A 144179-nucleotide genomic window follows, 5' to 3' on the forward strand; every position below is an offset into this window, starting at 1 on the left:
TATCAAGAGGGATCATTCCCTGGAGGACATCATGCTTGGTAAAGTAGAGGGTCAGTGAAAAAGAGGAAGACCCTCAACGAGATGGATTGACACAGTGGCTGCAACAAAGGGCTCCAGCATAACAACGATTGTGGGAATGACGCAGGATTGGGCAGTGTTTCATTCTGTTGTACATAGGGTCCCTGTGAGTTGGAACTGACTCGACTGTACCTAACAACAGCAACAACAACAACAATCATTGTGGGAGCAGATTGTCAGGTCCTTTTTCCCAGGGAGCGGCTGGTGGGTTCAAACCATTGACCTCTCAGTTGGCAGCTGAGGTCTTCACCATTGTTCCACCAGGGCTCCTTAATAGAGGGGAAAAAAAGATATGGTGTTTTTAAAATTGTGTACTCTGCATCACTAAGTATTTCCCTGTGTCTTAGTAATATGTTTTTGTTGTTGTAAGGTGCTGTCAAGTCGGTTCCAACTCATAACAACCCTATGCACAACAGAACGAAACACTGCCTGGTCCCGCACCACCCTTACAATTGTTATGCTTGAGCTCATTGTTGCAGCCACTGTGTCAATCCACCTTACTGAGGGTTTTCCTCTTTTCTGCTGATCCTGTACTTTGCCAAGCATGATGTCCTGTACTTTGCCAAGCACTGATCCCTCCTAACAACATGCCCAAAGTATGTAAGACGTGGTCTCACCATCCTTGTTTCTAAGGAGCTTTCTGTTTGTACTTCGTCCAAGACAGATTTGTTCATTCCTTTGGCAGTCCATGGTATATTCAATATCCTTCACCAACACCACAATTCAAAGGGGTCAATTCTTCTTTGGTCTTCCTTATTCATTGTCCAGCTTTCACATGCATATGATGTGATTGAAAATACCATGACTTGGGTCAGGCACACCTTAATCTTCAAGGTGGTATCACTGCTTTTCAAGACTTTAAAGAGGTCCTTTGCAGCAGATTTACCCAATGCAGTGGGTTGTTTGATTTCTTGACTGCTGCTTCCATGGCTGTTGATTGTGGATCCAACTAAAATGAAATCCTTGACAACTTCAGTCTTTTCTCTGCTTATCGTGATGTCACTCATTGGTCCATTTGTGAGGATGTTTTCTTTATGTTGAGGTGCAATCCGTACTGAAGGCTGGGGTCTTTGATTTTCATTAGAAAGTACTTCAAGTCCTCTTCACTTTCAGCAAGCAAGGTTGTGTCATCTGCATAATGCAGGTTGTTAATGTCTTCCTCCAATCTTGATGCCCCGTTCTTCTTCATATAGTACAGCTTCTCAGATTATTTGCTCAACATACAGATTGAATAGTTATGGTAAAAGAATACAACCCTGACACACACTTTCCTGACTTTAAACCAATCAGTATCCCCATGTTCTGTCTGAACAATTGCCTCTTGATCTATGTAAAGTTTCCTCATGAGCACAATTAAGTGTTCTGGAATTCCCATTCTTCGCAATGTGATCCATAATTTGTTACGATCCACACAGTCGAATGCCTTTGCATAGTCAATAAAACACAGGTAAACATCCTTCTGGTATTCTCTGCTTTCAGCCAGGATCCATCTCACATCAGCAATGATATCCCTGGTACCACATACTCTTCTGAAATAAGCCTGAATTTCTGACAGTTCCCTGCCAATATACTGTTGCAGCCATTTTTGAATGATCTTCAGGAAAATTTTGCTTGCGTGTGATATTAATGATATTGTTCTATAATTTCCACATTTGGTTGGATCACCTTTCTTGGGAATAGGCATAAATATGGATCTTTTCCAGTCAGTTGGCCAGGAAGCTGTTTTCCATATTTCTTGGCATAGACAAGTGAGCACCTCCAGCACTGCATGTATTTGTTGAAACATCTCGATTGATATTCTGTCAATTCCTGGAGCCTTGTTTTTCACCAATGCCTTCAGAGCGGCTTGTACCTTCTTCCTTCAGTACCATTGGTTCCTAATCCTATGCTACCGCTTGAAATATTTGAACATTGACTAATTATTTTTGGTATAATGACTCTGTGTATTCCTTCCATCTTCTTTTGATGCTTCCTGCATCATTTAACATTTTCCCCATAGAATCCTTCAATATTGCAACTCGAGGCCTGAATTTTTTCTTCAGTTCTTTCAGCTTGAGAGACGCCAAGTGTGTTCTTCCCTTCTGGTTTTCTTTCGCCAGCTCTTTGCACATGCCATTATAATACTTGGTCTTCTCGAGCCACCCTTTGAAATCTTCTGTTCGGCTCTTTTACTTCATCATTTTTTCCTTTTACTTTAGCTCCTTGACATTCATGAGCAAGTTTCAGAGTCTCCTCTGACATCCTTCTTGGTCTTTTCTTTCTTTCCTGTGTTCTCAGTGACCTCTTGTTTTCTTCATGTATGATGTCCTTAATGTCATTCCACAACTTGTCTGGTCTTCGGTCACTAGTGTTCAATGTATCAAATCCATTCTTGAGATGGTCTCTAAATTCAGGTGGCATATACTCAAGGCCATATTTTGGCTCTCGTGGGCTTGTTCTGATTTTCTTTAGTTTCAGCTTGAACTTGCATATGAGCAATTGATGGTCTGATCCACAGTCGGCCCCTGGCCTTGTTCTGACTGATAATATTTAGTTTTTCCATCGTCTCTTTCACTCACAGATGCAGTCAATTTGATTTCTGTGTGTTCCATCTGGTGAGGTCCATGTGTATAGTTGCCATTTATGTTGGTGAAAGAAGGAATTTGCAATGAAGAAGTCGTTGGTCTTGCAAAATTCTATCATTTGATCTCCAGCATTGTTTCTGTTACCAAGGCCATATTTTCCAAATACTGATCCTTCTTCTTTGTTTCAAACTTTCCCATTCCAATCACCAGGAAGCATTAATGCATCCTCATCACATGTTTGATCAATTTCAGACTGCAGCAGCTGATAAAAATCTTCTATTTCTTCATCTTTGGCCTTAGTGGTTAGTGCATAAATGTGAATAATTGTCATAACGACTGTTCTTCCTTGTAGGTGTATGGATATTATCCTATCACTGACAGCATTGTACTTCAGGATAGATCTTGAAATGTTCTCCTAATGGTGAATGCAACACCGTTCCTCTGCAAGATGTCATTCTCGGCATAGTAGACTATAAAATTGTGTGATTCAAAATGCCCAATACCAGTCCATTTCAGCTCACTAATGCCTAGGATATCAATGTTTATGCATTCCATTTCATTTTTGATGATTTCCAATTTTCCTAGATTCATACTTTGTACATTCTAGGTTCCAATTATCAATGGATGTTTGTAGCTGTTTCTTCTCATTTTGAGTCATGCCACATCAGCAAATGAAGGTCCCAAAAGCTTTACTCCATCCACATCATTAAGGTTGACTCTACTTTGAGGAGGCAGCTCTTCCCCAGTTGTCTTTTGAGTGCTTTCCAACCTGGGGGCTCATCTTCCAGCACTATATCAGACAATGTTTCACTGCTATTCATAAGGTTTTCAATGGCTAATTTTTTTCTGAAGTAGACTGCTGGGTCCTTCTTCCTAGTCTGTCTTAGTCTGGAAGCTCAGCTGAAACCTGTCCTCCACTGGTGATCCTGCTGGTATCTGAGTACTGGTGGCATAGCTGCCAGCATCACAGGAACACGCAAGCTCCCACAGTATGACAAACTGACAGACATCTAGTTATCTAGTACTGCTGTAACAGAAATACCACAAGTGGATGGCATTAACAAAGAGAAATGTGTTCTCTCACAGTCTAGTAGTTACAAGTCCAAATTCAGGGTGTCAGCTCCAGGGAATTGCTTTCTCTCTCTGTCAGCTCTGGAGGAAAGCCCTTGCCCTCAATCTTACCCTGGTCGAGGAGCTTCTCAGGCACAGGGACCCCAGGGCCAAAAGACACACTCTGCTTCTGGTGCTGCTTTCTTGGTGGTATGAGGTCCCCAACTCTCTGCTTGTTTCCCTTTCCTTTTACCTCTTGAGAGACAAAAGGTGGTAATAACTGATAAAAACAAGGTTAGAGAATAGGATAGCATGAAAATTTTGTACATACAAAAAATAAAAAGTCTAGCGGTTAGCAAGAAACAGTTACTTGTGTTTATCTCTCGTGTAGAGCTAAGCTTCAGCTTGGAAGGAGACTTAACTTCACTTTATACCCTGCTATCATGTAATATTACAATGTACAATGACCTTTGAGACAACTAAAATGTGGATACTGATTACCTACTTGATATTAAGAAATTAATGTTAATTTTTTCATAGGTATTTTAAAGGTATTTTGTTTGTTTTAAAAAGTTATCTTTTAGAAATTCCTTTCAAAGTATTTCCAGATGAAATATATTTAGGCATTTGCCTAAAAATAATATGAAATGGGGAGTGGATTAAGGGGCACACATGGGGGGGTTAGATAAAACAAGATTATTCAGGAGTTGAGTATGATTGGAAGCCGAGTGATGGTGGCATGGGTGTTCATTATTCTGTGTACATTTGTACATATTTGAAATTCCCTGTAATAAAAAGTTTTTTTTTAACTTATTTTTTACTCAGATCAAATTTTGTTTCAATTTAATTTCACAAATTATTTGCACTAAGTTTGGAGAATGCAGTGATATACAAATGTCCATGGTGCTAGCCCTCATATTGCTTATGGTTTAAAGGGAAAGGCAATTAGAATCCAAAAAAAAAAAAAAAAATGATGAGTGCTAAAACAAATCAAGTACACAGCATTATGGGAGCATAGAGTAAGATCTAACCAAGTTAGAAAGAGAACAAAGATGAGTAGAATGATGGTAGGTAAAGAGGAGGATCTGGCAGGCGTGAAGGCCAGGAGTAGAGAGGAAGCTAGGTGTGATTTCCAGAATCCTGGTGGCATAGTAGTTAAGAACTTGGCTGCTATCTGCAAGGTTGGGAGTTCGAATCCACCAGTTGCTCCTTGGAAATCCTAGGAGGCAGTTTCTACTCTGTCCTCTAGGGTTGAGAGAGAAAGCTGGCTGTGTTTTAATGGTTCCAGCTTAAAGAAGATGAACTCTTAGGAGACTGAGTTGGGGGTAGCCAGTTGGAGGAGAGCTTTGTAAGTCAAGTTCAGGAGGAGCTTGGGTTTTATTCTAAAAATAATGACAAGTCATTTAAGGGTTTTAACCAGCAGAAAATATCATCATGTTTCTCCATATTACTCACTACAAAGTGATGAACTGATTGAAAAGGGGCTGAAGTGGAGGACTGAGATCAGTTAGGAGGCTATTATAGTTTTCTAGGCTTATATTTGATGACTAATTTGTGCCTAACCCAAGGCATGGTTTTTTCAGTCCCCTCATATGCATACGAAAGCTGAACAATGAGAAAAGGAAGACAGAAGAGTAATTAACGCATTTGAATTGTGGTGTTGGTCACTATGAGTCAGAATTGACTCGACGGCAGTGGGTTTGGTTTTTTGGTTTGTTTGGTGAAAAATACTGGGTATGCTATGGACTGCCAGAAGAACGAACAAATCAGCCTTAGAGTAAATACAACCAGAATACCCCTTAGAAGCAAGAATGGCAAAACTTCAGCAGGATTACTTTGGGCACATCATCAGGAAAAAGCAACCACTAGAAAAGGACATCATGGTTGGTAAAGTGGAGGGTTGGAGAAGGCAAGAGATACCTTAGTGAGACAGGCTGACACAGTGGCCAGAACACTGGGCTCAAACATGCTCATGTTAATAAAGTGCCACAGAACTTGCAACATTTTGTTGTTAAACATAAGGTCACCATGAGTTGGAGCTGACTCAATGGCAACTAACAACAGTAGCAAAAAAGCTTATGTTGATGGAAGTTTGCAATTTAAAGTTTAAAGTGTGGTCAGAGGAGGGAGAATCAGCAAAGAATTCTGAAATGACCAAACAGGTGGGAGAACGAGTGTTGCGTCATATACCTGGGGGACGTGGTCTTGACAGTTAAGTATTAACCAAGGATTTTCAAGGCGATTATTTATTGCCTGAATCACAGAAGCCATAATTGGGTCTGATCTTGCTATTCCTCTTCTCAGAAAAAAAAAATGGTTTCTCATGGCCCCTAAGAATAACGTCTGCACTCCCTGTTGTGGCATTCAGGGGTCTGGTCTCATCTCTCTGTATATCTCTTTGTGTAGTATATGCTCAGGACATACTAGTTTGATTTGATGGAATAAACTGGAAAACTTAGAACTCCTTGCTTGGAAAATACTGCTTGGACTGGGCATAATTCTCATTCTCTATCAAAATCAGTCTCTTCCTTACAAGTCTTAGCCCAAATACCTCCCCTAGTCTATAAACATTTTCCTTCCTCCATGTCCTAACCACATTAGCTGAGCCTTGGTTTTGCATTTAGGCAGTTACTTCACTGTAACTTTATACATACTACAGTGGATTTTCTCTCTCTCCCCAATTAAGTTAGAAACCTCTTGAGGGTAAGCAATGTGTTAATTCAACTTTATCTTCCTTGATTACCTTACCTGTTCTAGTAACTGTTATGCAAAATCTGGATAATGAAAAAGGAAGATCAAAGAACTGACGTGGTTGAATTATGGTGTTGGCAAAGAATAGTGAGTATACTATGGACTGCCAGAAGAATGAACGAATCTATGTTGGAAGAAGTATAGCCAGAATGCTCATTAGTGGCAAGGATGGAGAGACTTCGTCTCACATACTTTGAACATGTTATCAGAAGGGACCAGTCCCTGGAGAAGAACACCAGCCTGGTAACATAGAGTGTCAGCAAAAAAGAGGAAGACTTTCAATGAGATTGATTTGACATGGTGGCTGCAACAATGGGCTCAAATATATCTATGACGATGGTGCAGGACCGGGCAACATTTCATTGTTATACATAGGGTTGCTATGAGTCAGAGCCGACTCAATAGCATCTAACAACAACAATTGGTCAAATTGTATCCCCCTAAAAATTTTTTTTTTTTTTTAAATACATTAAAGTCTTAACCCCCGGTACCTGCAAATGTGACCTTGTTTGGAAATAGGGTCTTTGAAGATGTTGTTAGCTAACATGAGATCCTACTGGAGTAGGGTGGGTCCTAATCCAATATGACTGGAATCCTTATAAAAAGAGGAAAAGTGACACAGAGACTTTATACATAGAAAAGAACACTATGTGATGATGGAGACAGAGATTGGAGTGACGTGTCTATAAGCCAAGGAACACCAAGGGTTGGTATGAACCTCTAGAAGCTAGGAAGAGGCAAGAAAGGATTCTCCCCTAGAGCCTGCAGAAAGAGCACGGCCCTGCCAACACCTTGATTTTGGATTTGAAGCCTGTCAGAATTGAGACAATAAATTTCTGTTGCTTTAAGCCACCCAATTTGTGGTTCTTTGTTACAGCAACCCTAGGAAACTAATACCAAACCAAAAGCCAAATCCTTAGCTGTTGAGTAGACTGCAACTCATAGTGACCCTATAGGACAGGGTGAAACTGCCCCATAGGGTTTCCAAGGAGTGGCTGGTGGATTCGAACTGCTGACCTCTTGATTGGCAACTGTAGCTCTCAACCACTGTACCACCAGGGCTCCAGAAACTAATACAGTGACCAATAAATATTGAGTTAAAAGGATTTCTTATCCTGTTGTGTCCATACTTCTATGAAATCTAGATTAACAGCAAGATTCCATAGGAAAATTTGATTTTAGCTAAATAAATATTCAACCATGTTGTGAACATATGTGATGAGCTTATATCAAACAACAGGGCAAACTTAGGAGAGTGCATAAAATTCTTTATTTAGAACAATAAAGTATATGTATATATAATGTAATTTCAAATTCAAACCTGTATAAAAAAGGATCAGGACATATAACTATTTTAAAAAGTACACATACAGTATATACACATACACAACACATTTTACAACTTTTTTATTTAATTAAACTTCAATCATAATAAAACTATTTAGAATAGTGTTGACATACATTTACATTACAATATGCAAACTCCAACCTATGACTGAACTAGCAATATATCTGTGCATCCATCTAAATGACTGAATACTTTTCAAGTCCATTGATTTTAAAAAACAGTGGCAAGTGGACACTATAATCACACATCAACCCTTTGAATATAGGAGAATAAGATATTTTGATTGGAAAATTGTATTTAGTGAGTCTTGTAGTGCAGAAATCAAACAACTGAAAATACCATGGTTTTCAGTTTAAACAATTATTATCTTAAATTTATTTTTAAAAACATCGGAAGAATGTGGATGGAGATGGCAGTTATAAATTTACAATGCTTAGCAAACATTTTAGGATCATGAATATCCATTTTAATATGGATTATATTTCTAAAACACCTTGTTATGAAATGCAAGTACCATTTTTTTAATCTTTGCATTTATCTAAGGCATTTTAAGATTAGTTAATGGAAAGCAGCAATGGCATGTATTGTGTGACCAAACACAAGTGAACTAGTTAGAATTTCAATCTGAATGTTTATATCTTAAAGCCAAATTTCAAAATAATATTGTTTCAAAGACAAGTTGCCATTACTTTACAATTCTTATCCCATTTTCCAAATTTAAAATATAATTTATGGATTACCCCTTTCCAAATGGATTCTAAAATATCTTTAACATTCCACAATTTTAAAGAAGCCTCTCACATTTTTCTGCTCTTAGCTTTTAATAAAATGAGGGCATTTAAATGCTTACCTTGGTGCATTTCCAAATATTACACACATCTTACAGTATTTCTTCCAGACTAAAATGTACTACTGGTTTTCATTCTTCAGAGGTGACCCAAAACGTTTATTTAAGCAAAGGAAAAAGCCATCTCTTGTGTAAATGGTTATCCAATTCACACTACTTGAGACTGAATTTCACTCTTACTAATGGATCCTATTTACATTAGAAACACGAACAGCAATGACTTTTTATGGTCAAGATGCTTATTCACAGAGAGGAGAGCTAAATATTTTGTACAGGATAGTCTCAGGTCACTTTGAACTTCTTTGTTAGTCATAGAGGAATAGGCTCCTGATTTAGGAGGGAACTCAGAGTTCACCATACCGATTTTTTTTTTTAAAGTGAGATCTAAGGAGGAGAGATGATTTACCAACATCAGTTAACGACACAGTGGAGGCTCCTGATAATTTTTCCCAACATCCATCCCATTATGCCAAACTGTCTTTCTGAAAGATGTATTTCTTAGTTAAAGAAGAATTGATATGGATTAGCTGAAAGCTACATATTGGAATTTAATTTAGAAGCCAAAACTTAGCTGCAGAAGAACATTAAGAAAAAGCCACGATTTCTGAATGAATTTTTCTATTAATTTAAAACTTCAGTTGAATTAGAATACTAAAATGTGACACAAAGGCTCTCCAAAGTACTTTAATGCTCAAGAAATGTGTTTTATTCTTACTAAATGCAAATACTTCATTATAGACATACACTTTTTCATTTTAAGAGGATAGGTTACTTGTTCTATGACAGTATTGAAAAAATTAGTCTCTGACTCATTAAAAAAATGGCAGTGTGGTAAGCACATTAGATTATTATACAATATCCAGAAACACTTCCATATTGCTGGGCAGCCACCCTTTATCATGGAACAGGTTTCTTTATAGACTTGGGTTCTGCCAAAGAGGTGTAAAGTGTTCAGTCTAATTTAGAATCTGCAGGGCTTCTGGGATCATTTTAAAAGGCAATTTTGAAACATTACAAGAAAAGACTATCAGATATGTGGCACCACTTTGAAAGGTGACTTCATGGTTTATGATGTCAGTTATGAGTTTCCATGAGTCAAGAAGGGAGGATATTCAGAACATACATGGGATAAAATAAGCAAAGATATATACTTTTTTTTCTTTTTTAATTTCAAAGCAGGTATGACACAGTTAATGCCCAAGCAGCTAACATCCAAAATAACGTACAGGATTTTTCTATTCTTAATGCATTTTATTGAATTTTAGAGTTTCAAAAATTGGTAATCCATGTAACTCTCAACGAACCAATACATTTAATTAAGCACAACACGGCCCTTCCCCTATCGTGTCAGATTTCATATTTGCAGAATCTATTTATTTAACTCTTTTTTTTATTAATTAGGACCGTGTCCTTAAGTTTGAAAATCCAGCTACTAGCTTTGAGAACACAGGTACATTTTTGTACTCTCAAGCTTATCAAACAGCATTTCCATATGCCCGAGAAAACAGAACCCGTTGGTTAAATAAATAAAACCATTTGATTGAAAAGTATGAACTTAGGTGGCCATGACCTACACATATAGCTCATGCTAACCTGTGTCTATTTTCCTCAAAATAATCAATGTCACACATTCGAACAGGTCCTTTTAGCAATTAAACTGATGTTCGGCTTTATTATTCATCGATCATGCCAAGGGATATCCAAGGGCTTGAACAAATTAATGCAGCTTCCCAAAGGATCTAGGTTGTATCTTAGGGAAATGATTACTGTCTGAGGAAGCCCAACACTCTAAAGGAAAAGACTGTAGAAACCATCTGGGCTCTTAGGTGCAAAAAAGGGCAAAGGCCACTTACCAGAGATATATTTGGATTAGCTTTGAACATAAGCTAAAATCCAACAATACCAGAAATGCTTGGACTCTTGACATCAAAACAAATCTAGCATATGCCCTTTTCTATTACTGCACTGAAAATGGTCAGATTGTGATCATAGTACATGGCAATAATGTTATCACATGATCAAATTGGACTGGAAAGCTTTGAATTCCTTTACATATACCTTCATGGTATGCCAAAAGAACTTTCATCAAAATAAACCATAAGAAAACATTCTTTGACTTTAGTTGGATGTTTCTTTGACTATAAAAAAAATTGGCAAAAGGAATTCACATAATCATTCATAAGTTCAAGTTTAAAAATGCAGTGTCTGTCTTGGGAATCCCTGCCAAATTCACTCTAACTATGCGAAACACATTTTAAATATCATACTGACATGCAGAACTACATAAAGCTCTGTTTTTATTTGTTTTTTAATTCATAAACTTTAATGAATATAGGGTGCCTGATTTTAAATAAATGGATCCTTTAAACAGAAAATGGTGAATATACTATAAATAACTAAAGTTTTCAGATTCCTTGCATTCTTTAAAAGCCAGGTAACCTAGTTTTCAATACCCATATAAAGCACCCATATCTAAGATTAAAAAAAAAAAATTGTAATTTATTTTTACTCTCTGCCACGGTGGAAATTTAAAATGGGACTTCCATACATTCAGCATTTTCTCCTAAGTCCCTTTACACGACTCTGTAACAGTTTTAGAATATAAACATTTTGTAATACAGTTTGCAAACACGACCTATTCACTCTGTAGCGGTCAAGGGAAAAGGCAGACTTAACCAGGGTTGCCAAGTGTCCTCCTTGGCAAACTTCTGCTGTTCAGTGTTCATAGCTTCTTCATGGGTTAACTCTTCCGGAGAGTCTTCGCTCTGCAAAGGCATCACTGCTCTAGTTCATTGTTGGCTCCCCGACATGGACAGAACCAGCCATGTCCATTGTCTAGTGAGATATGGTTCAGCACGGTCTATGTCAGGAAGAGATCATAACCAGACCTACATTATGAATCAGCAGCTACAAGGCTGACCAGCTGCCTACTCCTGTCATAACTTAGCTCTCACTGCCTTCTAGACTGTACAGTGGCTGATGCGATTGAGTTTTTGTTTTAAGCATTTTTTTTTCGATCCCTTTGAGAAAAAATGGTTACCCCCCACTATCCAGGCTGAAATCTACTTGCAGAGATCAGGTTAACTATGGCTACAGGTTGTAACTGAAAAATAAAGCTATGTGGTTTTTCAGCAATTAGACATTTCTGGAGGCATGCAAATGGTGCGTGCAGTCTGCGACGCGTGCCTGCTTTCCCAATATCAGTTGCAAGTTCTAAATGAGACCACAAGTCCCCCAGGTCCTTAAAATAGAGTCCTGCTCCATGCAAGTTCTTCTTTACAGATGATTAATTCAGGGCCAGTTTCACAGTAAAACACTTTGTTCCAATTTCTGAATCATCCTTACAGAGTTATGGGTAGCAAGAACAGATAAAGATGCGGTCTGTCACTCCAGACAGAATATGAATTTGTTTTAAGCTGCTTCATTTATGAAGCAAACATGAACTGTTACCCGCCTAGAGAGAAAGGGAAAAAAAGAGAGATTATGGCACGTCTGCTTTCTCCCTTTACATTCTCAATCGCGGAATTAATTACTTAATTAATTAATTCCACAGTGAATAACAGATTTGCAATATGTGCTTCACTTACACGGTCTAAAAGAATTTGTTAAATTTTTTTCTAGATGCAGTGATCTATTTACTACTCATATATTCTTATTTTTTGCTTTTAAAACACTCAACATCAACTGAAATTACTGCATTTATTGTCTATTGTCTGTCTCCTTCCACTATAATTACATTGGAATGTAGCTCCCTGAGGGCAGGGAGCTTTGTCTATCTTGTCTCCTACTGCACTCCAACACTTGTACCAGGCCCTGGCACATAATAAGTATCCAATAAATACTCATTGAAAAAAAGAACGGATAAAAAAACCTGTGGTTTTCAAACAGCTGTATCAGAAAGGCATATTAGAAAGATTGACATCGTGGCACCACATATTATCTCAATTCGTGATGGATGAAAAGGGGGTTAACAACCTGTTGAATTTCTCTAGCAAGTCTACAAAAACGTAGTCGATAAACGGTGAGAAAAAAGGGACAGGGGAACAAAGGCAGTGAATGGCTAGAGGGTGGAGAAATAGAGATGGATGGATGATGGAACAGCAGGAAAGAGGTATCGGGACAGGTGGAGAAGCTGGTTAGAGGCCACCAACATAATAGCCTCATGAGTCACTGAGCAGTTCCAGGCTCTTGACTCTCTAGCAGGGTGTGAGAAATCACTTTCCCCAACTAAGGAAACAGCAGTAGCAAGATCTTATCCAATACTGTCAGCCAGAAAAAGAAAGACTGACATCCTGGCACCACACGAAACCTCTAACCAAAAAAAAAAAACCAAACCCAGTGCCGTCGAGTCGATTCCGACTCATAGTGACCCTATAGGACAGAGTAGAACTACCCCATAGAGTTTCCAAGGAGTGCCTGGCGGATTTGAACTGCTGACCCTTGGGTTAGCAGCTGTAGCACCTAACCACTACGCCACCAGGGCTTCCACGAAACCTCTAGGGAGGTTCCTTTGGCCTCATCACAGCTTACTGTACTTGTTGAACCATGAAAGCCATACTGGTTTAGTTCTTCAGGCATGGTGTTAAGCCACTGAGACCTGGACTCGGCTTTCAGATTTTCAACTTTCAAATAAAGGATAGGTACTTCTGCATCAACTTTTTATTAAAGATAGATTCTTCACTCCATCTTCAATCACAGCACCCAAATATACATATATTCTGCACTTCTTTTCTTCCCTACTTCCTTACTCTTTCCATACCTTTGTCCTTGTTTATCAATCCCAGAATCATAGACCTCTGGTTTTTAAATATTCCAGATCATTGTACAGGTTATGTAGAGAATTCCATAGTATGAACAATAAGAAGGGCAGTGTTTTTTTTTTTCCTTCCAGACTCTCTAAACGTTACATCCTAAAAATTATTTAAAAAAAAAAAAAAAAACTATACTACACGACTATTTACCAGAGAACTCTAGGAATTAGAGAGCCTATATCTAGAAAAGCAGAATTAAACCTAGAAAGAAAAATAGAGAGACATTAGGAGAAAACTTCTGAAATTCAAAATATAAAGCAGATATTTTCAAAAATAAAGCTTGGTAAGAAAAACAAGAGGTAATGATAAAAAACATAAGGATTTTTTTTTTTCGAAGCTATAGAATAATTTGAACTTCTAACCTTAATCCGAGGTAGGGAAGTTATCATTGGAAATCTATTTCTGACTTTGTCCCTGGGTCACTTAGCAAAGAAAATAAACTTGAAGGCTGACAACTCTTTTCCCGTAAAATAAAACTACAATTTTTAAAATGATACCCTGAATTCTTAGAACAAACTCATGGAATAAGCAGTACAAGTGTTAAGATCCCTTCACTATATATGAAAATCAGGGGGTAAAATACACAAACAAACGGATCCAAGAACCTACAGCTAACTAAATCGCAGAGCCTAGACTTGAACCCATCTTCAAATCCCTTCTAATCCTCTTCATCACAATGGGTCCTACAGAAAGAAAGGTCAAAAAAACAAAACCCCCAAAGCTCCAGAAATTCTTATGAAATGCCTGGTAAAGAGGCACACATCTTTCCATTTGGTAAAGAAACACTCCCAAGTTCTATGCACTAAATGCCCAAGCTTGATTTGAGCACGTCCTTATTCTAATTTTAGGATTTTAGGATATATTTTCTTCTGCCATAGCTCAGATCTATAGGAAGCTTCCAGTTTGTGTTTCTTTTATGAATCTCTCCACATGCCTCATTATACAAACAATAATTTTTTGTACTTACCGTTCAATAAACAGCGCTGGGTGTCTACAAACCCATGCTATTACTGTCAACCAGAACGGGCTTAATCTGTGCCTAAACAATTTAGATTCTTTGTAGATGACTCCCAAATCTAGTATTTCCAGCCCAGACTGCTCTCTGAAGTTCCAGTCTAACATATTTGACCACTTGACGGTTCCACCAATATTTACCAACAGCCCCTTCTCCTGACTTTCCTTTTTCTTATAATGGCACCCTGTTTATTTCCATAGGCTCCAAGTCATCCTTGAATGTTCCCTGTGATGCTGCACCTCACATCCCATCAGAAACTAAGGGTAATTCTTTGTCTGCAATGTCTCCACAATGGTCCATGTTTTTCCATTTCCGTGGCCTTGATTTACTTCAGGCAATTTTTTTTTTTTTTTTTTTTATCATTCTCTTGCATCTGCCTGGAAGACTGTCCTCCTGGGTGGACTCCCTGCCTCCAGCTCAGCACTCCAATCCATCTAGCCACACCATTAACAGATGGCTTTTCTGAAACCTCTGCTTTGATTGTACTACTCATACCTTTTCTAAAACACCCAAAGGCTCCCTATAATTTACCAAATGGAGTATAATCCCTGTATCTGGCATTCAAATCCTTTTTCAGACTGATCTCCACTCTCTCTTCTCAGCATTTTAACCCTTTATGTGTGAACTGCATGGTGTCCACCTGTACAAACTGACCCTTGAACACTGTACTTTCAGGCCTCTATAACCTAGTTCATGCCACTTGCAGTTGTCTAGATTATCCCTTGCCTATTGGTAATAAAATCAGATCAACCACCACAGATTCAGTTTAGTTCAAGTGCCATCTCCACAACAAAGACTTTCTCTTTGTGCGAGTGATTTCTCTTTCCCTTCAATCAAGGTCAGTGTATAGGGCTGTGCACGGCATAATTCCAAGGGGTGTCATCACAGCAATACTCTAGATCGTGTTGAGTCCACATTCTGCATAACCATACGCAGTGGCCCTATCTTTGATCTCTTATTTCATTTACTTTGTAAGTTCCTTTTGTTGCAGTTTAAGCTTTGTAAACTTCCAGTTTGCTTTTTTAATTTGGCAATGTGTGTACATACCTTTACCTCCTTTTCAGGACTATAAGCAATTTGAGAACACAACTAGGTTATATTAAGCTTTGCATCTACCACTGTGCATGTACTCGAGTTTGTTGAAATCACATTTGAGGGGAGAAAGAAGAGCAAAATGTCCCTATCATACACTAAAATAAATGAAGCTTTTAATGTAATTTATCTCTATTTGATTTCGTTCTCTTAAACAGCATGATACACAGCCAAATAAATGGAAAGTATAGCAAGTCACCTGAGAAGTTCTTGTGGGCTGCCACAAATGGATACTTGGCATCAGCTAGGTGACTAAGGAGATTTTTAACTTTTCAGATAAATGTTTTCATGTTTCGTGTCAAATAAACACAGCTTTTGTATATTTTCTCTTAAAACTTTTCCTCTTATTTCCAGTTCATTGTTTGCATCTCTTCCACATTTTTTCCTTCTATTTAAAATAGCAAACCCTATTTAACATCTGTTTTCCAATTATAGGTTATTTCCTTCAGAGAACTAACTGTCCCATATGTTTTCTATTCCAGTGTTTCAATAATTGTCCTGATTTAATTTGTTTTAGTTGGTGAAACTTCCATTTCAGGGGGAAATCCTTGCCATAAACCTGAGTCATTCTCTTTACTGTCCCCTTCTTATTAACCAAGAAAGTGATTATCCTCCAAATTACATCTAGTTTTTTTCAATATTTAACTACGACTCTGCATTTCATTTCTACCTTGGTACGTTTTACTACCATTATTGTTATTTCTTGGAAGATTTCCTGTCTTACTCGGTTAGAATCTGCTCTCCCAAACCTTCCCTTTGCCACACCCCTCTGCCCAAACTTAAAGTAACTTGGTAAGTTTTAAACCTCTGTTTTTACAGGACTAAGTATAAAGCCTTACACCATATAACGGGTACTCAATAAATGATCACAAATAATAAACATGCATTTTTCACTTCAGGGTTTATAGATTCATGTTGATGAGATAGCTATTTTCTTGGCTTTTTTCTGATCTTGCCCTCAGTATGTGAATTCTTATTTCTTTACACATAAACAAATTTTTGCTATTATTTACATAAATGAAAACAATTTTGAGACACTTACTCATGTCTTCATTCATTTATCCAACAAAAAGTTGTTAATCACTGTGCGCAAAAGATACGCTACATAATTTGGTGGAATTCTAAAATTAAATTAGACATAAATCTTGCCTTCTAAGAGCTTATGTTTAGGAGGGAACAGCAAATGTCTAGGTAAGTAACTGTAAAATCCTACCAAGAGTCAGATGAGGTGTAATTAGAGGGCCATAAATAGAGATTACTTTCATTTGGAGTCAGCTTTTTGGAGGGGGTGGTATCAGAGCTGAGCTTTGAGGAGACTATGCAGAGTGATGAGTAAAGCACTCTAAAAAGGGGTATTATTCGATCTTCATTCAGTCTGACATCCATCCCACACTGACTACTCAGTATATATGTGAGTGATAAGTTCATTTCTGAACAGTTTCAGACTTCTTTAACCTGACTGTTCAATTTGATTCTTTTTCTACATAAGGAAGGTTTTGTGTGTTAAGAAAAATAAATTAAAGGCAGCCTTCCCATGTGACTCTCTCCTTCTTTGCTTTCTTTGTACACCTTGCCGTCTTACTGATCAAAGTCAGCAAATTAAACACACACATACCACATACACACATAAGATAAAAACAAACCCTGTTTTAGAAAAGCCATTTTCCTTACCATGTGGTTTCAGGCCTGGCTCCCTCTGCCTCCTCTCTCTGGACAGTGCTCTATAACCCGTCCATCACATCCACAGTCTCCCAACGGGCAGGTCTCGTCATTAAGAGTTCATTCATTCATTTAGTCATTCACTCAGTATAAACATTTATTGAGAGCCTGCAATGCTCAGGCATCAAGTTAGGTGCTGGGAACATAGCAAGAATCAGACAGACCCAGTTTCAGTCCTCAGATGTTATCTGACTAGTAGACATAGGCATAAGTTGCCTGTCCATGGTTGCTAGAAGATGTTGCATTTTTTCCTCCTAAACAAGTGGCCTGGATTTTCCCCATCATAATCCCTTCTCCAAATGCCACAGCATGAATGCCAAATTGAAAACCACAGGATTAAAGGCCCATGCCCGAAACAGGATCTCAGCAATGCAGGCCCAGAACAAACAACAGAGGACACTACTGGAGCCTTTAGGACTCAATTCACCATTTAATGTGTGATTTGTGGACGTCTGGCTGAAGGGAACCAAAACGGCAGTTATGGAAGAAACAAGGCGGCTTATACAGGGGCTGAAGAACAATTACATGGGTTTCTAGGAAAAATAATGATTTCAGCTTGGGGAATACTGACTCAGAAAATAGAAAGGGTAGAGCAAAGGGTCTATTTATTCACATTAATTGACAGGAAAATGAGCCTTGAGAAAAGCTAGGATGGGGAACAGAAAGAAGAGAGGGTGTTATTCATACATTCGACATGCTGATCAAGAGCATGCTTGATGACAAAAATGATGAAGTCTAGAATAACAGGAGTGAAGTATTAGAAAACTAAGTTCCGTAATTATGTCATATTATTCTGGGTTGTTGAGAAATGATGTTCTACAACCATAAAAGTGAGTTCCTGGAGAAGCAAAGAGCTAAGACACAGCTTCCCTGGGGGAAAGCTCAGATCTAGAGTTAAATCTCTGAATTTGAGGTAGAAGGAAACCTGACAGGACAGTGACCTGAAAGGAAAAGGCAGAGCTGACCATAGACCGACCGCATCTGTGATTATCTACGAGAATTGATGAAGGAGGGCAGGGAAGACTTGTCGATTTAGCAAGAGGAGAGAACATTTGGATGCTGCTGTGGATAAGTGTGCTGGGGATTCCATGAGTAGTAACAAAATTAACAGCCAGTTTGCAGAACTGAAAGTGAGGACAGTGTGAATCAATAATTGGATTAGGTTAGTGCCACACTGTGTGTTCCTCCAACAGTATCTGCAGCTTGGATGAAGAGAATGTAGACAGGAGAGGAGACGGAACATCAGTCCCTTCTGGCCACATCTTACTCTCCTTTCTCCAACAACCTCTCCCTCCACTGGTCCAACATAATCACCACAGGCATCTGTCATTGGTTCATATTCAGTGCACCCTAGACTCTGGACTGTTCCGAGATATAATTGTTACATCAGTCAAGTGGCGGGTGGCACTTCACCTAGACAGTTTCACCCTTCTGACCATAAGATATTTTGACTTTTTCTCCTTTCCCTTAACATGGCAGAAAAAACATTTTTGGTTTTTCTTTTGTTTCAACATCTAAAAATGAGACACCGTTTCTATTACCTTATGGTGTTAGCACCCAAATGAAATTAGTTTTATTCATTTTTCCTCTACTATTTTATTTTAGTCCTAACTTGCTCTATTCTCTTGTCTAATTCGTTTTCTGGTCTCAAAACGGGTTTAAATAAACACCAAACTGTTTTATTTTGTTTTTGTGTATCTTCCATGCAGGATGAATCCATTAATCAGGACAAACACTGCTGACCGTTCAAAGCTTGAGATAGAGACTATGAATTTGATATGCACAATTATGTAACAGCTTTGGTGAAAACAGTGACAGCTGCTTGATATAAGACTTACTAATACATTTTGTTTCTAAATCCTGGCATCCAGGATGTTATATAGGTCTTGTTAAACATTTCAGCCTGAATTCTATAAACTTACCAGTGTACGAATGTAACAGTGTTGATAGAAGCCACAATTACACTTCTTGAAACTCTCTCTCTCTTTCTTGCAACATACTAAAAAACAAGAAAAATGTTTATTTGCTTTTGGATAGAGATTTCGAAGTACACCATGATCTGGACATTGTAAAAGGCAGGGTTTTCTGCAAATCCAGTAGCAAAAGATTGCAAAACTGAGTGGGAAGCTTAACTTCATAAATCATACACTGGGGAAGGCTGTACTTAACTCAACATAGTCTACAAGAGTTTAAAAAATTCTCTGTGTATGCACATGCCCATACTAAAAATGCTTGCATGCACCGAACATGTGTGCATAATACACACAGGCATGATATGAGAGAAAGTAACGCATCAAATAAAGACTATAACTGAATGTAAACGAAAATATTGGTGCCAGGGCAATATGGAATAAGGTAAAAGAGTGATCGGGGTCCGCCACCATAAATGGAAAGGCATCCTAAAAATTTTCTTGTTTTTAACAAAATACTGAATATATTAAGAAAAATTAATGGCTCTGAAAACCAGAATGAAGTTAAGATATATTAAAAAAGCAAAAGAAAAATCAGTGAAGGTATCTTGAATAGGAAGTGTTATTATAAACCATGGTTTAAGGAAGAATGTGACAAAGGTTGGCTGAAGATAACGGCCACTGCCAAAGAAACAGCTAAGCTTGGGAAAAGAGTCTGAAAAAAAAAAAAAAAAAAAATCAGTATGTCTCTGGCAATGGTGTGGAAAAGGAGAATAATTAAACCTGCCTTCAGAGATCCATGGCCAGGAGCCTGAGCAAGGCAGCTGCTTATTGAAATAAAGCAAGCAGAGATGACCACTTCTGATACCCTAAGAAGGGTCATGAAGACAAATATGAGAAGGTATCCCACAGGTAAATGCAGATATAGGACTGAGGGAGTGAAAGGTTAGAAACATGAACGAGAGTTGGGAGACACTGGTTGAGAGCTGCCATCAGGACAGTGAGCAACTTCTTAAAGACGCTATGTGCATGTGCACAGTGTGTGAAATAGCTATGCCAAGCTTACCAATGCACACATTTAACACAACAAAATACCTTATCTCATTATCCTCTTCATTGATCTGTGTATTTTCAACTGCCCTTGTAAGATTTGGTTGTTTCTTCTGGGAAAAGAACAATGACATAATTTTTTTCAGCATGCAAGATATATTTCAAAAAATTATGACAAAATGGACAGTACTTTTGACTCAACATTTTTAGGATGTTGGAGGTAGAAAAGTAATAAAGAAACTACCAGGACTTGAATAGTAATCAGATTCAAAAGATACTTCGAAAAGCTGAGTAACGATGATTTAGCACATTATAAAATTTTCGACAGGCTTAAACATCCAAAATAACAGATAATACATGGCATTTGTATTTGGTTTTAAGCACATGATATCATTTTCTTCCATTCAGTTGAGGCTATTAAAACCGGGTTCCCATTTCTTAAGTGTGCATTCTCAGCTAGCGAGGCTGGCTCCAAAAGCATGATGAGGAATGGGGAAAAATCCATCTGAGATGTAAATTTTGTTGAGGTGACAAATTAAGGTAGGGCTCACTGTTTCTTGGTAGGATCCTTTCTCAGAAAAGGGTTCTTTGTTTGTTCATCATTTATGTAAACATTGTTTGAACCAATAAATGTATATAGTTCAGAAAGTTTTTGATCAGGGCAAAAAGAAAGAAAGAATAGCAACACTTACCTTCCAGTAGAAGGCTCCAAAAGCAAACCCAATTACAAGAGAAAAGAACGCTAGCAATGCCATGGCTGCCCATTGTAGGCTGGAGTCACCAATGGAATTTTCAGCCTTCCCTATAATTTAAAGAGCACAGTCGTGAATACAGCAGATCCAGGCTAGAGGTTTTGCTCTCATGCTGTGGTTGCTTCCAACTGTTTCTGTAAAATATTCTTGACCTATCTCCGTTTAAAGTATTTGAAAGGTCGGTTTTTCTGCCGAATATTGCTTTGGGAAATATTGCTTTGAGAAAGCAATACAAGTCCCTGTGCTCTCCAAAAGGTGTGTAAGTGCTAAAAAGAAAGAAATCCCATAAACAGGAAGAGATTAGACTTGGCTAATACTGACCCATACGGAACACAGACTTCGTATATTCACGGGGGGCAATAATTTATACTATCAAGGAAATCCATCTCTGATGGCTTTATCTTCTAGGGCCTTTTCACTTCCCACTCTTGAGACCTTGTCCAAAACTTTTTAAAGACGATGTTGCAACCTGGATCAAGGTCTGTATGTATTAAGCCATGTTTGGTCTGCCTCAGATTTTAAGATGTTATATGTCGACTGTGTTATAATATTTTTAGGTATCTCATATTTAGAATTATGGCTGTTTCTTCATTTGTATCTTCAATATTCATTTTTTGGATGCCACATCATGTCAGGCACTATGCTAGATACTAATAGTTTGATTTTTCAGACTTTTTAGGTTGAAAACCTTGAGACTATTTGGCATTTAATAATGGTTAAATGGAGTCTGGTGGCACAATGATTAAGAAGCTCAGCTGCTAACCAAAAGGTCACCAGTTCGAATCTACCAGGTGCGTCCTGAAAACCCTGTGGGACAATTCTTCTCTGTCCTATAGGGTCACTATGATTTGGAATCAACTCGACAGCAATGGGCTTGGCCAGGTTTGGAATGGCGAAAGCACCAGTGTCTCTCCACAGTTTCTCTCGGTAAGTAACTAAGTAAGACAGAAGACATATGACGTTGGCTTGGGACAACCTCCTTGATCCTCCCTCATGCCTCCAAGAGAAGCAGAATGATTAAAGAAGTAAACAAAAAGATATCTCCCACAAAGGTCTCTCCTCTCAACATAAAACTTAATTTTTTCAAAGACTCTTCTTTCTCCTTACAGGCAACAACTTAATTATTTGGGAATACTCACAGATGCAAAAGAGTTAAATTTTCAATTTTCTTTCAAAAATGTATTTAAAAATTATAAGCTTTCAATAATTACATGACTCGAACATAAACTAATTCAAGGTAAAGTGATTGCTTTAGGCTAATTTGGCAATGTAGCTTTCAGACTCTTAAAAAAATTATAAAATGATGTGTGGGTTACCAGGTCGTTCTATGATCGCCTAATTAATTTATAACGTATCTACAGAACATAGAAGAAATAGATGGCTGTATGTGAATAAATGTTGACGGGGGGAAATAACCTCATGATTTTCATTTGAGGCAGGAAACAGATCTTATCTATTGTAGTGAGAACAGAAATTGCCCATTCCCCTACCATTTGTGAACTGTAAGCAGGAAACTTCCTAATTCTAAGCATCTCAAAGAATTTCTGTGACCTAGGTCTGAAGCTCTAATAAAAGGATGTTTGCGTGTATATTCACATGCATATTTTGGGAGGGTAGCAGTGAGGAATGGGGTTTCTAAGGTGCAGGGGGATGAGCAGGGAAGGGGGTCTCTGTACAGGTACCACTAATCATAACCACCAATTGCGTCCTTAAGACTTATATTTCTTCTAACTTGCCCCACGTTTTACACCCCCACGGGAGATATGTTCCAGACATCACAACTTAGAGCTCAACATGAATTTTCTCACTAAAATAAACTTGTGCTATAAAAAGGGATTTGACATAATTGAAATATACCCTCTCCTCGCTAATCGACATGGTTAGGTTCCAAAAACCAGATTATTATGCGAAATCAGTGTTATGTGAAAATGTAGGATGACTGCATCAGGTCACAAAATGGAGGATGACTACCTCATCACATAGTTGCCAAATGATATAACTGTCAAATTACATCATCACGTAACTGCCAAACCACTGAGAATCACACCCAGCCAATCCGACACACAACCTTAACCTTCAAATCCCACGTTACTCTTGCTTTGCGCTTTGGCATTGGTTACTGTTTGTTTCCGCCAGACATATGTCGTTAATGCATAAAATAGTTGGATAGTAGACTTTTAAATACTGTAAATGTGAAATGTGAGATAATGAGATAATTGATGAGTGAGGAGAAGGTGCAGTACTATTATTATAAAAAATATATCTAGTTCAAGGGTTGATTACATATATGCCCTAGTCTGGTGTCTAAACCATTCAAAAAAGTGTTTTCTATGAGAAAAGGGTTTCACAATTACGAACAATTCCTACCATTTTAGGAATTTTAATATCACAATCTGTAAATGTTTTGGGTGTGTGTGTTTGCATTCTGCTATCATGTTTGTATTCTCCTTGGTGGCAGACATACTGTGGCCCACACCATCTACTGGAAATGCTGATGTATAAAAATGATAGATTTGACCAGGTGAACTCCTTGAGAGGCCTTAAGCAACGTACAGAGAGGACAAAGGAAACTATTGATATTTTTCCCTCAAACCCAATGGGAAATTCCAGTGAGCTAAGATGGTGTTATCTTACTTCTATATTTGATCAGCTAAAATTCTCTGGGCTCAAGGTTGCCAAACAGCCTGTTCTGCCTGTTTCACTTGAAGGCCAAACCCAAGCCTTGATTTTACAACTCGAATCACAGGAAATATCACGCCCAGTAGCAGAAGCAGAAGGAGCTTACTAGAGAGAGAGAGGTTCTGTGATTCCCTACCTAAACCCTTTCTCAGGCACAAGAACTTCTCTTAAGTGAGGCCCTCCAAACAAAGGCATGCAGAAGAAGAGATGGTAACTAAGGAAAATTCACACAGCTCTCCCAGAGTGCTATGGTTTTCAACCCCTCTTAAAGTTCCACCCCAGGACCACGGCCTGATACAAAGTCCAGGAATCTGACTAATATGCAGCAGGAACCACCCTGCGGGAGAGGTGGCAGGGAGAGGTATATAGTCAAGACTGGAAGGGGAAAGGGCCCACAGATATGGAGTTTCACTTCCTATAAAACCAGTTGTTGTTGAGTCTATTCTGACTCATGGCAACCTCATGTGTGTCACGGTAGAACTGTGCTGCACAGATTTTCAGTGGCTGATATTTCAGTAGACTGCCAGGCCTTTCTTCTGAGGTTCCTCTGGGTGAACTCAAACGTCCAACCCTCCATTTAACAGCTGAGTACATTAACAGTCTGCAGTAAGCCTATAAAAACCAAAAACCAAACCCGTTGCCGTCGAGTCAATTCCCACTCATAGCAACCCTATAGGACAGAGCAGAACTGCCCCATAGCGTTTCCAAGGAGCACCTGGTGGATTCAAACGGCCAGCCTTTTGGTTAGCAGCTGTAGCACTTAACCACTATGCCACCAGGGTTTCCATATAAAGGCCAACATTATCTGACTTTTGTTATTTCTCTTGTTAAATCAAAGACCATAAAAGGTAGGCATTTGGTGTCTCCCCTACCCCTACCCCAGTCCCAGCTCCCCCCTCCCCACAGGAATAGTGCAGTCCCTCTTGGAAAGAGAAAAACAAAGCTATCAAAGCTGTCAGAAAAGGCTTGCCTACACCTCCAGGGGATGATTTCCAATACTTCTGCTATTCCACTGGAGATAAACAGGATTTGAATTGCAGGCCTCAAGGCCCAGATGAAAGAAGTTTGGGGCCAAAGCCCAAGCCAGTAACAAAGCTTTGCTTTTGTGCAAAGATGGCCCACAGGGACCCAGGGACCTTGGAGTTGGGGGCGGGGGGAAGGTGGAGACTCATCTAGGACAGGATTTGAGAAATACCAAATCCCTAGGTTATTACTGTATTAATTGTATCTCACTATTACTAAAACAGTCCACTGGTGAAAATTCATGAGAACTGACTTGCTTGGTTTGACTAATAATATCTGATATCTGTACAAATACAGAACACACAAAGCTGTCTATAATTTTACTGACCTCTTTTTTTTAAAGTGCGTGTGCTTATGGGCACCATGCCTATGAACATGGATTTCTCAGTGCTTAGGAAGCTGGCAGCTTAGTACTCCTTCTTGGATCCCCCACTTCACTGGGGGGTCCAGAGAGATTAAATAACTTGTGCAAGGTCACACAGCTAGTTCAAGCAGTCTGATTCAAGGTTGTGTTTCCAGAATATGTGTAAGCGATGGCAAAGAAGGGACAAAAGATATTACTATTACTTAGAAAACATAATGCCCTCTGGATAACTTGTAGGTGTTTATGTTATCCCATGACTCCCTCTTGTACAGCATGAAGAGAACACTCACACCTCTGGAACATTCCTTTATATGTACTGGTCATCTGGCTGGCATGGCCAAGTTTTTTGGGTCTTATACCTTTCTTCGGAAACCCTGGTGGTGTAGTGGTTAAGTGCTATGGCTACTAGCCAAAAGGCGGGCAGTTCAAATCCGCCAGGCGCTCCTTTGAAACTCTATGGGGCAGTTCTACTCTGTCTTATAGGGTCGCTATGAGTCGGAAACGACTTGACGGCAGTGGGTTTTTATACCTTTCTTCATATTTACCTGACTGTCCTTCCAAAAAATAGTATCTACCTCCTCTGTGCTACAACTAAAAATGTTTACATACTTCTATTATTATAATACTTGCTATGCATTGTACTATGTGTATCTTATTTACGTCTGTTTCTCTTATCAAGGAGCCCTGGTGGCACACCAGTTAAGCGCTTGGCTGCTAACTAAAAAGTCAGCAGTTCAAATCCACCAACTGCTTCTTGGAAACCCTATGCGGCAGTTCTACTCTGTCCTACAGGGTCGCTATCAGCCAGAATCAACTGGACGGCAACAGGTTTGGTTCACTTATCAGAATGTGAGTTCCACGGAAATTAGTCTTCCATGAAAATTAGTCTCAGGCATGGGTATTCGAGTGCCATTTTCATCTGAGTGACATCATCTGGTCAAAAGATGCTGACAATGCAAGGTCCATATCTTTTATTTTTAAAGAAAACAAATGAATAAGGAGAAAAACAAAAACAAAATAAGTTGACCATTCATCTTGCAATGTAAAATATAACCTCAGACTCAGAGGCAGATATAGAATTGAACAGGTTTTTTTACCTTTGGTTTCTTTTAAAGTCAGTAGAAGACTTTCACTTCTAAGCAAAATGGAATAACTAGTAGGAGACAAGCCTTCCCAAAGTAACAGACAAGCCTTCCGAAACTAAATCATAATAATATTGGACAAATTATATGATGCACCTATTTTCAGACATTAGCCAACAGGCAGCTCAGGACTATATTCTTGACAGTCAGGGCACACACAAGATGAACCCCGTGACTACCCTGGCTTTTTGTCTGAGAGGCAACTTCAGATCAAGGTGTGGAAGAGCGAGCCTCCGCAGGGCTCAGTGGTCTCACTGAGATAAGGAGGCAGAGCCTGAAGTTCAGGGTTTCTGACATGGCTGGAGTTTGTGGGAAGGGTCATGAAGTGTTAGTGGGGAGAGGGGAGACGTGCAGAGAAGGGGCACCAGAAAGTCACTGGCCAAATAATAAGCTGTACGTGCACAGGGAGAGAGGTCACAAAACCTGGAAACCCTAGGAGTCATAAAGGAATGGAAGACAAAGAGTTCTGATAAGCCAGAGTAGTGAGGTGCTCTGGGTCCTTAAGAGATACCTCAGAAATTCTGTGCTTTTGGAATAAGGCTACTTTGCCCTCCTCCCCCAAGAAAACTTAAAAAACAAGCCTCAGCAGTCTGAAAAGGACACATACTGTACGATTCTAACTACATAACATTCTGGAAAAGGCTAAACTATAGAGACAGTGAACAGATCCGTGGTTGTCACATACACTTTTTCTTCTCTTTTCTTTAAAAGACATATGTTGATGTAAAGCAAAAATGTTAAGATTGTATTGGATTGTTTATAATCTATGTAGATATATGTCAAAAACAGCACAGAAGATGGGTGTGGGTGAGTGGAACTATCCTGTTTCCAGGTTCTTATATATTCTTATATGCTTTCTTAAGTGCTGCAATACTAACTCTAATTAGAACGCTGTAAGTTGAGATGGGACCTTAAGCAATCACAAAATACTGCAAAGAAGTGTCACTGAAATGCCAAGAAACTAATTCCAATGGGACCCCCCAAGTTATTCCATTAATACAAAAGATGACTAGAAAGGAGGAACAGAGGATCATAAAGTAAATAGGACAAATAGAAAACAAATAACAAAATGGGAGACCTAAATCCATATCAATAGTTGTATTAGAAATAAACAGATGAACACTCTAATTAAAAGTCAAAAGACAGACTGGATAAAATAGCAAACCCCAACTATATACTGTCTACAAGACATGTGTTTTAGAAATAAAGGAACAGATAGATTGAAAATAAAAGGAAGGAGAAAGACAACCTATGAAAATATTAAGCAAAACAAACTATAAATATCAGACAAAATATACTTCAAGACAAATAGTATTACTATTGAGGGCTATTTCAGTAACATAAAATGGTCAATTAATCAGGGAAGATATAAAAATCGTAAGTGTTTAAGCACCTAATAACAGAGCCTCAAAATACTCAAACCAAAAAATTGACAGGACCAAAAGGAGAATGAGACTAACAAAAAATTTTAAGGAAAGATTGTTAATACTTCTTTCTTGGTAACTGATTAAAAAAAATTAGACAAAAATTTTAATGAGGATATACAAAATCTGAATAACACTATCAGCCATTTTGACCAAAACTGAAAATGCTATACCCAAAACTGAGGAATACACATAAAGTAAGTCTCAATAAATTTCAAAATATTAAAATAATTAGAGTAAATTCTCTGAAAACACAATTAATTTAGAAACAACACTACGAAATCTAGGCAAGTCCCAAATATTTACACATCAAACAACTCATCCGTGAATCAAAGAAGAAATCACAAGAGGAATTAAAAAAATATTTTTAAAAAATGATAATGAAAACACAATGTATCAAAATGTGTGGAAGGAAGCTAAAGCAGCCCATAAAAAGAAATTTAGACCTTTACGTGCCACTATTAGAAAAAAAGGATGGTTTAAAGTCAATGATCTCATTTTCTATCTTAAAAAGCTAGAACAGGTTGAGCAAACTAAACCCAAAGTAGAAGTAAAGCAATAATAAAGATAAGATTAGAAATAAATGAAATACAAATAAATTACAGAGAATCTAAGAAGGAAAAAGTTTGTTTTTTGAGAAAACACTAGAGCTCCTTAATAAAATCCAGAGTTAGTAGGAAAGATTTTAACTAACTAAAATACATACAGGGCCCCAATCTCATTTCGAAACTCTGAAGATCTGAGGTGTAATGTGATTCAGAATTTTAGATTTTAGAAGATGCTATGCTACAAATATTATATGTTATATAAATACCCCACAGTGAGGTCCGCGTAGCATTTTGTAATCAAACACATTCATACATCTACCGTGAAATGTATAAATATTCACTTTTGGAAGAACAATTTATTTTCGTTATCGTTGAGAATATACACAGAACATACACCAATTCGACAATTTCTACACGTACAATTCAGTGATACTGATTATATTCTCTGAGATGTACAACTATTCTCACCCACTTTATTAACATAAACTCACTGCCCCCTAAATTTCCTATCTAATCTTTCAAGCTGCTGTTTTCATTGGTCCCATATAGATAGATCTTTAAAAAAAAAAGAAGTATAAGTGGCTTCATCTCAAGTCACATTTTGGTTGGGGGAAAAAAATTACAAAACAAATTGGGCTTTCAAGTCTTTTTTTTTTTTTTAATTTCAGAATTGTAGACAAGTGTTGTGTTAAATAAGGAGCCCTGATGGGTAAAGCACTTGTCTGCTAACTGAGAAGTCAGTTATCTGAACCCATCAGCTGCTCCGTGGGAGAAATATGTGGCAGTCCGTTTTAGTAAAGATTTACAGCCTTGGAAAGTCTACGGGGCAGTTCTGCACTGTCCTACAGGGTCACTACGAATCGGAATGGACTCGATAGCAGTTTTTTTTTTTTTTTAATTTTGTTTTATTGCATTAAATTGTATGAAATTACTTACTCCTTTTTACAGATATGTCTTCTATGTCTCTGAACAAATGACAGTGCTCCATTATTAATTCTTAAGGGATGACTTTCTTAGCTAAGAGCACAGGACGTATTTTTTTTTCTCCTGAAGCTTCCAAGAAGCTCGAGGGTCAGAAATATTTAGTAAATCCAATGACCTTTATAGTGACCTTTGTCTGGATTTGAAAGAAAGACACAGTCTTCCACGAAACTGGGTTCTTGGATAAACAGGACAGAATTCTCAGGGAAAAAAGCATATTCTCTTAAACATGTAATTTTACAATTAAAAAAAAAAGAATTCATCAAAGTTTCCAAACACACAGTAGTAAACACTCATCTACACAAAACTGAAAATGTTCTTATAAGAATTATACACAACCAGCATTTGTATTTTTGATTTCAAAATTTCATGCAAAATATATCTGAAATCTAAAGAAGTCTAGCTAAATCTTATTTCTAAAAGGAATTTCGTGTCTGATTTAAAATAGTAGAAAATTTACTGACCAAATTTTCTAAACATTATCTCAAGCTCTAGGGAAACCCAATCCTACAGACCTAATATTTAATTTTCAGGAGGGCCATGACATGAAGAACAGTAACAGAACAGTATTAATATTAATAATTGTAGAATGTCCTTTAAAACCCATGCAATACTCCTATAGGTGCTAATTGGAGCCATGCATGCATTAAATCAGGTATTTGTACTTACTATTACTGCTACTGCTGTCATTCCTAAGGGAGCTGGCTGCAACAGGGGGTAACATAAATGGTTTTGTGACACTGACTCTGGAATCTAAATAGAAAGCAATAATGTGTCAGTGCTGCACAGCGAATTACATAAATTGAAGAATCCCCAAAAGGTGAAGTATAATATCAGAGTACTTGCCAGGTCTGCTTCCCAAATCCAGATTATTCAGACCCTATTTATTTCAAACTGGGTCCTGCTATCTTATTTTATTAAGAAATTCACCACAGTTACCTTACAGAACAAAGATGTATTGCATTCCTATGCTAAGAAGTGTGCAAAATGACAAATCATTAGTAATTTGTCATTAAAAACACCGAAAAGACAAGGAAATTGACTTTGGTTTATAGTGACCCAGTGGGAAAAAAGGAGTCTTAATACAGTGTAACTGGTGAGAATCTGAATTCATGACCCAGAGTGAGACCCTCAAGGAAGAGATTTGAGAAGGGAACATTAAGGAAAATGAGGGTGAGGAATAATATAATTATAATTTTTTTTTGAAAGTAATTTTTTTTTTTTTATCAAATAAGAAAAAATAAATGATTATCTTACAAACTTTTTACTTACATACAATGCTTTAATTTGAAAATGACAAATGTTGCTTTCGCTTGAAAACTAACAAATCCACAACCATTAGCTTTTCTTGCATGCCTTTTATATTAGACACATGTATGTGTCTTTTTATCACTACACAAATATTTGATTCAGAGGTAGATTCTCACCTACACATATAAGTCGGCAGTTCTAATCCTCCAGGCGCTCCTTGGAAACTCAATGGGGCAGTTCTACTCTGTCCTATAGAGCTGCTATGAGTCAGAATCGACTTGACGGCCCTGGGTTTAATTACATTGAAAACGGACATGCTTATATGTCTTACCTTTCTCAGGACTTAATGTTGAAGAAAGCACACAATCACTTGTTTCTGATGTCACCCTAAAGTCCTTAATGGCATCTATGGATCTATTGAAAATGCTAAAGAATTCTTCAGGAGTAAATAGCCTGGGTTCTGGGTTCTTAGATCCTCTTATTACATGCTAAAAAGAAAAACAAACAAACAAAAAAAGCATTATATTTTTCAAATAGTCTATAGACTTAACTGAGGTCAAGGTAGTAGACTATATTATGTCCTTCATAAGAGGCAGAGGTTGCAAAAAGTTGGGCGTTTCAGATAAGGTATCATGAAGGAAATAACATTTGTGTTGGGGCTTGAAATATGATTAGGTGTTCATTAAATGGCAATGCTGGGAAGAGTATTCCAAATACTTAAGAATGTGGGTTTACTAATAATGGCATTTTGGCTGGAACCTAGGAGATTATAGATAGTATTTCTGACTTTTGTTTTATTTTTTTAATTACATATGTAAACCACTTAGAGTAATACGTAGTAAGCTTTACACAAGTATTAGCTATTATTCCAGAATCCCTGAGTGGTGCAAGCAGTTAATGCACTTGGCTGCTAACTGAAAGGTTGGTGGTTCAAGTTCACCTAGAGGCACCTCAGAAGAAAAGCCTGGTAATCAGCACACTATTTGTACTAATGTGATACAAAAAGAGATGTTAACTCTAAGGTGTTATTGATTATAAAATACATTCTGATTTCAGAAATTAGAAAGTGACAAAATAGATACAATAAAATAGTGATTGGGTTACTAGTAGATAGCAGGTTGGAGATTGGAGAGCAAAAATGGGATATATGTTAGGTCTTAGAGTAGCTGGAAATAGATGTGAGAAGGGAGGGAGCATTCTGGTGCTATGGTACAAACTCATGTTTAAAACTTTGGCTTTAAACTTCTAGAGTCCTGTAGGCTTAACCTTGGCCTTCTGAACTCTATACCTAAAGCAGGTCTCCCAAACCCTATTCTGTTAAAGACACACTTCTATAAAGCATTATCATAACAATGCATAACAGCATTTATTTTGCCAGGCATGATGCTAAAGCGCTCATCATACATCAGCTAATGTCGACCTATTGGATGGAACCTGTCATTGCTCTCATTTTAGACATAAAGAAAGTAAGGCACAGAGGGATTAAGTTCACAAAGCTAATAACTGATTTGTCAGGATTAGAACTCCGACACTAACTCTTAATCTCTGGGGTTACACTGCTTTCATATACTTAGAACACAAAGTGCTGCCATGTCTGTGTCCCAAATTTGGTGACAACGAATTATCAAATGACTTGGAGGTGCCAAAAATGCATTACTTTGTTGTGACCTATAGAGTAGTTAAAGAGCTCTGGTGGTGCAATAGTTAAGAGCTTGGCTGTTAACTGAAAGGTTGGAGGTTCATGTCCATCCTCCACTCTGTGGGAGAAAAGACCTGGCGATCTGGTTCCTTACAGATTACAGTCTAGGAAACCCTATGCGGCAGTTCTACTCTGTCATGTAGGGTTGCTATGAGTCAAAATCAACTCGATGGCACACAACAACAATGGAGCAATTACACTATGACTAAGAGGGCAAGTGTAAGTGTTCATCACAGACAATTTCCCATTTAAACACAGATGAACATTTGCAACCTAACAGCAAAATTATGAGGACTTCTTTCATTTATGAAATAAAGGTGGGGTTGTTTTTACATTTTAGTGTGAAGAAATTCCATCTTTACATTAAGTGAAAACATTGAAGTCTTAATGCTCATTTCAGCATTGAAGTGTAACTACAAACACTTATTTCCTGTGCTCGTCTTAAAAAGATTTTTGAATTTATAAATTCCAAATTACTCAAATAAAAATGGCCCATGCCCCCTCCTCAACAAGTAGCATAGTTTTGGGAGAAGAGACGTAGAAAACAATCCCAATGAATACGAGGTTACCGTAGATGAGTGGTCCTCCACGCACTCCACCAGATCATCCACTATCTTCACAAGTTTGTCTATGATGGAATAATTACTCAAGCCTTCAGAAATACTTGAAAACTTGCTCAGAAGCTCAGTCAAGCTGAACGTCAACTGTTTCACCATTTCACTTATCCAACAATGACTGGGCTGCAAAAAAAATTGGAAGACAGGAAGATTAAACATATGTCTTTTAAGTACAGTAAGCTCAGAGTGTCCTTCAAAGCCAACAATGTTGCACTCATTGCCTTTCAGACAAAGATTTCCTTGTATCAGATCGATTCTGGTATTTTAATTCAAGACTAACACCCTGTTTTAAAATGTACAAATGCATGAAGATTAGAGGAAACCTTCCATGGTAAATATTCTGTTCTTCATGGAAGCGAAAATTAAGACAAGACAGAATCAATGCTTACCCAATGCTTGCAAGGAACAGATTCTATTTAGGAATACACCTACTCCTCATTTATTGACTACCTCTTTATCCGACACTTTGCATTTACAATAGTAAAAAATCTACTTAAATCACTTTTAAAGCCAGGTAAGGACCCATGTGTTTTGAGTGAGAGAGTGCCCCATTCCTGAGCCCCATTTTCCTTGATCCCTCCTATCACACCCCTCTTCCCAGTCTTGGATGTAAATAAAGTTAAAAGAGTACTCCAGGCCTCTCAGGATCTCTGCTGGGCCTGAAAGCTGGTGGCAGAGCTGAGGTTTTGGGCTTGAGTCTGCAAGAGGCAGCAAGGGGCACAGACAGGACTTGTGGTGGTCACTTCACTGCAGACCCTGAGAATAGCTGTTTTTGTGCTTTAGGGCACTGGGGTCAGTGGTCTCGGGTGGGTGGGCATTTCTGTGGAGAGCAAGAACTCCCGTGGGTACCCTCCTGGCTGCAAATGCTGACCCAATTAGCTCTGCCTGTGATTTGCAATGGCACAAGCCAACCAGCCTGTCCCACTGGAAGCACCAAAGTCCTGGCTTGAGCTGCTGACAGTGGCTGCAGGGGAGGGAGCAGCCCCACAGACCAACTCTGAAATGACTCTTGGAGCCTGAAGAGCATTTGGTTACTAAAGTTTCACATAACGCCAATTTTTCACATAACGGCCTGGTCTTTGTAACTTAACCACGTGGATCAGTGTGGAGTGGGTGTATTTATTACTTACTGTGTTTTCAAAAGAGCTTCAGGCACTGAGGGAATTTCCAGAAAAATAACCATGGGAAAGAGTCTTACCCCTCAAGTAACTTCCAGTCATTTGGAGGACAGAATGTAATATGAAACAATTGATTAATAGCAGCTTATTTTATTTTCTAAGACAGTTTACAATGAAAGGTCTAGCGATATAATTCAGAAAATCAACCAGTGAAAACCCTATGGATCACAATGGTCTTATCCACAACCCATCATGGGGATGTTACAGGACCTGGCAGTGTTTCATTCAGTAGTGCACGGGGTCTCCATGGATCAGGGGCAACTCAAAGGCATCTAACAACATGTTTCTAAAGTATTTAACAGATTTCAAGACTTTTTCATCAATAAATTCATGTGGTATTTAAAACAAACAGACACACACCAACCCTGGTAGAAATGCGGTCTGAGAGAGAAGCAGCTTTGTTTAGTGGCAGGATCAGCTGCATAAAGGCCCAGTACAAAACGAAAATGTGCAGACCCTTGTTCAAAACTATTAAGAATTTCCAGACAACAACAGCAGAGCATTAAATCAAGCATGGGTCCCTTCTAGTGCAGGGCAAGCCCTGTCAGACTGGAGAAGTCTCATACCTATGAAGCCAGCATTGCCCAGTGGCTTGAAACTCAAACTGCGGAGTCGAGTATAACTGGGCTCAATTCTGACCAAGAGACCACAGGCAAGCTACAATTTATTCTGAAACTCACTCTGTCTACAGAATGGGAGTAATGGAGTCTTCATATAGGGTAGCTATAGTGAGATAATGTAGATAATTTAAATATAAGTTGTACGGGGGGAGCATTGTCCAATTCAAAATGGCCAATACCAGTCCATTTCAGTTCACTAATGTCTAGGATATCGATGTTTATGCGTTCCATTTCATTTTTGATGATTTCCAATTTTCCTAGCCAGGCTCAGATTATTAATGGATGTTTGCAGCTGTTTCTTCTCATTTTGAGTCGTGCCACATCAGCAAATGAAGGTCCCGAAAGCTTTATTCCATCCACATCATTAAGGTCGACTCCACTTTGAGTAGGCAGCTCTTCCCCAGTCATCTTTTGAGTGCCTTCCAACCTGGGGGGCTCATCTTCCAGCACTACATCAGACAATGTTCCACTGCTATTCATAAGGTTTTCATTGGCTAATGCTTTTCAGAAGTAGACTGCCGGGTCCTTCTTCCTGGTCTGTCTTAGTCTGGAAGCTCAGCTGAAATCTGTCCTCCATGGGTGGCCCTGCTGGTATCTGAATACTGATGGCATAGCTTCCAGTATCACAGCAACATGCAAGCCCTCACAGTACGACAAACTGACACGTGACCAGACAGTCATATAGTCTACTATGCTGGGAATGACAACTTCAAGAGGAATGGTGTTGCATTTATCATCAAAAAGGACATTTCAAGATCTATCCTGAAGTACAAAGCTGTCAGTGATAGGATAATATCCATATGCCTACAAGGAAGACCAGTTAATACGATTATTATTCAAATTTACGTACCAACCACTAGGGCTAAAGATGAATAGAAGATTTTTATGAGCTGCTGCAGTCTAAAATTGATCAAACATGCAACTAAGATGCATTGATAATTATTGGCGATTGGAATGCAAAAGTTGGAAACAAGAAGGATCAGTAGTTGGAAAATATGGCCTTGGTGATAAAAACAACGCCAGAGATTGAACGACAGAATTTTGCAAGACCAACAACTTCTTCATTGCAAATATCTTCTTTCAGCAACATAAACGATGATTATACAAATGGACCTCACCAGATGGAACACACAGAAATCAAACTGACTACATCTGTGGAAAGAGACGATGGAAAAGTTCAATATCATCAGTCAGAACAAGGCCAGGGGCTGACTGTGGAACAGACCATCAATTGCTTATATGCAAGTTCAGGCAAAAACTGAAGTAAATCAGAGCAAGTCCATGAGAGCCAAAATATGACCTTGAGTATATCCCACCTGAATTTAGAGACCATCTCAAGAATAGATTTGATGCATTGAGCACTAGTGACCGGAGACCAGATGAGTTGTGGAATGACATGAAGGGCATCATCCGTGAAGAAAGCAAGAGGTCATTGAGAAGACAGGAAAGAAAGAAAAGATCAATATGGATGTCAGAGGAGACTCTGAAGCTTGCTTTCGAAAGTAAAGCAAAAGGAAGAATTGATGAAGTAAAAGAACTGAACAGAAGAATTCAAAGGGCAGCTCGAGAAAACAAAGTAAAGTATTAGAATGACATATGCAAAGAGCTGGAGATGGAAAACCAAAAGGGAAGAACACGCTCGGGGTTTCTCAAGCTGAAAGAACTGAAGAAAAAATTTAAGCCTCGAGTTGCAATAGTGAAGGATTCTATGGGGAAAATAGTAACTGATGCAGGAAGCATCAAAAGAGGATGGAAGGAATACACAGGGTCATTATACCAAAAAGAATTAGTCAAAGTTCAACCATTTCAAGAGGTGGCATATGATCAGGAACAGACGATATTGAAGGAAGAAGCCCAAGCTGCTCTGAAGGCATTGGTGAAAGACAAGGCTCCAGGAATTGATGAAATATCAATTGAGATGTTTCAACAAACAGATGCAGTGCTGGAGGTGCTCACTCGTCTATACCGAGAAATATGGAAGACAGCTTCCTGGCCAACTGACTGGAAGAGATCCATATTTATGCCTATTCCCAAGAAAGGTGATCCAACCGAATGCAGAAATTATAGAACAATATCATGAATATCACACGTAAGCAAAATTTTCCTGAAGATCGTTCAAAAACGGCTGCAGCAGTATATCGACAGGAACTGCCAGAAATTCAGGCTGGTTTCAGAAGAGGACTTAGGACCAGGGATATCACTGGTGATGTCAGATGGATCCTGGCTGAAAGCAGAGAATACCAGAAGGATGTTTACCTGTGTTTTATTGACTATGCAAAGGCATTCGACTGTGTAGATCATAACAAATAATGGATAATATTGCGAAGAATGGGAATTCCAGAACACTTAATTGTGCTCAGGGGGGGACTTTACATAGATCAAGAGGCAGTTGTTCAGATAGAATAAGGGGATACTGATTGGTTTAAAGTCAGGAAAGGTGTGTGTCAGGGTTGTATTCTTTCACCATACCTATTCAATCTGTATGCTGAGCAAATAATATGAGAAGCTGGACTTTACGAAGAAGAATGGAGCATCAGGATTGGAGGAAGACTCATTAACAACCTGCGTTATGCAGATGACACAACCTCGCTTGCTGAAAGTGAAGAGGGCTTGAAGCACTTAACTGATGAAGATCAAAGACCACAGCCTTCAGTACGGATTGCACCTCAACATAAAGAAAACAGAACTCCTCACAACTGGACCAATGAGCATCATCATGATAGACGGAGAAAAGACTGAAGTTGTCAAGGATTTCATTTTACTTGGATCCACAATCAACAGCCATGGAAGCAGAAGTCAAGAAATCAAAAGATGCATTGCATTGGGTAAATCTTCTGTAAAGGACCTCTTTAAAGTGTTGAAGAGCAAAGATGTCACCTTGAAGAGTAAGGTGCACCTGACCCAAGCCATGGTATTTTCAATTGCAACATATGCATGTGAAAGCTGGATAATGAATAAGGAAGACCGAAGAAGAATTGATGCCTTTGAATTGTGATGTTGGCGAAGAATATTGAATATACCATGCACTGCCAAAAGAATGAACAAATCTGTCTTGGAAGAAGTACAACCAGGATGCTCCTTAGAAGCAAGGATGGCAAGACTGCGTCTTACATACTTTGGACATGTTGTCAGGAGGGACTGGTCCCTGGAGAAGGACATCATGCTTGGCAGAGTACAGGATCAGCGGAAAAGAGGAAGACCCTCAATGAGGTGGATGGACACAGTGGCTGCAACAATGAGCTCAAGCATAAGAATGATGTAAGGATGGCTCAGGACCAGGCAGTGTTTTGTTGTGTTGTGTATAGGATCGCTATGAGTTGGAACCGACTCGACAGCACCTAACAACAACAACAATGGGGGCAGCAATTTTTTAATTCTTGTTCCTTGAGGTATCTCCAGGGCCTAGAACAGTGCTGGGCACGTGAGAGTTGCTCAGAAAATATTTGCTGAATGGATGTACCCATGAATAAAATAATGAATGAATGAGAAAAATACTCCAAATCAGTGGTCAGCAAGCTCTTTCTATAAGGATCCGGAAAGTAAATATTTTAGGCTTTGTGCACAAAGATGCAAAGCCGAGGATATTCTGTAGCTCAGTTGCTAACTGAAAGGTAGGAAGTTCGAGTCCCCCCAGAGGCCCCTCTGAAGAAATCGGTCATTGGAAACCCTATGCAGTACAGTTCTACTGTGACACATACGGGGTCACCTTGAGTCAGAATCAATTTGACAGCAACTGGTTATACAGTAAGAGAAACAAGTTTATACAAAATATGTATTAACAAAATTCAAAATGTAATGATAATGACTGAATATCATTTATTTTTCAAAACAAGCTTTCTAATAAGAAGAATGGAATTCTTTATTTTTGGATAACATTTTCCCAACTCCACGGCACTGGGCTGGGTTTATAATTAAGGTTCTAAGTCAGCATTCCCTAATCATCAAATAGATTGCAAATGTGTGTGTAAAAACTAATTTTAGTTCAAAGGCCATACAAAAATAGGCAGCAGGCCAGGTCTGGCCACGTTTTACAGCTGATGGATCCGCGCTCTAAATCCTTGTGGATCAATGTAAGTTTAGATTATTAGGAAAAACTTCGCAGCGGTTAAGAACTCGACAACTAACCAAAAGGGAGGCAGTTTGAATCCACCAGCCACTCTTTGGAAACTCTGTGGGCAGTTCAGCTCTGTCCTATAGGGTCGCTATGATTCAGAATCGACTCAAAGGCAATGAGTTTTTATATCAGAATGTATTTTAAGATTTTAAAAATTAATGCTACATTAATTGCTCATAAGTTCACATACTTCTTACAAAATTTTTTGGATGCAATTAATTTATTTGGGAGGTGATTCCAGGAAGCACACGTAAGAGTATAGGAAGTGAGACAGGTCAGAGAGAAACAAGCCAATAAAGCATGCATTTGTGAGTGGATTACAGCCATTGTCAACTGGGGCTCAAACCTGCTGCTAGACCCTCCAAAAGCCCATGTCAGAATTTCCCCCTCATGTGAGTGACCTGGGATATAGATCTACCAATTCCAGGCCCTCGTTGCTTCAGGGATGCTTCTGGGGTATTGATTCCTCCTCTACTGCATATAATTCTAACACATTATCTTTTCTCTTACAAAGATCTCATAAACAGAAATTCTGACTTTTTAACTCTGATAACATGTTAAAATAAGATTATAATTAGGGATAGCTAAAACTGACTTTGCTTATTAAGATTCTAAGTAATTTAATACAAGTTCTACTGTCATAAAAACGCTATACTTTAAGAGAGTAACTGATGCCATGTAAAATGAATCAAGCCATCAAACTTTATTTCTATACTTAGAATATCTCTAAAGAGGAGGATCAAGGAACTTACTCATTCTAAGTTAAATGAGTGGGCCATTGTATACTCACTTAACAGAGCAGTTTTAGTTAACACAATACATCCCAAAAGGGTTTATCTACAGGTAAACCCCAAAAAAACCAAACCCACTGCTGTCAAGTTGATTCTGACTCACAGTAACCCTTAGGGTTTCCAAGGCTATAAATCTCTAAGGAAACAGACCGCCACATCCTTCTCCTGTGGAGCCACCGATGGTTTCGAACCACCGACCTTTTGCTTAACAGTCCAGCACTTTAACCACTGCATCCCCATGGCTCCTTATTTACAGATAGGTAAGCCCCAATTCCTGGAAGCGTTAAATATCATTTAAAAATTTTTTGGATTCTTGGCTCTAGCTTCAGGTATGCAGGATAAACAAACCTCCAAATGGGAATTAGTTCAAACGATTATCTAGTCAATTTCAACTCAACAAAACAAGTTCTCAAAGACTGTTGTGTTTCCAAGGTATGTTCAGAATGGATTCCTTTGTTGTATTAAATAAAAACTTCTCTCAAGCACATGCAAGTTCATGTTTGTATCATTAATAGATCTCTTACAAAGCTGTCAGTCTGGTGCTGGTGCTTAATTCCTCTGTGAGCTTCCTTCCACTAAAAAAACAAAAAGTTGCCGTCGAGCCAGCTGTGATCAACAGGGTTTTCAATGGCTGATTTTTGGGAGCAGACAGCCAGGCCTTTCTTCAAGGTGCCTCTGGGCAGACTGGAACCTCCAACCTTTTGGTCAGCAGCTGAGCCATTAGCCCTTTGTACCACCCAGGGCCTCTTACTCCATTTGTTGTTGTTTGGTACAACTGAATTGATTTTTGACTCACAGCCCCCACGTGACAGAGTAGAACTACATGATAGGGTTTTCTAGGCTGCAAACCTTCTGGAAGCAGATCGCCAAGTCCTTCTTCCAAGCAGAACGTAGATGGGATCAAACTGCCAACCTTTCGGTTAGCAGCCAAGCGCTTAATGGTTGAACCATCAGGGCTTCATTTACCAAAACAAAACAAGAAACCCAAACCTGTTGCTGTCAAGTCAATTCCGACTCACAGTGGCCTGAAAGGACAGAGTAGAACTGCCCCACAGGGCTTCCAAGGAGCAGCTGATGCATTCAAACTGCTGACCCTTTGGGTTAGCAGCCAAGCTCTTAACCGCTGCACCACCAGGGCCTTCGTCAATTAGTTCATTCAGTTATAAAATGCAACTTTTTTCTGTTAAGTAGATACCACATATTAATCTCTTCAAACTCGTTCCCTGTTTGATGAACGTGTTTGCTTAGCCTCCTCTTCAATTTCTGACATGTAAAAACCAAAACAAATTCCCTTGTTTTGAACTAAAACCAATGAGCCCTGGTGGTGCAGTGGTTAAACAGCTCAGCTGCTAGCAGAAAGGTTGGACAGTTGGAACCCATCAACCGCTCCATGGGAAGAGGATGTGGCAGTCTGCTTCCATAAAGGTTTCCAGCCTTGGAAGCCCTATGAGGCTGTTTTACTCTGTCCTATTGGAAACCCTGGTGGCATAGTGGTTAAGAGCCACAGCTGTTAACCAAAAGGTCAGCAGTTTAAATCCACCAGGTACTCCTTGGAAACTCTATGAGTCAGTTCTCCTCTGTCCTATAGGGTTGCTATGAGTCGGAATTGACTTGACAGCAAGGGTTTTTTTTGGTACTGGGTCACTATGAGTCCGAATCAACTCCAGGACAGCAGTTTTTGTTTTCATTTTTTTAATTAAGGCACCCCTTTCGTTTCTGTGGTCTTTGCCTTAAATGAACAGGTTCCTTCATTATTTTCTTCTTTTTTGCTTTCTCTGTGGTTAAAGTCAAAAGAGTTTTTTTTTTTTTTTTTTTTTTTTTTCCTTGGTTGGTTGGTTTCTTATTTTTAAACTGGGAAACTCTGGAGTGCTTACTACCCCTTCTGTTTATCTCTGCTTTCAACTGAACTCTATGTTTACATTTTGTATTCTAGGTCCTACTTAGCTATCATATAACAACTCCCTCCCAGGCCCCTTCATTTTCACATACCTAAATCAACAGTCTGAGAAATCAACTTTTTCCAGTAAAGCTTTTTAACCCCCAAACCTGTAATTTCTTATGATTAAATCATGGAACCCCCACAATCTAACCGTACCCCAATGTCTGCCTTTTTAAGTCATGAACAATTCATTAAACTTCTTGACCAATACACTGTTGAGCATCATTTTTCTAAAGGTTTCGTAATCTTATTTCATTCATTATTTATTCTTCTTTGTGCCAAAATTTCCTTGGAAAGGATTATGTAATCAATTCAAAGCTCTTGTTATTAATTTGTTTAACCAGCTATGTCAACTTTTTAAGATTCTTGGATTTATTAAAGATAAAACTGAGATAAGCAGAAAATATTAAATGTCAGCCCATCTTGACCTGCCTATCTGCAAGAGAGGAAATCAGTTTTGACTAGAACATCAAGTAGTTTTGTCTTTTCTTTTTAATTATAGTCAGTGATTTGTGAAGAGACTAATGCACAGTGAACTAAGTATTTCATTTGTGAGTTGATAGGTTTTCACCTTTTCCAAGATTATGAATATGCAACGGATGATTAAAGGCTGTGACGTAAACAAATGTAATTTTTCCTTTGCCTTCATAAAAGACATTATTATCATTATTTATCTTACAGAGCATCTTAAATAGTTCTATATAAATATTAACTCATAACATTCATTAGGGGACTGCAAGATATAAATAAGGGTCATTCTTTTGCTATAGAAGAATGTGAAGGGTTACGAAAGTTGACCAAGTCACACAGGATGTCAAAGACATGATGTTAAGAGTAGCTTTCAGGTTCTGAAGTATAACTTACTGTTTTATACACTTATACACATTTTCCAAAAGAAAAAATACAGTCCCTGCTTTGAAAAGGAAAACTTGTCTGGATTTTCCTTGACTCCAGACTCTCTTTCAATTTCTTGGTAGTTTCTTTCTTGGTAGCTTCTGTCTTACATTTTCTGGGCTAATTATAGCAGCTCTAGCTAGGAGTCCCTGGGTGGCACAAATTGTTATGTGCTTGTCTATTAACTGAAAGGTTGGTGGTTCATACCCGCACAGAGGCACCTCAGAAGAAATGCCTGTCAACCTGCTGCTGAAAGGTCACAACTTTGAAAACCCTTCAGAGCAGCTCTACGCTGCCACGCATGGGGTCACCATGAGTTGGAATTGACTCAGTGACAATGGTTTTGGTTTTCTGGTTTAGATAGGACTACTGGAACAAGATACCTTTTCTATTTCTATACATGTATAACATGTATCCCAGAATGAAAACTGAATCAATAGTAATGAATCAATATTCTTGATCTCTAGGATGTCACTGACACTGAAGACTTGGTTAAAAGCTGTAAACTTCCCTAGGGATTTTGAAGTGTCATGAGCACTAAGGTAGGATTTTAATTAAATGATTAAAGACATAATGAAAAAAAAATTAATATAACTAAAAGTATTCTAGATATAACTAGGAATATAACTGCCTCTAAGACTAACAAGGAGCCCTGGTGGTGCAGCAGTTAAAGCATTTGGCTGCTAACAGAAAAGTTCTAACTCACCAGCTGCTCCAGATGTGGCTGTCTGCTTCCATAAAGTTTTACAGCCTTGGAAACCCTATGGGGGCAGTTCTACTCTGTCCTGTAGGGCTGCTATGAGTTGGAATCAACTCAATGGCAATGATTTTGGTTTTGGTAAGACTAACAGGTCCCTGGGTGGTGCCGCAGTTTACACTAGACTGCTAACCAAAAGACTGGTGGTTCAAACCCACTCAGCGGTGCTATGGAAGACAGGCCTGGTGATCTGCTTCTGTAAATGATTAGAGTTAAGAAATCCTACGGAGCTCAGTTCTACTCTGCTCTACTCATGGAGTCACCATGAGTTGGAACCCACTCAAAGGCAATGGCTTTTTTGGTTCTAAAATTAACAATAAAAGTATCCATGAACATTCAAAGACCAAATGTATATTTAAAATAAATCATGTATGAATTTTACAAGGTGTGTGATATAGCACCTCTGAGGTCCTGGAAGTGGTAACTTTGAAACACTCGCTGAAATAAGCTGTATGCTTTAAAAACATGCTGGGCACTTGCTAAATCAGTCACAGTTTGGCCTCTCTACCTCCTACCTCATTCAAGAAACCCTGCTGGATTATTAAGAGAAACAACTTGACACAATATTATTCTTCACAGATTGGGTTAAGAATGGTAAACATTAACTTTATGAAATTAGAAAATAAAAATGGACAAAACATATTATAACATTTCATCATAGATGCACTTTGTACCACTTCCCATTTAGTAGCTATTCTTAGGTACTTGTATACTTCCTTACTGGGCCCAATGTCGGTATCTACAAGGTGAGAGAGTGAGCCCTCTACAAGAGTTGGGGTAAAATATCAATTAGATCCTGAGGGAGAAAAGCGCTGAGTCATAAACTGTGAGGCCTCTGAGGAATACTTACTAGGAGTATTCAGCCATTCTCCTAATCTAACCTAATTACCAGCATTAGCGCCCAACTTGATTGTTTTTGTTCTGTTTTCTTTAATGTTAGTTAAACCTCAGCATTGCTAGAATCAGAGGTATGAGCGTCCAGGGCACAAAGCATTCTTTTCTCTCTTCTTATGCTTCCAGCATTGATCTCTTGGCTGAGCAATCAAAAGAATCTAGAGCCATTTCATTGGGATCACAGTATTTTAGATCTGGAATACTGAAAACCATCTGAACAGTCCCACCAATCTCTTAAATGGGAAAACCAAGGCCTAGGGCAGTGAAGTGGTTGTCCAAAGTTGCAGAGCAAATTTAAAAGAGAAGGAGATAGAGCCCAGGACTTCCAATCACTTGTCTTTGTTTTTCATTTAATCAGTAAGTATAGTCAAAGATGCCCTGGTGGCGCAGTGGTTAAGAGTTTGGCTGCTAACCAAAAAGGTCGGCATTTCAAATCCACCAGCTGCTCCTTGGAAATCTTATGGGGCATTTCTCCTCTGTCCTATAAGGCCGCTATGAGACAGAATTGACTCAACAGCAAGGTTTTGGTTTTGTTTCTAATAGTCAAAACAGTGTCCGTGGGTGGTGCAGTTAACACACTTGACTGTTAACGGAAAGGTTGGAGGTTCGAGTCCACCTAGAGGTACCTTAGAAGAAAGGCCTGGCAATCTAATCCTGAAAAATTGGCCACTGAAAACCCTAGGGAGCACAGGTCTACTCTGACACACATGCGGTCACCACAAATCAGAACTGACTCAACAGCAACCGGTTTTTATAGTCAAAGCACACAGGGCTGAGATTTTTTCTGTTGGATTCACCATGACTCATCTGGTCTCACATCTGCACCCAGATACACTGATTCTCAGGCTCAGTTTCGAGATTCCTGGGGAAAGGAAATGGCTCTTTCCATCTCATTTCAATTAGTCCAGAGCCATATAGATGAAAGTAAAAACATCTTCAAGTAACCATGACAACCAAAACAACAAATGTCACTGGCCATTAGTGGACTTTCTTTATCATCCTTTTGGTATTTACACTCATGGCCAGAATGTTGAACATTCCCTGCTTCTATGTAAAAGTCTTTGTGCAGGCAAAATTAAATCATTTCGATAAAACAATTTGCAAAATATAACATTGTGTGCTCACATTACTCGTGTAGTGGCCCCAACTGAAAATCTCAACTCCCTTTACATAAGATAGGTTTTGCAATGATTTATTTTAGTCCTTTTCCTAAACAATTACTTTGGGTCTTCAGTGTTCACTTTAAACTTTTACCTTTGCATTTTCTTGTTTGAATTAAAGTGATGCAGAAACCTCAACCTGATTAGAATGGTAATCAACCCAAACATGATAAATATGTGTTATTTCCTAGGGCAGGCCTATAAATGGCCACTGACACAGACATAAAATAGTACAGGGAGGAAGGAACAGCATGGGGGAGGTGAGAGCCACAATGATGAACTAGAGGTCCAGTTGCCAGTCCCAGCTCTGGCAACTCACTTCATGATTTTAGCCAAGATGCTCAATCTATCCAGGTCTTCCATTTCTCTATCTATAAAATTAGGGGTTTATCTAATCAAGATGTCCAACACAGCAGCCACAAATCACCAGGAATGGTTACCAAATGGAAAATACTGCAAAGTTCATCAATGAAGAAATGATATAGTATGTTTGTCCGCTTTCAGGCTCTAATTCCATAAAGTATATGTTTCCTGTTCTTCACCCAATTCATGTAGAATAATGTTTTGGCTAATAAACCAGAAATCCACTTGAAATACAGTTAATGTGACCGAGGAGTTAAAATTTTCATTTTATCTAACTTTAATTTATTTTAATTTACAATCTGTATTTGACTCAGTTACCAGGAAACTTTTAAGTACGTTTAGGACAACTAAGGTATGTCAGTCTACATTTTCAATGGTAAATTTTATAAAATCTAAATATAGTATAGGAGTTCCTGGGTGGTACAGTTAATGTGCTCAGCTGTTAACAGAAGGGTTGGAGGTTTGACTTCACCAAGGGGTGCCTAGGAAGAAAGGCCTGGTGATCTGACCCTATAGGACAGAGTAGAAGTGCCCCATATGGTTCCCAAGTAGTGGCTGGTAGATTTAGATTGCCAGCCTTTTGGTTAGCAGCCACGCTCTTAGCCACTCCACCACCAGGGCCCTGTGTCTGAAAACTTAGCCACTGAAAACCCTACGGTGCACAGTTTGACTCTAACACTAATGAAGCTGCCAAGTGTCAGAATCAACTCAAGGGCAACTGGTACTGTTAAAATATTAAGTATTTCTAATGAAAATTTTGTTTCCAAACTGGGATGTGCCGTAGGTGCAAAATACATAGTAGGCTTTGAATATGAAAAAATGAATGCAAAACATTTCATTAATAATTTTATATCGATTATATATTAAAATGATAATTTCTGGGTATGTTGGATGAAATAAAATTTATTATACTTAATTTAACCTGTTTCTTTTTACATTTTTTAATGTGGCTATTAAAAAATTTTAAATATCATATGTGGGTTGCATTATGTTTCTATCAGTTAGCACTGGCCTAGATGTTCTGAAACATGTCTTACTATAATCACTTATTAAGATGAGCCTCAGTACTGTAGTTTGAGTATACAAAATAGCCACTTAAAAAGTGTTCAATGTGGTATTTTATGCCTTCATCTCAAATTTTACACTTATTTTACACTTATTTCTTTGAAATAAGTGCTTTCTTATGATATGGGAGGTGGAAACAGATAAATACTTGGCTGACTTCTTCCATTTCTGTAGGAAGTGCCCCAATTCACAGGGGTGGATCCTCAGAGTCCATGTTTACAAGTGGTGACTTTCCTGTGGCCACAATTGATCAGATGTGGGTGGGTACCTGACCCAAATGGACTAATCAGGACATCCCTTCCAAGAATCGGTGGTAATACTATGAACCGAATTCATAAAAGAACAAATATTGTATGAGACCACAGTTTTAAAAACTCCAGAAAAGGTTTACTCACAGAAACACAACCTTTGGTGGTTACGAAGGAGGGGAGGGGAGGGAAAAGCACTAACTAGGTAGTAGATAAGCAGTAACATTAGTGAAGGGTAAGACAGTACACAATACTGGAGAAGTCGGCAGAACTTGACCAAGGCAAAGTCATAGAAGCTTTATAGACACATCCAAACTCCCTGAAGAACTGAGTTGTTGGGGCTAAGGGCTGGGGACCATGGTCTCAGCGTACATCCAGCTCAACTGGCATAACATAGGTTATAAAGAAAATGTTCCACATTCTAGTTCGGTGAGTAGTTTTTGGGGTCTTAAAACCCCGTGAGCAGCCATCTAGGATACTCCACTGGTCTCACCCCTTCGGGAGCAAGGGATAATGAAGAAAACTAAAGATACAAGGGAAAGATTAGTCCATAGGACTAATGGATCACATCTACCATGGCCTCCACAGACTGAGTCCAGTAAAACAAGATGGTACCTGGCTACAACCACTGACTGCTCAGACAGAGATCACAATAGAGGGTCCCAGACAGAGCTGGGGAAGAATGTAGAACGAAATTCAAATTCACAAAAAAAGACGAGACTTATTGGTCTGACAGAGACTGGAGAAACCCTGAAAGTATGGCCCCCAGATACCCTTTTAACTCAGTACTGAAGTCACTCCTGAAGTTCACCACTCAAAGATTAGATGGGTCCATAAACAAACAATAACACACCTGAGGAACGTGCTTCATAGTTCAGTCATGTATAGGAGACTAAATGGGCATACCAGCACAAAGGCAAAGACGAGGAGGCAGTAAGGGACAGGAAAGCTGGACGAATGCAAATGGGGAACGCGGGGTGGAGAGGGGGAGAGTGTTGACACATTGCAGGGGTGGCAACCACTGTCACAAAATAATTTGTGTATTAAGTGTTTAATGAGAAACTAATTTGATTTATAAACTTTCACCTAAAGCACAATTAAAAAAAAAAATAGGCAAAGTCAAAAAAATCAAAAGAGAAAACTATAGAGAAAAATATTTGTAATTACCCTAATACGTAATAGGGAAATATTAATTACCCTAAAATGTAACATGCAATATAGTAGGTTTGGAAAGCACACAATGTGGGGAAAATAATAGATTCCTATTGGCTTTTTTTGTCCCTGGTTGTTGCAAATGGTTGATGGGCTCTGCTGCTAGCCAGAAACTTGGCTGTTGGAGTCCACCAGGGGCACCTGAGAAGAAAAACCTGGTGATCTACTTCTGAAAAATTAGCCACTGAAAATGCAATGGAGCACAGTTCTGTTCTGACACACAAGGAGTCTCGAGTCAGAGTTACTCCACGGCCACCGGTTATCGGCTTCCTTATGCAAACAGTATTCCTTGCAGGCTCCCCTGACTAATACAGTTGCCAGGGTAAGCAGAATACAGTGCAGGTGGGATGGGGAGGCGAGGTGGTGGAAGGGGAAGATATTCACTGTATATGAATTCTTACGTTTTTGTAATTTGGAAACATCTGAATCTTGTATTTATTTCAATATAAACAGTAAAAAAAAAGACAGCCTTGGAAACCCTAAGGGGCAGTTCTACTCTGTCCTATAGGGTCACTATGAGTTGGAATTGACTCAATGGCAGTGGGTTTTTTTCTTTGGTACACACACACACAGAGCCCTGATGGCACAGTGGTTAACAGCTTGGTTGCTAACCAGAAAGTTGGCATTTCGAATCCACCAGCCACTACTTGGAAACCCTATGGGGAAGGTTCAACCCTCTCCTATAGTTTATGAGTCAGAATCGGCTCGATGATAGTGCATTTGGTTCATACACACACACACACACACACACACACGTATAATCACTCTGTCTACTCAAGAAGGGTCAAAACTTCAAATGATAAATCATGGGAATGGCAAGGGCAATGAGAAAAGACCAGAGGCAGCAGTGCCAGCAAAAAGCAGTAGAAGTGGCTGAGAAGTGATATGGTGCATACCCGAGAAAGGGTGCTGCAGAGGGAAAGACAGCTGGGAAGGTTATTGCTAGAGGAAAATCGCATATGAAGTCAATGAATTCTTCATTTAGTCCTGCTTTTAAGAAATAATCTAATTAAAAACTGACAAAGACATCACAGTAAAGATTGGTTTAGGTAAGAATCATCAACAGATGATGTAACTTTGATGAGGAGCAGGTCTTCAAGTGTCTTCTCAAAGATTTCTTATTAGTTGCTAAAGAGTGAATATACAGAAAGAGTTGAACATCTTAGCCAGGTGATCAAAACTAACAGACACCAGGAAGGGAAGATGGACATTACATGCTTCTGGGTGTGATAATGTGAGAATGACACATCACCACTTATGAAACACCCTGGCTGGAAATGCATGCTCTGAATTTAATCACTAAAAAAAAAAAAAAAACTCGCTGCTGTCAAGTCAGTTCCGACTCATAGCAACCCTACGGGACAGAGTAGAACTGCCCCATAGGGTTACCAAGGAGCACTTGGTGGATTTGAACTGCCGAAATTTTGGTTAGCAGCTGTAGCTCTTAACCACTACACCACCAGGGTCACAGAGAAGTATAAATCAAACCCCAAATAAGAAACATTCTATTTAAAGGGGGTAAGGGCTGCATTATTAAATAATAATAATAATGTCATAAAGACAAAGAAAGGCTGAGAAATTCTTCTAGATTAAAGAACACTAAAGAGGCATGATGCTTTAGTTTCCTATAGTTTCTGTAACAACTTACCATAATCTTAGTGGCTTAAAACAGCACAAATTTGCTATTTTACAATCTGGGAGGTCAGAAGTCCAAAATGGGTCTTGCTAGGCTAAAATCAAGGTGTTGGGGGGAGGAGGGACTGTGTTTCTTCTAGGGGCTCTAGGGGAGAATCCATTTTCTTGCCTTTTCCAGCTTCTAGAGGCCTCCAGTATTGCTGAGTTCCTGGCCCCCTTCTCCATCTTCAAAGTCAGGGGTGTAACATCTTCAGACCTTTCTCTGGCTCTGACATTCTTGCCTCCCTTTTGTCAGGACTGTTGTGATTACACTGACCCCATCTGAATAATCCAGAATCATCTTCCTATCTGAAGATTTTTAACATAAACACATCTGCAAAACTCCTTTTGCTACGTAAGGTAATCTATTCATGAGTTTCAGGGATTAGCACAAAACACCTTTCTGGGAGTCATTACCCTACCACACATGGTGTCTTAGTCATCTGGCACTGATCTAACAAAAATAACACAAGTAGATTGGCTTTAACAGAAAGAGAAATTTATTCTCTCACAGTCTAGTAAACTACAAGCCCAAATTCAGGGCGTCAGCTCCATGGGAAGGCTTTCTCTGTCGCCTCTGGAGGAAGGTCCGTGTCACCCATCTTCCCTTGGTCTAGGAGCTTCTCTGAGAAGGTCCAAAGAACATGCTCTGCTCCCAGCAATGCTCTCTTGGTGGAATGAGGTTCCCATGTCTCTTTGCTCGCTTCTCTCTTTTATCTCAAAGAGACTGGCTTAAGACACTATCTAATCTTGTAGATCTTATCAATATAACTGCCACTAATCCACCCCATTACACCATAGTAATAGGATTTACAACACATATGGAAATCACATCAGATGACGAAATGGTAGGCAATCATACAATACTGGGATTCATGACCCAGCCAAGTGGACAGATTTATGGGGGGGACGGGGGAGGACTATTCAATCCATGACACATGGTATATAAATGCAAATCAAATCATAAATGGATCTTGAACTCCATATAGGAAAAGAAATGGAGTGGAGAGCACAGTACTGATTGGGCCCACTGATACAATTGAAATACAGCCAACAGATTACATGAAAGTATTTTAATTATTGCTAAACTTATGGAAGTTTTAAGTTTACAACTGTACTATGGTCATATAAAATACACACGAGTATTTAGGCATGAACAGCCATGATATACACAACCTACTCTCAAAGAGTTCAGAAAAAAATAAATAAAACACAGTCATGCACACACAGAAAGTCACTGATAAAGCAAATGAGGCAAAATGTGAAGGATAAATGAAAGTCGATTAAGGGGTATATGGGGGGGTTCTTTGAATATTCTTGCAATATTCCCATGAATCTGCAATTGTTTTGAAATACAAAGTTAAAAAAAACTGGTGAACATATAATTTACTTTAGTTAATTTTTTTTTTTTTTTTTACTAAAATACCACAAGCAACACAGTTTACACAATTTTATAGACGTTAGAACGAATGCAGATGCATGGCACAAATTCAGCAACTCGATTTCAATCTTTCCATAATAACATTACTAGTTATACAAAGGATCAGAGGTATTTAGGTATTTTTAAGGTTAGAACACTAAAAAAGTTCCAACAGTCTGGTAATATGGTGCAATTGTTAAGAGCTTAGCTGCTTACCGGAAAGGCTGGCAGTTTGAACCCATCCAGAGGCTCCACTGGAGAAAGACCTGGCAATCTGCTCCGTTCAAGGCTGTTGTTGTTGTTGTTAGTTAGATTCCAGATGCCGTCCAGTTGGTTCTGACTCGGTGGCTGTATGTACAACAGAACCAAACACAGCCTGGCCCTGCACCATCCTTACAATCATTGCTATGTTTAAGCCCATTGTTGCAGCCACTGTGTCAACCCATCTTATTGAGGGTCTTCCTCTTTTTCCAAGATCCTGTACTTTACCAAGCACGATATCTTTTTCCAGGAACTGGTTCTCTCCTGATGACATGCCCAAAGTACACGAGACAAAGTCACAACATCCTTGCTTCTAAGGAACATTCTAGCTGTGCTTCTTCCAAGACAGATTTATTGGTTCTTCTGGCAGTTCAATATTCTTCATCAACATTATAATACAAATGCATCAATTCTTCTTCAGTCTTCCTATTTTAACACTTTAAAGAGGTCTTTTGCAGCAAATTTGCCCAATGAAATATGTTGTCTGCTTTCTTGACTGTTGCTTCCATGGGTGTTGATTGTGGATCCAAGTAAAAATAAATTCCTTGACAACTTCAATATTTTCTGCTTATCATGATGTTGATTATTGGTTCAGTTGTGAGGATTTTTGTTTATATATGCTGAAGTATAATTCATACTAAAGTCTTTGATCTTCATCAGTAAGTACCTCAAGTCCTCTTCTCTCTCAGCAAGCAAGGCTGTGCTATCTGCATATTGCAGGTTGTTAATGAGTCTTCCTGCAATCCTGATGCCTCATTCTTCTTCATATAGTCCCACCCGTTGCCACTGAGTTGATTCCAACTTAGAGAGACCCTAAAGGACAGAGTGGAACTGCCCCAAAGGGTTTCCAAGGAGCAACGAGTGGATTCGAACTGCCAACCTTTTGGCTAGCAAATGAGCTCTCAACCACTGCCCCACCAGCGCTCCTCATAAAGTCCAATTCTTGAATTATTTGCTCAGCATACAGACTGAATAAGTATGGTGAAAGGATACAACCCTGGCACACACCTTTCCTGATTTTAAACCATGCAGTATCCCCTTGTTCTATTTGAATGATTGGCTCTTGATCTATGTAGAGGTTCCTTGTGAGCACAATTGTTCTAGAATTTCCATGCTTTGCAATGTTAACCGTAATTTGTTATGATTCACACAGTTGAATATCTTTGCATAGTCAATAAAACACAGGAAAACATCTTTCTGGTATTCTTTGCTTTTAGCCAAGATCCATCTGACATCAGCAATGATATCCCTGGGTCCACATCCTCTTCCGAATCTGGCTTGAATTTCTGACAGTTCTCTATTGATGTACTGCTGGAACTGTATTTTAATCATCTTCAGTAAAATTTTACTTGAGTGTGATGTTAACGATATTGTTCAATCATTTCTGCATTCTGTTGGATCACCTTTCCTTGGAATGGGCATGAATATAGATCTTTTCCAGTTGACTGGCCAGATAGCTGTCTTCCAAATTTCTTGGCATAGACAAGTGAGGGCTTCCAGCATTGCAACCATTTGTTGAAACATCTCAGTTGGTGTTTTGTCACTTCCTGGAGCCTTGTATTTGCCAATACCCTCAATACAGCTTGAGCTTCTTCCTTCCTTACCATTGGTTCTTGATCATATGCTACCTCCTGAAATGGCTGAACATCAACCAATTCTTTTTGGTACAGTGTATATTCCTTCCATCTTTTTTTGATGCTTCCTGCGTCCTTCAACACTTTGCCCATAGAATCCTTCAGCATTACAACTCGAGGCTTGAATTTTTTCTTCAGTTCTTTCAGCTTGAGAAATGCTGAGCATGTTCTTCCCTTTTGGTCTTACAATCTAGATTATAGCCTAGAAAACTCCATGGGGCAGTTCTACTCTGTCATATACAGTCACTATGAGTCAAATGGGCACTCTGGCACCTAACAATAAGAAGGGTTTAAAATAGGATTGGTAATTATTGTTAGACTTAAATACTAACTGGTTGATCACACTGCTATTTGTGAGAGAGAATGGGCTAGGTAGTTTTCTAAGAAGTCCCTCAAAAAAGCAGCCTCCCTTTTTCAGGAGTACTGAGCTGATTTCTAAAACAAAAATTAAAGTGTTTCTATTCTAGGAGCTGGTTTTCTGCCGAGTGTCTTAAGGCCGAATTTTATTGCTTTGGCCCTAGAGAAGCTTTCTGGCACCCGCCCTTACTCCCACTCCACCCTCTATTGTCTAAAGACAAAAGAGAGGGCAGTTGGGACTCTGACCACCAGCAACTAATCAGTGGCTTCTGGAATGGGAAACCTCTCTGGTTTTGGCAGAAACAAAGGGTAAGACCCCGTTTCAGACCAAAGCCCTATGTATAGGCTTGTTTTTCTTGCCAACTGTGGTGGCCAAGAACAGTGCTTGCTCCTCACTTGTGCCAGGATGACATGCCAATACCAAATAATAGGGGACTTTTCTCAATTACAGAAACCAGAAGTGGAAAAAAAAAAAAAAAATGTGGCAATGAATCAACTTTATTTTTTCTTAAAAGTTTGGCTCTTGCTATCACTAGCCAATACTGGAGTATAAGATTTAGCACAATCGTCTATTATCAACGACAATGGGTTATGGGTATGATTACACCAGCATGAACTTACCTATTTTAATTTAATACATGTTGTTTTTTAAAGAGCAGTGTGATTTCTTTAAGTAAGGTTGGGAATCATTGCCCTAAATGCTGTTACAGTTAAAAGCAGAGGTAGGTCTTTATCACCTAGGGGCTATTCAGACTTGCTCTCGCTACTGTCATCATTTTGCTGCCATTAGCTGCTATGGAGTTGGTCCCCAACTCCTGGTAACCCCAACAGAAAGAAACATTACCCAGTCCTGTGTCATCTTCATGACCGTTAGTGTGTTTGAGTCTACTGTTGTGGCTACTGCCAGCTCCACAGATTTTCCTGAACAAATATTTGCTGACTGTGATTGATTAATTTTTATGCTGCTATAATTTTGAAATTGCTATTTCCAGAGAACTGTAACTCAATGGGAGAGACATTTACTTAGATAATAACATGACTTCAGAATAACTTTTTCAGCATTAAGATACGTTCTCTAAAAAACTTTCAGTAGTTTATATTAAAAATACCTACTAGTGCAAGGTCTTCGACATTGTCTTAAAATGATAGCCTTGTAGTCTTTGAAACACAGTTTAAGCACAAGCATATAGAATTGCTCTACAAATATTAAAAAATTAGCTATGCTATTTTAATGGGCTCAAGCATAGCGACAACTGTGAGGGTGGCGCAGGACCAGGCCATGTCTTGTTATGTTGTGCATGGGGTTGCTATGAGTTGGAACTGACTCAACGGCACCTAACAACTACAACATGCTATTTCAATCTGGTAACAATTTTAATGAACTAATTCACAGATATTACTCAAGACTAAAGAAAACCTGTACAAAGTAGACATGTAATAAGTATTTGGTAAATTATGGAAAGATGTTGAGAGCAGAGAGTAACCCAAATGGTTTTAAATTAACTCAAGGAACACTATACAGTAGTACAAATGGATCAGCATGGAACAATATAATGCATGTCAAATACATGTTGAAAAAAATCAGTTGCAAAGTGGTATATATAGTATAATGGCGTTAATATAAAATTTGGAATATGTAAAAAATACCATGTATCATTTATGGTTGCATAGTTTGTAGTAAACACATAAAAGCATGCAGAAACATTATGTATAACTCCAGGGGATGCTATCCTTATCCTGAGTCCTGAAAACATACACTGGAACAGAAGCTTCCAGCTCAGAAAAATAGTTACTCCTAAGAGACAAATGGGAGAGCAACAATGATTGGGGAGAGACATACAGACGGCTTTCATTTTATGTATATAAACATATGTGAAGCAATATAGCACAGTGGTACAGTATGATACGCTATGTGGTGGATACATAGTATGTTACATTATTCCCTATACTTGAAATATTTCCTAACATATGAATTCTGAAACATGCAATGAGAAAAATAATGAAAATTTCTTGGTTTCAGTAGTAAAGTAGTAGATACAATCATAATCACATATTTTTTATTGTAACATCTCAGCCCCTATCAGACTAAGAAATTCAGAAATAAAATATTTGATCTTCTCAAATAAAACAGAAAAAAGATAGTTATATACAACCTTTACAAGCATGAAAAGAACTTACATAATGTTACACTCAAGCCTTTTTGTGGGGAAACTCAAGGAGAAAGAGATATTGTGGCCACCTCTAAGGAAGCTGATCTTAAACTTTGGGAGTAGAGGCCTAAGACGTGCTGAAATGCTCACTGAAATCTGAAGTTTAGCAGTTGCTTCAGGAAAAAAGTAGAGAAGTCAAATTCCAAAGATAACCTTCTTCAAATCCTGACAATTAGCAAACCTCTAAATGGCAGCAAAGTCCTAGATTTCCTATCTCAGTATGAATCATTCCAACTTTCATGTCAGCTACTAAAATAAAACTCAGAAGTGTATAGTTAACATACCAAAATGTCCATCCCGGGAACATACTTGAGGGATATCTTATAGTCTTTTGGAAGATTTGCCACCTACAGAGACCAAAACAAAAACAAAACAAGAATTCCATGAGAAAATTCATGCACATCAATTCATCATAGTTTTTTTTTTTTTTTTTAAAGAAGTTTGGAGGGGGAAAAAAAAACATACAAACAGCGTCAGTGACCAGCATCACTGGGGAACTTGTAAGAAATACAAATCTTCAGGCCACACCAGACCTACCAAATCTTATTTAACAAGACCTTCATGCTCAAATCTGAGAGCCACTGTTCTACGTTGATAGTAAAAAAAAAAAAGAGCCAAAGAACAACAGCAACAAAAAAATGCTATTTAAGAGATGCACATGTTTTATGACTTAAATAATTTAGAAAAACTCACAGTTTCATGATATAACTTAATCCACTTACCTAGGGCTCTGTGACCGTCTGAACATCTGAAATGCCTCAAGTGTTTGCCTGGCTTCTTTTAAAACTTTTTAAAAAAAAAAAATCTAACATATTTCCATTAGTCATTGTGGCAGAGGTGAACAAGGAACAGATTTGGGAGTCAGAGAATCTGGATCAAATCTAACCTCTTTGTACAGATGGTTTCCTTCCTCTCTAAAATGGAGATAAAAGTACCTATGCCAAATGATCATTGTAATAACACACAAAAGACAATCCATGTTCTTTATTGAGAGCTCTACTGGTGACCAGCTTCCTAGGCATATATGGAATTCTAGGTTCTCCTATCCCCCTTCCTACCCTACATATAGCATCAACACTTTCACCCTCATCTTTCTCTTAGATCACTGTTTGTGAAAATTCCTAGCTGAATAATACAGGGAACAATTAGCTATTGGGTCTTAAAACAATGTAAAAACCCATTGTTGTCGAGTCAATTCCAACTCCTAGTGACCCTATAGGACAGAGTAGAACTGTGTTTCCAAGGAGTGCCTGGTGGATTCAAACTGCGGACCTTTTGGTGAGCAGCCAAAACACCTAACCACTATACCACCAGGGCTTCCTAAAGACGATACACAGTGTAAAAAAACTGATTTTGCACTATTATGTCTTCAATGGGTCTACCACACTTGTGGTCTTTTATTTTCCACTTTGTTCTCTGTATCTAAAAACTTCACTTTTCCCTGTAATAAATGGGGGCCACGTGCATGTTTGCTGGGCTAGGTCATCTCCGGCAAGTCTCTCATAATATTTATACATAGATTCTTCTTTTTCTTTTGGTCTTGCCAATAGTTTCTAGGATCTGAGAAGAAACTGATGAGGAAAGAATCCAAGCAAAGACATGAGTAGTCAGACGGGGGGCCAAGGTAATAACTGATCCCACTGTGCTCCCTAGAATTTTCCTTCCAGGCATACCATCTCACATTCATCTCACCCCCCAAAATGAGTCGCCTGGTTTGACTGTTCCTCCTTCAGTTTACTTGATCATAATAGTGCCTAATACTTACTGGCATTTACCATGGGCCAGGTGCTGTGCTCATGAAGGGCTTAACTTCCATTATTCACATCCAATCCTCAGATCTGTCATATATTACCCCTATTTTACAAATGAAGACATTGTGCTCAAAGAGATCAAGTTACTTCACTGAGGTCACATGGCTTCCATGTAAGGTAGTCCTGGGTTATGAACGAGACCGTTCCTGAGTGTGCCTTTAAGAATTTGTAGGTAAGTTGGAACAGGTACATATGGTTCTTATTTAGCTTTACGTTAGTACAAGAATGGAAACCCTGGTGGTGTAGTGGTTAAGAGCTATGGCTACTAACCAATAGGTCAGCAGTTCGAATCCACCAGGTGCTCCTTGGAAACCTTATGGGGCAGTTCCACTCTGTCCTACAGGGTCGCTATGAGTCGGAATCGACTCGAAGGCAATGGGTTTGGGTTAGTACAAGAAAAGGCCTGAAAGCTTTTCAGCGATTTAAAAGCTGCATGTGCACCAAGTGAAGGTGATTGTAGTGAAGAATTTGTTGTGAGTCAGGGTTGGTTCAATCATTTCAAAGTGAGGCAAATTTACATAACATTAAAGGGCAAATAAGAGTTGTCCATAAGTCAGACATTCGTTACCCAGGGACTGCCTGTATTACATCAGGACTGGAAACCACATTTCATAGAGAGTAGAGCCTCCCTTGTGTCTTAGCTATACTACACATTTTCATCTGGTCTCTGGACACCTGTCTTGGGTATTTTCCCCACATAAGTCTCTAATATCACACGCTTCCTCATGCTATCCCCAATAAAACAGCAGGATCCTTGCTCCTTGTTGAAAACACATCTGAGCTGTCATGGAAAGTCTTTCTTACTTTTTTCATTTACTTTAGGGTTACTCTCTTGTTCTTAACTTTCTTCCTCTCTGTCAATCTTCCCACCGTGCCTCCCATGCCTCTATAATTTCTTTTGTCTTCTGAGCCTTCATCTCCATCTTTGAAAAGCAAAATGACCTAGTCATTTTATGTCCTGTGCTCAGAGTCAGCTCCAGTGGCAGAGACACAGTAGACATCTTTGCAGGTATGAAAGCTGGCATATGAGACCAAGCAGAGAAAATGTTAGGGATGCTCTGGGCAATTCCATTTTATTAGTAATTTATACACAGAAATTGGTCCAAAGAATTCAGAGAAAGTTTATGAGAAGTTCTTTGACCAAGATATTAAAATCACCACACCTTACCCCTGGGGTGGGACGTGTAAGGTAATTCCTGCAGTAAGCCTATTTGTTAATATTTAATTTCTGATGGAACTTAAAAATAATATAATTTTTGAAAAATGGTTTACCATTTATAACAAGTTAGCATATACAGTCTCTCCCATAATTTTATGAGGTATATATTATTAAGTCCATTTTACAAATGAGGACACAGCGGCTCAGAGAGGTCACAGGCATCAGGAGTAACTGGTGAAGGAAGAATGCAAACCCTGGCTGTGTGCTGTGCTCAGTGTAGTTACCTACAAGGCAATCTCCCCTGTATGACTTTCCTGGTTGTCATTGGTTCCTTTCCAATTACACTTGGAAGAGAACTCAGGAAGTCAAGTTGTACATATTTATGGTCATTTCATGACTTATTATATTACTTTCTAAGCATTTATATTATGTTGAATAGCATTCAGAAAGCACAGATAACCCTGTGATAACTTCAGCTTCTCTGATGTATATTGATCATTGAAGAAAGTTTCATAGAGTAGAGGTAGTCTTTGGCCAAAAATTTGGAAGATATTCCTTAGAAGCAGTTAGTTTGATAGAGGGGTCAACAGCACAGATTTTGGAAACAGGCTGCTCCTTTGAATCCTGGTCCTGCCACCTGCTAACTCAGAGCTGTTGGGCAAGTTACATAATCTACTTTAGCCTCAATTTCCACACGTGTAGAATGGAAATCATAATATAATCTGGCTAATGGATTTATAAGGATTAAGTTGAAATTTTAACTCATGTAAAATACTTAGTGCTTAACACGCTCTGTGAACATATGAGTTTCTATTATTAGTCATTGCGGGGGGTGGGGCACTCTAGATAGAGAACAGAACATATGCAAAGGCAAAGAAATGGGAAAGTAGATGGCCTGTTTGGAAGAAGATAAACCAGGCCCTAGAAGATAAGAGGGAGAAATGAGCCAGGAGAACCACCTTAGAGAAGGACCCAAAGTTGGGCAAAGGAGGTCAAATGGGGGCAGGGTGGGCTCAGTGAAGTTCAGCAGGAACAACTGTGCCCTCAGAAATCTACAAGTCACTTCTGCCTTAGGTACGGTTGCTTCAACTCTGTGGAACTGCCACGTCTCGTCTGTAAAATAAAAAGGGCGAGAGCTAGGTCATTACTGAAAAAAAAAAAAAAGATCCAGTCTGATTCAACTTCTTTGTCTAAGGAATGGGGCAGCACCAGAAACAGGCAGGAAATGTGAGGGTACCTTCAGGAAGATGAGTCTGGAGGAATGGTTCGGAGGAAGAGAGATTAGAGACAGGGACAGGTGAGGAAGCCACCACGTAGGTACTGATATGTGTTAAATATTTATACACAGACTGTAAGGTAGCAAAGCAGTAACAGGGTCTATATTCTAGGGAAGTGATGCTACTGGTAGGGTTAGATAGAAAAGTAACTAAGGCTACATATTTTGAAAGCAAATCTATCCTAGTACTTTAGCCTTACATAATCTACTTTATGTAAGGTCTGGAGTACTGGGATATCAGACTATGCCAGATTGTAAAATATATAAAACGATAAGAACAAGCTACTTGATGATAGGCCAACTTTATTAGGTGGGCCCCATTTGCTATCTTTTTTAGATGTCCTGAGGACTGACCGTACTCAGTGATACTAAAACACACACACACACACGCAAGCACACACGCACATAGGGAACGGCATGCAGGAGTGTGGGAAACTCGGCCAAGAAAGTCTTTGAAAGCCAAACAAGCACTGGCCGCATACCATACCCTGCAGGTATTTGGACTCAGGAGAAAAAGAACTTAGAGCCAGAACATTTAACCCCCCTGCTGTAGATCACGGATCTAAAACCTTTCAGTCTCATGATTCAAACATCACTGAGGTCCTTATATCTCATGAAATCAGCAGCTGCTCGGACATTCTTGCAGGGTTGCTTGCTTGTCCCAGTTATTTCTCAAGGTGAGAATCAAATGGCATGAGACTCAGATTCCCTTGATACTGTATATAAAAATGTAACCTTTCTTAAGGGAAAAGTCTGTGGCTTTCAGATTCTCACTGTCATCTGTGATCCGGAGACCCTGGTGGCATAGTGGTTAAGTGCTACAGCTGCTAACCAAAAGGTCGGCAGTTCATATACCAGGCACTCCCTAGAAACTCTATGGGGCAGTTCTACTCTGTCCTATGGGGTCACAATGAGTCGGGATCAACTCGACGGCACTGGGTTTGGGTTCTGTGATCCAGAATAACAACAACAATCAGATTACCAGGCTTCCCTTCTGAGACACCACTGGGTAAGTCGAAACCACCAGCCTTTAGGTTAGTTGTCGTCGTTAGTTGCTGTTAATTTTCACTCATGGCGGCACCACGTGTGCAGAGTAGAACAATACCCTTTAGGGTTTTCAAAGCTGTGAACTTTCAGAACCAGATTGCCAGGTCTGTCTTCTGAAGTGCTTCTGGGTTGGTTTGAAGCACCAACCTTGGGACCAGTAATTGAGTGCTTAACCTTTTGAGCCACCCAGGACCTAAGATAAAGTGACTAACTACCCGAGAAATAAAATTCAAGAGGTTACAATGATAATATCTAAATTGTAGTTGAAACTTGTATCTTAAATTAATGGGAAAAAGGCATCATAAATTATGAACTGGGTTCTTGTGTTCCAGAAGCAGGTTACTGTGTGTTTAAACCTCCACTCAACTTTCTATTCTCAAGCGATCTTAGATAGGCTACTTAATCTCAGTAGGTCTCACTCACCTCATAGGGTTTTGAGGATTAACAAAGATAATCCACACAAAGTGCTCTGCATGGCACCTGAATACCCATGCAATAACCACTGCTTTAAAAAGACAAGGAAAATAAGATACAGTATCTAATTAGCTTATCCTCTAAAGGAAGAACAACGTCTTATTTCTTCTTGATAAGATTGACATGCTTGGTAAAATAACAAGTCCTCCAGTTTACAGTTTTTATAAATATTCTTTTTATTTTACTTCTATCCTTTTTTTGAATAGTAAAAGTCCTAAATTTAGCTATTAAAAAAAAAAAAAAGAAATTTCTACTGACCACAAAGAACAGAAGTTAAATGCTAAAGACTGCATACTAATAAAAATAAACTTTAAAAAATATTATTCACCTATCAAACTGAATATTCTTCAAAGGTCAAACTAAATGATGAGAAACCTATACTTTTAAAGAGGTCATATGCATGTCATTTGAAGAGAATTTTAAAATTCACCTAGAAATTGAGAGATTCAGAGACACCAATAATACTTCATTTTAATGCAGCGGTAATTCTGTTTGGAGAAAATAGCATTTGAAGAAGAATAAAAATCAGAATTATTTAAAACTGTCCATGCAAAGTGTGAAAATCTGTTATCTGAGATTTTATAATCTCCCATTACATTAAACTTCAGGAGTCATGTATTTAGGTATCCAACTTAAAATGAGTGCTAACCGCAAGACCAGGAAAACTAGAAATTTCTGGGTTTCAATCCTACTCTACTGACTTGTGGACTGACATTTAGAAGATAGAGTAATTTCACCTTTACAAGATGAGGATAAGACAGTAGCCTACCTAAAAGGAATATTTTGAGGAAGACAAATCATTACTCAATAGGTATTTAAAAATAAAAACTTTTTCAAAAGTAACAAAGCGACTTTTAACTAAATTCCCTCAGATGGAGGGAAAACATCATAACAAATGAAGGGGACTGAACGGAGAATACCCAACCAAACCAACCCCCTTGCTCTGTCCAGTCAATTCTGACTCACAGTGACCCTACAGGACAGAGCAGAACTGCCCCATAGGGTTTCCAAGGAGCAGCTGGTGGATTTGAACTGCCTGCCTTCTTGGTTAGCAGCCGAGTGCTTAACCACTGCACTACCATGGCTCCATAGGGGGAATAAGGGGAATAAAAGGGGAAAACTAATTTGAAATCTATCAATATTTGGATTGTTTCTTAGGTTAATGCTTAGAACCATTAAACAATCTAATTGCCCCATAAATAGGAGTTAAAAAAGATTGATCCATCTTCTTCCTAGATACTTGACACTTTCCTTATAGGTAGGTCTGAGTTTGCTATTTAAAACAAGTCTTGCAACATTTTTTAGAAACAAAGCAAAATGTTCTGCAAATAGATGAACTATTATGCTGAGTAAACACGCCTAAAGGATTTCAAATAAAAACCATGGGGACTGTAGGGGCAGTACAACGTGTCCAAGGAGAAATTAAAAAAAAAAAAAAAAGAAAAGTTGATGGTACAGCCATAAATCATGTGCTTCTGTGACATGAGGATCATCCTAAGCAAACAAACTTAAGGTCTGTGGGCACAGTGGAGCAATATTGCCACCTAACACAAAGGCGGTTCTAGTAGAGACTGCAAAGGAATGATTTCAGTTGAAGAAATTGAGCACAGGCAAAAAATTACTGTTAGCCCACTTTGTTTTCCTCAAGTAAAACACTCCAAGGTTATACTTGCAAAGCAAAGTCTTCTCATTCAATACAATCTTTAGTCAAAGCACTACTGAATTATTTCAAGACATGCAACATAAAGCAATATCATTATGGAATAAAAGAATTTCAGTCCTGAAAAGGGTCCTCAAAGCTCTCTAATGTAGAGGTTCTTTTTTGGGGGGGTGATGGGGTGGTCACAGACATCTCTGAGAAGCAAATGAAAGCAGTGTAGCCTCTCCTCAGAAATGCACAGAAGGTACATGAGGTACAATTTATTTGGTTCTTTTTTTGGGCGGGGGGTGGGGGGTGGTCACAGACATCTCTGAGAATCAAATGAAAGCGGTGTAGCCTCTCCTCAGAAATGCACAGAAGGTACATGAGGTACAATTTATTTGGGATTTCAGCTGAAAGGGTTTGGATCCTCATTTTACAAATCAGGAAACTGAATTCAGGAGTTCAGTGATTTTTCCAAGGTCACAAAGCTAAGTAATAGCAAAGCTAGAGATCAAACAAGTAAGGATTCCTGGCTTACTTCAAGATGATTGCCCCATCATTCTTTAGAGAAAGCCTGTGATTACATATACCCATAAAACTCAAAAGTCACTGGAGTTTCAGTTCAAATTAGTGAAAATAATGAGTTTTAGGCTAAGGATAAGGAGGCCTGGTGGCGCGACGGTTAAGCACCTGGCTGCTAACCGAAAGGTTGGCAGGTCGAACCCATCCAGTGGCTCCAAGAGAGATGGACCTGGCAATCGGCTCCCATTAAGAATAAAGCTGAGAAAATCCTATGGGGCAGTTCTATTCTGTCACATGGAATCATTATGAGTCGAAATTGACTCAGCAGCACCTAAGAACAGGCTAAGGATGGAAACACTCAGCATCTTTTCAACATGAAAAATACATCATTATTATCATTAGGCAGAAGTCCTGGTACTTTTAGTTAAATACTGGTCATCTGGGGATGACGGTCAAAAACATTAAGATTTCTACACCTCGCTCCACTAGTTGGGATTCAATATTCCTTCAGTAGGGGCCCTAACATCTGCACTTTTTATAAGCACCCCAAGCGATTCTGACCAGGAGGTTCTCATATGATATATCATGGAACACTAGTTTATAGCAGAGGCTTTCAAACATTTTTTCATAAGTTAAAGCCCTTTTTTCAAGTCAAGTCTTATTTAGAAATCCAGATACGTACATAAAAGAGTAGTGGCTTTGTGGGCTCCAGGACAAAGTTTGAGACTCACTGTTCTGGTGGACACAGCACTAATTAAGAGGCCAGGAGCTGGTTGCACCACTTTGAGCCTCGGTTTCCTTGTTTGTCTAGACTGCCTCTAAATTCCCTTCTATCTCCAACATTTTATGATCCTACAAACACCACTAAATTTGTTATTGTTGTTCGTTTGTTAGTTGCCGTCAAGTTGATTCCAACTCATGGCGACCTACTGTGCAAAGCAGAATTGCCCCATAGGGTTTTCAAGGCTGTGACCTTTCAGAAACAGATTGCCAGGCCTGACTCCGCAGGTGCCTCTTGGTGGGTACAAAGCACCAACCTTTCGGTTAATAGCCTAGGGCTTAACTGTTTGCATCCCCCAGGGACTCAAAATGAAGCTACTACTATGAATAGCTAGTATTTAGCAGGCACTTGGCATAGTGGTGAAGAGCTATGTCTGCTAATCAAAAGGACAGTAGTTCACATCCCCCAGATGCACCTTGGAAACTATGGGGAAGTTCTACTCTGTCCTATAGGATCGCCATGAGTTGAAACTGACTCGTCAGCAATGGGTTTGGTTTTTTTGGGTTTACCACGTGCCAGGGACTGTTTAATTTATTTATTTAATCCTCACAATCACTTTATGAGTGCTATTAATCTATCATACTGATGAGGAAACTGAGGCACGAAGAGGTTATATGACAATAGCTGGGGTAAAAATTTATATATACACTTACGTATACCACAAAATTGTGAAGGAGGAGATGATATCTAGAAAGGTTGTTACTTATCCAAGGTCAAAGAGCTGGGATTTAACTCAGCTCTGTCAAAGTCCAAAATTCATCTACTTAACCAATATTATTAGCACATATCAGGTCGTACTTTATACCATGAAATCTTTTTTATGGCCCCTACTCATGTGTTGCTATGGTGGTTTTGGTGACAGGCATTCATGTCTCTATGGAGATGGTCTATCTTCCCAACTAGATTATATATAAATGCTAAGGATCAGGGATGATTTTATATTTTTGTATTTCTTAGCCTAGGAAATACAGGCCATGAATTATGTAGATCTTTAGTTATTTAACTAGAAGTGATCTTCCGGGTCCTATTTTTTATTAACTTGAATTTTTTTCAAGTAGCTTACTAAAAATTATAATCCAAAGAAAATACACCAATGTCACTACCGCAACTGTTGAAATTAAATTGTTTCCCCCTGAGTCATTAGCTGGAAGGGGGTAAAAAAAACAAAACAAAAACCCCTTTCTTCAGTTTAATTATTTGACATTTTCCCTAGGGGTGAATAATTATATTTTAGTGTCAATATTAATACGTATTTCTTTTTGAGCATCTCTCTTCTTTCTCCCCTTATTAATGTTTTTTTCTAGGTCTTACGGTAGCAACTCGGAGGTAACGGATAATAAGCAGATGGTTAAAGATACAACTAGAAAATCTTGGAAGGTGTTATAATACCTACTTATACCACCTGAAAATACTGGTAGGACATTTGACAGGAAGTGGTGCTTATTAAATCATGTTTCTCAAATACTTAGCAAATAATAATAACGTGTACAGATAATTTTTCTTAAATACCATGTTAATCTTGGATATGTCTGGTCTGTGGTCAGATACACCATCGCCTTCCAACTATGATTCATTGACCCTGGGATCATTGCAGGTGTTTCCTACTCATTCCCAGCTCCCACTGGTATATCAGCAGCTCCACGAGAGGACAGTTTCACAGTCATGATCTACTTTAGGGATATGTTGGAGGGTGTATTAACTGACATCCTTATAAATCTATACAACATAGATACAACCAGTCAGAATAAGAGTTGAGATGAAATTAGGATCTAGACATTTTGACCTCTAGACTTTGACAGAATAAGGTCATCTAGAGCACTGCTTCTTAAACCTGGTTCCAGAAATTTGTTAAAAATGTAGATGCCTAGAGCTCCTCCCTGCCCTTGTAGGATCAGTTTCCTGAGTAGAGCACAGATACCTGTAATTTTAATGAGCACCACAAGTGATTACGATGTTCACCAGTGTTTGAGAACCACTGAAGCACATCATTTCTTCATTCATTCAATGTGTTCTACCAATACACACAAAGTTTAGTATACAAGTACATTGTCTTTTTAGTATTGTTTCTTGGGTCACAAACTAACAGGCAATTTGAAGAAAAAAGATCATGATCTATATTTTTAAAACATACTTCCTCCTTCCCCCATCCCTATATCAAACACCTAGCTGGACATACAGGAGGCAAGTGTTATTGAATTACTTTGGTCATCAACCCCTCAAATAAAACGTATTGGTACATCTTCAGGTGCTGCATCAAAGAATCCTTTTTCTTGCAAAAGAAGTCTGCATAAGTTGTGGGTGTGGGTGTGTGTGTTTTTAATTCTGAATTAAGGTTAAACTAGGAAGACAACGACCATAATATTAAACTTTTGTTTTGAAGTTCAGTTTTGAAGCCCCAAAAACAAATAGACCAGGAAATATACATCAAGAGCAAGGAAGATAAATAGAGCCCTTCTATTTTTTTTTTTTTATTCCATAAACTCCTATCCTAACAAACATACTTTTCCTTCTTTTCTCCATATTACAACCCTCATTTCCTCCTTATTCTCGTATCACCTCTGTTCTCTAGGCAATATTCAAATAACGAAGTGCAATCTAAAAGGCTATTTTGAATCAGGAACTAAGAGAAACGCTTTTCAAAGTTTAGTCATCCTGAAATCACACACTAGAGTTTAAGTGCACATGAAAAATCACCCCTAGTTCTTGTGAGTTGGGAAACATGTCTTCCAGATGTTGTATTCCACCCTCTCTGAAGCCTTCATCTGAAGAGAGACACAGCAAGATGCATGGCATGGAGCTACCAATGACCAACGGTTTTTGCTGATGGAAGCGTTACAATGTGACAAATGTGGGAAATGAGTCCGTTCAACATTTGAGCATGAAATTGCTCTTCTAACTGTGTTCTCTGGGACCAAACACCAAGCCCCATGGGACAGGGTCTTCGTGCTGTTGGAAAGGAAGAACCAGCTCAGATCTCCTTTTGTTAGGCTTGTGGGAGAAGGGTAACTAGACAGGCACGCAGAACGGAAATGAGGCACACTGAGCAACCCAGTAAAGAGATAACGGGAAACAAGCTGGTGCCAGCACATCAGCACACAGCGAACTCTCCAGCGTCCTTCACTGCCTGGGACTGAAAGAGGAAAGGACCAACAAAGAAACAAAGTCACTGTACCGTGTGTGTGCCCTGGGCCAATTTTACCAATAAATTCACCATGACCTTAAACATCTCTCTCTCTGTTCTTTATAACCCTTCAGAATAATTCAATGATTCATTTCCTTTTCTTAGAAAAACACTAATTTTGGGGGGGGAGGGGGACCCTAAATATTTTGTCAACAAGCATAAGAACAAGAGTCACAGCTATTGAAAGCATTCCTTACTTACCAATTTTGTAACGTCTTTCACATCATCAGTCACACGATTCCCACAGATCCCTTTAGTTTTGACGAGAGGATTAAACAGGAGCAGTTGAAGATAAATGCAAGTGAAAATCCAAGTCTAAATGAAAACAGAAAAATTGCTTGGTGACTTTCCGTTAAAATCCCTAATCATCCCAACTATGAACATCTTATGCTTCAATGTAGAAAAGGTCAATTTACCATATTTAAAAAAAAAAAAAAACTACTGGCTTAAATACCATTAACACTAAGTAGTTGAACTGTGCTAACCAAACTTAAAAATATCTCAGTTAAAATATGGCTTGAATTATTCATTTCAATAACGTTACTGTTAACTTTTGCCAAAAGCTTTCTAAAGCCAATTTCCTAATGGCAATCAGGAATGAACTCGTAGCAACATGTAATGGATTTATCACTTAGGGTGTCTTCTAAAAAGTAGGGAATGCATAAAATTCATACCTTGAGGCACCAAAGGAAACTTTCTCTCTCTCTACTTTGAATGTTGACTCTTTGGCAAGTAGCAGCATAGCCCTTGAACTGTGCTTTAATCTAATAGTCTAAAACAGTACTCCAAGTTAAAGTGAGGGAGAAAGGTATATTTTTAGATCTAGGACAGAATTAACCCAATCTGTGAGATGGCAAAATAATCATTGTTTTGAATCACAACTTTTTAGCTATTTAAATAAGGAAACATATTTCTTTAACCAACAGGAAGGCGTTCTTGAATCCTAGCAGGAAGTAATGACTTCTGTTTACATACCCTGAACCCTAACAGGAAGTTACGACTTCCATTTATATACCATATATACGTCGTTGTTGTTGTTGTTAGCTGCCATTGAGTTGGTTCCGACTCACAGCAACCCTATGTACAACGGAACAAAACATGGCCAGGTCTGGTGCCATCCTCAATCTTTGCTGTGTTTGAACCCATCGTTGCAGCCACTATGTCAATCCATCTCCTTGAGGTTCTTCCTCTTTTTCACTAGCCCTCTACCAAGCATGATGTCCTTCTCTAGGGGCTGGTCCCTCCTAATAACATGTCCAAGTACATGAGACAAAGTCTTGCCATCCTCGTTTCTAAGGAGTATTCTGGGTGTACTTCTTCCAAGACAGATTTGTTCACTCTTCTGGCAGTTCCTGTTATGTTCAAAATTCTTCACCAACATCATAATTCAAATGCATCAATTCTTCTTCAGTCTTCCTTATTCATTGTCCAGCTTTAACACGCACATGAGGTGACTGAAAATACCAGGGCTTGGGTCTGGTGCCTCAGTCTTCAAGGTGACATCTTTGCTTTTTAACAGTTTAAAGAGGTCTTTTGCAGATTTGCCCGATGCAATATGTCATTTGATTTCCACACTGCTGCTTCTGTGGGCGCTGATTGTGGATCCAAGTAAAATAAAATCCTTGACAGCATCAATATTTTCTCTGTTTATTATATGCTGCTTATTGGACCAGTTGTGAGGATTTTTGTTTTCTTTATGTTGAGGTGTAATCCATACTGAACGCTGTAGCTGTAGTCTTTGATCTTCATCATTAAGAGCTTCAAGTTCTCTTCAATTATAAGCCACATATATATATGCATACATATCTTTGGAAATTAGCACTTTCTACTACATATTATAGAGTCCCTGGGTGGTGCAAACAGTTAATGTGCTCGGCTGATAACCAAAGGGTTGAAGTTTTCAGTCTACACAGTGATGCCTCGCCAAAGAGTCCTGATGATCTACTTCCGAATAATCAGCCACTAAGAACCCCAGGGAACACACGGGGTCACTGTGAGTCAGAACTGACTAGATGGCAAGTGGTTTTAATCACATATTGTAGCTACTTTTATGCATGATATATTTTTCCTTATTATGCTATATTTCAGGTTTTTAGGAACTTGGGAATCTGTTATTTTTTCCAGTATCCTTACAATACTTAGCATAATACCTTGCATGTGAAAAGCCCTTAATGAATATTTGCTGGATGACTCAGTGACTAATACAAAAATAGTTTAACGCTCCAACTCAATAACTACTTATTGAGCAGTTACTACTATAAGACAGGTACTGTAGCAATCACTCGGGAAATAAAGATGATGAAGATGCCATTGAAGCTCAAAGGCAGGTAAATAAATAACTAGCACACCCTGCGATAACGCTTTGAGAACACAGACGAGGAAGCAACTAATCAATTAACCTTGAGGGAGAACCCATGGCAGGAAGACAGAGCCAAGAAAAGCCAGAGAGAAAAGGTGACTCTGGCTGGATTTTGGAGGACAAGGAGGAATTTGCAAGAGCTCACAAAGAAAAGACCAGTATTCCTGCAAACATAAACAGCATAAGCAAAGGCATGGAGATGTGAAGTTTTTCAAAAATGTGAGATTTATTTGATAAGCTAACAATTGCCTATGCCATCTTAAAATAACATAAAAGCCCAGCTGTACATGGCTAGAAATCTTTCCTATGTATTTAGCTAGTTACATTTTAAAAAGAAACTAGATTATTATTTTCAATTAATACCTGCAAGCTAATTAGCATTTACACTGGGTCAAATTATTCTCATGTGCTAAAATTTCTAAGACTATAATGCTTCCTGCATAGATATAATGGCTTGTCAACAAAATTAACACCCTTTTATTGTGCTTTAATAATCCATATCGCTTTACCATTTCGATCTATTTTAGCTGTAATTCAGTAATTTTGCTTAAGGCTACTCTGAGCACTACAGTGTCGCATCTTTATATTATGCGCCTTATTAAATATCCCTAACTGAGAGGTGGAGGCCTGGCAGCAAAGTGGTTAAGAGCTTCAGCTGCTAACCAAAAAGGTCAGCAGTTCGAATCTACCAGCCACTCCTTGGAAACCCTATGGGGCAGCTCTACTCTATACTATGTGGTTGCCGTGATTCAGAATTGGCTTGATGGTAATGGGTAAACAGACAAACAAATGTTAAGGATTTTAGAAAAGAATGACAATAAACGGTTTGTTTGAACTTCGGGTATGGCCGTGGCAATGTCTAGTACTCTCCATTACAGACTTAAAAAATCAATTCCAGCAATAGTACACCTGGATTTGATCAGGCTCTGGGGGAGTGACTCAGAATAACCAAATTCACAAGAGAAAACTTTGAACTGGAATACAAAGGTACTAATTTCAATGTCAAGAAAACTGAAATCCTCTGTCAGCAGATCAGTACTTTTTTGAAAAAGGTAAAGTCGGGGAATTGGGATTATAATGCCTACTGTGCTCTACAGGCAGCAATAATCTTAGGTTCAGGTTGACAATTACAGTCACCAGACACTTCAGACTTTACTCTGCATCAAGTGCACTACTGAGCTTGAGGACTGGCTATAAGACAAGCAACAAAGTCTGATATAAGTCCGAAGAAGGAGAACTATATGTAGATCAACATGTACTCGAGCAGTATGTAGGCAAGAGTGGGTGAGATCCAGTCCCCAGTAGAGGGTCTGGTCTTAAATATGCGTATAGATAGTTCATCAGTAGTATCAAGCAGGCTGTCAGATTATCTAAGTACAGATGCTGGTGTTTACACAGCAAAGTGATGAAAGTGTTTATGCAACAGTCACCATTCACCGTGTACTGGGTACCAAGCATTTTGCAGACAACAAACAGAATTCAAGTTTTCTATATCCTCGTTTTAAAAATGAAGAAATGGAGGCACAGATTCAGTGGCTTCTAAGTAAGTGAAATCAGGACAGAAAACCAGGTCTGTCCAATTTTAAATCTTGTATTCTTAACTACCCTGTAATGTCACAGCACTCCCAGAAATCTGTTACAGCATTGTGAGGACTTCGAGAACATCTCTCTCCAACTCGTAATGATTTTGCAAATATCAAGCATTATGGAAAGAACTTTGTTCCATATTCCACGTCACAGCTGAACATTCTATTTTTTCCAAATATTAAAATTTTTAATACATGTTCTTTGATAGTTTCTTAAAATACCTTAACACAAACTTCTAAAATAACTGCATGATGTATCTTCACCAGGGCAGCATCAATATTTTTTGCATCAGTTATGTACAAATGTCTGTGAAGACATGATTTTGCTTATTTTATAGGAATCTGTTTGGTCAGAGCTAAAATTAAATCTATGTTAATAACTTTCAGTATTCCTAAAAAAAATATTTCTCGAGGTACTTTAAAACGACTGAATAAATTCATGTTGTAAATTTATTTTGCACACAAAATGACATTTCGCCATGTAGAAGCAGTTGAATTGGTATATGTTTTGCTGTGTACATTCTCAGCAACAACAAAATAACTTCTTCTAATTAAAAAAAAAAAAAAAAAGACACTTCCCTAGTGTTAAGGAATGTTTCACCTTGCATAAAATTCCCCATTGTATCAAATTCACCTTGACATATTGAAATGTTAGGGTGGAAGGGCAATCAATAGGGAAATATTCTGAGAACACCACACAGCAGCGGTAGTACCTCCATAAGCGTTCTCAGGAGAAGACTGAAACGGAGAGCTTACTTCTTTACATGGAAAATAAATTTTTCAGTATTAATTATTCTATGCAGAAATCTTTCTAAAATACAGTATAAACACTTCCCTGATTTCTTAAACAGTAGGCATATAAATTAAACTCTGCTTTTCTTTGATGATTTAGGCTTATTAAATAAAAAGAAGACTTGCCAAACACCTCAGTTATGTAGTTGTAACTGCTCTCCTCCAAGCAGCTCCGAATTATTTACTTGAATGACTGTTTTTAAATTTTTATTTTAGTTTTTATTTGTTTCTTTCTTAATTTTCCTGTCTCTCCCAGACTGCCAGATCATTACTTACAGTTTATTTTTACTGCTAATGTGCCTGTTTCTAGCTTTGTGTAGTCCGGACGGCAAGCACAATACATGGCCCGTACTGGGAGCTTATGGTAGGCAGAGAAGACCTTCCAAAGATATCCATGTTCTAATACCTGAGACCTGTGAATATGTTACCTTATGTGGTGGAAGAGGCTTTGCAGATATGATTAAATCAATGTATATTACATAAGGAGATTATCCTGAATCATCTAGGCCCAATCTAATCCCATGGGTCCTTAAAAATGGAGAGAATTCCCCTACCTCCAGTCAGAGAAAAACACAACAATGGAAGAAAGGTCAGGGAGATGTAATATGAGAAGGACTTAACTCACCATCCCTGGCTTTGAAGAATGAGGAAGGGGGTCATGCAACAAGGAATGTGGGAGGCCTCTAGAAGCTAGAAAAAGAAGGAAAGGCATTCTTCCCTAGAGCTTCCAGAAAGGAACACAGCCCGTGACACTTTGACTTTAGTTCACTGAGGCCTGTTTTGGACTTCTGATCTCCAGAGCTATGAAATAATAAATTTGTATTGTGTTAAGTCATTGCATTTGTGGTCATTATTATGGCAACAATAGAAAACTAGAACAGAAATCAGTAAGCACACTTTCCAGAATGAATGAATGAATGAATGGTATAGTGTAGTGATGTTCAAGCTGGTCTTGGTGAGCAGAGTGAGCTGCCCCTGCCAGGATTCTGTCCCCCAGCCCCTGCTTTAAATAAAGCAGCTCGGCTTTTTTTTTGTTTTATTTGTTCATGCTTCTGGGTAAGATTTTGTTTGAACAAAGGTTTCCAAGGCCAAGAGGGGGAAAAAAAAACCACGCTTTTGAAAACCAGTGGTGTGATGGGCAGAGTATAGAACATGGATTCAGAAAATCTCTGAGCCCTTTACAATGTGACCTAAAACAAGTTACTTAATTCCCCTAAGTATCAGTTTATTGGCCTATAAATGAGAATAAGGATGATTTTTGTCTCACCCATTTCATGGACTGGTGGTGACAATCAAATGAAAAACGTCTCACACTATAGGTGCTGTGCAATCATTCACTGCACTGTTACGGTCTTTGGATCGTCTAGGAAACCAGGGAAACTGGTGCTTCGGAAATGTTTGAATAACCCAGTCTAAGAAAGGACTTTATAGACTAAATCTTCCGTGAGCAAAGAGTATGCCCTTTTGTACACGGATATTTTGACACCAATTTTGGGCTCAGAAGCCTTTTTCAATTTATTCCTTAGTTCTTAACTGCATTTAAAGTACTTTTAGTTAATAGACGATTGACATCTATTTAGTGACGTGTTCCAATATATCAACAAAATATTTATCTTTGTTTTCTCTCTCTTCCTTTTTTCTCCAAAATCTGGAAGCTCCAAGAAGGCTATATGAGTGCCTAAATGTGTGGGTGTGTGCACACACACGCAGGCACACACCCTGATGGAGATATGATGTTGGAGCAGAACCCCCCTGTATTTGTGACTGCTCTAAAATGTATCTTTTTGGTTTGGGTCATCACTTCACTGTTTTTTTTTTTTTTTTCTGTAACATTCTCTGCTTCTGCATATGACATTTTTCTTTGGCTACTTTGTTTTCGCATCGTACGACTTTTCTCTCTAGGTCATGCTCATTGTGTGATAACCTTTCATTTCATGATAACCTCTCATTGCACAGACACATTAATCTTATTGTTGGCAGTTCCAGAGTTTTTAAAAAATTATTTGCCAGCCTGCATCAAAAAAGTGTCCCTAAATACTCCCTACAGCACACAAAATTCCAACAACCCCTTCATTTCCAAAAGTTTCCTTCAAATTACTTGGATACCCTGGTGGCGTAGTGGTTAAGTGCTTACATGATGAAAAAATTAATGAGAAAACTATATCCACTGCTAGAGCGAAGGCATAATATCAAACACTCCTAGCAGAGGGAAGTAATAGTGACAAAAATCCATAATTGTAAATAACAGATATAGCAGGATCCATGGGCGGTACAAATGGTTAAAACGCTTGGCTGCTAACAAAAAATTTGGAGGTTTGAGTTCACCCAGAGATGCCTCCGAAGAAAGGCCTAGCAATCTCCTTCTGAAAAATCAGCCACTGAAAACCCTATGGAGCACAGGTCTACTGTGACAGATAGGGTCGCCAAGAGTCGGAATGGCTGCTGAGACTCAATGGCTTTTGAGAGATAATGCCGGGAAGGCACTTTAAAGGAGGGAAGGGGAAGCTATAGAAAGATGACGCCAGAGCCTCTGAAGGGAAAGGTCTTATGTAATCCACATTTTTGTTAGGAGCCAACCTCAGCGGACCCCAGTGGAATATTCACCCAATCATCAATTTCTCCTAAAAACAAGAGCCTTCCTTACAATAAAAAAGCACACACCAGGGAAAGGAGCTGCAAAGTCCCTCTAAAGCAAACTATTTACTTAATCTGAACATGTGTTATTACACAGAAGTCATGTTGCAGAGTCTCTTCTTTGAGGAGACGTGAACACGCCTACAGTCCGAGAACATCTGGGGAACATACGCTGCTCAAGGAACCAGCTTCGAAGCTAAAAAGCATAAACTCTTTTCTCTCTGTGAACGAGAGAAATGATTATAAAGTACCCATTGCCAGGGTCCACATTATAGGCTTCGCAAAGTTGAAAAGGTAGCTGAAGTGTCTGCGTCACTCATTTTCTTTAGGCATAGACCTACAAAGTCGTATTAGGACTGCCGTGAACAAAACAGCAGCTGCTGCCAAAAACAACATTCATCTTCTCTTTAATCTTGCATGCCAGCAAGCGAAGCAGGCAGTTCTCTTGTAGCCCAAATGTGCTTTGGAAGAGAGCCAACCGGCTCAGCTACTCAGAGCCAGGAAAGCAAGTTACCAAGATACAGGTATAGTAATCAGTCTGAGCTCAGGTCATCTGAAGTCATATAAACATATCTTTTCAAAAATAATCTTAAACTAAACCAACAAGATTCTCATTCAGTAAATAACCAAATATTTACTTCTACATGACTTCTTCCTTCAGATTTTTTATTGCTTACAATTTTACCACTAAATATTACAAAGAAAATACTAAATCATCTCACTCGCACACAAATTCTTCTCTAATTACAGTCCAGTAATCTCAAAGGAACAAAGGAAACACCAGATTTGCTTGCTTTTTAAGCTTTACTGCTATGAGTAAAGCAGATGCGATAGGATGGCTAAGTGAAAATCAAAGGCGCTTAGAGTGCCAATTAGTTTACAGAAGTCTTGGGATAAGAACCTTCCACCGCTTTCTAGGTAGATTTTTTTGTGAAGACATGAAATACAATTATTCTCAAATATAGGTGATCACTAAAATATATATTGAAAAAACGTATATGCTCTCAGTGACAAAACCAAACATCTTAAGGAAGGAATTACTTAATATATAAAGGCAAACAATGGCTTTCACGTAAAAGGGGAATTTAAGGATTTCAAGGTATTCTGATTATGATAAAAATGGAGAAAAAATATCACCCCATGACTGTCCGTCCTTGTGCTATGTGTAAATGCTATTTAAACAGGAAATGATTCAACATATATTGAGCTCCCACTAAGGGCCAATAACAGATGCACAGTTTACAGATATTATTTTATATAACCCTCTCATCAACCAGGTAGATACTGTTACCCCATTTGGCAGGTGAGTAAAAAACAATTCAGAGAGATTACTAATGGCTACCCTGCTAATAAATCGGTAGGCTGTTTTAAACCACGACCTACACTATGCCAGAAAGAGAAATACAGTGCCAGTCAGATAATAAAACTGATTTTATTTATATTTAATAAACTCTTAAATTTTATTTACAATGCCTATGCTATGGAAGCCCTGGTGGTGCAGTGGTTAAGAGCTATGGCTGCTAACCAAAAGGTCGGCAGTTCAAATCTACCAGCCGCTCCTTGGAACACTTATGGGGCAGTTCTACACTGTCCTATAGGGCAGCTGTAAGTCAGAATCAACTCAGTGGCAATGGGTTGGGTTTTTTTGTTTGTTTATGCTGTGGAAGACATATAGGTCTCTTTAACTGAATCAGTTGCTAATTGAAACGACGAGTCAAGGCTGAGGTAAACAAATAGTTCAAGTAAATCAAGCTATACTTAGCAATAGCTTAAAAAAAAACAACAACAACATAGCTAGAGGGTGGGGAGAAATCCAAAAAATAAAGTGGTAGGTTGTCCGTTCTGATAAAAACAAAACTGGGTGCTTTCAGACTTCTAATAATATTCTACCAAGAGCCACTATTCATGCAACATTTATCAGTATCTGATAAGTATCTAAAATAAAGACTCAAAAGATATGGCTCTTGGCCTTAGAAAGTTCAAACTCCTGGGGGACAAAGGAGATTAATAGACTCTGGAAGGTGAAGGGAATAGGAGGCGCAGCTAAACCTGACTTTGGGGGAGGTGGTAGAGAGAAGGGCTTAAAGACAACTTCTGGGATGAGATGATACCTTCTTCAAATGTGAGTAAAAGGTAGCCAGGTCAAAGGGAGCTGAGGTAAAGACCCCTGACCAAGGAAGCTGCAGATGCCCTCAGAGTGAGGGAACAAGCACTTGCATAGAACTTCAACTTTATGACATGACTGGAAAATGAATTCATGGAATAAGCAAAAATAGAGGAGGCTAAAAAGGTATGCAATGGCCCTCCTAATTGTGCTAGTTAATTCAGATTTTATCTTAAAGGCACTGGGGAGCCCCTGAAGGATTTTAAGCCAGGGAGTGTCAAGATCTGATTTATTTCTGCAAGGTTTATCAAGCATCAGAATGAAGGATGGGCTGTAGAGCAGCAAGCCTAGAGGCAGAACGCCAGTAGGAGCTTCTACGGTATCCCAGAGTTGACATGAGGATGGCTTCAAGTGGTAGAAGGAATAGAGAGAAGCTGACAAGTTCCAGAGGATATGAACACTGAACTGTATACTTAAAAATGGTTAAAAACTGCAAATTTTATATTATGTATTTATTTTTTACCATAATAAAAAATGATATACATATATATACCACACATATGATATGTAATATAATGTAAGAGCTTGGTAACCTACAAAAAGTAGGTGGGGTAAGAGGAGGAAGAGTCACAAAGGACATCTACATCCCAGGTTGGGCAACTGGGTAAATGGTGGTGCTATTCACTGAGCCAGTAAACCTGGGGAAGGAAAGCATGGCAAAGGGGGGAGTTTGGGAGTCATCACTAACAACTCTGGAGAACACCACCACTTGGGGAGAAAGAAGGGAAATAATGACGTGGGAATGAGATGAGAGAATAAGAAGCCAAATACATGAGAGGCGAACCAGCTGATCGTGGGATTCTGCAAGCCAACAAAAAAGAAAGTACTAAAAGTGAGAGTATGAGCAATAAAATAAGAACTGAAATATGTCAACATGAGGATTACAGAAGAGCACCTAATGGATCTGACCTTGACAAGGACAGTTTCCATGCAGTGGTAGAACCAGAAATCAGATCATAGTGGAACTTCAAGTGTAGACTACATCACTTTGTCTAGAAAACAAAGGAAAGAGTAACATCTTGAAGGGCTAGAAAGTTAACTTTGGTCTTGGTAAAAGAGAAAAGGCAGTTCTGAAAGAGTGAGGCTAAAGTGATAAACTAAATCCTTCTCTGTGTTAAAGAGCCTGTGTGGGGGGAACAACTGCCCTGTAGCTAATGAGAGCCAGGTGACCTTAGAGGCTTTGACCTTGAATGCAAATCACTAGAGAACAATTGTGCTACAGGCTAGATTCTAGGGCCTGGATGGTTCAAGTTTCAATGTTATTACTTTTAATACAGATGCACAAGACCGAATAAGCATTTGTGCCAACAGTATAGATGATGGTAAAAATCCATAAATACAGGTCTTTAACAGTAAAACAAAAGCAAAGGGAAAAAAAATATTTCCAAGCAGTGTAATCTATTTTAGAGAGGTGCTAGTCAATGACCAATTCTGATCATTTTATGAGGGTGACGACATATAACAAATCAGTCAAGAGAACTGATGGATTAGTTCAATTTTGAGTTTATATTTATATCCTGTTGCTGATTCTGTTTGCTAACAGCATGTACCTTCAAAGAAGTAAGAGGGAATGTCCCTGACTTTGGCCAAAGTATAGAAACACAGTGGAAAAAAAAAAAATTCATGATAGTTTGAAATTGATATGGCAACCTTCAGAACTCATGGACGCTGGTTTGTTTGGGTTGGCATTGTTAGGTATTATGCCAATTAGTTGCTCTTAAACTAGAACCACCAGGATATGCAGGAATCTTGAGGGTTGTAGCTCTTCAGAGACAACTTAGAGAACCTAAAGTTTAATTTATACACTTCCAAATATGTGACTTGATCTGCAAGTGTGATCTCATGCAAATCAAAAGCTCTGCAATTCTTAAAAGCCTGTATAATCTTTTGAACTCCAAACAATTCAACAACGCAAAAATGTGTATAAGATCCATTTGCCATCTGCTCCCGTGTGTCAAATCTGAGACTTATTTAATACCTGAACTTCCTAACACTTCTGGGGTTTTTTTCCTCTATGGTTATAGTTACATGTCCTCAGATATCTTTTCAGGTCAGCTACTGGTGGAGGGGGGGTCTGCCAAGTTTGGTCTCACAGGGACTTTTGAATTTAAAAAGAATCTTAACCTGCAGAAGCAGCTCTGGAAATCTCCAATAAAGCTGTTGCTCCCTGGGTTTCTGACCACATCATAATAAACTAAATCTTGATACTCTGCTCCAACTGCTTCCAAATAGCAACAAAACCGGTGAGGTTAAAGGCATGAGCTCAAAGAACATTCACAGTCTTGATCATTTTCTCCATCACATCAGATGACAAGCCTAATTTGCAAAGGTCACGGCACCAGCATTCCTGATTATGCAATGTATGCTGGACACACCAACTGCCTTTTATTGAATTGAATAAACTGTTGAAATATTTCCCCACTTCCACTGAGGGTGCCTCAACGGAAACAAGGGGAGTCAGCTATTTCATGCTTAGATGAAAGCGGAATCAACCGGAGTGTTTACTTAGAATGCAGATTCCTGGGGAATTCAAATTTCTGAGGTTGCAGCTCAGACATGTACACTTCTAACGAGCCTTCCATGTGATTCTTATGTACCTTCTAAAGTCTCAGACATGCTCTCTTAGATTGTACTAGCTCATGGGTACTATATAATTAGAGAAAACAAACCAAAAAATGTGTAAAAAGGTATACAAGGTTGCGTTTGCCTCAACGGTTTATTCTTTGATGCTCGTGATTTAGAATGCTGTTGTGTGCTGTTCAGTCAATTCTGACTCATAACGACCCTATATAAGACAGAGTAGAACTGCTCCACAGGGTTTCCTAGGCTATAATCTTTACGGGAGCAGGCTGCCAGGTCTTTTCTCCTGTAGGGTCACTGGGTGGGTTTGAACCACCGAACTTTCAGTTAGCAACTGAGCACTTGATCTTGTGTTACCAGGGCTCCTTCTGATTTAGAATAACTTGATAAAATTAAACACAGTGAGTGTGGAGGGTACTGTGGACTGCCTCTTTCAACTCTCTCCCGGCATATCTTTCTGTACTGAAGTGGCTGGAAAGCTAAAAATTACATTTCTTGAACTCCCTTGCAGTTAGTTAGGCTTTCCGATATGACTTAGGTTTGGCCATCGCCAGACACAACTCTGTAAGATATGATATGGAAAGAAATACTTGAGAAGAGAGACTGAATTCTGGACGTGCACTTGGCTGGGCTGGGTGGTGGTGGAGGTAGTGAGGCCCTGTAGTCAGCAGCAGCAACGGCTTCCTGCCCTGGCTATAGCAGTTTTACAGACTGCAACAACTAACTGGGTTCTGGGTGCTGGGAGTGTTCTAGAAGAAGAGATAACAGCCTGCTCTTCCAGCCTTCCAACGATTTTATAAGCCATCAAAACCACTTCAACATATCCATTTTTGTTTGAACCAGCTAGAGTGGATTATATTGTCTGCAACTAAAACCTAAGTGATACTGGGAGAAAAGAACCAAGTTATTAAGTATTTACTTCTCATAAGGTTGATTTAAATTTCTTTAGGGATATTTAATTAATATTTAAATTCAAACTGTAAAATAAGTGTCATTTTTTTTTTTATTGCCAATCCATGAGAATTTAATACAACGGTATTACCTGAAGCACAGACCCACATTTACCTTTTACCTGCCCGGGACATATTCCATGAGCAATCTTTGACTGGCAATCTGTGGGAATTTAGTACAATTCTATTGCCTGAAGCACAGCCACGCATCTACCTTTTACATGCCCAGGACATGTTCCTCTCTGGTAACCAGACGCTTCAATTTCAAGTTCATTGTCAATCAAGGGGATGAAGTTTAAAAATAAAAAAAATAAAACAAAGTAAGACAAGGATTTAAATCCTGGCCCTGTCACTTAACCTATCTTAACCTTGAACAAATCATGTAACCTTTCTAAGCCTTAGTTTCCTTGTGGTGATAGCCATGTTTTAGATTTTTTGTAAAGATCATATAGGATGTTATGTAAAGTACTCCACAAGATGACTAGCACATAATAGATCATTACATGACTGTTAATGCTACAGCTGCTATTTTATTATTACTAATCCCTTAGGTATTGAACTCACAAAACTAAAAGATGTACTAACAGTGAATGTCACAATAGGGTTTATGCTCTGCCTCCCCCATAGACTAAAGATCAACACAGGAAGGTGATAAAGAGAGGTTGTGAAACTGCTCCCCGGGCTTAGATTTGCATCAGCTCACATCTCTACTGGTGTAAAAGTGAGGCTGAATTGTTTGGGCAATGGGTGAATGTTAACCTAAATAGCAGAGTTTCAAAAGCCAACTTCAGCTTTAGTAAGAAGTCCAAGACAGCTTTGGAAAATAGTGTGTTTACTCATGCAGAGAGGCAGTATGGAGTAAGGGGGCTGGGAGGCATCGATTCTAGAATAAGACTGCCCGAGTTTCATTCTCCACTCTGCCACTTACTAGCTGTAGTGGGTTGAATGGTACCCCCACAAAAGATATATATGCCCAGAACCTGTGAATGTGGCCCTATTTGGGAAAAAGATCTCTCTGCAGATATAATTAAATTCAGGATCTTAAAATGAGATTATCCTGGATTATGGTGGGCCCTAAATCAATGAAAAGTGTCCTCCTGAGAGAAAAGGAGAAGACAGACAAGGAGAACACACCGAGATACAGGGGAGAGGACCATGTGAAGATGGAAGGAGAGACTGAAGTGAAGCTGTCACAAACCAAGGAATACCTGCCTGGAAAAGACAGGAAAGACTTCTTCCCTAGAGCCTTCAGAGGGAGTATGGCTCTGCTGACACCTTGATTTTGGATTTTTTGTCTCTCCAAACTGTGAAAGAATAAATTTCTGTTGTTTCAAGCCACCAAGTTTCTGTAATTTGTTCTGGCAGCCACAGAAAACTGTAACACATTAGCCCGTGGTTTTTGAAAAGTATTTAATCTCTCTGTGCATCAGTTTCTTCTTCTGTAACGTGGGCATAATAATGGAACCTACTTCAAGGCCTGTTGTGAGGATTAAAAGAAGTTATGCAATAAGGCTCTTAGTATGTTCTTGCTAGTTGCCTTTGAGTCGATTCCCACTCAGGGTGACCCCATGTATGCAGAGCAGGACTGATCCATAGGGTTTTCAAGGCTGTGACTTTTTGGAAGCAAATCAGCAAGCCTAACTTCTGAGGCACCTCTGGGTGGGTTCGAGCTGCCAACCTTTCGCTTGCAGTGGAGGGCTTAACTGTTTGCACCTCCCAGGGACTCCTGTATACTCTTACAAGTGTTTGTGATGTTTATCATTATTGCTGTCTTTTCAACCTCACCTAGCATAAGCATCCCACATAATACGTCACTTCCACACTTCAAGGAGTTGGTTGAAGCCAAAAATCTAGGTGCCATCCTTGATTCTTCCTGTTGTCCTATTTCTACATCCAGTCTATCAAGTCCTATCAGTTCTACCAGCAAAATAAGTCTTGAAACACGCACTTATCTCCATCTGATCTTGTACCACTACAGCATGCACCAAGCTTCATCACTCTTGCCTGGATGATCACAACAGTGTGGTTTTCTTGCAGTATAACATCCCTGCCTGCTTAGAACCTGTGAATGTCTTTTCATTGCATTTACAAAAAATATTTGAACTGACCCCGGCCTACAAGGCCCCATGTAGAGTAGACTTACCCATCTCCCTGCTTATATCCTACTATTGTCCTCTCTCCCCACCATACTCTAGCCACAGTGGCCACCCTTCAGTTCTGAAACACTAAAAATGTATTCCTGCCTCAAGCCCTTTGCACTTGCAGCTGCAAGTTTCCTTTCTCTTGGGCTCTGCCAAAGGTAAGTCCTCAACATTCGGCCCTCAGTTCAAATGTCACTTTCTCAGAGAAACCTTCCCAGGTAACCTGCCTTAAGTAGCCCATCTTCCCACCCCGACCCTCCCCCCAACACTCCCACCTCACAGTTTTGTTTCCATCGAACTACTTTTCATTCTTGGAAATTATCTTGATAATCAACTAGTTGACTCTTTCACCATCTATTCCTCCCAACAAGAATGAAAACAGTGTGCAGGCAAGGATTTTATCATTCTTGCTCACCGTTCTTATCTCTAGCACTTTGAACTGGTCTTCATGCCTAGTATGCGCTCCCTCATATTTGTGGACTGTATTCATTGCTAACTGCTAATAAAATACCCACGAAGATGCTCCTACAACCAAATTCTCTTTTATGTAGTACAGATCACAGTCGTAGGAATAGCTAAATCATTTGACTAGAGAATGAATCCTGGTATACGAAACAGGGTACAGATGAAGGCTGGATAACATATGGTACAATCCTCAGCAGATGGTATCCATATTCACACAGTAGAACTGCAACATAACCAACCAGTTTTGCTTAATATCTGTCTCCTGCATACAAGAGAAAAAACCCTAAGACAGGGCCTTTCAGTCCCTCACTGTTTCATCCTGAGTGCTTAGTGCAGTACCAGGCATGGAGAAGGCCCTCATAATTATTTTTAAGAATGAATGAATGAAAGATAAACATAAATGTTTTGTTCATCAGTTGGGTATAAACTGGTGTTATATTTTTCATCTTGGGACCAATAACTGCCCCTAATGACGACAATCAAGTGTAAGCAAAGTTGTAATATTCTCTTAATTTATTCAAAATTTGATGTTAGCTAAAAGCATCTCACTCTGAATTTTTAACCACTTTATTTGTACCTTTAGACATTTCTCTAGTTCTTGGTAAATGGAAAATTAGGATATAAAACCAGTGATAGACTATAAGCCCCATGAAGAACAGGGACCATGGAACCATTTTGCGCACCACTATACCTCTGGTCCCCAGCACAGTGCCTTGCTTGTAGTAAATGCTAAAGAAATTTTAATGAATTAACAACCAGTGGAAAATGCCTCCCCCGGTAAAAAAAAAAAAAAAAAACTCTTTGCCACTGAGTAGATTCCAACTAATAGTGACCCTATAGTAGGTGTGGCCGAAGTGTGATAATAAACCAAAGTGCTGATCTGGCTGTAAAATCTCCAGGGCTACTTCCCTGCCTGAAAGAACTACATAAGTATACGGTAAAATTACTTTTATTTATTGACCCAACAAAAGCATATATATAGATATATATAGATACCTAGGTATCTAGATAGATGATAGGTAGGTAGGTAGATTAGATAGATGATAGATAGATAGATAGATGATAGATGATTGATAGATGATAGATAGATGATAGACAGACAGACAGATAGGTAATCTAGATGGATGGACAGATAGACAGACAGATAAAAAGAGAGAGAGAGAAAAAACAAACAAAATCACAGACTTGGAATATAGGAACTCTCCTGCAATAAAAAAAAAAAAGTGCAATAAGTTCAATGGAAATATCTGAGAAGTCTACAATTTCCTACTTTATTTAAAATTCAGTATAATATGCAACTGTAACTCTCTCCTTGTCTCCCCATTGAGTGGCAATCCATCAAAATTTCTAAAGCAACTATTCCTTAAACAAATTTTGCATGGTGATTCTGCATTTCAAACACACTTAGGCAATATGATTTCACTTGGGAGCAGATACATCCAGAAGTGAAGACAGAAAATAAGCTTTTAAACCTTAAAACTTATCTCTTCCAAAACATTGGTTGACTCTTATCTATCTGTGATGCCTACTAAAGTAGGCAGAAAAATGCTTCTAGATTTGAGTCCATTCTGTTTTATTTGGAACAGATTAGCCTTTGGCAGCGGCAACTCATTCCTTGTTTGATTAAACAATAAAGCCAGCTAATATTGAACAACCTACTCATTCACTGATGCTCCCCTCTCAACTGACTTGTTTGCGAAAAAACAGAAAAGTTACATGTGGGACTATTCAAATGACATCCTCCTCCTCCCAAAAAACAGGCTGTGACATTGCATTTCCATGTTAATATGCAGGAATAAATGGTGAAGTCTTCCCCCCTCCCCACCCTTTGATTTTTCACCGTGACATCCAAGGAGTTCCGCTGAGCATTCTCTATAATACCACTATGTAGGGAACTCCTGTTGCCAACAAGTCGATTCTGACTCACAGCAGCCCTGCAGGACACAGTAGAGCTGTCCCATGGGGTTTCCCATGCTGTAATCTTTAAGGAAGCAGACTGCCACATCTTTCTCCTGCGGAGCGGCTGGTAGTTCTGGCCAGTGACTTTTTGGTTAGCAGCTAAGTGCTTTAAGCACTGCATCACCAGGTCTGCTTACTATGTAAGAAGAAACTCCAGACTCAATAGACAAGGGACTAGGTACAACAGAAGTCAAAAGGGAGAGGCTTTTTACAATGTATCAGGACATACATACAGGCATCACACTTTCTGTTATTAAAAAAAAAGAGAAAAGGTTCCGAGTTAATGATTTCCTAGGTAAACGTGGCTCCTCAGAAACTATTTTGTTTTCTGAAATCCTTCTTCATAGAAGGTTTGGGGAGATACTGTGCATTAAGCTTCCTAGTTTAAAAAATAATATGGACAATGTATTTCAAGGCTAAAGAAGAAAGGAATTTTCTTCTCAGAGCAAGAAAGAGAGTGAATGGGTAACCATATCAAGATAATTCTTTGGGCTTCTTTCAAAGCAGCTGCTTTGCTGAGGAATCAAACAAGGAGGGGGAATATATGTAAACAGGGAGATTCCTTGAAGAGCAAAGAGATTCTCTCACCATATGAGGGAGAACGGGATCTACTTCTACCGGAAATAAAAGAGCGGGCCGTGTGAGCAGTGTATCCAGACAAATGAAATTAAAAAGAGATGCTTCAGCTGCTGTAAGTTTGAAGTGACAGCTCTGTACAAACCACTCGGGACATCATTGCTCAACTTTCATAAGCTATCTCTTCTGCATATTCATGGTACTTCATCTGGGGCTTTTGTTTGAGAATGGAGGCAGAAGGTAGATTTTGCCCTTTGTGATAGAATTATTTAAACTTGAAAAGTTTTACTGTTTCAAAAAATGTTAACCTTTCAAATCTACACTCAAAACCATTAGCTTAACCTCATTTTAAAAAAAAGAAACTATATGCTACAAAGTTGCATAATTTGAAAATCTTCAAAACTTTTAAAACTTAACATCAGAAGAGTATTGCCAAAATGATTTTTTTTAATTTTGTGCTTTAAGTGAAAGTTTACAATTCAAGTCAGTTTCTCATACAAAAACTCATGCACACACTGTTATATGACCCCCCTAGTTGCTCTCCCTACAATGTGACAGCACACTCCTCTCTACCCTGTATTTCCTGTGTCCATTCAGCCAGCTCCTTTCCCCTTCTGCCTTCTCATCTCACCTACAGACAGCAGCTACCCACTTAGGCTCATGGGTCTACTTGAGCTAAGAAGCACACTCCTCACCAGTATTTTATGTCTTATAAAGTCCAGTCTAATCTTTGAAGAGTTGGCTTCAGGAATGGTTTCAATTTTAGACTAACAGAGAACAAGGGCCATGACCTCTGGGGTCCCTCCAGTCTCAGTTAGACCATTTAGCCTGGTCTTTATACTAGAATTTGAGGTCTGCATCCCACTTTTCTCCTGAGTCTCTGTTGTGTTCCCTGTCAGGGCAGTCATTGGTGGTAGTTGGGCACCATCTAGTTCTTCTGGTCTCAGGCTGATGGAGTCTCTTGTTTATGTAGCCCTTTCTTTCTCTTGGGCTCATATTTCCTTGTGTCTTTGGTGTTCTCCATTCTCTTTTGCTCCAGGTGGGTTGGGACCAACTGATGTATCTTAGACGGCCACTTGCTAGCTTTTAAGACTGCACACACCACACACCAAACTGGGATGCAACGCTTTCTTAAACTTTGTTATGCCAGCTGACCTAGATGTCCCCTGAAAACATGGTCCCCAGACACCTGCCCCTGCTACTCTATCCCTCGACGTGTTTGGTTGCATTCAGGAAACTTCTTAGTTTTTGGATTAGTCCAGTTGTGCTGACTTCCCCTGTATTGTGTGTTATCCTTCCCTTTACCTAAAAAAAACTCTTGTCTACTATCTAAATAGTGAATAACCCCTCCCTTTCTCCCTCTCTCCCCACCCTCCTAACCATCAAAGAATGTTTTCTTGTGTGTTTAAACCTTTTCTTGAGTTCTTCTAACAGTGTTCTCATACAGTATTTGTCCTTTTTCGACTGACTAATTTCATTCAGCATAATGCCTTCCAGATTCCTCCATGTTATGAGATGTTTCACGGATTCATCGTAGTTCTTTATCATTGCATAGAATTCCATTGTGTGAATATACCATAATTTGTTTATTCATTCATCCATTGATGGGCACCTTGGTTGTTTCTATCTTTTTGCTATTGTAAACAGTGTTGCAATGAACATGGGTGTGTATATATTTGTGTGAAGGCTCTTATTTCTCTAGGATATATTCCAATGAGTGAGATTGCTGGATCGTATGGTACTTCTATTTCCAGCTTTTTAAAGAAGCACTAAATCGATTTCCAAAGTGGTTGTACCATTTTACATTCCCACCAGTAGTGTATGTGTTCCAGTCTCTCCAACATTTATTATTTTGTGTTTTTTGGATTAATGCCAGCCTTGTTGGAGTGAGATGGTATCTCATTGTAGTTTTAATTTGCATTTCTCTAATGGTGAATGATTGTGAGCAAAATGAATTTTTTTAAGTACACAACAACCTCTAATGATACTTTAGAGCACTGTACTGTAAAGCAGTAAGTAGCATTATTGCCTTGGGTCACTAAGATGACAGCTTCTAAACACAGATGAAATTTGAAGACTGTTGTTTTCTCTCTTCACATTTAAATAATCTCCAATTTTAAATACTGAAACATTATTTTTGCTAAATGCCTTAATCATATCCGTCTTCCTTAAATATCATATTAAAATGAACCAAATGAAATAACTTCTACTATTTATTGCCAATCATATTGTCGTATTTCTGTCTTTCATTACCTTCTAGATAGAGATTATATACATCAATATCCAAATCTACACAATGTCTGTCCCTGTCTATTGTACTGGCTACAGTTAACTAGTACAAACTGAAAAGAAAATATTAAAGGAAGCATTTTGAACGTGGGTGAGATGGGGAAAAAAAATCCATTTACTGTATTTGTAACAGTCTTATTATTATGTTTCAGCAGAAAATCGAACCTGGGTGAAAAGAAGATGACAGCAGTACCAGCACCAGCATGGCAAACTGACTGGGTGTGATGACTGATTAGTACAATGCTGAGCAATCTGTTCAACCTCTCTAACCGCACACTACACTTCTGTAAAATAGGATAACTGCACAACCACTTTCATAGAGAGGATCGTTGTTGTTGTTGTTAGGTGCTGTCAGGTCGGTTCCAACTCATAGCGACCCTATGCACAACAGAACAAAACACTGCCCGGTCCTGCGCCATTCTTACAATCGTTGTTATGCTTGAGCTCATTGTCACAGCCACTGTGTCAATCCACCTCGTTGAGGGTCTCCCTCTTTTCCACTGACCCTGTACTCTGCCAAGCATGATGTCCCTCTTCAGGGACTGATCCCTCCTGACAACATGTCCAAAGTATGTAAGACGTGGTCTCGCCATCCTTGCTTCTAAGGAGCATTCTGGTTGTACTTCTTCTAAGACAGATTTGTTCGTTCTTTTGGTAGTCCATGGTATATTCAATATTCTTCGCCAACACCACAATTCAAACGCGTCAATTCTTCTTCCGTCTTCCTTATTCATTGTCCAGCTTTCACATGCATATGATGCAACTGAAAATACCATGGCTTGGGTCAGGCGTATTAGGGGAGACAAAATATGAAACATATCGAGCTCAGGACTTGGCACAAATGATGAGCATCAGAATCAGCGTCTTCTCGTCAGCATCAGCAGCATCATCCTCAACAGTACTCTCCTAAAATCCTTTCTGGCTCTTACACCCTCTAAACATCTTGGATTAGGAAACTCCACCTGGCACACCTATTGTATCTTAAACACAGTGTGTCACTAACACTCCCCTCCTTCCACACTTTTTATCCATTGTCTCCACTCTCTTCTACAACCTTAAGTGGTCCATTTATCATCTCTCTCTCCAAAAAGAAGTTTTTGGGTTTTTTCACAAGGGGCTTTATGTAGGCCTGTTTGTGTGTATGGTGTGTGTGTGTGTTTCCTACTGACAACAATGCAGGATAATAATTGTCTAAAGTTCCTCCTACCTTCCAAATGGCCCTCCTTGGTGCCAACCCATGTGTCAAGTGAAGACAGCAGGTGTAGATTGTTAAATGCACAGATCTATGCTTAGAATGCTGACAGGTAAGTGTTTCCCCTCAAAGACACATCTGACATGATTCATTAACTCATAGTTTGGTTCAGAAACTTAACCAAGATGTTGGCGCTGTGCCACTCACTGGGGATAACAACGTGAGGCAATTTAGCCAGGGTAAGTATAATCTCAATATAACGTGATAAGTGATACGACTTATTTTTTTTTTAATTTTGCTTATTTTGTTGTTGGATATGATTTGTTTTTTGTTTTAAATGTTACAGAAGCACACAGTAAGATCATTAAATTCAGTAGGAAGAGGGAGTGGGAAAGAAGGGCAAGCATCTCAGCTAAACAAGTGAAGGGTGGGAGGGGCCATCAGAGTATCTGAAACCAAGTGTGGCATGGTGTGTATGGTGGTGTGCATGTAATTTGTGACACTGAAATGAAATTTACCACTCAGGGAGTGGTGGAGATAAGCAGCAGCCAAATCACAGGGGACCTCGTATAGCATGCTGAGGGTCTGGACTTTATCCTGCAGGTAGTGCAAAGTCAGCCAAGTATTTTAACCAGGCAAGTGAAAAATGGTCAGATTTACATTAATAACTAATAGTCTGAATGACAGCGAACCTTTAAAACCATGATTGGTCTCACTGAGTTGTACACATGGAAAACAGTGAAATGGCAAATGTGTTATCTATATTTTACAGCAATAGAGAAAAGAAAAAAATATCACAGAATCTCCCATTATTTTTGTTGGATAACGAAATGCGACGCCTTCAGAGGGGGTGAACAGACCAACACCACACAGCTGAAGTTATGACGTGGATCACAAGCTCTCGTTTTCACTTTCTTGCACTCCCTCTCAAATGCTAGGACATGAATTTTCCGGGACTGCTGCAAAACTTAGTCACTTCTTAATGTAACTCTCCTCCTAAGCAATATACAAAACAACCAATTTCAATGTTTCTGTTCCCTTCTCCTTTGGGCCTTAAAGAATGGATTTAAACATTTTTTTCCCCTTTTTCAATATTTAAGAGATTTTACTTCTGCTTAGTCTTGGTTCAAGTTTCTGTGTTAGATTTTACTCTGAACTGAACCCAAAATTACTTCACACATTTCTTGAATATTAATCTATTAATCATTGAGGTACAAATGGTAAAGATTCGGTTAAGAAATCTCTAGAAACAACCTTTAGATTATAGAATGTTGGCAAACAGAAGCTGTCTTCTCTCTTTCACAAGTGCTTTGACTAAGTCAGCCCTCCATCAAAAGGAACGTAACAGTTTAATGTTCTGTCAAAGAATGGAATGCTTGTTTACCTGAGGTAATGGACTGATAAAAGTAACTTGCGTCTGTCTTTTTTGATACAAAATTTCCCCGAAGATTAACCTGGACAATCAAGCCCTTAAACTCTAAACACAATCACAGACTAGAATATAAAACCTGAATTCATTATGGAAACATTTCCAAACTGTTGATCCTACACACTTATTGCATTTAATACGTGCCAAAAAAAAAAAAAAAAAAAAAAAAAGCTCTGAATGCTAAAAAATGTATTTTTTTGGAAGCAGCTAACATTTAGGGAGGTTTTCAGGGTATCTGACATGGTACTAAACCCTTCACATGTATTTACTCATTTAATCTTCACAACCGCCTTAGAAGCTACATACTACGATAAACTTCATTTTACAAATAAGAAAACAAGAATGGTAGAACAATTAAGTTCCTCAAAGTCAAACAATCTGAAGAAGTGACTTCAGGTCTATGAGTCTCCAAAGCAAAGATCATGTTAGACCAAAAAAAAAAAAAGAGTCTGAGGCTCATTTTGGAAGACATTAATAAACCACAGCTTTCATGGGTTTGGAAAGTTTGAATTCTTTACTACTTAAGTCTAAGAATGGCATGGTCCCATCTGTAGAGCACTGCTCTACTGATCACCTCCCTTGGCTCTCAGAACAACTTGTGAGGTAGACAAGACGTGTGTCAGCATCCTTAGTCACAAAGAGGGACAACGTCCCAGGTCCAGACACTTTACTCACTCAGTTCATGGTTACACAACCCCATTTCCCATAATCCCCCATTATCTCACTTTGCTTTTCAATGACAAAAAAAAAAGCCTGTTGTTGTCCAGTCGATTCTGACTCATAGTGACCCTGTAGGACAGAGTAGAACTGCCCCATAGGGTTTCCAGAGCTACAATCTTTACAAAACCAGATTGCCACAGCTCTCTCCTACACAGCAGCTAGTGGGTTCAAACCACCAGTCTTTCAGTTAGAAGCCAAGCGCTTAATCACTGTCTCACCAGGCCTCCTCCTTTTCGACGACAGTAGATTTTAAATATAGTCAGGACACAAACAGAGGAAACTAACACAGAGTTGTTAGCTGCCACTGAGTGGCCCCAACTCATGGCAACTCCATGCACAATGCAATGAAAGAAACATTGCCTGGTCCTCTGCTATCCCCATGACCAGGTGCAGATTGGATCTTTGTGATTCATAGGGTTTTCAGTGGCTAGTTTTCAGATGTAGATTGCCAGGTCTTTCTTCCTAGTCTGTCCTAGATTGGAAGCTCTGCTGAAACCTGTTCGGCATTATAGCAACAACACAGAGTAGATGGTCTAATTTATGCTGATCTGTTGTTCACTGGTGTATTCCAGTCCCTGCAGATTAAACAAGGGTCCCTGAGTGGTACAAACAGTTTTTGTTTGGCTACTAACCTAAAGGTTGGTGGTTTGAACCCACCTGGCAACACCATAGGAGAAAGGTCTGGCAATCTGCTTCCATAGAGTTTATAGCCAAGAAAATTCTACAGGGCAGTTCTAATCTGTAATACATGGGGTCACCATGAGTCTAGATCAACACGACGGCAATGAGTTTGGCTTGTTTTTTAAGTATCAGAGATAGCATTTATTAACCGACATAGCATTTACTGATCATCAGTTCTGTGTCAGGCAATTTCCATGTATTATTTCACTTAATCCTCATATTCTTCAAACTATGTACTATTACCCCACTAAACAGATGGCGACATCGGGGCTGAGAGAAAGAAAGTGAATTATATACACACGGTCTTGGGAAATAATAGAGCTAGAATTTGAGTTGCCATTTGTCTAACTCCAAAGCTCATGCTCCTTCCACGTCTACGAGGCCAATAAAGGAAACACTTTGTCCAAACGTAATTTAGTGCTTAATAGTACAGAAGGAAAATATGTTTTAAGTTTGAAAAACATTTTTTATAGTAGTTACAATTCCATGAGTGACAACTGTACAACATATTATTTTTATGTCAGAAAAGGAAAAAAGGGAGAGAAAAAAGCTACAGGGTATTATTGTTTCATGTTACAAAATTCAGCTTAGGAAAAGTTAAATAATCTTCCTAAGGTCCCAAAGGCAATGAGAGACAAAAGCCAGAGGTAAAATCTAGGTACTTTTTACACAAAAGCCCTGCTCTTTTCATTCCCCCCTGACTACTGGATGTATTTCTGTCAATGCCGAAAATGACTTCTTACGGGTAGTGAAACATAGAGAATGACTCACCGAGTCAAAACGGGAAGACTCATGTCTGTCTCCCCAATTCCAGACCTGGATCTAGAACTGGGGGGACAGGTTCCAGAGTAGGCTGGACCCAGCCAGTTCCACCATGTATTAGGCACACAATAGAAACAAATACCTTTGCTCTAGGTAATCTGAGATTATAATTACATACATTCAGATTTTTAAATTTTTGCCAAAGTAGGGAATGAAAACAATCAAATTACTAAGGACTAAAGCCAATTTGAAGGGGCCTTGGTGGAGCAGTGGTTAAGGTACTCGGCTGCTAACCAAAAAGTCAGTGGTTCAAGCCCACCAGCTACTCTGTGGGAAGAAGATGGGGCAGTCTGCTTTCTAAAGATTACAGCTTTGGAAAATCTACAGGGCAGTTCCACTCTGTCCTATAAGGTCACTATGAGTTGGAATTGACTTGCCAGTGCCAGATTTTAAAGTGAATTTGAGGAAAGAATTTTTTGGATGAACTGCTTCAACTTTTCCTTTCACTCTGGCAATAGAGGCTGCAATTTAAGTCACTTTCTTTAGGAGCCCTGGTGGCTGAGTGGTTGAGTTCGGCTGCTAACCAAAGGTCAGTAGCTTGAATCCACCAGTCACTCCTTGGAAATCCTATGGGACAGTTCTACTCCATCCTATAGGGTTGCTATGAGTCGGAATTGACTTAATGGCAATGGGTTTGATTTTTTTTTCTTTAATTAAGGAAGGAGTTATCAGTATTGATAAACATTTAACAATGTTGTTGTTGTTAGCTGCCATCAGGTTAATTCTGACTCATGGAGACCCCATGTGTGCAGAGAAAAACTGCTCCATAGGGTTTTCAAGGCTGGGACCTTTTGGAGCAGATCACCAGACTTTACTTCCGAGGCACCTCTGGATGAATTCAAACCACCAGCCTTTCAATTAGTAGTCTAGTGCTTACCCATTTTTACCACCCTGGAACTCCTGCTAAAAACAATATCCTAACCTAACCCTTTGCCATCAATTCTGACTCACAGTGACCCTATAGGACAGAGTAGAACGGCCCCACAGGGCTTCCAAGGAGTGCCTGGTGGATTCGAACTGCCAACCTTTTGGTTAGCAGCCATAGCACTTAATACTACACCACCAGGGTTTCCAAGAAGTTATTAGGAAACACAATTTTAAAAATAATTTAAAATCACCTTATGTCAACAAAAGTACCATTTTATCTGAAAGGCACCAAAATTTCAGCAGTAATTCCTAAATCCATAAAGTAAAATGGCATTTTCCAAGTTTATAATGTGTCGCCTTCATAGGAGTCAGATAAGACAGATACGGAGTTTCTATTTGATAGCTAAGAAGACTGCGGTAAAAGAGGTGAGTGATGAAGCCCAGGTTCCTTGACTTGTGGGGGTACCACTCATCCACAACCATTTACACTTCTGGAGAATACTGAAGAGTTGGGGTCAGAAGCAACCTGTCACTCACCCAGAAGACTCAGCTTTGCTTACTCTCAATCTTCCTGGTATAAGATTAAATAAAACCCATCATCTCCACATATGAATTCCCAAAAAAAGAAACAAAAATGAAGTGCAAGACTATCCAGATTACATGTATATCTGTCTAAATATGGTGCATTGTATTGTAGTGGTTGAAGTGCCTGGGTGGTGCAAATGGTGAAAACACTTGGCTGCTAACCAGAAGGTCAGAGGTTGGAGTCCACCATCAGAAGAAAGGCCTGATGACCTACTACTGAAAAATCAGCTACTGAAAACCCTATGCAGCACAGTTCTGACACATATGAGGTCGCCATGAGTCGGAATTGACTAGATGGCAAATGCTTATACTAGCGGTAGGAAGAATCTGGTCATTAAAATTGAATAGACTTGGCTTCAAATCCAAGCTCTTCCATTTACTTTTCTCCCTTCCTTTCATTTTTTTAGTATTTCTGAACTTTGGTTTCCTTATTTTTTTTTAAGGTGTTAATAATATCTACCTTATAACATTTTGCTAGAATCAAATGAGATACACTATGTAGTATGTGGTACGATGCCTCATCCATGGTGAGTAACCAACAGAAATTAACTGGTATTATTTCCTCATTCAATAAACTGCTCTTTCTCTTCTTAAGCAGCTTGTCTCTTGGGCAATTTTGTATAAGTGTTTCCTTTCACTGAAAAAGTAAAAAGGTAAAGGGGTACAAATGAAAAACAATTTTTTTTTTTAATTTACCAAGAGTGCTTATGGGTACTAGCTGAGGAAGTTTATGTATAAATGAGAGAGTTAAACTATTAGTCTCTATGGATTATTTTAATTCATTTATTCACCAAAGCCAGGTATCCAAAGTTATCACTAACTCTGAATTTACTTCTTAAAGCATGCAAATTTGCTGCAATGTTCCATGATTGGCTACTGTAGCAGAAAAGGAAATTATTATCTACTGAGTGCCAGTTGCTCTGTGTTAGAGAGTCTACACAGGCTATCTCCTCTAATCCTCACATCACTACTACTAAAACCCGTTGCCATTTTACAGTTGCAGAGTAGAACCGCTCCATAGCGTTTCCAAGACTGTAAATCTTTATGGAAGCAGACTGCCAGCAGATTGTCACATCTTTCTCTCATAAAGCAGCTGATGAGTTCAAATTGCCGACCTTCTGTTTAGCAGCCAAGTGTTTTAACCATTGCACCACCAGGGCACCTCTTCAATACTACTACTAGGTAGTTATTCCAAAGCCCATTTTAAAGATGGGGAAAGTCAAGTTTAGCAAGAATAACTTACTGCAGGTCATACAGCTGGTAAACAAATACTACATTTGAACTATGTAACTGAGTCTAAAGCTTTTATTCTCTCAGTTGGCTTTTGTTTTCACTTAGTAAATGAGGTTGCATATTCACTGAGAAATAATGCTGTAAAGGGAAAAAAGTAATCTTTCCAGTCATCAACTAAACATATTTGTATGAATAACAGACCAAGTAGTTAAAATTTTGTCTTTTGGGGGAAAAAAGAAAAGCTTTAAAAAAATTGGATCCATGCCTAACAACCTGAATCAAGCATTCAATCATTCCTTAATATTCAATAGACATGTACTGAGTACCTAGTTTGAGTCACTCTGCTAAGCATATGGAATCATGAAATTTCGGTTGCTCAAATTCTATTGCAAGCAACTGTTTTTAATATCTGAAGTGCATTTGTTTTTAATTCAATATTCCTGTAAACAGAACGTGTATCTTTGAGATACTCAATAAACCACACAGATTCACTGTGGTTGTGCTGGCTGAATCTCTTGGAGTGTTAATCTTGGCAACAGATACTTGGAGTTGGCAGGGGAAAGACCGTCTCTTAGTTTCCTCATCTGTGAAATGGGGTTTAAAAAAATAGTACTTACCTCCCAGGAGAAAAGGTCTATGAATTAATTAATCTTGGAACTGTTTATACTAAGTGCCATTTTGGCATGATCTATTGTCAGGGTGGCCTGGTTTTACAAAGCAAGAATGGGAGCTATTTTAAAATGGCTACACATTTAAGTGTCAAACATTTACCAAATATAAGAGTAAATTTCATTCCTTCAGGCTGAATCACTTACTTGTGACATTTACATAGAAGTGCAAACAATAAATGGTCTAATCAGTTCTGAATTTAAAAGTCTATCTAATTGTTTGAGAATTAAAGACTCAAGTTTCAAATAAAAAAAAAAAAAAGAGCACTACCATTCTCTAAAGGTACTGTTAAAACAGAGAGAGTACCACCACCACAATACATCCTGAACAAACATGTACAAACTCCAAAAAGTTTTAAAAACACTTTCCTAGGCAGGGGTTAAGAATTGAACAAACCAACCAACAAAAAAACTAAAAAAAAAAAAAGTTTCAAAGACCATAGAAGAATGATATAAACCCTATTTTGTAGTTCTCTGTTTTCCAACATAGAATTAATTTCATCCAGGTAATAAAATATTATGCTATACTTTTTTTGATTTTTCATTAGTCTTTTCTAATCCTTTTATGATCCCTGAATTGCAGCCGCCACTTTGAGGCCACCTGGAGACAGAAAGCACTAGCCATCCCCCGTACTACTGATAATTTATCTAACAGCAGAATGACATATGTGTGAGGATTAGCCCTCTGCTAAAAGAACACATCAAAGATCTACGGGTGGGGTCAGCCAAACAGACCAGTTTTCTGAAACCGCCAGAAATCCAAACTCAAACAATCACAGAGGTTTTGGTTGGTCATCCAAAATGGAAATCCCTAATGTGTTCACTGTTCCAGAAGCGTTAAATGGAAGGTTCACACAGAATCATAAATAATGCTGTGCGACTGCTGAGGTTTGTTTTGCAATCTTTGGATTAAAAACTATTTCACAGGAAAACATTTCTACCCTTTTCCTCTCTCTCTCTTCTGAAGTTCTGCAGTGAATGTGAGTCTTAAAAACCAGTATGTTCAAATGGACAACACATCCCAGGAGGGTGGCAAGGCCTTTTACAACACAACATACCTTCTCTGTAATACTCTTCTTGGAAGCCCAGGAATCTGTGTGTTTTCACAAGCAGTTGACGGGAGGATATTAGGAATGGGACCCCAAGTAAACAATGGGAAACTCAGCACAGTAGGGCCCCAAGACTCGCTGAGGCATACCTAGGATATGGTAGGCACGGCATATGCCCTGGGCACCACTGGGGGCGGGGGGGCGGCGCAGGCACGTGGGGGCAGCGCGGGCACGTGAGGTGGCACACAATCTCTGTTCACCATCTCAGTTTCCACTGCCAGCAATTTAAAACTAATTGCCATAGGTGCTGTTTTCTGTACCTATGCCTCTTCAGGTCCCCTCGCAGTAGACAACCACTAATAAACCATAATTTTTAGAGGCAACTTGGTTTACCACCACTCAAAACACATTTAGAGGGAACACTCAATTATGAGATCCGATTCAGCCCTGGGATTTAGTAAACTCACCTAGACAGAAAAGTTGTTTGCTTCAGGGGTTTTATGTCAAGGTAAAAAGAGGCAAAAGTTCTAAGGGCTGTGCTCAGAGGACAAACACAACGTCCTTTGGCTGTGCTCTGTCCTCCCAGGTCTGCAGCTGGGGCCCAATTATGCAGTCGGGATGCCCTTTGTGGGAAGATAAAAGAGGCTGGCTTTTATAAGTGAGCACTGGCAATGGGTTTGCCCTCTGTCTTTTCACGCCCTTTTGCATGGTCACCTTAGAGAGCCAAGGCATTCTTTGCAAGGCATCTAGGGGTTTGTGGAGCTGCTGTCTGTGCACCAGGAACACAGAAAAGGCGACCTAATTGGCCCCCCATTAAGACCACTTTCTCATTAGTAGGGCTCAACAGCCCCGAGGCAACAGCTACACCCACTGTAAAGTTGAGTGTGGAATTGAGGCTGGGATCCATCCAGCCATTTGAATGACAGCGATTTTGTCTTTTTTTAATTGTCCGGAATAGTGCCTCAATCCTGAACTTTCTTGTAGTGGTAGCTCATTAGACTCTGCCAGCACTTAGAGAGGAAGAGCATTATCGTCACTGTCATGATCCTATTTTCTGAGGGGTCTGTTGTCCCTGAGCTGCAGGAGGGGCCCCAGCTGAGGTTTGAATACTCTTGTGTCAACAAGAAGAAAAGGATTGCCTGGGCTTCTGATTTCTAAGGAAACCTTACTGGTGGCTCCTGAGCTTGCCCAAGCTCTCAGCTGATTTCAGTCCTAGAAAGGAGTGAAGGAAAGGAGGTAGGCAAGAGCCATTCCAGAGATGTTACCTGACTTGGAAAAGCCAGGGCCAGGAGAGACTAAGCAAAGCATCAGCCACAGCAGCTGTCTTTCCCTCAGGCAAAAGTGCTGCTTCCTCCTTTTTCTGCCTCGGAGGATCTGGCTGTAGGTCTCTCCTCTTCACTATCTTCTCAGGATTAACTCTTTCTTTTACTCTTTGTTTTTTAAAAATATATTTTGTTGCTGTTGTTGAGAATGTACTGATTTAGGAAATAATATTGGAGTCATTATTCCCTGTCCTTGAGCATAGACAATGTGACCTAGCTGGAGTCAGGCTCACAAGAGCTCACAAGGACTCACAGGAACACATCAACTGGGCCCTGAGATAAAGACAATAAAAAAAAAAAAATAGAATAATCTTGGAAAATATCTTTTAGGGAACCTTTCACGTAAGCCAGAACGCTAAAGACTAGATTCCACTCTAATCTTTTTCTACTAGCATTTAGTGAATAGAAATTTGTTGGACCAATGAAGACCCTCCTGACTGTCCTTACTGAAACCTGTACCAATGATTGTTGAGAGGGACAATTCAAAATGTAAGATCAGTTTCTAGCCAATCTGTGAAAAGGTGAAGCTTTCAACGGTTTTGCCCATTTTGTAGTGTTAATATATACTGATGACTCTGTAATGTTCTCTGGACACGGGCAGAAATGGCTGTGGCAGAACACTTGTCCCTCTTCCCATTCTTGTTTATTCTGTAATGTTCTCTGGACTTGGACAGACATGTCTGTAGCAACATGCTTGTTCGTCTTCCCATCTTGTTTATTCTGTAATGTTCCTTGGACTCGGGTAGACATGGCTGTGGCAGCAAGCTTGTCCATTTTCCCATTCTTGTTTATTCTGTAATATTCCTTGGACTCGGGCAGACGTGGCTGTGGCAGCAGGCTCGTCCTTTTTCCCATTCTTGCTTACTCTGTAATACTTCCTTGGATTCAGGCAGACGTTAGCTCTGGCAGCATGCTTGTCCGCTTCCCACTTTTGTCTCTTTGAATATATGCCGAATAAAACTTTCTTTTTCTTTACTAGACTTTGTGATGTTTTTTCCCCTACAAGAGTACACAGCAAACCGTACACCCATTCAACAGTTTCTACATGTACAATTCAGTGACAGTGCTTACATTCTTCAAGCTGTACAACCATTTTCACTCTCCTTTCTAAATTGTTCTTCCTCTGTTAACATAAACTTACTGCCCCCTAAGGTTCCTATCTAATCTTTCTAATTGCTATTGTCAACTTGATCCCATATAGACAGCTCTTAAAAGAGCGTAACGCTCAAGGCAGACATTCTTTACTAATTTACCTAAACTATTCAGGGGATATTTTTGGTTTAAGGTTTAAAGATTATCTAAGGGCAATAGTTTGGGGGGTTCGTTCAGCTTCCATGGCTACAGAAAGTCTGGATCAGGATTAACTCCTACTCGAGGTACTACAACTCAATGACTTGGCCAAGGTCACACAACTGGAGGCAGAGGCCAGTGTAGAACCAGGTCCTCTGCTTCAACCCACTAACAATCCTTCTACTACATTATCAGATTCCTCCTTGGTTTGCTCTCTCCAAGCAATATCCACAGATATTGGAGCTGCAGAGATAGGAAAGACAGATAAATTCAGAAAAGCATTACGCCTTTGGAAGCTTATCTTCTCTGGTTGTCTGACTTTGCCTTATAATTCTTCCCCACCTAGAGGAACTCAAAGATTAGAAGAGAGAAAGTAAAGATCCTCTTCAGCTGTAGATATAACTAAAAGAAGAAAGTTGTAAATACCACTTTGTTATACAGAAACATCAAAAAGTAGGTGAAGTGGCTAAAAGCAGAACAATCGAAATTTAAATCTCCTTCATTTCTCCCCATTAGCTGGTTCATAATAATGAACTGGTGGTTAAAATTGGCATTTACACAGAGGCCATGGCTACAGCAATCTCAGAAGCAAAGGAAGCTTAAATTCCATCTAGTTTAGACTTTTTATTTTTCTAGTATCTTAGAAATAGAGAATTTTAGAACTGGGAAGCACTTACAAATCACCTATTCCTACTTTCTCCTTATACAGTTGTGGAAACTGAGGTTCAGAGAGGTTCAAGTACCTTCCCAAAGTTATACAACTTAGTATCTGGGTTAATAAAAGAATTCTGTCTCCTAATACCCAAGCCAATGTGGCAGCCCAGAAAAATAGTAAAGTGTAGCCAAAGGACAAAGAAAGAGAAATAAAGAACAGTCTTCATTTAGATGACACACATTGTGATTTTAAAAAAAGAACCGTGAGGCCTAATTATTAGAAAATCTCCCCTTCCCGCTCCCCCCCGCCGCCAACAGCACACCTCCTTTTATCTGGACAGAAGGAAATAGGTAGAAATGGGATAATGACAACACTCTCAAGATCCCAGCCCCTGCAAACAGTTTTTAGTATGCCCATAATTAAGTGACAAGGCAAGATATCCTGGTCCACTTATAAATCAGCCAGGCTACAGCCAATGGTTTCTATGAGACAAAGTCTATACAAAACAACCCTGAAAACAGCATATACTGTAAAAGCATCCTGGTGTTCCCTCAATTTGTTTTATAAATGGTTCTGACTACACAGGTGACTAAGGCCAAAAGCAGAGTCTCCTGCAGCTGCTCGTGATTCATGGACTAGAAAAGAAAGATAAAGGATCACTCCTAAGAGATTTATATCCAAATGCCTTACCCTCATTTATAAAAGGGAGCATTAAGGTAATCGAGAAACTTGCATAATGAAAAAACTTGCATAACCTCAAACTTGCATAATGAAGAAAAAAAAAAAAAAGCCACTGCATGTTGCCTGGTAAAGACAACAAAGAAACCCTGCAGAAATGAATGTATGGCCTCGCTCAGAAAAGCAAGTGCAAAGAACACTAGGGATAGGAAGACCACCAAGTCTCTGTACTAAAAAAAAAAAACACACACACACATACACAATCGCACAAGGGGAACTTAGAAAGCAAAGCAAAGGGGTGGAAATGTGGAACTGAATCACAGACAGTGACAATATTCCTATTTTCAATTTTGTCTCCCTAGTTCTGTCATTCATTTTTACTTCTAAAGAAAAACCTTAAAGAATTTAACATCACTTGTGCCCACATAATCTCTTCATTTTTGCACATACCCTGTCTGGTGTGTATAAGTTACAGTCAATAAATAGATACCAGCCTCTAACAGGAGGCACTGAATCCATTGACAGATTCAGATTTAGGAAAGCTTGGTCTTCGTGCTTTGCTTGTTAAGCATCATTTACCTGCAATAGCCAGTTTTCTCTGGCTTGTAATAACAGGATAGGATAATATTCATAGGCCTACAAGGACTATTATTCAAATTCCCACACCAACCACTAATACCAAAAAAAAAAAAAAAACCAAAGATGAGGAAATTAAAGATTGTATCCACTTCTGCAGTTTCAAATTGAACAAACATGCAATCAAGATGCATTGATAATTTTTGGTGATTGGAATGTGAAAGTTGGAAATAAAGAAGGATTGGTAGTTGGAAAACATGGTCTTGGTGACAGAAACGATGCCGTATATTGATAGAATTTTGCAAGACCAACAATTTATTCATTGCAAATAACTTTTTTCAAAAACATAAATGGTGACTATACACGTGGACCTTGCTGGATGATATACATAGGAATCTAATTGACTACATTAGTGGAAAGATACAATGAGAAAGCTCAAAATCATCAGTAAGGACAAGGCCAGGGGCCAACTGCAGAACAGACCATCAACTGCACATACGCAAGTTCAAGCTGAAGCTGAAGAAAATTAAAATAAGTCCACAAGAGCCAAAGTATGATCTTGAGTATATCCCACCTGAATTTAGAGAACATCTCAAGAACAGATTTAATGCATTGAACACTTACCACATTGAACACTGACGTCCAAAGACCAGACAAGTTATGGGATGACATCAAGGACATCATAAATGAAGCAAAAGGTCATTAAAAACACAGGAAAGAAAGAAAGACCAAAATGGATGTATGTCAGAAGAGACTCAAACTTGTTCTTGAACATACAGCAGCTAAAGTGAATGGAGGAAATGATGACGTAAAAGAGGTGAACAGATTTCAAACGGTGGCTCAAGCAGACAAAGTAAAGTATTACAACAAAATGTGCAATGACCTGGAGTTAGAAAACCAAAAGGGAATATGCTCAGCATTTCTCAAACTGAAATAACTGAAGAAAAAATTAAAGCCTCAAGTTGCAATGTTGAGGGGTTCTATGGGCAAATTATTGAATGATGCAGGAAGCGTTAAAACAAGATGGAAGGAATACACAGAGTCATTGTACCAAAAAGAATTGACTGATGTTCAACCATTTCAGGAGGTAGTATATGAACAAGAACTGGTGGTACTGAAGGAAGAAGTCCAAGGTGCACTGAAGGCACTGGCGAAAAGCAGGGTTCCAGGAATTGACAGAATACCAACTGAGATGTTTCAACAAACGGATGCAGCTACCTGACCAACCGAGTGGAAGAGATCCATATTTTTGCCCATTCCAAAGAACGGTGATTCAACAGAATGAAGAAATAATGTTGGTATCACATACAAGCAAAATTTTGCTGAAGATAATTAAAAAATGGTTGTAGCAGTACATCGACAGGGAACTGCCAGAAATTTAAGCCAGATTCAGAAGAGGATGTGGAATAAGGGATCTTATTGCTGATGTCAGACGGATCATGGCTGAAAGCAGAGAATACCAGAAAGGTGTTTACCTGTGTTTTATTGGCTATGCAAAGGCACTCAACTGTGTAGATCATAATAAATTATAAATAACATTGTGAAGAATGGGAATTCCAGAACACTCAATTGTACTCATGAGGAACCTGTACATAGAACAAGAGGCAGTCATTCAAACAGAATAAGGCAATACTGCATGGTTTAAAATCAGGAAAGGTGTGTGTCAGGGTTGTATCCTTTCACCATACTTATTCAATCTGTATGACGAGCAAATAATCTGAGAAGCTGGACTATACGAAGAAGAATGCAGCATCAGGATTGGTGGAAATCTCATTAACAATCTCATGTTGAAACCGGAGACGACTTGAAACACTGATGAAGATCAAAGACTATAGCCTTCAACATGGATTACAACTCAACATCAAAAACAAAACAAACCCATTGCCATCAAGTCAATTCTGATTCATAGCGACCCTACAGAACAGAGCAGAACTGCCCCATAGGGTTTACAAGGCTGTAAATCTTTATGGTAGCAGACTGCCACATCTTTGTCCTGCAGAGCAGCTGGTGGGTTTGAACTGCCTACCTTTCGGTCAGCAGCCAACCATTAAGCATTGGCTCCTTACACTTCAACATAAAGAAAATAAAAATCCTCACAATTGTATCAATAAGCAGTATCATGAAAAATGGAGAAAACATTGAAGCTGTCTAGGACTTCATTTTACTTGGATCCACAATCAACACCCATGGAAGCAACACTCAAGAAATCAAATGAGGTATTGCACTGGGCAAATCTGCTGCAAAAGACCTGTTTAAAGTGTTAAAAAGCAAAGATGTCACTTTGAGGACTAAGGTCCACCTGACTCAAGTCATGATACTTTCAATCATCTCATATGCATGCAAAAGCTGGACAATGAATAAGGATGATCAAAGAAGAACTGATGTCTTTGGATTTCGGTGTTGGCAAGGAATACTGAATATACCATGGAGTGCAAGAAGAACGAATCTGTCTTGGAATAAGTACAGCCAGAATGCTCCTTAGAAACGAGAATGTTGAGACTTGGTCTCGTGTTCTTTGGGCATTTTATCAGGAGGGACAGTACTTGGAGGAGGACATCATGCTTGGTAAGGTAGAGGGTCATCAAAAAAGAGGAAGGCCCTCAGTGAGATGGACTGACTCTGACTGCAACAATGGGCTCAAACATAGCAAAAATTGTGAGGTTGGGGCAGGACCAGGCAGTGTTTAGTTCTGTTGTACATGGGTCCCTGTGAGTCAGGAACAATTGGATGGCACCTAACAACAACAATAATTGCCAGTTTTCTCTGGCTTGTAAAAGTTGGCTGGCAGAGAATTCTCTTCTCAGGAACAATAAATTCAGACTGTAAGTACAGTAAGACACTATATGGGGATAATAACATAAAATCTCATTTAATCCCCAGAACCACCATGTAAGAAAAATCCTTATAACTATTTTATACTCACCGTATAGTTTACAAAAGGGAAATTCCAAGTAGTTTAATGATATACCCAAGGTCATTTATCTCACAGGTGGTACACCATGAATTGGAATCTAGGTCTTCAGAGTCTAGGCTTCAGAAGCTGTTGTTGCTAGGTGCCATCTAGTTGATTTTTGACGCTACTATTTTCTTCTCGTTACCCTTCCACCAGGTCTTACAAACTTCCCAGACATAGAAAGTAGGGTTCATAGGACCTTGCAAGCAACCTCCAATGTTCAAACTGCCTACTTGGGCAGGGATTTTTTTTTTTTTTTTTTTTATGGTGATGGAAAGATTACAATCACCTATCATTCAGGAACAAATGTGAGTCACAATTTGCTATCTTCAAATCAGCACTTAGACACAAATAAAAATTTAGCAATTTTAATTGGCTTGGCCCAAGCCTTGAGATTTCCATATGGTTATTTTCCTTGTTTTATGTTAAATGTAATCAGTTTAGGACTTGGGTTTTAAAATCTTGGCAGAATGTACCAATTAAAAGCTACATAAATGAAAATTATTCGAAGCACAGTCATTTTAAGGACAAGACTTTTAAAATGCTCTTTTCATAAATATGTTAATTTTTCTCTATAAAGTAAGCTTGCATCCTCACATGACAAACTCCATACAGACAAAAAAAGGCAAATTTTGTTTGCAATAAGAAAAACTAACAAGCCCTCTATTTGTTTGGAGAGATAATATATGCTTAAAATGGACTTTTCTACACTGTTTGCAAGATGAATCTTTCCTATTTCAGTATTTCTGAAATGACAGCAGTCAAAAAACTCTTATAAACCATCTCACAACTAAAACGTAAGAACAATATCAAGAAACATGGTGCCAAGCCCCTTAAACTGATAGCACACTTAACCAAATCTTAACTGGCGCTGCAAACGACGCTGTCTAAATTGTTATTTAATAGGCCAGCATATCAGAGTATGATGTTTTAAAAATGGTTATGGATTGAAAGAGATGGCCTTTCTGTGCCAGAGCCACGATTCCTTCAGGATCTCTAAAACCACACAGCATCGGTAAAATATAATCCTAAATCTGAAAAACCGTAAAACACATTCATTTCTGTAGACTTGTGATTGAATTTATTGTTTCAACTGCTCTTCAAGATGACTGCCCGTGTAATTGTTTTACAAACACTGAAGTTCATCACACGTGCTAAATAAATGAAAGAATCATTCATCAACCCCCAAGTGGTTGTGGATGGGATTTTCACACTTATTTAGCTTGACTGAAAGGCCAGAATGCTTGGCATCTCCATGATTGCTGGAGAGCTGTGTGGTTCAACTTAGTCTTTTTAAATTCAATTCTCTTTCTATATCTCGGGTAATGAGAGAGTACAGAACCAGTTGCCTTTTAATACAACTCTAGAATTGATGCTATCTTTAAATTCTACTTAAATGTCTGGACTATTAGTAGGTGTCCTTTCCTGGCAAAGATAACCTTAGGTTCAGAAGAACAACTGTTCCTTCTTCCTGGGGTCCGATCTCCTTACACTACTCTGCCTCACTGCAGTGTTGTACAGACAATTTCTTTGTGACTTTTGGATTAGTGAATCTGACAACATGAAAGAGGTAATTCCCCTCTCCCACTGCTACTGGATTATTTCCTTGATTTTGTGATATTTCCAGTACCTTCTTTTTCAGCCGCAGGCATGTAGAATTGCTAGCAGTATCCCTAAAGGAAACCTTGAGGGTCATTAGATCCCAGGCAAAGAATGCCTTCATTCAACAAGGGCACTGCCCGCCTTCACCCTCAAGCCCTTTAACACCAGCAAGTTCCCCCAAAGGGCTTGCACTTTAACTTGGTCTGAGCAGGTCACATTTCTAAAATACTTAGCTGTCTCAAATGTCCCTGGTCAGCAGCACTGAGTCACTAATGCCACAGCATTTCAGGCTAGATTGACCTCTTTCTAGTTTTCAATGGAATTATTCCATGTAATCCGATTTACCCAGCCATTTAATCAAAGCGAGAAAGGAGATTACAGAGCTCACATTTGTTTTGCAAAGCAAGGGTGCAAGGATCACCAATCCTACTGACTCTGGAAGCGACTTGATAACACATCGCCCCCCTTTGGAGTGTTGGACATTAACCTGAACTGTCAACAGTGTTGTTTAAATAGGAAGGTTTGAGCTCTCTTCCTGAACTAAAAGGCTTTTCCACCAAGATAACACTAACATTCACGTGAGCACATGCTACTATAACAAGGAATAGGTCCCCTGGTCTGGCTTATTATTCAAAACAGAAAGTTTGTACAAATAATTACATTTAAATTTTTCTTTTGTTTGCAAGAATCTCTAACATTCCTGTTTCAACAGTACACTGTGGTGATTGCCAGGTTTAGTGTTAGGTGCTTTCCTTAAAACCTAACGTGCCTGCAAGTGCAGATAGGCACTCTGCTTCTCTTCCTCTCAGGCTTTTCCTTTCTGCACAAACCTCCTTTCTGCCAGGCAGTGCCCTTTCCTTCTTTTACCAATGCCGGTGGAAAAGGCTCGATGCTTCCTACTTCCTTCCGAACGTCTACATAAAATATTGTACTAAGCAGGTTCTGTAACACAGCATTTTCTGTACAGGGATGCCTTTATTCTAACCTGACGATTTGCACATATCCCCAATATCCTTTTTTCCTCCCTATTTCCCTCCCTTCCATACATTTAGGGAATTGAAATCTCCCATAGAACCTCTTGGAGGTGAAAGGGCAGCTTTACACAACCCGCGGCAGATACACCGAACATAGCCTAAGGGGCGAAGTGAGACAGAGAAGAACGCCCAGTGATGAAATGAGCTGTGGATAGGGTGCTGTGGCGGGCCCTACTAAATGAAGAGCTAGATATTTGCATCAAGAAAAATATCTAATCGCACCCCTGGGCTAGGCTTTAACCACACTGTTTCATGTGCAACGCACAATTTAGCAGCACTGGGAATTATCTCAATAATTATCATTAGAGATGCCCATTTTTAAAAAACTTTTTCTATTTTGTCAGGAAAGAAGATCGATACGAAGTGGAGATTTCACTCCTAGAGATCAATCGACTCGACGGCACTGGGTTTTTTGGGTTACAGATCTCTACGGAGCTCACCCAGAGCCACAAACCCAGCAAACGCCACGAGGAGTCAAGTTTCCCGGGCGGGCCGGGCAGGTCTCCCGCAAGCAGAGCGCTGCCGCTAAGGAGCTCGGGTGGGCGACATTTCGGCGCTACTCCAGCGTTTGCACCCGCCTCCGCGCCGCGCCCTGCGCCCACCTGGGGACTGCACTAATGTGGGTGCGAGAGCGTGGGGTGTCGGGATCTGTTTCATAATATCCTGGAATTTACAGGGGGAAAAAAATGTCTCCCATGCAAAGACATGCCTTCCCGTGATAACTTGAACTCCCCGGCCAAAGAGTCTATCCTTTCATTTCACAGGAACTACAGGTCCCGACTGACAGCTCCAAACTTAACGGCTGCGGCTGCAAACTTGACACCAACTCCCCTTCATCACTCCCACTCTTCCTCTCCGTGGCTCACCCGGGCCAGGCGCCTGGAGCTCGCAGGCCAAGCCTGCCTCCCCGGGCCCCTTTGGCTAGTCGAGTGAGCACATCCCCGCACCCCCAGCTGCTGGTTCCGGGGCGCGCCGACCTCCGCAGGGCTCCGGGCGCGGTTTTCTTGCAGAGCCGGCGAGCTCCCGGTCGCACCCTACTCACTTGTGTCTTCTTCATAAGGAAAGGCAGCGCTGCGATCCAGCCCAGGCAGCGGTGTGGCGACTCCGTTTAGCTGTTCTGGAGCTCCAGCATATTGCACGGGCAGCGGCGGCAGATAGTCCACGCATTGGGTAACCCGAGCGCAGCGTCCTCTCCACGGCCCGTGCCTCCCACAGCGTTCGTGGTCCCAGAGCGAGGTGGCGAGTGAAGCCGGGGCCAGCCCGCCGCCAGCGCTTTTATATAGATCCCTCCCGCCTGCTCCGGACACGCCTCCTTCCCTTCCGGAGCCCTAGGGAGGCCAGACCACAGCGGGGGCGCGGGGGGAGACCCGAGAGGGCAGCAAGGGCACGGTGAATGCCCGAGAAACTGGACGGATTAAGCCAAGCGCATCCCCTCGCCAGGGGCCCCCGAGAGCGCACGGTTTGGAAGCACGAGGGCTCAAGGACGCCCCAGAAGAAGCTTAGCAACCTGCAGCCGCTGCTGTCGCGCGCCTAGCGCTGCGAGTCCCAGAGGGACCTCCGGGCTCCGCCGGGGCTCACCTGGCACCGCCCGGGGACGGGCGAAATACCTCCTGCGCTGGCGAGGGCCCCGAGCACCCTCTTTTATGCGGAGGCGGTGCGGGAGAGGAATTCTCTTGGTGTGGAGCAAAGAATTCACCCCGCCCCGCTTTAGGGGGGAAAAAAAGTTAAATTAAAATCTATAGTTAGGCCATTGTTTTACCCCTTGTATTTTTTTTTTTTCAACAGTCACAGTAGTGAATGGATATTTAATAATTAAAAAGAATTGTTGACTCTGGGTTAAGTAATGCTAAACGAAATGCTACTTTAAGAATGATTCTCTGCAGTGTCTTTAGAAATTAAGAATGAAAGAGGAGCTAGATTATTAAACGTGCAGGTCACCAACACAACAAAGGGGATGGAAAACTCTTCTAGAAAAGTTTTTGAAACCGAAAAGGTAATGTAACAGCAGTAATAGTAATAGCTAGTACCATTATACGGTGCATTTAATTATGTTCCAGGCCCCATAATAAGAACTTAACGTGAATTATATCATTAAAATTGTTCCACAAAGGTACTGGATAGGTTCTATAATTTTGATTACCATTTTACATATGCTTAAAACCCATTGCCATCTAGTTGATTGTAACTCACAGCGACCTACGGGACAGAGTAGAACTGCCTCATTTTCCAGGCTGTACTCTTTGGGCAAGTAGATTGCCACACCTTTCTCCAGCAGAGCAGCTGGTGGGTTCAAATCGCTGACTTTTGGTTAGCAAGCAACCCGACTCTTAACCACTGCCACCAGGGCTCCTTGCAGATGCTAAGAGAGGTCAGTTTTCCCAGACAATCGCAGCAAGAAATGGCAGAGCTCTCATCTGAATTCAGAAACCTGCTCTACAGCCTTACAAAATGCTTCACAAAACTATTGTATTGACTCTCCAAAACTTCTGTATTTGTTCTCACATAACTGGAAAACCTTGAAAAACCATTTTAAGTTAATTTTTTAAAAAGAAAATGTTAACTAGACATTAACATCAATACTCTTTTGGAGCAAGAATAATGTGTAAATTTAGGAATTAAAACCAGTTGTGTATTTGACTCACAGAGACCCCGTGTGTGTTTGAGTAAAATCGAGTTCTGTGGTGGTTTCATTGGCTGATTTTTTGGAAGTAAATCACCAGGTCCTCCTGGTTGGTATAGTGGTTAGTATCCCTGTCTGTCATGCGGGGAGGGGGGAGCGGGGAGGGGCGGCGGTATTTTGGAAGCCCTGGTGGCCTAGTGGTTAAGTGATACTGCTGCTAACCAAAAGGTTAGCAGTTCCAATCCACCAGGTGCTCCTTGGAAACCCTATGGGGTAGTTCTACTCTGTCTTATAGGGTCGCTATGAGTAGGAATCAACTCAAGGGCAATGGGTTTTTTAGATCACCAGGCCCTTCTTCCAAAGTGCCTCTGGGTAGACTCAAACCTCCAGCCTTTTAGCTGGTTAGCTACCATTTGCATCACTCAGGGACTCCAAAATTTTAGGAATTAGGTATTTTAATAAGAGAGTAGGAGTCCAATTTTGCTTTTTTTCTGTTCAGTGCCTTTGTTAAAAATAAATATGCCAATCCAATAACCCGGAGGGAAGAAGAAACTAGATAAATCTAGAAGCTCACTGTTCTAGCTTTCTATTGCTGCTGTAAGAAATTACCACAATTTTACTGGCTCAAAACAACCAAAATTTATATTACAGTTTGGCGGTCAGAAGTCTGAAATGGATCTCATTGGGCTAAAATCAAGCTATCCTGTGGGCTGGGCTGCATTCCTTTCTAGAGTGTCTAGGGGTGAATCTGTTTCCTTGCCTTCTCCAGCTTCTAGCTCTCTGCATTCCTTAGCCGGTGGCCCCCTTCCATCTTCAAAGCCAGTGCTCATGGATTGAATTCTCACACTGATTCACTCCAACCTTCCATTTTTGCCTCCTCTTCCACTCTTATGGGCCTTTGTGATTGCGTCAGGCCCATCTGGATAATCCAGGATGATCTCATTATTTAATGTCACTGATTAGCAGTCTTAATTCCATCTGCAACCTTATTTCCCCTTTGCCATGTAACTGCCATCCAGTGTGACATAGCCACACGTTCCGAGGATTAGGACAAGGACATCTTTGTTAGGGCCATTATTCTGCTTACCACACTGTCATGGATTGAATTATGTCCTCAAAAATGTGTGTATCAACTTGGTTAGGTCATGATTCCCAGTATTATGTGGTTGTCCTACATTTTGTGATTGTAATTTTATGTTGAGACGGTTAAGGTGTGATTGTAACACCACCCTTACTCAAGTCACCTCAGTAATCCAAGGTAAAGGGAGTTTCCCTGGGGAGATAAGAGGAAAGGGAAGCAGACAGAGAGTTGGGGACCTTCATACCACTAAAAAAGAAGCACCAGGAGCAGAGCGCATCCTTTAGACCCGGGATTCGTGCACAGAGGAGCTCCTAGTCTAGGGGAAGATTGACAAGAAAGACCTTCCTCCAGAGCTGACAGAAAAAGCCTTCCCCTGGAGCTGATGCCCTGGATTTGGACTTTTAGCCTACTTTACTGTGAGAAAATAAACTTCTCTTTCTTAAAGCTATCCACTTGTGGTATTTCTGTTATAGCAGCACTAGATACACACACACAAACTTCTGGAGAACACAGAGTGGAAGTGTAGCCTCCACATGTCATTGTGTACCCTTCATCAAGTGCTGCACTCCAAGTGGCTTACGAGCTCCCACCTAGAAGAATACCTCCCACTCCATAGTCATAAAAACAATTTTTTGAGAGAAGGACCACAAGAAAAGTTCAGAGTGTTAAATAATTGCATTTACTTTCAATGAAAAGGTTTTTGCAAAGCATTTTAGCCTGAAGTGGAAAGAAGGCTGAAGCAGCAGCAGATGTGACAGTGTGGGAAAATCATTCATCCCTGATGACTCCTCCCTGGTAACCTCAGCCTTAATGCAACTAGCTGTTAGGTGTAATATCGCTTTGCCAGAATCTTCCAAATAACTGCGGATGCATTATGCAAAAAGGAGCTACATTCCTGAAATGTGTCATTATGGTCTGTCTCATGGGAAGGGAAATGGATTTGGGGAAGCTCGGTTTTATTCCAGATTCTACTGTGAGTCACCCAATGACATTGCCTCAAATCAAGGGTTTAGCAGTGTGGTGTGCATACTAATAAAGAGACCCAAGATGACTTTAGGTGGCACGCAGATGAACACTTTTGTTTATTTTATAGGCTGAGTATATATTAAATTTTATTGTATTAGTTTCTTACCTAATTCTGTAACAAAGTGTCAAAAACTGGGTGGCTTATAAGAACAAAAATTTATTGACTTGTAGTTCTAGAGTCTAGGAATCTGAATTCAGGACATAGGCAAGCCCATGCTCTTTCTGCCAGCTCTAGGAGAAGATCCTTCTTTGTCTCTCCTAGCTTCTGGTAGCCCCAGGGGCTCACTGGTGTTCCTTCCCTTGTAGACGCATCTTCACATGGCTATCATCTCTCTGTGTGTCTCTCCGTATACCTTCTCCTCTTTTATAAGTACACCATTTGGGACCCACTCTACTCCAGTATGACCTCATGTTAACTGATAACATCTATAAAGATCCTGTTTTCAAACAAGTTATGTTTATAAGTACCAGGAATTAGGACTTCAACATACCTTTTGTGGGGATACAGTTAAATTCATAACATGTATATTTTAAAAATGTGCATGTGTCTGTGTGTGTATATACATGTGTACATACATGCACCAACACACACACACACACACACATATATATACATAAAGCTCACCAAACAGATGATTTCAAGTTGACTGTTGATTCAAGGAAAATTTTATATTCAGTTTAAGTCAGTGTAATATATAAAATTAAGTAAATAATAAATATTACTAAAGGGAGGTAGATATGACAAAATCATGAAGTTGATGTCAGAACCACGGAAGTTTGCAAAATATCAATCTAATCATACTAATTTGTATGAGATCAGTACAAAGGAATGGCCAAATAAGTTGCACCAGGTTTAAAGAAACCACGTAGTGGACATATCAGAAACTCAGTTCAATTTCTTTTCATTCAACTCAGTACATGCTATATTCACCTCCTACCACGCACTCTCACTTTCTCTTGCTGCCTTCTCCTTCCTTCCATTCTTTTCTCTCTCAGCCTGGCTCCTCCTTCCATCTCCACAACGCTATGGATCTAACTACATTAATATCATCATCACTGATTTTCTCACCCATAATTCTGTATGATTTGTTTCTCTAATAATGCTGCACTGAGTTGTGTGTGTGTGTGTAGTCATGTTAGTTGAAATTAAGTGAAACAAATATAAAAGCAGAAAGGGATTGTTGTTGTTGTTCTTAGGTGCCATAGAGTCAGTTCCGACTCATAGCGACCCTATGCACAACAGAATGAAACACTGCCCGGTCCCACACCAACCTCACAGTTGTTGCTATGCTTGAGCCCATTGTTGCAGCCACTGTGTCAATCCATCTCACCTAGGGTCTTCCTCCTTTTCACTGACTTTCTTCTTTACCATGCATGATGTCCTTCTCCAGGGACTGATCCCTCCTGACAACATGTCCAAAGTATGTGTGACATGGTCTCACCATCCTTGCTTCTAAGGAGCATTCTGGTTGTACTTCTTCCAAGATAGATTTGTTCATTCTTTTGGCAGTGCATGGTATATTCAATATTCTCCACCAGCACCACAATTCAAAGGCATCAATTCTTCTTCAGTCTTCCTTATTCATTGACCAGCTTTCACACGCATATGAGGTGACTGAAAACACCATGTCTTGGGTCAGGTGCACCTTAGTTCTCAAGGTGACATCTTTGATTTTCAGCACTTTAAAGAGGTCTTTTGCAGCAGATTTGCCCAATGCAGTGGGTCTTTTGATTTCCTGACTGCTGCTTCCAGGAGTGTTGATTGTGGATCCAAGTAAAATGAAATCCTTGACAACCTGAATCTTTTCTCCATTTATCATGATGTTGCTTATTGGTCCTGTAGTGACTATTTTTGTTTTCTTTATGCTGAGGTGTAATCTCTACAGAAGGCTGTGATCTTTGGTCTTCATGAGTAAGTGCTTCAAGTCCTTTTCACTTTCAGGGAGAAAGGTTGTGTCATGTGCATAATGCAGGTTGTTAATGAGTCTTTCTCCAATCCTGATTCCCTGTTCTTCTTCATATAGTCCAGCTTCTCAGATTATTTGCTCAGCATACAGATTGAATACGTATGGTGAAAGGATACAACCCTGACACACACCTTTCCTGACTTTGAACCATGCAGTATTCCCTTTTTCTGTTTGAACTACTACCTCTGGATCGATGTACAGATTCTTCATGAGCACAATTAAGTGTTCCGGACTTCCCATTCTTCCCAATGTTTTCCATAATTTGTTATGATCCACATAGTCAAATGCCTTTGCATAGTCAATAAAACACAGGGAAACATCTTTCTGGTATTCTCTGCTTTCAGCCAGGACCTATCTGACATCAGCAATGATATCCCTGGTTCCAGGTCCTCTTCTAAATCCAGCTCGAATTTCTGGCAGTTCCCTGTGGATATACTGCTGCAGCTGCTTTTAAATGATCTTAAGCAAAATTTTGCTGGTATATGATATTAATGATATTGTTCTATAATTTCCGCATTCGGTTTGATCACCTTTCTTGGAAATAGGCATAAATATAGATCTCTTCCAGTTGGTTGGCCAGGTAGCTGTCTTCTAAATTTCTTGGCATAGATGAATGAGCACTTCCAAAGCTGCATCTGCTTGTTGAAACATCTCAATTGTATTCCATCAATTCCCGGAGCCTTGATTTTCACTAATGTCTTCAGTGCAACTTGGACTTCTTCCTTCAGTACCATTGGTTACCTCCTGAAATGGTTGAACGTTAACCAGTTCTTTTTGGTATAGTGACTGCGTATATTCTTTCTGTCTTCTTTTGATACTTCCTGCATCGTTTAATATTTTCCCCATAGACTCCTTCACTATTACAACTTGAGGCTTGAACTTTTTCTTCAGTTCTTTCAGCTTGACAAATGCAGAGCGTGTTCTTCCCTTTTGGTTTTCTATCTCCAGGTCTTTGCAAATGACAGGCATGTGGGGGAGAAAGAAATGGCTAGTATGCAAATTAAAGGTTGTAGGCAAGCTCATCAGGAGCTCAGAGTGGAATGAGTAATGTCTAAGAGACAGAAATCTTTCTTTAAGGTCAGTGTTTGAGAGGAGACATAAGGCCAGCAGTCCCTTAGCAGAAGAAAATCAAGAAGCTACTTGAAATTGGACAAAAGGCAGGACTATGTCCCAGTTGGACAGGAGGTATGGAAAAATTTTCCTGATACGGTTCAGTGAGTTCAACATTCAATTCATGGGAAGTAAGTCCTTCCATAATTATCTAGCCTTTACTTGCATACTTTTAATGCTAGTTGTCTACACAGTTTTTCATTGGCCTAATTGTTGGAAGGAGCCCCTGAGTGGTGCAAACCATTAAGCACTCACCTACTAACCAAAAGGTTCACAGTTCAAGTCCATCTAGAGGCACCTTAGAAGAAAGGTACGGCAATCTACTTCTGAAAATCAGCCAATGAAAACCTTATGGATCACTAAGGTGTGATCTTGTTGTGCATGGGATCGCCGTGAGTCGAGGACTGACTAGATGGCAGCTGACAACAGCAATTGTTGGAAAACTTTTCTTAAAAAATTGACCTTTAATGTTTTTTTGTTAAGAAGCAGATTTAATTTAGTAAATAAGTCTTGTCTTGAGCATGTGAAATAGCTCTTGTTCATTCAGCACTTTGTGGCTATCTTCTCATGTGCATTTCAGTATCCTTCTTAAAAATACCACCTCAGACTGAATTTGCCCAAAATCTCAAGTGGGAAAAGCAGAAAAAGTATGATCTAACCCTCAACAAGATGGATTGACTCAGTGGCTGCAACAATGGACTCAGCATAACAATGATTGTAAGGATGGAGCAGGGCTGGGCGGTGTTTCCTGCTGTTGTACATAGGATCACTATGAGTAGAAACTGACTCGACGGCACTTAACGACAACAACAGCAGCCCAGGCATGTAGACTATGACTAGGAATTTTTTTTGCTCAGCCCTTTCCTGTTTCTCTTCTGTCACCAGCACTCCACATTCCTTTAGAGAATTCACACTCTATTCCTTGTCTGTCAGGAGAGATTGTCATGTGACATGCTCTATTCTCCCCCCGCCTCCATTAAGGGATGCGCTTAGGACCCATGTCTGGCCAGTTTCCTGATTGGTTGCGGGATGGGTATATTACCTAAGGTGCACGAGTCATAATGTATTATGGGACTTTTCTTTCTTTCTTTTTTTTTTTAGTGATTTCAAAATGACTTTATTAAACCTCTTTCCATAAAAAGCAGGGGCAATAATGGCAAGAACAGTTTTAATTCTGATAAGGGATTATCCTGCATGGGGATTTATTATTTTTCTTAGGCTACAATTATGGTCTCAAATAATAATAATAATGATAATTTATACTGAGCAATATTGTATAGGTGTTTTAAATGTACTTTATGTATGTTATCATATTTAATTCTCAAAAAACCCTAACAGGGTGGTATATTATTCCAATTTTCAGAATGGAAACAAAGACCAAAGAGCTTACTTTCTTCATCATTGCACTACATTGTCTATCCAAGTTTTGGGCTCCAGCTATTATGAAATGTCTATGTTTTATCAAACACACCTTGCTATTTTCTCAATCCTGATCCTTTGACTAGACTGGTACCTCAGTATAAATTGAGGAGTCATTCCTTAACTCCTTTGTGATGTCATACTCCCCCTTAAAATTTTTGGTCAACTACCATCAATGTACTGACATTACTGACTTATTCCAAATCACACCTAGAGCTCTAATTGTAGTTAATCACACTTTGATTTAATTGCTTGTGTTGATTTTTGTGTTCTTTTTTTCTTTGAACTATGATTTTTTAAATACAGGCATCGTATCTTATCCATTGTTATGTTCAGAGTGACTGCCACAAAACCTGCCCTACATTTTCTGAAAGATTGTGATATTAAATAAGAATCAATGTAATGTGAAAATTGATTGGGGGGCAATAGAAATTTAACTGCCATGTTTTCCTATGTCATTTTTAGGGATCAAACTTTGTAAATGGCCTTGGGGAACCACAGCATCATCCCCTAGTTTATCTTCCTTGGGCTATCTGCTGACTTCAACATCGAGGCTCTGCTCTTCGTGCTCTTCCAGGTGATCTACCTTCTGACTATGATGGGAAACCTGATGATACTGCTGGTCACCAGGACTGATTCTCACCTCCACACACTCATGTTCTTCTTCCTGAGTAAGCCCATGTACTTCTTCCTGAGTCACCTCTCTTTCATTGATCTCTGCTTCTCTTCAGTCACCGTGCCCAAGATGCTGGAGAACCTCCTGTCTTAGAAGAAAATCGTCTCAGTAAGGGACTGCCTAGCTTAGATATTCTTTGTGCTTAAGGGACTGAAGCCTGTCTGCTTTCAGTGCTGTGGAAATTTTCTGCCAGAGATAATGGAAAGGACCACCTCTTTCCTATGGAGTTCCCAAGCTACAAGAATGTGAGGCTTTCTTCCTTTACTCCATGGGTATGTTATGTTACCAGCCTTGGGAATGACAGAACACATCAGTTCGAGGTTACTAGTATTCAGGGAATACCATAAAATTTATTTGTTTAGTTCAGTTTTTGCCTGATTATGGAATAAAGATTAAAAAACATTGCCAATCATAGTAAATACTTACATTGTTGTTGTCGGGTGCTGTTGAATCATTTTCAACTCATACTGACCCCATGTGACAGAGTAGAACTGCTCCATAGGGTTTTCTTGGTAGTCAGCCTCTGTCCATCTTTATTGTGTGCCTAAAAATTAATCAGAAGTCTAATTTAAAAATCAACTATAGTTACATTCCTGAAGAAAGTTGATGCTGTATAATCATTTATAGACACTTCTATTTTTTACTTGTGAAGTTCTAGGAATTTTCATATTAACTCAGAATATTGTATTTAGTATTATCAATAAATATTGATCATATATCAAATGGAATTTGATTGACCAAAAAATTAGTGTTCCATAGAGATAATTATAAGATAATTACAGATAGATAGATAGATAGGTAGATGGATAGAGAGATAGATAGGTAGATAAAGAGGTAGATATAGATAGATAGATAGATGATAGAGAGAGAGATGGAGAGATGATAGAGAGATGATAGAAAGATGATAGATAGATAGATGATAGGTAGATAGAGAGATAGAGAGATAGAGAGATGGAGAGATGATAGATAGATAGATGATAGATAGATCAATAGATCGATAGGTAGGTAGGTAGGTAGATAGATAGATAGATAGATAGATAGATAGATAGATAGATAGATAGATAGATAGATAGATAGATAGATAGATAGATAGGTAGATAGATCATTACACTCAATGGCTATCAAATAATCAAGAATGTACTGGCCATCATGACCCAATAAGAAAAGTTATCAAGAAACTCTAAAAGAATGAACTTTCTTAAAAATTCTAGTAGGGACTTGAGGGAAAACATCAAATAAATCTTAAAGATGGAATTTCCTGGTACATTTCAAAACTATTAATTCAACTTTTCAGAAATAACTTCTTCATTTATCTATTTGCCCATTTATGTAAGAAATATTTTTGAATATCTTCAGATGATATAGATACTTTTCTCCAGAACATATTACCTACTCCTCAAAAAAAAATTTTTTTTTATTATCACTGCCTTACTTCAGATTATCATAAACCTCATTTAAACTATTTCAGCAGATTTCTCACTGGTCTTGCTCTCTCTGGTCTCTTGTTGTTATCATTTTTAGTTGCCATTGGGTCAATTCTGACTTATGCTCCAGTCCATTTCGCCATTGCTGCCAAAGTTACAGTCACATCTGTAAAAATCTGGCCATGCCACTTCACTACTTATAAATGTATTTTGACTCTTTGGTGCCTAGAGAATAAAATCCAAGGCTCCTCACAATTTTTCTCCAATATTTGTAGCTGCTTGGGCTCATCTATTGCACTATTCCCTTCCTTCCAAATAACCATGTTAGAGTTCTCAACATTTTCTCTTTGACATCTTTGTTCCTGTTCTCACATTGTTCCTTCAGCATGGGGTAGCTTTTTCTCCATTTTTCTGCCTGAAATCTCCTTTTCATCATTCAAAGCCTGGTTCCAATATCACTTCCTCTTTGAAGCAAGATGGTTGCTCATTCCTTACAACTTCCCTTAAGTTTAAAGTTAATGGGAAAATTAATTTGTAATGCATGAGCCCTCACTAAATGGAGAGAAGGATGTTGTTAAAAAATGTACCCAGTAAAGGAATGAAATAAACCATGGACACTTGATGAGAATAATCTAGACTGAGAATGTGATACACAGCTAGATAATGGTTAAATGTATTTTCATGTTCTATTTTGCTATTAAAAGTATATTTAACATAATTACTTTGGACTCAAAGCTTTTTTTAATACAAAAATTATAATTATTTCATTTGCCCTCTATAAAGGCTTTTGGTTATGTCTTTTTCTAATTTCCTTAGAAGTTTCAGAAACACTGAGTTACTTTATAAACACAGGTTTTAAAACTGAAAGAGAATTTCGATATAATGTAATTTGCACACTTAATTAACATACAGATGAAGTAACTTGTGTCCCGGGGAGGGTAATTTGTGGCAGAATGAGGGCTAGAACCCATGTCTCCAGACTTGACTTATGAAATACTTTCCAGCTAGTCTGGAAGCACTGCTTCCAAGAAATCAAGATCAAAGAGTAAGTATCCTGCCTTTGTTTACAGTAAGTAGTCATTTATTATTAACGAGACAATGATTTTTAGGTTCTTCAGATAATAATTTCTAGAAAATAAGAAAAGGTGAAACTGGTTTCCAAATGATGTATATATTCTGGGAGTATACATTTCTATATTCTATATCCTCAGAGTATAGAAAACTGTTGAAACATACATTTTAGATGCTCAAATACCATGTAATGATATAACTTTTATAAGTTTTATCATGATTCCTTCTTCTCCATGACCACTTAAAAATATATTAAATATATTGTACACTTTTGAATAATTTTTCTGCTATGATTTTATGTGTGTCTCATAACTTTTATGTGTATGAAATAAATTAATTTAGTTTGGTGTACTCAGCAGCGATGTTATCCTTTTCAGTTATTTGTTTTAAAAAGAGATTTGTGGCTCCAACTGTGACAGTGTTCTTTTTTTTTTTGAAATGCATGTTTTCTAATGAATCATTTAAATGAGAAGTTTCTAGAACTTGGCTTATTTCCTAATTAACAAGTTTGTTCTGAGACACGCTGCAATGGCAAAATTAATAAGAATGTTGGAATATTAACAAATGTACTATTTTGAAAAGCCCAACTCTAGAATGAAGCTCTATCAGAAGATGTAAAGAAACTCCTCAGGTTATCTCTTCCTATAAAAATTACAAACAGGGAACAACAGCAAAGCTATCAAGTATTTGAGACCTTCCTCTTTCTTCTCCGGAGGGGCGGGGATGGAGGGGTTAAGGAATGAATTTGAACATAAAGTGGCTAGGGAATAAGTAAGTTTTACTCTTGTGAGTTCCAGAGTCTGAAGGAAGCATTGTGGATTTTTTTTTGTGTGTGTGAATGTGCAACTTGCTTAGACAAGTAGCAGATTTTTCATGTCTCCTTCAGCGTCATCAGACCACTTATCAAGTTTGGATAAAAGACATTTGTTAACAATGCACCGCATTGTCTGTGTTTTCTCTCAGCTAGAAACTGGCTGTTTGCAGTGACCCCATCTTTAGAGGTTACAAGGATCTTGACCAGTTTTCAACCTATCCTCCAGAGGCCTTGAGGGAAGAGATGGCTTTTGGAATTATGTAGGGATCCAAGCTGAAAGAAAGTAGTAAGCCCCAGCCGGTACCAACTTTAGCCGCATACACCCTCCATTCTCATCTGCCTTCCTTTTCTTTACCTTGGTTCCAGCCAAACTTGCTACTCCATGTCATGGAAGATCCAGTGACCAATCCCAGGTACCAGCTTTCGTATTCTGATGAATACACACAAGGTAAGACAGTAGTGAAAATTAAGTGATCATTTCTAGAGCTACTGTTTTTTTTTTTTTTTTCATTTTTAAGGATGCTTAAATTAGACTGATTGTTGCTATATTTTTCATTTAACTTAAAATATACAGTGTGATATTATGTGTGTGCTATTTGAGTGTGGCTACATCCCAGGTACTGTAATTTAAGGATCTCAGTCCAGGGGAGGCCAGCTGGTTTTCTAAGTAGAAGTTCCATGTTCTGGAGGGTACTACAAAAACACTTTGATTTTCTTTATCTGGATCCTGCTAGCTGTATCTAGCTTAACCATGGGTATTGGAAATGTTTTAGAAATAATGAATGTTAGATATTATTCATAAATATCATACCTATATGGCAAGAATTATTTTTTAGAGGTGAGCATAGTGGCTTACTGACCAGCATCATTATCGTAAGAGGAGAGCTGCCACTGCTAAAATTTAAGTTCCTGAAGGTATGAGGATTGTCTAAAATCATTTTAGAAACATAAACATGAATTAGAAAAAAAAAAATCAAACCCTTACCATCAAGTTGATTCCAACTCACAGTGACCCTCTAGCTCAGAGTAGAACTGCCCCATAGGGTTTCCAAGACTGTAAATCTTTACGGAAGCAGATTGCCACATCTTTCCTGTGAGCAGCTGGCGGGTTTGAACCATCTACCTTTCAGTTAGCAGTTGATCGCTTTAACCACTGCACCATCAAATCTGAGGAGACCTGGAGCCTTAGCCACAGAAACAATGCTGGAGACCTGAGCCCTCAACAGACTGGTTACAGCAATTGGCATGTAAGGATTTCATCAAGCTTTAAAGAACATTTTGCATAACCTAATTTGTATCTGCTTGCTAACGTATTAGTTGGTAATATGTGGCAGAATTTGATCTGTGATTTGCTTTCAATATGATCTGGTAATGATATTGTGAAAGAGTAGCTAACCTTTATCTATCTCAAATTTCTTCAGTGGCCACATTATATACCACACACACAAAAAACTAAGAATTGTGTGTGCTAAATTGGTTTGAGGTCAGTTCACAATTATGTATGAACACTTGCCATGTGCTAAAACTTTGCATAATTATTTCACCTTTATAGTAATCTGTATAATATCCTCACAAAATTCCTGTTTGTTTTGGGAAACCATCTGTGCATAGTATGGTGCTAATTGTCATAATTATTTAGAGAAAGAGAAATGAGATGATCAAATCCGTATATGAGGTGGGTACAATTATCCTGTTTTATAGACGAAAAAAATTAAGGTACTGGGTAGTTAAGTGACTTCTACCATGATGTTTTACTGCATCCCTTAAGATACTTTGTTGTTAAACAAAAGCATTTGTTAGGGAAGAAGCAAGTTAAATATTCTTAATACATACAATATTTACATTGCAGGGTTTCCTTATGTGGTCGAAAGGTAGAAAATAACTTGCCAAGTCCTAAGGCCAGCTGGGTAGCCACAAGGACTACAGGATAATTACTTTTCAAAGCTGTATTCTCAGCATGGAAAACGTCCTTAAGGACTTTTCAAATGACTTCATGACAATGAAGGGCTCCTAAAGCAGAACAAGGTTCTTTTATGTAGAGTAAAGGAAATAGGCTAGCACTGAGCCTTTTCAGGGCAAACACTGGAAGCTGAAGATTATCTGTGCTGATTTTTCCCTAATCCCCATGATTGGGTTTCCAGTTACCCGACCTTAGTACAGCTTGTACAATATCATCTCTGTAACCTTTGTGTTTGGTGGTTTATCTTTATCAACTATCAGTGCAAAGTGAAAAGTTGACTTTCATCTGGTTTCCAATGGTGTTAACTAGAAACGGAAACTAAAATGTTTGCATTGAGCAGATATAAGGTAGTCGAGATATTAAAGCACTGACGATGAACCCAAAGAAAGTATTTGAAAAAGGAAGACTTCCTAGGGAAAAGTCTCACTAAAGAAAATCCTACACCATAGGACACTGAGTACAGAAAGTGGGCTGAAAACTTGATGATCGGCCATAGCACAAAGTTCTTCTATTTGAACTTTGATAAAGGGTTTTTTAAAACTCATCTTTATGCTGAAGCAGTTCTCCTAAGTCTAATGCATCAAAGACCTGGCATTGTTGAGAAAGGTGACCCTTGAACTCTTAGCAATATATGTGGAGTTGGCCAAAAAAGAAAAAAAAGAAAGAAAATATAACGCTACATAAACCTTCCTCTTTAGAAAGAAAGTAGGACAGATTTGACTTTTGGAGATCAGCTAAATCAGGTGGAAGAGCAGATGGAAGGCATCCCAGACAAGAAGGGAGGAGAGCGTGAACAAGGAAGTTGTAAAACACAAAATGACTTATTTTACAACTGTTTATTAAATGACAGGAGGAGATGTAGTTCACCCTATCTAATGCAGGTGCTTTTTAAAAAATAATAATAATTTTTTTTTTTTTTTAAACCGTGTTTAATAGAAAGAGCATCAGCTTTGCAGTCAAGTCCTTGTTTCACCACTTCCGGCCTGAGAAATTTAGGGCAGCTTCTTTCACCTCTCTGAGCCTCAGTCTCTGTTGAGGTTAAATGGATCTTACAGTACCTATCTTACAGCAACATAGAGACCTGTATCTGTTATTAACTTTTTGTTTGACTTCGGACAACTCAACTTCTCTGAACCTAAGAAGCTCTGCCTGTAAAATGGGAATGCTAACAACCTTTGACTCCGGTCTGAAGCTGTTTCCTGCACATATGGGCTGTGTCTATAGGACTGATGCTCTTGGAGGTTTTTGACCTGTCAAATGAAGACAATGATGACTACCTGTTATTGTTAGTTGTGGTCGAGTCAGCTGCAACTCATAGTGATCTTGTGTTCATTCTTTTGGCATTCCACAGTATATCAACATTCTTTGCCAATACTATACAGTTTGAATGTGTCAGTTCTTCTCCTGACTTCCTTTTTCACTGTCCAGCTTTCACACGCATATGAGGCAATTGAAAAGACCATGGCTAGGGTCAGGTACACCCTAGTCATCAATGTGATATCTTTGCTTTTTGGAACTTTTAGGAGGTCTTTTGCAGCAGATTTGCCCAATGAAATATGTTGTTTGATTTTTGACTACTGCTTTCATAGATGTTGGTTGTTGATTTGAGTAGAATGAAATCATCCACTACCTAAGACCTAGTGACTACCTAGTAGTGACATTTTAATGATTAAGGAGTAACAACTTTAAGGTTTCTAGGCCTAGTGGCACAGTGGTTAAATGCTTGATTGTTAACCAAAATATTGGCGGTTCGAACCCATCAGTTGCTCCAGGGAGAATGATGTGACAGTCTGCTTTCATAAAGTCTTATAGCCTTAGAAGCCCTATGGACAGTTCTATTCTGTCCTATAGAGTTGTTATGAGTTGGAATAGATTTGACAGCAACGGGTAGATCATAGTAGCCATGCAAGAAATGGTTGGCTGCTCAACGAAAGATTGGAGGTTTGAGTCCAGCCAGAGGCAGCTCCAAAGAAAGGCCTAGCAATCTACTTTCAAAAAATTATCATTTGAAAACGTTATGGAACACAGTTTACTCTGACCCACGTGGGGTCTCTGTGAGTCAGAGTCAACTCCGTGGAACTGACTTAAACGTGCAGTAAATATCAGAACTACATTATTAAATTTGCACAAGGTCTATTGATGGCAAGTCAGCAGTATTCTCTTACAGAGAATAATATTTGACACAGCAGCTAGCAGCAATAATATCTCATATTTAAATTATGCTCTCCTTTTTGCAAAGCATACCCCTATCCTCATGGGAAAGAATGGGCATACACAATAATTCCCATTTTCCAGAAAAGGAGACTGAGATCCAGAGAGATTTAGTCATATTTACTAGCAAAGGCAGGATTTTAAGTAGGGTAGTCAGGGCTGGAATCTCTTATCCTAAATTCCGTTCCAGGTCTCTCTCCATTACACCATGTTCTCACTGTCCTGTGAGTCTGATCTGCCATTCTACAAGTCCTTTGTTAGGGTAAACTGGAAGGTGAGAATTGAGCAATCAAAAAAGGCTTTCCTTTTCTGATGTTTTGATATCCTTGCCTTATTGTTTCAGTTCTGTAACATTTAGAGAGGAACAGACTTGTGCTAAATTGAATGGGTTCGTGCCACTCTCAGTTTTGAACTTTGAGCAGACTTCAGACCTTTGAAGGTTGAAAATTAGCACAAAGTTTTGCCATTTTTTAGAAAAAAAAAATGACTGAAATTTTTCGTTGTTGTTTTGGGTTAGCCTTTTTTTATTTTTCTCTCTTTTATTGTGAATTAGGTGAAAGTTTACAGAGCAAATTAGATTCCCATTTGATAATTTGTACTTAAAATATCTTGGTTTCATTCCCCACTATGTGTCAGCACTCTCCCTCCTTCTGCCCTGGAGTCCCCATTTCCTTCTGTTCTGATTTACTACCCCTTCCTGCCTTCTCACTTTGCTTTTGACCAAATATTGCCTTTTGAACATGTATAATTGATTGTTCTAAGAAGGACGTTTCTCTTGGGTGTTCCTGTTTATTTTATAGGTTTATGTATTGTTTGACTGGAAAGTGGTCTTTGGGAATGGCTTAAGCTCCAGGTCAGAAGGGTGTCTTAGGGCCATAGTCTTGAGGTTTCTTCCAGTCTCTGTCAGAGCAGTAAGTGTGGTCTATTTTGTGAATTTGATTTTTTGTTCTGTATTTTTCTCCTGCTTTGTCCAGGACCCTCTGTTGTGATTCTAGTCAGAGCAGTAGGTAGTGGTAGCCGGGCACCGTCTAGTTCTCCTGGTCTCAGGGTCGTGTAGGCTGTGGCTCATGTGGTCCATCAGTCCTTTAGACTAATTGCTTCCTTGGAGTCTTTGGTTTTCTTCACTCTCCTTTGCTGCGGATAGGAAGAGACCAATAGTTATATCTTATATGGCCGTTCACAAGCTTTTAAGGCCCCAGATACTACTCCTCATGGTAAGATGCAGAGCATTGTCTTTGCGAACCATGTTGTGCCGATTGACGTAGATGTCCCTGGAGTCTATGGTCCTTTGCCTTCAAGCCTAGGAACTTTATCCTGCAAGGTGTTTAGTTAAGTCTAAGAGGTTTCCCTGACTGTGACCCTTATGTGTTCTATTGTCTGTGTTGATATATGAGGAGCTCCCTTACACCCTCCCACTACCTATGTAAAAAAACTATGCATCTGTTCATAAATTATTGTTTGTTAATACTATTGTTAAGGACAAGCATTTTCTATCTGTTTGGTAATTTTCCTTCCTTCTCCCTCCCATCCCTGGTAACCATTAAAGAATATTTCTTTTCTTTTTTTTCTGTGTGTGTAAATCTTTTGTTGGGAACCCTGGTAGCGTAGAGGTTAAATTCTACAACTGCTAACCAAGAGGTTAGTGTTTTGAATCTGCCAGGTGCTCCTTGGAAAACCCTCTGGGGCAGTTCTACTCTGAGTCAGAATTGACTTGATGGCATGGGTTTTTTTTGTTTTTGTTTTAAACCTTTTGTTGTCAGTTTATAATAGTGGCTTCATATAATATTTGTCCTTTTGTGATTGACTTATTCCACTTAGCATAATGTCCTCAAAATTCATGTTGTGAGATGTTTTGAAGGTTTGTCATTATTCTTTATCGTTACATAGTATTCCATTGTATGTATGTACCACAGTTTGTTAATACATTCATCTGTTGATAGGCACTTACGTTGTTTCCATCTTTTGCTATTGTGAATAATGCTGTGATGATGCATATGTCTATTTGTGTCATGGCTCTTATTTCTTTAGATTTATATACCTAGGAGTCAGATTGTTGGATCATATGATATTTCTAGCTTTTTGAGGAAAGGCCATACTGTTTTCCATAGTGGTTGTACCATTTTACATTCCCACCAGCAGTGTATAAGAGTTCCAATCTCCCTACAACCTTGCCAACATTTATTATTTTCCAGTTTTTTTTGGTTAGTATTAGTAATGTCAGGGTGAGAAGTAGCTCATTGTAGTTTTGGTTTGCATCTCTCTAATTGCTAATAATCTCAGACATTTCTTCATGTATTTGTTAGCTACCTGAATGTCTTTGGTGAAGTGTCTGTTCATATCCTTTGGCCATTTTTTAAATTGGATTGTTTGCCTTTTTACTGTTGAGATATTGATGTTTTCTATACATTTTAGAGATTAGACCCTTATTGGATATGCCATAGCCAAATTTTTTTCCAATTCATAGATGCTTTTTTTATTTTGTTGTAGGAGATTTTTGTTGAGCATAAATGTTGAATTTTTAGCTCATATTTATCTAGTTCATCCTCTGCTGTGTGTGCATCTTTAGCTATGTTTGGTATTCTATTTATGCCATATATTTAGGGCCCCTAGTGTTGTCCCTGGGGGCCTGGTGATGCAGTGGTTAAGACCTGGGCTGCTAATCCAAAGGTTGGCAGTTCAAATCCACCATCCTTTCCTTGGAAACCCTATGGGGTAGTTCTACTCTGTCCTATAGGGAGGGTCATTATGAGTCGGAATTAACTGGATGGCAATGGGTTTGGTTTTTGGGTTAGTGTTGTCCCTATTTTTCCTCCAAGATCTTTATAGTTTTAGGTTTTATAGTTAGGTCTTCAAACCATTTTCAGGTAGTTTTTGTGTATGGTGTGAACTATGTGTCCTGTTTCATTTTTATTCAGATAGATATCCAATTTTGCCAGCACTATTTGTTGAAGAGGCTGTTTCTTCCCCATTTAATGGGCTTTGGCCCTTTGCTGAAGATCAGCTATCCATAGGTGGATGGATTTACATCTGGGTTCTCAATTCTGTTCCATTGGTCTATGTGTCTGTTGTACCAGTACCAGGCTAACTACCATGGCTGTATAGTAGGTCTTATGACCAGGTATATAGGGCTCCTACTTAGTTCTACTTCTTCAGTAATGCTTTAGTTACCCAGGACCTCTTTGCTTTCCATATAAAGTTGGTGATTAGTTTTTCCATCTTGTTAAAGAATGCAGTTGGAATTTGGATCAGGATTGCATTATAGCTGTAGATCACTTTGGGTAGAATTGACATTTTCACAATGTTGAATCTTCCTATCCATTAGCAAGGTATATTTTTCCACTTATGTAGGTCTCTTTTGGTTTCTTGCAGTAGTGTTTTGTAGTTTTCTTTGTATAGGTCTTTTACGTCCCTGGTTAGATTTATTCCTAAGTATTTTATCATTTGGGGAACTATTGTACATGGTATTGTTTTCCTGATTTCTTTTTCAAAGTCCTCTTTGTTGGTATAGAGAATCCAACTGATTTTTGTATGTTGATTTTTTATCCTACTACTTTGCTGAATCCTTCTTTTAGTTCCAGTAGCTTTCTTGTGGAATCTTTGGAATTTTCTACATATGGAATCATATCGTCTGTGAATAAGGATACCAAAAAAAAAAAAGAAAACCCATTGCCTTCGAGTCGATTCTGACTCAGTTTTACTTTTTCCTTACCAATTTATATGCCTTTTATTTCCTTTTCTTGCCGTATCACTCTAACTAGGACTTCCAGTACAATGCTGAAAAAGAGTGGTGATAAAGGGCATCCTTATCTGGTTTCCATTCTCAGGGCGAATGCTTTCAGTCTCTCTCCATTGAGAATAAAGTTGGCTGTTGGTTTTGTAAAAATGACCTTTATTATGTTGCACAATTTACCTCCTATTCCTATTTTGCTGAGAGTTTTTATCAGGAATGGGTGTTGGGCTTTATCAAATGCCTTTCTTGAATCAATTAAGATGATCATGTGATTCTTTTGTTTTATTTATGTGGTAGATTATGTTGTTTGGTTTTCTAATGTTGAACCATCCTTGCATACCTGGTATGATCCTCCTTGGTCATGATGTAGTATTTTTTTGATATGCTGTTGAATTTTATTGACTAGAATTTTGTTGAGAATTTTTGCATCTGTATTCATGAAGGATATTGTTCTGTAATTTGCTTTTTTTGTGGTGTCTTTGCCAAGCTTTGGTATCAAGGTTATACTGGCTTCATAGGATCAATTCAGGAATATTTTTTCCTTTTCTACGCTCTGAAATATAGTTTGAGTTGTATTGGTGTGACCTCTTCTCTGAACATTTGGTAGAATACTCCAGTGAAGCCTTCCAGACCAAAGCGTTTTTTTTTTTTTTTTGAGAGTTTTTAAAGTTATTTTTTTCCATCTCTGCTTTTATAATGGGTTTGTTCAGTGTTTCTGCCAGTTTGTGTTAGTTTAGGTAGGTAGTGTGTTTCTAGAAATTTGTTCATTTCCTCTAGGTTTTCAAATTTCTTGAGTCCAATTTTTCATAGTATTCTGTTATGATTCTTTTTATTTCAGTTGATTCTGTTGTAATGTCACCCATCTCATTTCTTATGTTGGTTATTTGCTTTTTTTCCTGATTTTCTTTTGTCAATTTGGCCAATGATTTTTCGATTTTATTGATCCTTTCAAAGAACCAACTTCTGGTCTTGTGAATTCTTTCTATTGTTTTTCTATTCTCTATTTGATTTATTTCTGCTCTAATCTTTATTTTTCCTTTCTTCTGGTGACTGTGGGCTTCTTTTGCTGCTCTCTTTCTATTTGTTCCAGTTGTAGGGTTAATATTTTGATTTTGGCTCTTTCTTCTTTTTTGATGTGTGTGTTTTTGCTATAAATTGTCCTCTGAACACTGCTTTTTCTGTGTCTCAGAGGTTTTTGTAAAACATATTTTTATTCTCATTTGATTTTAGGAATTTTTTAATTTCATGTTTGGTTTCTTCTGTTAGCCACTGGTTTTATATAAGGTTTTATCCAGTTTCCATGTATTTGATCTTTTTTCCCCATGCTCTTCCTGTTATTGATTTCAGCTTTTATAGTGTTGTGACCAGAAAAAATGCATTGCTATTATTTTGATGTTTTGGATTTTATTGAAGCTTTCTTTGTGGCCTAAAATGTGGTCTACTCTGGGGAAAGACCTGTGTGCACTGGAAAAGAAAGAATACTTTGCTACTGTTGGGTACAGCATTCTGTACATGCCTATAAGGTCTAAGTTGGTTGATTTTGAGTGGTGTGTTGAAGCCTCCTACTATTATTGTGGAACTGTCTATTTCTCTTTTCAATGCTGTTAGTTTGTTTTATGTATTTTGATGCCCTGTCTTTGGGTGTGTGTATATTTATTATTGTTATGTCCTCTTGGTGGACTGATCCTTTAATCATTACATAATGTCCTTCCTTATCTTTTATGGTGGATTTTGCTTTAAAGTCCATTTTATCAGAGATTAATATTGCCACTTCTGCTATGTGTTTGCTAATAGTTTGCTTGATATATTTTTTTATGCTTTGTATCTAAGGTGTATATCTTGTAGACAGTATATTGATGGGTCATTCTTTTTTTTTTTTTTTAAATCCATTCTGCCACTTTCTGTCTCTTTACTGGTATATCTATGCCATTTACATTTAGTGTGATTATCACCAGGTATGTGTTTACTGCTATCATTTTGTTGTGCTTTTATTTATTTATTTGTGGCATTGACAATTTCATTGTTTCACTTAATTTTCTGTGTTGATATCTTTTTGTGGATGTTCTTTTTTTCTTTTGAAATTGTTGATTTGTTTTTGTTGATTTTGTGATTATTAGACTATGTTTTTCTTCTTTTTTATTTTGATGAATAGGTTTGTTAACTTTCTTTGTGGTTACCTTGAATTTTACCTTTATCTTTCTAAGTGTAAAACAGTCTTTTATTTATTGGTATCACTTTAACTTCCTTTCCATATGAAAGTGCTATAACTACACTGTTTATGTCATCTTTTTGTTTTGACTTCCTCATTTATAGATTGACCTCCTTGGTTCCCTGTTTTCAGTCTTTTAGCTTTATTTTAATTTTGGAAATTCTTTGTGTGAGTTGATATCTGGCTGATACTGTTCTGGGTCCTAATCTCAGGTCATTGTCTAATGTTGTTAGTTCTTTATCCAAAGGACTGTCTTTAGTATTTCTTATAAGATTGGTCTGGTTTTCACAAATTCTCTCAATTTCTGTTTATCTGGAAACGTCCTCATTTCTCTATCATATTTAAAAGATAATTTTGATGGATATATAATTCTTGCTTAGCAATTTTTTTCTCTAAAGGTTTTATATATGTCATCCCATTGCCTTCTTGCCTGCATAGCTTCTGCTGAGTAATCAGACTTCAGTCTTATTGGTTCCCATTGTAGGTGACTTTTGTTTTTCCCAAGCTGTTCTCAGGATTCTTTCTTTGTCTTTGGTTTTGGTAACTTTGATTATGATATGATTTGGGGCTTTCCTTTTGGGGTCTATCCTGTAAAGTGTTCACTGAGCTTCACGGATGGATATCTTCTCATCTTTCATTATGTAAGGGAAGTTTTCTGTCATCAAATCTTTGACAATTCTCTCTGTGTTTTCCATTTCCTCCCCCATTGGAACTCCCATCATATACCAATTTTTCCTCTTGATAGTGTCTCACATAATTCCAAAGCTTTCTTCATTTTTCTTCATTCTTTTTTTCTGATGTTTCCTGAAATAAATCAGTGTCAAGGGATTTATCCTCAATTTCACTAAGTCTATCTTCCAATAATTCAATACTGCTCCTATATTCTTCTATTAAATTGTTTATTTCTGAAATTTTATTGTTAAACTTTTGGATTTCTAGTTACTGCTTTTGTATGGTTTCTATTTGTCTACTTATTGTCATTTTGTTCTCATATTGTTTTCCTGGATTCTTCTATTGTTTTGTCTGTGTTTTCCCTGATTTTGTCTGTGTTTTCCTTGGTTATGTCTGTGTTTTCCTTGATCTCTCGGAGAACCCTGTATATTAGTCTTTTGAATTCCTTACCAGGTAGTTCCATTACCATTTCTTCCTCTGAAAGCTTTTCTGGTTTTTATTTTGATCACTTGTGGGATCATCTTGACCTGTTTCTTTAGATGATTTGATACTGTCTGTTGTCTCCAAGACATCAAGGTGTTATTATATTAATTGATTTATTGTAAGTTTGTTTGTTGTGTCCTGATATTGGTTTGCTTTGTTTTGATATATCTGAGTAGGCAGGGTGTGTGTGCTAGTCTGGCCACACTGGAGCTCTCATCTCCTGTCTCCAGGTGTGTGGGGCAGTGACTGGGTGTGTGATCATGGTTCTCTGTTCACTGGTCTTGCAAGGCAGCTGAGGATGTAGCTGGCATTTCTAATGAGATGATGTGTCTGTTCAGCCAGTCAGCTGGGTATGGGTACAGGGAGCATTCTCACTGATCACTAGGTTGAATGTTATGTGTGCACACTCTTTGTTGTCTGGTGTTCTGGGCAAGGGTACCTGGGTTGTCAGTCACTGGGTGGGTGGCAGAGAAACTCTTCGATGGTCCCAAGCAGGCTGGGCTGGGTGGGGATAGTTGAAGCAGTTACAAGCCTCTGGTTATGGCGGGGGGCAATAGGGAGGTATGCTGCCAGTTCACAGGTATGCAGTTGGAGGGTGTGCTCCCGTCCACTAGAGAAGGCCATGGGGAAGATATGCCACTGGTCCTTGGATCCCTGGTGCAGGTGGCTGGAGGGAGCAGGAGGTACTGCTGAGTCATGTGCTCTGGCTAGTGTGGCTGGGCATAGGAGCATGTGGGTGCCTTTGCTTGCTGGACTGGGGAGGGGAGAGAGGTGGATTATGGGTGCAGTTGCTGATGCCTACCTGGTGGGGGGTGGGTGATGGTCAGGCAAGGTCGCAAGTGCACGTGGGCATGATCAGACAGGCAAGAAATGCAGGGCACATGGCCAAGGCTGTGCCAGAGCTGTCTGCTGGCAGTTGTTGCAGTCAAGCATGTAGGAAAGGCAGGGCTAGTGGCTGGGTCTGTGCTGGAGCAGTCTGCCAGTGCTTGGGCTGATCAGGAGGGCAAGAAAGGCAGAGTGGGTGGCTAAAGCCACACCAGATTGTGCTTGGCAGGGTTGATAGGCATGAAGGGAGGTGAATGCAGTAGAGTCCCCTCCTGAGGGGCCTGCCCGTGGTTGGCACTCTCAGGTGGATGGGAAAGGCAGGATGGGGGGTTAAAGCCAAGCTGGTCCAGCCTGCTGGCACTTGGCATGATTGGGAAGGCAGGAAAGGAAGGGTGAGTGGACAGTTCTGCATCGGGCTGACCTGGTGGCGCTTGGCTCTATCAGGTGGGCAGGAAAGGTAGGCAGCTGAAACATCTGAGTGGCCTGCTGGCATATGATATGGTCGGTGGGGGGTGTAGTACGACAGCGCAGGCAGCTGGGTGGTAGGGGAAGAGGGAGGCTACCACTATGGTCCCAGCAGTCTGGGCTGCAGGAATGGGGGCTTTATGACACTGTTTATCTTATTTCACTCTGGGTGTGTCTTCTCAGTTTCTGTGTCCAGGTGGGAATTTTGTGAAGTTGCTCCCTGTGGTCCTCATCTGGGATCATCACTGCCTTTGTCTCATGATGGCCAGGTTGTGCTGGGCCAGTTGGTTAGGCACCTCCACCCCGCCCCTTCTTGTTTGCTGTTTTCAGTCAGTTTGTTCTTCCATTTAGTGTTCAATCTAGCTCTTTATCCCTTCATTTGATGCTTAGGGCTCCAGGATTGACATCTGTATCTGTTTTCCTTGTTTTTTTGAGTCTTTGCTACAGCATCTGACTAGTCTGCCATCTTGGATCCTCCTCAGGCCTGATCCTTCACTCCTCCAGGCCACTATGGAGCAGGCAGGGTCAAAGGCACCCGAGCACTTCCCTGGCAGGGCCTCAAAAAAAAAAAAAATCCGAACCTTTTAAAATCACAAATCAAATGCATCTATTTTAAATAGCTAAGGAAAGGATAGATATTTTGATCAACAAAACAAGTTGGAACATCATCAAAATTATCAGGTTTCCTTTGAAATAGAAATGTATTTATATGAGTAAAAGCACTGACAATTCTTTCTAAAGCATTGGTCTTATATACAAATCAAGCCAGTAATGATTTCGATTTCTTAGTATAGTTTACTTTACCCAAGTAGTTACTTTAATATTTGATTAAAATTTCTCTTTGTAATATTGAAATACTTTTAGAAAGTGGTAGAAATGTGAAGAATTTTATGAATGTAATATACTATTTATGCTTTAGTTCATTTCAATTCAATTTGACCCACATCTGCCAGGCTTGATGCTAGACCCTTAGATGTCTGTGGTCTCTGCCTTTGAGGAATGCAACATCTGAGCTTTATGGTAATAAAAGCTTGTAATTGCTAACTTTTGCTGAGCTCTTGCTATGTACCAGGCACTCTGCCAAGAGCTTTGCATATGTTTTCTCATTTAATTTCCCCTAAATCTTATGGAGATAGTATTTTATTTGCCCCATTTTATTGAAGAGGGAATAGTGGCTTAGGTTAAGGAATTTATCCAGGGACATATAGCTCATATATGATTTAATCTATGCACTTAATCAATATACCAACACAAACATAAAGACACAAATCAACATACACACCCAAATATACAAACAAAAATAACCTTAAAATAATGATTATGTGATAGTAGCCTCACTGTTATAAGAAGCCCTGGTGATGCAAATTGTTAAGCACTTGGCTGCTAACTAAAAGGTTAGCACGTCAAGTCCTTCGAGTGGGACTGGGAGAAAGACTCTATGAACTACTTAGCATAGAAAACCCTATGGGACAGTTCTACTCTGTCACATGGGGCTGACAGGAGTCCGAATAAACTCAACAATATCCAACAACAACAGCATCATTGTTGTGCAGAGACGGCAATGCACTCATAATCACCAAAAACAACAACGACAAAAAACCCACTGCCGTCAAGTTGATTCTGACTCACGGTGACCCTATAGGACACAGCAGAATTGCCCCATAGGGTTTCCAGGGCTGTAATTGTTATAGAAGCAGGCTACGACATCTTTCTCCTATGGAGAGGTTGGTGGGTTCAAACTGCTGACCTTTCGGTTAGCAGTCAAGCTCTTAAACCACTGTGCCACCAGGGCTCACTTCAAAATCGTAGAGCGTACAAAATCTTTCATGACTACAAACTTAAGTCTTAAGCACCCTGACACTAACACTGAATTCTTGTTCATTTTTTTTAATGATAAATTGCAACCAAATTGATCTTTAAACTTTAGGTTGATTTCATAATAAAACTTCTCATAGTAAACCATCCTTGTATTTTTCCTAGGAAACTGTGGTAATAAGGAATGCCTCAGAGCTATATTTCATGAAAAGATCCTTGACCCACCAAACCAGAAGATCTTAGAACTGTATGAATAAGGGGCACAAGTGTGGAATGGAAAGTCAGGGAAACATAAGTCTCAAAAAAGAAGAGACCAGCCTACTTTCATATAAAGTTTTGGGATAGAAAACTCTTGGCAGACTATCTTAAAAAAAAAAAAAAAAAAACAGTTGTAGTTGAGTCCATTCCAACTCAAGGTGACTCCATGTGTGTCAGAGTAGAACTGTGCTCCATAGGGTTTTCAATGGTTAGTTTTTTGGAGATCGATCACCAAGCCATTCTTCTGAGGCATCTCTGAACTCAAACCTCTAAATTTTCAGCTAGCAGTAGAGTGTGTTAACTGTTTTCATCACCCGGGGACTCCAGAAAAATAATAGAAATATTTTGAAGAAGATGCATGAAGTTCTAGATCTCATTCTAGAATTCAAGCGCTTAAATAGTATATGGAATGATTTTTAGTTGCAAAACTCCAAGGTTCCTTCCAGATGTAGAATTTCAAGCATCTTCTTCAAAAATTGTCACTCTCTATAAATTGGCCATGATCTAAATTACTAATATAATGCTTTTCTTTCCTTATTGAAAGTGACCTTCCTGAATTAGCTTTTGTCAGAATATTTGGTATTGCCATCTCTTTCATTCTTATACTGGTATTTTATGTCCTCTTTTTTTCCTGATGGATCTGGCTAGAAAATTATCAAGTTTATTGATCTCATATAATCAGCTTTGGGTACCCTTTTTCTATTTCCTATTTCATTATATTCCACCGTGATCTGTACTATTCCCTTTCTTCTACTTACTTTGAGTTTAATTTCTTCTCTTTCTAATTTCTTATGTTAGAAGCTTAAGTTTATTCATTTGAGATCTTCTTTTCTAATATGAACATTTACCCTTACCCATTGCCGTTGAGTTGACTCCAACTTATAGCGACGTTACAGGACAGAGTAGAACTGCCCCATAGGGTCTTCATGGCTGAAATCTTTACAGAAGTAGACTGCCACATCTTTCTCCCATGGAGCAGCTGGTGGGTTGGAACTGCTTACCTTTTGGTTAGTGGCCAAGCATTTAACTGCTATACCACCACAGCTCCCTTAATATGAGCATTTAGTCCTGTAAAATTTCTGTAAGTAGTGCTTTTCATATGTAAATTTTGATATGTTGTATCAACTTTCATTTAGTTCAAAACGCTTTCTAATTTCCATTTTTATTTGATCCATTGGTTAATTAGAAGTGTGCTATATAGTTTCTAAATATTTGGAAATTTCCTAGAGATCTTCCTGTCATTCTTTTCTAATTTAATTTCACTGTGGGCAGAGAACCTTCTTTACCTCTAATAATTTTTTTGCTGTAAAATCTACTTTGCCTGATAAAAATGGAGCCACTCTAGGCTTCCTTTTATTTAGTGCTAACATGGTAACTCTTTTTCTATAGTTTTACTCTTTAAACAGATACTGTCTTTAACTGTAACGTATGTTTCTTCTAAGCGGCATACAGTTAGGTCTTACTTTTTTTAAAAGTCAAATCTAACAATCCCTCTTTTGTTTTAATTGAGGTGTTTAGTCCATTTTAAGAAGCCCCAATGGTTCATTGGTTAAAGTGCTCTGCTGCTAACCAAAAGGTCGGTGGTTCTAACCTATGAGTGCCTTTGTGGGAGAAAGATGTGGCAGTTTGCTTCTGCAAAGATTTACAGCCTTGGAAACCCCATGAGGTAGTTCTACTCTGTCCTATAGGGTTGTTATGATTCGGAATTGACTGACAGCAGTGGGTTTGGTTTGGTTTGTAGTCCATTTTAGACTTTATTTGATTATTAATATGGTTAGATTTAGATACACAATTGTGCTATTTGTTTTCAATAGTCATATTTTTTTTACTTAACTCTACCTTATTATTATTATTTTTAATAATTTTTATTGTGTTTTAAGTGAAAGTTTACAAATCAGGTCAGTCTCTCATACAAAAATTTATATACACCTTTTTTTTTTTTTTTTTTGCTATACACTCCTAATTGCTCTCCCTCTGATGAGATAGCACAGTTCTTCCCTCCACTCTCCCTCCTTGTGTCCATTCAGGTAGCTTCTGGCCCCTCTGCCCTCTAATCTCCCCTCCAGACAGGAGATGCCAACATAGTCTCATGTGTCTACTTAATCCAAGAAGCTTGTCCTTCACCAGTATCATTTTCCATCCCATATTCCAGTCCAATCCCTGTCTGAAGAGTTGGCTTTGGGAATGGTTTCTGTCTTGGGCTAACAGAAGGTCTGGGGACCATGGCCTCTGGGGTCCTTCTAGTTCCATTCTGACTATTAATTCTGGTCTTTTTATGAGAATTTGGGGTCTGCATCCCACTGCTCTCCTGCTCCTTCAGGGGTTCTCTGTTGTGTTCCCTGTCAGGGCAGTCATTGGTTGAGTCTGCCTTATTTTTGACTAAAAAAAAAAAAAAATGACTAATCCAATATTATTTATTATTCCATTTTGTCTTTTTTATGGTTTGTTAGCTATAACTCTAAGTTTTGTTATTTTAGTAGTTGCCTTTGCATTTTTAGTATCTGTGTTTACCTGATCACTGGTCACTTGATTACTGGCAAAGTTTAACAGAGAAAGGACAATCTTTTCCACAAACAGTGCTGTAGTAAATGGACATTCATATGTAAAATAATAAAATCCCCATTGAACTACTTCACATCTTATACAAAAATTAACCAAAAATGGATCATAGACCTAAACATAAGAATTAAAGCTCTAAAACTTCTGGTGGGGGGAGGGGGTGGAAAGGGAAAATCTTGAATTTGATAATGGGCTCTTCTTATATATGACATCCAAAAAATGATGCTTCAAAAAAGAAATTGATAAATTGTACTTCAAAAAAGAAAAATTGGTTTGTGACTGACACTAAAAAAGTAAAAACAAGCGAGGAAGTATTTGCAAATAAACTATCTGAAAAAGGATTTATATTCAGGATATACAGATAACTCTCAAAGCTCGAGAAAAAACAAAACAAAGACAAAGAACCTAGTTAAAAAAAAAATCCCGGAAAGAAATCAGCAAAATATTTGAGTAGAAACTTCACCGAAGAAGATATATGGATGGCAAATAAGCACATGAAAAAGACGTTCAGTATCATTGGTCCTTAAGAAAATGTAATTAGTATCGTGTTGAGATACCATTAGTCAATTAGGGTTATGCTAACTTTGCAAAATGATTTACACTCAGCCTTCCATATTCACAGGCTCTGCATCTGCAGGTTCAACCAATCGGGGATCGAAAATATTTGGGAAAAAAAAGAAAGTTCCAGAAAGCAAAACTTGAATTTCCCGCATGCCAAGCACTACGCTGAACCACACAAATGAAGTACTGTGTAAGCACCCCCTGCTGTAGCCTCCCGACAGTTCACAGATCCTCAGTCTCTCCAGCACTTGTTTGAGCGCATGGCATTCATTCGCTACTTGTGTACACCGTTTGTTTCTGTAAAAAAATAGCCACTAAAAAGCAATTAAGTGATCAAAGCAATCCCTCAAAAGCTAAGTGTGAGGGGTTGAGGAGAGCAAGAGGAAGGAGTTTAAGGCTTGTAAGGGCGGCTATAGGTCGCTGTGAGTCGGAAACGACTTGGTGGCATCAGTTTTGATTTTTTGGTTTTAAGGGCTGGCTGACTAGCTGTGTAAAGCATTACAGCCTCAAGAACTTCAAGGTCATGGGAGATTAGGCATCTGCTGATGCCCAGGCACCATTAGCTTTCCCAGAAGAGCTCAAGAAACTCACAGAAGAGAAAGGCTACCTTCCAAAGCAAGCCTTCAATTGTGACGAAACAATTTATATAGCATTTACGTTGTATTAAATATTGTAAGTAATCTAGAGATGATTTCAATGAAGAAGTTGTTGCTTTTTAAAATTGTATCATTCGATCTCTGGCATCATTTCTATCACTACCAGTCCTTCTTTATTTCCAACTTTCCCATTCCAACAGCCAGTAATTATCAATATATAGTGGCTGTGTGTTTGATCAATTTCATACTGCAGAAGTTGATATAAAACCTTCAATTTCTTCATCTTTGACCTTAGTGGTTGATGCATAAATTTGGATAATAGTTGAATTAACTGGCCTTCCTGGTAGGCATATGGATATTATCCTACACTGACAGCATTGTACTTGTGGATAGATCTTGAAATGTTCTTTTTAAGGATGAATGCAACACCATTCCTCTTCAATGTGTCATTCCCAGCATAGTAGACCATATGATTATCTGATTCAAAATGGCCAGTACCAGCCCATTTCAGCTCACTAATGCCTAGGATATCGAAGTTTATACATTCCATTCCATTTTTGATGATTTCTAATTTTCCTAGATTCATACTTCACACATTTCACATTTGATTATTAGCAGATGTTTACAGATTTATCTTCTCATTTTGAGCCATGCCACATCAGTGAATGAAGGTTCCAAAAGTTTGACTCCATCCATATCAAGGTTGACTCTACTTTGAGGAGGTGACTCATCCTCGGTCATATTTTGAGTGCCTTAAAACTTGAGGGGCTCATCTTCTGGCACTATATCAGACAGTGTTCCACTGCTATTCATAAGGTTTTCACTGGCTACGTTTTTTTCAAAAGTAAACCACCAGATCTTTCTTCCTATTCTTAGTCTGAAGTTCAGCCGAAACCTGTCCACAAGGGGTGACCCTGCTGATGTTTGAATACAGGTATCATAGCTTCCATCATCACAGCAACACACAAACTCCCACAATATGAAAAGCTAACAGGTGTGTGGTGATTGGAATGCAAAAGTTGGAAGCAAAGAAGGATAGGTAGTTGGAAAATATGGCCTTGGTGATAGAAAAGATGCCTGAGATTAAATGATAGAATTTTTCAAGACCGTCTTTTTCATCGCAAATACCTTTTATCAGCAACATATATGGTGACTATACACGTGGACCTCGTCAGAGAAAATACACAGGAATCAGATCAACTACACCTGGGGGAAGAGATGATGGAAAAGCTCAATATCATTAGTCAGAACAAGGCCAGAGGCTATCTTCAGAACAGACCATCAATTGCTCATATTTTACTTCTCTAGACCAGTTTCCTCATTTATAAAAAAGGGGCAGTTATGCCAAATCAGTATTTTCAGAAATTACTTAGGGATCTTGCTCTAGTGTCCCAAGTCCTTCTCCTGGAGATCCTGATTCAGTGGAGTTGTCATAGTTCTCAGGAGACTTTTTTTTTAAGACAAGAATCTGATATAATTAATAAATTTTAGAGTAATCTTTAGTTGTGCAATTGTTTAATATGGAAAGATTTCAAACTAAGTAGAATTACATTTAATTCTTAATCATCATCTATAATGGGGGCAGGATATTAATAATTCAAAGGAGTAGAAAATTCCTTGCTTTTGCAAATTTAAATTCCAAGTGATTTTTCCGTTATTTTGTCTATAGTTGTATAATCCTAATTATTACTTCTTAGGCAGATTTAAAAATATCAACCATATAAAAAACAAAAAAAACCATTGCTGTTGAGTCCATTCCAACCCATAGCGACCCTATAGGACAGAGTAGAACTGTCCCGTAGAGTTTCCAAGGAGCCCCTGGTGGATTTGAACTGCCGACCTTTTAGTTAGCAGCTGTAGCTCTTAACCACTACACCTCCAGGGGTTCCATCAACCATATGCACCCCCATAAAAAAGTTAAAGATGTATCTTCCATATGATTTAGTCATTCCATTTCTCAATATTTACCTAAGAGAACTGAAGGCAGGTATCCATACAAAGACTTATAGACAAATGTTCACAGCTTCTTTTTAGTAGTAGCCAAATAATAAAAACAACCCAAATTTCCATCAACAGGTACATGTATAAACAAACCATGGTATAGCCATATAATGAAAAACTGTTCAGCAATCCAAAGAAACAAACTGTTGATACACACAACATGGATAAATCTCAAGATAATTACGTGCGCGAAAGAACCCCAACAAAAAAGAATACATGCTGTATGACTCTGTTTATTAAAAATTCTAGCAAATGCAAAATAATCTATAGTGATAAAAAGTAGAGCAGTGGTTGTATGGGAACACAGGGAGAAAGTGAGAGGGATGGATACAAAAGTGTACTGGAAAACTTTAGGGTAAGGAATATGTTTGTTATCTTGATTAGGCTGGTGGGTTCATGAGTACATGCAAATATTGATACTTAGCAAATTGTACCTTTTGTTAACATAACCTTTGTATGTTAATTATACCTAAAAACTTTAAAGATTATATAAACACTTTAAAATTCAACAAATGGTGTGCAAGAGCTATGAGAGAAGAACATTTTAAGACTTTAAAAATATGTACAGCGTCTGTGGGACATTTTATTAAATTCTAAGCACAATCTCTATGCCTTTACTCAATGGCATGATGGATATTTCAGTTTCAAATTTTTATAATTATATTTTTTGAATATTTTTTCAATAATTTTATATTAACTTAAAAAAATTTGAACAATAGTAACAAAATTATAAATTTGCACTTCAAAAATAAATCTATGTTCATAACACATGAATATATTATAATACATAATTTAAAAATCCAAGTATAAACCAATGTTAATTTATTTGCTACAGAAATAACAAACTTGCTAACAATTGTGGTTTTCTAACTTCATTTAAAGTCAATCACTTACTCAACATAATTCTTTGAACAGCATTATGTTTGAGTTCTGAGTGGTACGATGATGCGTATTAAGAATCAGAGTTTGAAATCAGGTAAAGGTGCTAACACTGCTATAACTACAAACCCAGACCAAAGAACCCATTGCTGTCAAGTCGATTCCAACTCATAGCAACCTTATAGGACAGAGCAGAACTGCCCCACAGGGTTTCCAAGGAGCCCCTGCGGGATTCGAACTGCTGACCTTTTGGTTAACAGCCGAACTTTTAACCACTGCTCCACCAGGCTTTCCGTAATTATAAAAGAAAGTACTAAATGCATTAGGAGAATTACAAAAAAAGACCTGGGGCAACCCATCACTTTCTATGGGGATGTATTGCATTCCTATAGATCACTTGTGTCTGAAAAAGACCAGTGGTGTTTGGTGGTAAAAAAGCTGTTCGAGATGGCACTTGAAGGTAGGATGGAATTTAAACATAAGGATTTCGTGTGGGGAAAACAACAGTCTAGAGAAAAAGAACTGCATGTGCAAACCTAGAGATGGCTGAAAACACTAGACGTCTATAGAAAACCTTGACTAGTTTAGGTTGATTTGAGCATTAGCATGTAAGGGCTGGGATTTGGAGTATAGCTGAAAAAGTAAATTGGGATCCGGTCAGACATCAGATACTGTTCTGATGAGCTTAGACTTCTGTTGGTAAGCTATAACCTGTTGCCATTGAGTCAATTCCGACTCATAGCTACCCTATAGAACAGAGTAGAACTGCCCCATAGGGCTTACAAGGAACTGCTGACCATTTTGGTTAGCAGCTGAGCTCTTAACCCCTGAGCCACCAGGGCTCCATGGTAAGCCATAAAAAAAAAAAAAAAAAAATAGGGAACTATAAAAGATTTTGAGCATATTTATGTCACATTAAGATATGCATTTCAGGAAAATAATCCTAGTGGTATAGGAGACTATATGAGAAATGGAAGGAAAAAGAGCCTGGAGGTAGAAATAATTTTTTAAATAATTTCAGACAAGAGGTAACGAAGATCTCAACTTGAAGCACTAATTGTCGTTAGCTGCCCTTGCTTTGGCCCCCGACTAATGGCAAACCCACGCGCAATGGAACAAAACGTTGCCCAGCGCTGCACCATTGCCATGATCAGACCTTTGTGATCTGTAGAGTTTTAATTGGCTGATTTTCAGAAGTAAATCCCCAGACTTTTCTTCCTAGTCCCTTTTTGTCTGGAAACAATAATTAATGACTGCTAAAAATAGTGTAAAGTTTGTATGGGCAGAATTAGGCAGCTACTCAAATGTGAAATGTGAAGGATTAAGTATAACTTCATTTTTTTTTTTATTTTTTTCTTCATGATTTTCTTTTCCTTTGTCATGAATTCTAATGGAACATCATTGCTTGGAACATTCTTTGCCTTATCCAAATCCAGCTGAAGCCAGTCCACTACCCATAGCTGTGTAGATTTGTTTTGAAACGACTTGCAATAGGTCAGAGACTATCAGAATCTAGATGCAGAATGAATTATGAAATGCTCAGTCTTAAATTGGCACATAGTGCATTCTAAAATTTCTTCTTGAAGGGCCTTTCACATGGAAGTCTTGCCTCCTCTGGCTCAATACACATCCCACATTTTTCCATGCTGCAGTTACTGACATACGAGAATTTATTTAACATTTTTTGGTTAATGGCCCAGCTGTAGCGCACATATATGATCATGAAGAAATCCACTGAGTTTCATACAGAGTTCTATGCGAAATTGTTGACTGTCAGTGAAAATCATGACTAGTATAAAAATAAAGCCACAACATAATTTTTTTTTTTTTAACAACCCATTGCATTTCACTCATGGTCCTCCTAAGCTATCTCATATACTGCCTCTTCCATCTCTCATCCCTACTATCTCATCCGAAGTTTTTATTCTACAACTTTTTTATTCCTCACTATTAGGTAAACTTTGAATTTTGTGTCTTAATGATATTTGCCAATGTTTTGATTACTATTCTCTAAAAAAAATTTTTACTCTGTAGGGCCATGACGGCTGCAAAATTTTATAAACACAGTGTTTTGCTTTATGTTGTTGATTTTTTTTTTCAAAATTTATATAACAGATACAATCTATGAAAGCAAATTCTGAGCCCCAACTGGTAATAAAAACTTGTTGCTGTAAGTTGATTTTGACTCATGGAAACCTCATGTGTTGCAGAGTAGAACTGCTCCATAGGTTTTTTTTTGGCTTTAATATATATATATATATATATATATATATATATATATATATATATATATATATATATATATATATATATATATATATATATATATGTATTTGAAATCTTTATGGAAACAGATTGCTAGGACTGCACTGCCTTCCGTGGTGCCACTCAGTAGGCTTGAGCTGCCAACCCTTAGGTTAGTAGTTGAGTGCAAACTGCTTGCACCACCCAGAGACCTGGTAATACAATTAAAATAAATGTTCAATATATACTTGAT

General features: G+C 38.9%; 1 protein-coding gene across 2 annotated transcripts; it reads right to left on the bottom strand.

Moving 5' to 3' along the window:
- Positions 1–7774: 7774 nt before the first annotated feature.
- KITLG (KIT ligand) lies at positions 7775–108755 on the bottom strand. 2 transcript variants are annotated; one of them, XM_049884019.1, is made up of 10 exons: positions 108293–108740; positions 67601–67714; positions 55791–55853; positions 32668–32838; positions 30731–30887; positions 29818–29901; positions 20928–21037; positions 20281–20348; positions 19198–19274; positions 7776–12092 (listed from the first exon to the last, which is right to left on the bottom strand). In XM_049884019.1, the coding sequence occupies exons 1-9, from the start codon at positions 108305–108307 to the stop codon at positions 19235–19237; spliced, it is 822 nt and encodes a 273-aa protein (XP_049739976.1). In that variant the 5' UTR covers positions 108308–108740; the 3' UTR covers positions 7776–12092; positions 19198–19234. The 2 variants fall into 2 exon arrangements, with proteins under 2 accessions (XP_049739977.1, XP_049739976.1); XM_049884020.1 differs by lacking the exon at positions 29818–29901 and having other exon boundaries at positions 7775–12092; positions 108293–108755.
- Between the last annotated feature and the right edge of the window lie 35424 nt (positions 108756–144179).

Source organism: Elephas maximus, chromosome 4 (assembly GCF_024166365.1).
Source record: "Elephas maximus indicus isolate mEleMax1 chromosome 4, mEleMax1 primary haplotype, whole genome shotgun sequence".
In the NCBI taxonomy this organism is placed as follows: Eukaryota; Metazoa; Chordata; class Mammalia; order Proboscidea; family Elephantidae; genus Elephas; species Elephas maximus.

Excerpts from the sequence above, each read along its gene's own strand:
- KITLG (XM_049884019.1), bottom strand. Across the intron at positions 55,854-67,600 it reads TGAAAGACGTTACAAAATTG|GTGGCAAATCTTCCAAAAGA; the intron begins GTAAGTAAGGAA and ends TGGTCTCTGTAG. Across the intron at positions 30,888-32,667 it reads TGGAGGACCACTCATCTACG|CATGTAATAAGAGGATCTAA; the intron begins GTAACCTCGTAT and ends TTTTCTTTTTAG.